At 41.9% G+C, this 144179-nt stretch overlaps 3 protein-coding genes across 4 annotated transcripts in view; 1 reads left to right on the plus strand and 2 right to left on the minus strand.

The window, feature by feature from the left end:
• The first annotated feature begins 5586 nt into the window (after positions 1-5586).
• On the plus strand, positions 5587-31070 carry DUSP14 (dual specificity phosphatase 14). Of its 2 annotated transcripts, none has more exons than XM_068977969.1 (3): positions 5587-5626; positions 28299-28383; positions 29669-31070. In XM_068977969.1, the coding sequence occupies exon 3, from the start codon at positions 29761-29763 to the stop codon at positions 30355-30357; it is 597 nt and encodes a 198-aa protein (XP_068834070.1). In that variant the 5' UTR covers positions 5587-5626; positions 28299-28383; positions 29669-29760; the 3' UTR covers positions 30358-31070. The 2 variants fall into 2 exon arrangements, with proteins under 2 accessions (XP_068834070.1, XP_068834071.1); XM_068977970.1 differs by lacking the exon at positions 5587-5626 and adding an exon at positions 15597-15711.
• Positions 31071-32668: 1598 nt separating this feature from the next.
• Positions 32669-120167, minus strand: SYNRG (synergin gamma). Its single transcript, XM_068977413.1, has 23 exons — positions 120091-120167; positions 112619-112659; positions 109208-109326; positions 92504-92634; positions 91712-91817; positions 90862-90973; positions 87616-87825; positions 85728-85958; positions 84679-84756; positions 82916-83112; positions 82052-82300; positions 80597-80730; positions 74537-74655; positions 74339-74401; positions 69294-70241; positions 60402-60995; positions 58948-59111; positions 57881-57934; positions 57287-57383; positions 51971-52119; positions 36426-36536; positions 36029-36064; positions 32669-35029 (listed from the first exon to the last, which is right to left on the minus strand). The coding sequence occupies exons 1-23, from the start codon at positions 120165-120167 to the stop codon at positions 34898-34900; spliced, it is 4152 nt and encodes a 1383-aa protein (XP_068833514.1). The 3' UTR covers positions 32669-34897.
• A 7130-nt stretch (positions 120168-127297) lies between these two features.
• Positions 127298-144179, minus strand: part of DDX52 (DExD-box helicase 52) — a 22489-nt gene continuing 5607 nt past the window's right edge. Inside the window, exons 4-15 of the mRNA XM_068977587.1 lie at positions 143441-143626; positions 141356-141499; positions 140365-140476; positions 138256-138328; positions 137566-137769; positions 135145-135235; positions 133412-133534; positions 133144-133294; positions 132885-132960; positions 131510-131581; positions 130870-130962; positions 127298-127797 (exon numbers count right to left, since the gene is read on the minus strand). Of these exons, the coding sequence (XP_068833688.1) occupies positions 127743-127797; positions 130870-130962; positions 131510-131581; positions 132885-132960; positions 133144-133294; positions 133412-133534; positions 135145-135235; positions 137566-137769; positions 138256-138328; positions 140365-140476; positions 141356-141499; positions 143441-143626 (1380 nt within the window). The 3' untranslated portion in view covers positions 127298-127742. The remainder of the gene's footprint in view (positions 127798-130869; positions 130963-131509; positions 131582-132884; positions 132961-133143; positions 133295-133411; positions 133535-135144; positions 135236-137565; positions 137770-138255; positions 138329-140364; positions 140477-141355; positions 141500-143440; positions 143627-144179) is intronic.

The following is a 144179-nucleotide window of genomic DNA, read 5'->3' on the forward strand; positions in this document are numbered from 1 at the left end:
CACCTGTCAGATCTCAGTGAGCACAGGTTTAGCTTCAGTGATGTAAAGCAAAACGCTTTTGAGAGCAAAATCTCCCAGGAGTGCCTCCACCCCCAGCAACTGCAGAAAAGAAGGCGTTGGTGGGAGAGAAGGGTGGCTATAGACGTCATTGCATCTTCCAGATCCCAGCTGTGACCTGGCTCAGAGTTTTACAGTTAAAAATAACCATGGCTTAGAGTTGGGGGGTGGGGGGAGTAAACTGTTTGTCTCCATGGAAACAGGGAGGAGGGTGTGGGGAAGCCGAGTCTTGGATTTCCAGCATATGTGGCAAGAGGGTATGAATGTAGGGGCTGGGAGTTTAGAAGCCCTCTGGTGAAGGAAGATTATCCCTGATTAGCATCCAGATTGTAGTCAGACATTGCTCCAGGGTTCTGGAGACAGAATTGCAGAGGTTATGTTTGCAACAATGTATACATTTTGGGTGGGTGAAGTCTTGCTTGAGGCTTACAATTTCCTGTAACACAGATTTGCTACTATTTGGCAAAGCAGAGAGCAGATGAGCAACACAGTAGGTTAGATGCTGCCTTCTAACCAATCTGGGGACCTCTGCTACACCCCACCCCTTCAGTTTCCCTTGTTTTTATTTGCATAGTCAGAGGTTTGACATCAGAATATTGTCACAATTTATAACTAGAGGGGCCTGGGCTCCTGGGCTGATATGGTCATTAACTCCCTTTCAGTAGGATCAGTTTTTTCTCTTTGGTGTTGTAGGAGATTATGGAAAGTGGTATTAATTACCTTGTAAGTCCTTAAAGTTATCTCTTACCATTTCTGGTATTACTACTACCAGAGGTTACTAACTCTTGGTGGGGGAGGAGGTATTTTATTTTTTCATTTCCCTTTTCTTTGAAGGTTTCCTTTGAAACAATTTTTTCCCTTCAAGAAATACATGAATATATTTTAATTAAAAAAAAAAAAACAAATCCTTCTATTTTCCTTTTTAAATGAAGGGTGCATATGCTTTCTTGTTTACCTCTCTGGCATACTGGAGTGACTTAAGTGCTAATCTTTGTACTGCTACTTAATACAACCTTGGGCAAGGTTTTTTAACCCCTCATTTCTGAACTATGGTTGATGAAACCTACCCGACTGTGTTTGATGAAGATAAATGGGATAAAGTATATAATTCACCTGACACCTCCCTTCCCTTCCCATTGAGCCTTTAATATTTTCCTTTGACTTCAGCCAGGTATGAACAAGCCTTTGATTTTCCATGGTAAATGGTAAATTCACACCATGATAAAGTCTCACAGAGGGACACTAAGATCTGAAGGACACAGATCAAATGTTAAAATAGGCACAGGTGCATTTTTTCATGGGTGTTTTTTATATTGGAATCTTCATCACTGTATATCATTCCCACAGCCCCGGAGCTGAATTAAGGGCAGAACGTTTCAGAGACAGATAGATACTAAATGTCTAGTTATCCTCAGTTCAGTTCAGTTCAGTCGCTCAGTCGTGTCAGACTCTTTGCGACCCCATGATCACAGCACGCCAGGCCTCCCTGTCCATCACCAACTCCCGGAGTTCACTCAGACTCACGTCCATCGAGTCAGTGATGCCATCCAGCTGTCTCATCCTCTGTTGTCCCCTTCTCCTCCTGCCCCCAGTCCCTCCCAGCATCAGAGTCTTTTCCAATGAGTCAACTCTTCGCATGAGGTGGCCAAAGTACTGGAGTTTCAGCTTCAGCATCATTCCTTCCAAAGAAATCCCAGGGCTGATCTCCTTTAGAATGGACCGGTTGGATCTGCTTGCAGTCCAAGGGACTCTTGAGGGCCTTCTCCAACACCACAGTTCAAAAGCATCAATTCTTCGGCGCTCAGCCTTCTTCACAGTCCAACTCTCACATCCATACATGACCACGGGAGAAACCATAGCCTTGACTAGACGGACGTTAGTTGGCAAAGTAATGTCTCTGCTTTTGAATATACTATCTAGGTTGGTCATAACTTTTCTTCCAAGGAGTAAGCGTCTTTTAATTTCATGGCTGAAATCACCATCTGCATGTTGCAATAATAATTCCTTATATAATGCCTAGCTCAAGAAGCTTGAACTCAGGTTACAAAATTATACGTACACTGTAAGAAAAGTAAAAAATCAGGCATGGAAGAAAAAAAATCAGGAAAAGATGGTAATAGTTGTTTCGTTAAGTAGTAAAATTAGGGGTGATGCTTTCTCCCTCTCTGTCTCTTCTGGGTGTTTTGTTTTTTGTAATGTGACTTTTTTATCGATGGAAAAATAAATAACATGAGAACTAGTAAGACTGTACAAATAGAAGTTTATAGTATTTTGCAATGAATAATATCTAGTTAGTCCTTATGATAGCCATATAAGGCGCTATCTTCTTACAAAATAGCACAAGCATTAGGCAAGTTTCTATAGTACATGAAATATGTTTTTTTGATTTCTATCCCTCTAGTTTTGGGGTTCTTTTGTTTTTAAATATTTTCCACATTTATACAGTTTTCTCCCAGATACCTGGTGTCCACTGTCCCTCTTAAATGTGTGAAAGGACAATAACATCAAGCTTTACTTCCCTGGGGGATTTGCATTTTTATAGCTATTAATGACATAGACTCTGGAATTACAGGTATTAGTAAGAAGGCATTCCAGAGCCCTGGGACCTGATGACACCCTGAAATCAAGTTTCTGTAGACTGGGGAGCCCTGAATACAGCTGTCTTCCAATTGTGACAGATATGTCGAATCTGTTGCCCATTTGTTAACCAGAAGCAGCAATACAAATGGAAGATGCAACTATTTGAGGGACTCATAAAGGTCTGGTTTAGTTTCAGGAGCAGTCACTGCCCAAGCAATTAAGGAGAATATTTTTGGAAAGGCAGACATCAGAAGCCAAGCAGAGTAGAAGTTTCTACCCTCTATTTACTGGGTCTAATCAGATCAGCTCTTATTTTGCACAGAATCTACACTGCTCTAAAGCACTGCTTATTTAGATGTAGTCAGGAGCATCCACACCTTTCCTGGGCACAGACAAGTCAGATTTTTACAGCAGACGATCTCTAAGACGTTCCTACATCTAAAATAATTGACACCTATAAATGTACCTATTTATAGTCTAGTAAAGCGCTGCCCAGTAAGGAAGCCACTGGCCTCATGAGGCTATTTACATTTAAATTGATTAAAATTACTTACAATTTAAAATTCAGTTCTTCAGTCACACTAGGCACATTTCAAGAGCTCAAAAGCCATGTGAAGCTAGCAGCTGCCGTACTGGACAGTGCAGTACGGGTCATCTCCAGCCGCTAAAGTTCTATCCGACAGTGGTGGTCCAGAAGACACTTTCAAACTGCATTTTTTTGTCGAGGCTTCTGTAAGCCTGCATTTCCACATTCTGTAAAGGGATAAAGCACCTCCCTACCCACAGGCATATATGTACAGTCACTAAAGGATCTCTCTGAGTTCAGCACTTCTTCCTACTGTCCTTAATCTCTAGATCTTTACACATACATTACACTCAGCACAAACTTTATTTTAGCCCTCCTCCCTCCTCTTCCCTGATGAGGGTTTGATTCTTCATGGTAGGCTTAGTTCTACAATGTGTGAAAATGCCCAGTTCCTTGTCACCAAGGAGCTGTTCTGGAAACTTGCCTTCTATGTAATAAACAAGCTTGAATCTGAAGAGAGATGTATCTATGCGTGCTGCTGAGTCACCAAATTGACTGAAGGAAAGACTGGTGGGGGGAGAAACAGAGACGAAAGCAGCATACAATCATTTCTATTAGAGATTTTGCTATTTTGGTATTGGCATGTCAAAAACAAGTCACTAGATGAATTGATGGTGGCGCAGTTTGGTACTGGGTAGATGCCTTTCCCAGGCAAGATTTGAACTAATGTGTTATCCTGAATCAGATTCTGCATTGTTCTCTCTTGGAAAGATTAATTTTGCTTAATTTTAAGGCTTTCTCTCTTTATGATGGGAAAACTAGACATCTTTCCATTCTAGGCCTTTTTAGCTCCCTTCAGATCACTAAAATGGCTTTGATGTTATATTTTTGTCTGGAAAGCAGACAGAACTTTTGGATATTCCTGCACCCACGGAATGACTTGGAATCCGGTTGGAGATCAAAAAGAGCATGAAAAAGCCTCAAAGCTTGCGGTTGAAGATGCAGGAGGTCAGGAGAGTGGGATGCAAACCCAAAGCGCTGTGTTCACATCCCTCACCCATCCCTCCTCCCAAAACTATGATTACCCCTTTGACTGTTCAGCAACTCTGATGCCAGCGATTTACACCGGTGAGGAGCTGGGGCTGGTGAGTAAAGGGCTGGGTGTGGAGTCGGGACTCTTAGGAGCCTGACTCACTGCCCAGCCTCGAGGAAGTTGTTTATACCTCCCCTCACCCTCCAGGGCAGGGATGTATTGAATGTCCGCTCTGTATCTACTCAAGTTATAGATGGACAAACCTACATTAAAAAAAAAAAAAAAGACCCTCAAAGTGACACAGCAAATAAGCCCTCCATGAATTAATGCGTTCAACCTGCGAGACCCTCAGCCCTGCCTTGGAGGCACAAGGTGTGGACTTGGTGTTTTGAAACTCAGGTGGTACCTGTGGTTCATGACAGTGGGTTGGCGGTCTTGGGGCAGGCAGAAGATGGCCACATCTATAGCCATTTCTGGGCTTCCTTGGTGGGTCAGACGGTAAAGAATCGCCTGCAATGCGGGAAACCCGGATTCGATTCCTGGGTTGGGAAGATCCCCTAAAGGAGGGCATGGCAACCCACTCCAGTATTCTTGCCTAGAGAATCCCCATGGATAGAGTAGCCTGGCGGGCTACAGTCCATGGGGTGGCAAAGAGTCGGACACGACTGAGCGACTAAGCACAGCACAGCACATAGCCCCTTGAGTCTCTGACAACATAGCCTCCCACAGTCGCTGGAAACTGCCCATACCTGCCCAAGCAAAATTCAGCCAACAGTTGCCATGAGATTTATTTTCTCTTCACTCTTTGGTCCCAACTCCGGGCTCCCCCTTGCAGGATGGAAGGTGGGGGTAGGAGATTAGTCACTAACTGCAATCTTTACACCTTTTATATTTGTATCGTTTTCTTGCCTTTAACCCTCTCACATCCACAAAGTACCCTAGTTCGCCATCCCTTGGCCCTCGCCGAAACCTAGTTTGGAGGAAGACGCTCAAGTAGGGAAACAGCAGGGTCGTATGTTGTGACACAGACGGGGACACCGCTGGGGTCCTCTGAGCAGAGGTCTGCCGGGGTACAAGGGATGAGAGCGCGGGATGCCTGACTCCGCGGCGGAGCGCACAGTGCGCACGCGCGCCGCCTGCGGCTCCGCGCGCCCCCGGGTCTGCGGGCCCGGCGCCCGCCGCGCGCCTCTCGCGTCGAGGCCCCGCTCCCGCCCGGAGCCGCCGAGGCCCCGCCCCGAGCGCAGAGGCCCCGCCCCCTCCCCGAGCGACCGCCCCGCCCCAGGGAGAGGGCGGCGGGGCGCAGCGAGCGTGCGCGCGGCCCGCCCCGGCGCGGGCGGAGGAGAGAAGGAGGGGCGCGCGCGGCGGCCAGCCCGCAGACGCCGGGAGCCGCGCAGCAGAGAGGAACGCTGGCCGCGAGCCTGGTCGAGCCGGTACGGGGCCCGCGGGCTCGGGCGGGGGGCGGCGGGCGGGCGGGACTTGGCGCCGACCGGACCCCGGGGCCCCTAGCCGGAGCGGACTGCTATGGGCCCGCGGGAGCCGGGTCTCCAGAAACTTTGTGCCGGCGTCCCCCACCTGCTCCCGGGCGCTTCTCGCATCTTCTGGTCGGCGGGGAGAGGAGAGGCCCGGCGACCTCCGCCGCGACCCCTCCTTCCCGCCCGGCCCCGCCTCGCGGGCGCTCGGAGCACCCCCCCGCCCACTCCGGCCGCCCACCCGGGCTGCTCTCCTGCTGCGGCGGCGCCTGGGCCCGGGTCCCGGCCCTCGGCTCCTCGCGAGCATCCTCTCTGCTCCCCTCCCCCTCCCTGACCCCTCTGCTCCCCGGTCCAGCCATGGCCTCTCTCTGCCTCCTAGCCCCGCCGCCACCGTTCGCCCGCTCCGAGCCTCGGGAGCGTCGGCGGCTTCTTGCCTCTTCCGAGGGTTTCTGGTGCATTGATAGAAGCAACTTGACTTTCAGCAATGCCAAGTATTCAACTTGAGGGTTTCTCTACGGTGGTGGATTGGTGTGCACAGTGCCAACGTTATCTTTTTATTTCTCTTAAGTACCCTTGCTCCAAAGCGAAGTTGAGTTCTTGTTTGTGTGCGAGAGGAGTTAGTTGCATGCTGTATGTAGCTGCCTTCTCTGGACTGCATATTTTATTTAGGTGGATGTTGCCAATGGTACCAGTTAGTGTTATGGTAACTGGGCATCCCAGAGGCAAGGGAAAGAGGTGTGACTTTAAAATGCAGTTCTACTGTGTAGGGATTTTTTTTTTTTTTTAAAGTACCGTGTTCTTTTCATCCAGGAAGACCTCAGGGGCATTTAGCATGTGTTAACTAGCTGTTCTTAGTTTTATGAGAGATAGGTAAAGAGCAGTACCATCCTATTTTACAGATGTGAACATGGAGGCAAAAAGTCAAGTCCTGATTCTTTACTCATCTGAAAGGAATATAGACCAGAGTTCCTGGAATGCCTAGTCCATGAGGGATTCTTAGTCAGAAGTGTCATGGAATGTTGGAACTGACTCCCTGAGATTGTACAGAGCAGTTAAAAGCCACAGAGGCTGGAACTGTCAGCATCTCCATGCTTGAGACTCAGCGGTGTCACAAAGTTAAGTGACACCATACAAGTCATAGCTGCTCTCCGTGTATTTCCTGCTCTGTACAACCAGAGGAACAAAGGTGCTGTATTCTTTCCAAAGTTACCTGAACGTGTATGGAAGCTCCACTTTCTTGAGCTGCGTTTGGTGTTTTGTGATTGTTTCTTGTTGTGGACTCCTAAAGGCCTCCATTCTCGGGTTGTTAGAAATGTGGGAAAGGAGGCACCCCTTAGAATGAATAGCTGCCTCTTCTTCACTAGACACCCCTGAGCCTTCACACCAGAGACAGGCTGAGGCAGGGACCCTGACCTGGGTGGGGGCAGAGGGTTGCCTGGTGGAGATAGGAAGGCGCCCTGCACGGGCGGCTTGACACATGGGCCCTATTCCTGCCTCCAGCTCTGACTCATCTTCTGACGCTTGGGGGAGGAGAGGTAGGTGCTTGATATTTTTGGCTTTCCCCCCATAAAACGGGAGACAGTTTCCTTCATTCCAAGGCTTTTAAACGTCAGTGTCCACCGTGTCTACACTGAGTTCTCAGTTGAACTCTCTGACAGTGGTTGAATGTAGGTATGATTTCTGCAGTATTCTTTAATACAATGGTATACGTGTATATTCTTATTATATAAAAAAAAAAAAAACTGGCCAGGTGTGTCCAAGAAATCCTTTAAAACTTCAGCATTTTAAAATGTTGGTTCTTAAGGAGGAATCTGTGTTTGGTAGATTCTTTTGCAATTGGGATTTTATTTTAAGGCAAGGTGATTTACAAATACTTTTTCCCAATATCATAAGAATTAAACATACTGTTTTAAACAATTAAAACTTTACAGATAAGATTAAAACTTTCTTTTGAGCATCTGTCCCCAGAGTAATCGCTGTGTATATTTTTATTGGTTTATGTGTGTTCTTTCAGACTTTGCTAAGCATTTTCTTGAAAGTCTGTTTGTACAGAATTATTCTTTTTTCTGGTTTGTATAGTCTGAAAACCTCTAGCTTTTCTATTTTTTTTTTCTGAGTGACATTTTTACTAAATTATTTTATTATTTTTAAGTATTCACTTTAAATATCCTGTTTATAGGTACTTGGTTTCTGTCTAGAACAGGTAACTTTGTGCTTTTAGTCCAGCTGGTCATTAAGTTTTACTGACCCTGATAGCACTGGGAGTATTTGCTCCAGACAGTAGGCAAATGATCCTTTCTTAACTTTAAGACAGTTAAATCATTAAGATCCTTGGTGCTTCTCTTGGTTGCAAAAGAAAACTTTGCCATTAAAAAAAAAAATCTCTTATATTTGTCTTTTCTTTGCTTGTGAGAAGGCGTAACAGGGAGTGGAAGGCGAAGGGAGTTGCTGAAGCAACAGTCCTGGGTGTAAACTTATCGAGAGTTTAAGATGATAGCTTTAGTTATTTATGACAGCCTCACTGGGGTGAAGACAGAGAAATGTTAACGTTTTCCATGAAAACCGTTCAAATCAGTATTTTCAGAAGATAGGTGAGCAAAACAAATTTCACGTCAAAGAGTTTATGGGTTCCTGGTGGTCCAGTGGTTAGGACCCTGCAGTTTTGCTGCCGAGTCCTGGGTCTAGTCCCTGATCAGGGAACTAAGATTTCACAAGTTGCTGGGCATGGCAAAAAAAAAAAAAAAGAGTTTATGGGTTTCTGTGTTAGACATTTATTGAGACTTGTGCTGTGTCAAAAGTTAAGTGTTGGATACTGGAGTAGAAAGCAAATAAGGTCACTGACCTCATGAAACTGACAGGCGGTAGTGATGTTCCAAGCAGAAGGATTCTCTCCCCAGATTGGCCAGAATTCGTAAGGCTTCTGATTTCCTGAAATCCAACATTGTGTTTATTTAACCTTTCTTAAGTTGTGAATAGTAACACACAAAAGGGTATAAAACATAAATGGATAACTTAATTATTTTAAAGTTAAATTATTTAAACACAGCTGTAACCATCTTGCAGGTCAGGAAGCACCTTCTTCCCCAATGACCGCCTCTCTTCCTCACCCTAGAGGTAACCTAGCCAGTACTAGCTTCATTTTTGTGAAAATCATCCCCTTTCTTTTCGATAGTTTTTACCACCTAAATATATGTATATTTTAATTAATTAATTTCATTTTTGGCTGCTCTGGGTCTTTGTTCCTGTGCACAGTCCTTCCTTGGTTGCGGTAAGTGGGGGCCGTGCTCTCGTTGCGTGGTGCAAGCTGCTTCTTGCAGCTTCTCTCGTTTCCGAACTTGGACTCTAGGTACGCAGGCTTTAGCAGTTGTGGCTCACGAGCTTAGTTGCCCCGAGGCATGTAGGATCTTCCAGACCAGGGTCTGAACTTGTGTCCTGAGCATTGGCAGGTGGATTCTTATCCACTGTACTGCTAGGGAGGTACTGTCACCTAAAGATTCATCTCTAAACAATATAGTCATTTTGCCCGGTTTTCATCTTTATGCAAGTAGAATCAAAGTAGGTATCCTTGCAAATCCTCTTTTTTGGGGTGGCAGCCAGTGTCACATATATGTATATATGTAAGTGTGTGTATATATACATTCATTTATGTATTTACACACGTATATGATTTTTTGGTTTAAATTCTTGCTGCATTACAGTTTTTTAAGATTCATCCATGTTGTTACCTGTGACTATAATTATTGCATGAATATTCCACAGTCATCTATTGGTCATCTGCGGTTGATGGACGTCTGGGTTCTTTCTGGTCCAGGGCAGTTATGCGTACTGCTGTGTCATAGATGCATGTATCCTCAACTTTACTAGCTGAGGCCAATTTTCCAAAGTGGTTGTACCAATTTACATTCCTCCAGTGGTGTCAGCCTTGAATTTGTAATCCACTGTGCTTGCTGTTTGACCACAATATGTTTGGATATTTCCTGAGTGAATGAATAAATGTCACAGAGGTGGTTTGATTTGATCCCTGGCCCTTCCTGTACCACTGTATTTTTATATACTTATGTTTAATTGTATGGTTTGAACTAACATAACACCCAGTGCCAGAGATGGTTTTCCACTCTATGGCTGAGAAATACACAATAGAATTCTTCCAAAGATCTTTTTTTCTTAGATAGATGTGTAGTTATATGGGATTTAAATATTGCAAAAGGAAGCATTAAAAATTAAAGTGTCTAGTACTCTTGCCTGGAGAATCCCAGGGACGGGGGAGCCTGGTGGGCTGCTGTCTGTGGGGTCGCACAGAGTCGGACACGACTGAAGCGACGCAGCAGCAGCAGTAGTCTTGTAAAGGTTTTGGAAGACTTACCGCTTGGGCCACGAGATGCCTTGCGGTGGTAAGGTGTGTCGTGCTGGAGAAGACTTGCTTGGTGCCAGGCCCTGAATGTGCAGGCTTAGTGTGTGACGTGTGCAGGAACCCAGGCTAGTCGTTGTGAAAATGCCGTCTGAGGGAGGGTTGGTACTTACTTGCTTGTGTACACGTGCTGATCCCGAGAGGCACCAGTGCAGGAATTCCCTGGCAATACCAAAGGAACCACAGCTTCTGTGCTATGAGGAGAAATGCTTTCACAGTCTTTGAAATGTCCGTTTCTCCAGGTCTCCCTTCGTACTGGATGGTAGAGGTAGTTCACGACTTGGGTGGATAGTTCCTGCCCTCTGAGTAACCAGTTGCTGGGTTAACTTGAATCGCTTGTGTTTGGAGTTGCTAGCTGGATTTAAAACCGGTGTATGTGAGAGAGAGAGAGGAGAGGAGAGAAAGACGGAGGGAGAGAGGATAGGGAGGTCATGTCAGGACAATTATTAAATTACTAAGTCCAGGTGTGTGTTGAGCATCTCATGTACCTGGTATTATCTGCTAACAGTCTGTTTATATCCTAGGGGCAGAGTTACAGTTCTGTAGGTTCAGAAAACACCCTTCAACTGTCACCATGAAATTAACTGATAAACTAGCATGTGAAAAAAAAAAAAGAAAACAGGGCTTCCCCGATAGCTCAGCAGTAAAGAATCCGCCTGCAGTGCAGGAGACCTGGTTCGATCCCTGGGTTGGGAAGATCCCCTGGAGAAGGAAATGGCAACCCACTCCAGCATTTTCCTGGGAAAATATCCCAGTCCATAGGGTCACAAAGAGTCAGACACAGCTGAGTGACTAAGCACACACTTACACACACAAAAGAATGTAAGATTTGTAATGCTTTTTTATTTCTTCTGGAAGACATCTTGGAAAATGGCTAAGTTGGTCTATTTTCAGTCTTTACAAATCATGCATACTTTTTCACTCATTGTACTAAATAAAGGGTTCCCCCCCCAGATTCTCTATAAAATGACCATAATTTTTAAAAACTACTTATATATAAATTAGAACTTTTTGAGAAAAGATACCCATAGGAGGAAGATGAAAAGTAGAGTCAGAACCTCTTAGTCTTAGTGTTGGGGGAGATATTTGTGTTTTTTGATATCCTTTTCCAAAGGATATAATTTACAGAGGAACTGCGTTTTCCCCCTGTTGCAGGGAGGAGGAGGAGCTCTGGCGCCGAGGTCACGGCCCTGCCTGCTCACCTCCTCATTTCCCATTCTTACCCTTCCGTTGACAGAGAGTGACTTCCCATCCAGTTTGGTCAGCTTTCTGCTACCATCCGGAGGTCTCCGTGGACAGAGGGGCCCTTTTGAAATTCATATGCAGCTGCAACTGCTGGGCCCACTGGTGGCTTGTCCCAGAACAGTTCCATCGTCAGTGGACCGTGGCAGGTCTTTTTGACTCTTTAGGTCTTTGAGGTTGTGGAGTGGCAGGAAAAAACTCTTTAACAAGAGGGTGTTGCTTCTGTTGACTAGTAAACAGTGATGTAGCGGATAGAGGACCACTGGAGCCTTCCAGCCAGCAGCCCAGGGAGTCTCGTGCAGGATTCTCATGCAGGGTCCTTAGGGCCACTTGGAAAATTATTTCTCTGCCATCTACTCTGATGGTTTTACACCATAATTTCAGGGGTAGGCAGTTTTTTTCCTATGAAAGGTCAGATAGTACATATTTTAGGCTGATGGGTCATACAGTTTCTGTTGCAACTGTTTAACTTGCTGTTTTAAACGTAACTTGTGACGCAAAAACGCCATAGTTAATATGTAACAACTGAGTGTGGCTGTGCTCCAGTAAAAACTTGACTCATGAACACTGAAATTCTAATCTCATACACTTTTTGTGTGCCATGGAATGCTGTTCTTTTGAGTTCTCTGTTAACGATTTAGAAATGTATTAACCATTCTTAGCTCATGGGCGGTAGAGGAAGAGATGACTGACCAGACATGGCCCGCCTGCCACAGTTTGCCGGACCCTGATTTGAACAAGAGTAGAGTTTAGGTTTAGGGGGCTTCCCAGGTGGCGCTAGTGGTAAAGAATCGGCCTGCCAGTGCAGGGGATGCAAGAGACGCGGTTTAGATCCCTGGGTTGGGAAGATCCCCTGGAGAAGGAAATGGCAACCCACTCCAGTGTTGCTGGGATAATCCCATGGACAGAGGAGCCTGGCAGGCTAGAGTTCATGGGGTCGCAAAGAATCAGACACAACGGAGCAGGCACACAAAATGAGGTTCATAGGCCAGTGGATTCTCATCTAGCATGTGACGGGGGAGCCTGCTGTCTATGGGATCGCACAGAATCGGACACGACTGAAGTAACTTAGCAGCAGCAGCAGCAGTAATTAGTAGTATAATCTACAAAGAACTATGTGTATTATCTTTTTGTGTCAGACTATTCTTCACTTAGTTTTGGCTGCACAGGGTCTTCGTCGCTGTGGGTGGGCTTTCTCTAGTCTCAGCGGCTTCTCTGGTCGCCGAGCACAGGCTCTAGGGTGTGAGGCTCGGGGGTTGTGGCTCTTGGGCTCTGTTGCTCCACGGCATGCGGCATCTTCCTGGATCAGGGATTGAGCCCATGTCTCCCGCACCAGCAGGAGGGTTCTTTATCATGGACCCACCAGGGCAGCCCAAGATTATTTCTTTAGGAGACAGGTAAAGCCAAGGGAATAACTTCAGGATACTATGTTCTTTGACTCTTGTTTAACTAAAACTTTGATTTCTCCCTTTGCTCCAGGAAGGCTAAGATACACAGTTGTGCTCAGAATTCGGGAAGCCTGCTGTCCTTTGGCAGGGATATAGGGGTATGTGTGGCATTATTGGGTTCCCTCCCTCCAGCTAATGCGAGAGACCTAACCTGGTTATCTTGTTCAGCTCAGAAACTCTCATAGATGCCGCTTCCCTAGTGGCTCAGCTGGTAAAGAATCCGTCTGTAAGGCAAGAGACCTGGGTTCTTTCCCTGGGTTGGGAAGATCCCCTGGAGAAGGGAAAGGCTACCCACTCCAGTATTCTGGCCTGGAGAATCCCATGGACAGTCCATGGGTTGCAGAGAGTCGGACACGACTGAGCGACTTTCACTTTTGATTTATAAAGAAAAATGGGAGGTTAATTCATCAATAGTTTACAAATGAAGTTAATTTGGTATAAAAGTACTAAAAATGTGGAATTTGGCCAGGGGTATGAGAAAGAAAGCCCTGTGGGGAGAAAGTCGACGCTCACAGCTTGAGTTTTAAAGATGTTGATCTGTCCAGTGAGACGTCAGATGGTTAGATGATCAGAGTGCTCAACTCTCCACTCTTGAGCTCTTAGTCCTATGAAGTTTATTCTAATTTTTAAATTCATTTTTGGCTTCTTTAAATTAATAATGAACATCTAAGTACTGAGATCTTATTTGTGAATGGACCTGCGATATCACGATTCTGCTTTTCAAGGAATTTTGAGGCAAACTTATACTTACCTTGGGTTTAGTTGCTGATGTGTGGTTTTTTCTTTTCTTTTTCTTTTTTTTTTAATACTGTGGGTCAGGCTTTCCTGGTGGCTCAGACAGTAAAGCATCCACCTACAATGCGGGAGACCAGGGTTGGGAAGATCCCCTGGAGGAGGGCATGGCAACCCACTCCAGTATTCTTGCCTGGAGAATCCCAATGGACTGAGGAGCCTGGAGGGCAGAGTTGGACACAACTGAGCGACGAAGCACAGCACAGCTGAATACTGTGGATCCAGATGTTCTTTCCTATGGAAATCAGAGTTTACCAGGAATCTATGATTCATGTTAAAGTATTATTTGTATAGGCTGTGGCATAATTTGGTTTCCACTTATTCCCAAGCAAGCTTAAATGTGATTGTGGAAATATTGCACCCATTTTCTTGGTTCAAGTTGATCAGATTTTTCACACCCAAAGGCCATCTCATACCACTTAGCGGTTTAGGCTATTTTAGATGAATATCCATGTTACAGATAAAGCACAGTCAGACCAGCCTTCCACTCCATAATCTCTTTCTTTCTGTAGTGTTTGTTTTCTTCCCTGGTGAGATGTCCATTTTGGTGGTCTTCAGATCAGTCAGTCTGTTGTGGTCAGACTGTATGACTCATCGACAGATGAGCCACTCATGGAGAAGGGGCTCTGGCCCCAGTGGGGGTGCTCGCTTTCTGTGTAGAGTCTGGGAAAGCCTCTTGGCCTCCATTCACCTGATTCCTCATCTGGGGACCCTGAGAGCACAAGGACACTGGTCCTGGAGAGGCTAAGCATGCTCGTGTGGCTTCAACAAAGCAGGCGCTCAAGTTTGCCTCAGCAAGTCCTGCGGGACCGACAGAGGCAGATTAATGAGACCTGCGCTTCCCGCCCTTCAGTGTGTGTACCGCTTACCTGGGATCTTGTTAAGCTGCAGAATCGGATTCTGCAGGTGTGGGATGGGGCCCTAGATTCTGCATTCAAGCTCCAGGTTGATGGCTGCTGGGCCCTGGACCACATTTTGTGAGCAGTGAGGGGCTATAGAGAAGGGCTGGTGTTCTTCATTTGCAGTCTCCCAATAGGGAGACTTCTTGCAAAGCAGGAGCGGAACGGCGCCTGCTTTAAATGGATTGGAGAAAAAGCATGATAGTGTAATTCTGAGACACTTGCCCGAGAATCAGCTCAGGTTTTCAGCACCACTCACTGTTTTACTTTGTCTTGACCCTGTGCCTTCTCTGCATTGCTGCAGCACTCACTGTTTGCACCACTCATTCAGTTCACTTACTGTTAGTCTATCTCTTATTGTTGCTCACCTGTTTTATATGTGTATCTTGTGTCGTCTCTTGAAGATGATAAAATCCTAGCACAGGGTGATGTCTCTTGTTATTTTATATCCCTGTTCTGGTGATTCTTGGTGCATAGCACACCATTCCAAAACTCAGTGGTGTAAAAGTCATTTTTCTTTTGCTCACAGATTCATGTAGGTCAAGAATTTGGACCTTATGTAGTAAGGACAACTTGTCTTGGCTCCACAGTGTCTGGAGGTGACTTGATGATTGGGAGCTAGGTTCACTGTGGTGTCTTTTTAAAAAAAATTTTTTTTCATTTATTTCTTTGGCTGTGCTGGGTCTTAGTTGTAGCATGTGGGATCTCGTTTCCTGACCAGGGATGGAACCCAGGCCCCCTGCACTGGGAGTGTGAACTCTTGGCCACTAGGCCTCCAGGAAAGTCCCGAGAACCGCTGAGGTGTCTCGATTCACATGTTTAGCAGTTGATCCTGGCTGTCAGCTGGGACGTCTGCTAGGCTGCTGGCTGGAACTCCCACAAGTGACCTCTCCACATGGTGACTCTGGCTTCTTTGGGCTGCCTCACAGCGTGGCAGCTGGGTTCCAAGAGCACGTGTTAGGAGACCAAGGAGAGGTGTATGACCTGTTCATGATCTAGCCTCAGAAGCATCATCTCTTCTGTACTGTTCTGGTTGGTCACATGGGATGCAGGGTGTTACTGTGGCCATTTCCGGCAAAGACGTTCTGCCACAGTCCCCAGCAGCACACGCGGCAGGAACTCAGTAAACACTGTTGTGTGAACGAGCGACAAATATCTTAAACATCCAGGGGGAGGAAGACCAGATTAAAAAACTCAGCTCCAAATGGGAACCGACTGCCCCTGGTCCGAGTGCCTGCCTGCTTTCACCTTTTACAGGTAGTTGTTTATAGTCTCTTCTTACTCCGTTTCCAGCATGAGAATCTGTGAGTTTATCAGTGGAGCTCAGCTTGTGAAGTCTGTGCGCCTCTGTCCCTGTCGGCATGCTTTCCTCCCTGCTTTCATCAGGCGGACTACTCCTGTCTTCCTTTGGACTGTGGTCTGTTCCCCACCCAGCAGCTGGCTAGTGTCTTACAACGATAAGCCTTTGTTAGGCTCAGGGCCTGGGCTGGTGGGTGGTCCATAGGAGTATGTCGAGATGTCAGCCAGGCCATGACGATGACGACACAGGCAGTTACTCTACAGCTACACTCTAGGGGAATATCTGTGGCCAAACTATCAAAATGGTGATTCTCAGATTCCTTAGTTCTTGGTGTGTTATGTATATCTATCCTCTCCCCAGCCATTGCATCAGTTAAATTATATGGCAGGAAAAGCAAAAACAACCCCTCCTCCAAATCTAAGATGTTTTAGCAAATTAGCTTTCCAAATTTAGCTCTCCAGATAAGTGAGAACAGTTTGTGACTGTCTTTTATTTCGTTTTAACATGAATGCAGCTCAGTATTTGTTTGAATTTTTATTTTCAATGTTTTATCAGAAAGTGTTTTTTTTTTCCCCTTAAATTTTGCCACACTGTGATTTTTATTTGTAAGAGTTAACTTTTCCCCCCCAGTGGAACACATTTCTTTTATTTAATATTTTTTAAATATTTATATTTATTTGGCTCCTCCAGGTCTTCGTTATTGCACACGGGATCTTTATTTGTGGCATTCGAACTCTTAGCTGTGGCACGTGGGATCTAGTCCCCAACCAGGGATCAAACCCAGGCCCCCTGCGTTGGGAGCACAGAGTCTTAGCCACTGGACCAGCAGGGAAGTCCCCCCAGTGGAACACATTTCTGACTTAATAATGAAATATAATGAGAGAAGTAGTATTTATTTACTTACAGCAATGTAGGCTAATGCCTCTATTTTGATAATTTTAAGGGTTTTTTTTAAATTTAAAGTAGACATTTAATGGAAGAAGAAAATGTGATTACATAGGCTTTTCGTGTATTAAAAAAAATAAAAAGTATAGGCCTCCAGTATATATTACAAACCTATGAAATTCCTAAAGGTAAAAATATCTTAGATCATTTTAAAGGGTCATCACTGGCACTACTGTGGCCATTTTTTCTGGTAATTCAAAAGAAGAAAAAGCTGTAGATAGAATTTCAGTTCTTAAAGTCCTCATTCTAGGGGTTTTCTTGTCGTGACTTTTTTTTTTTAAGGTGGCTTCTGTGGCAGTGGGATGGGTCCTGTGGATGGACTGACTGCAGGTGGCCAGTCTGCACCTGCTCCGGTTAGATCCTGGCGCCCACATCCCAGGAGAGCTCCAGCTGTTGTTGAAGCTTATGCTTTCCTGAGATTACAGGCCCCCTCGGTCGCACTAATGCTGCATTTTGTCTAGCACTTAGATCTTTGATGTTCATTATTCAGAGACCAGCATCATCCCTGACATTTCTTATAACTTGTTAAAAAAAAAGAACCAACTCTCAGGTTGGTGTAGGACAGCTCCTCCTCTTTGTCCTTCACCTCACCCCCATTCTCCTGGCCCAGAAAGCATTTGTTCCCTCTCAGAAGTAAATGCAGCTGAGCGCTGTGAATGTCAGTGAGTGAGCTGAACACCATGGACAGCGGCGTGGACATTCTTTGGCGTTCTCTCTGGTCACCCTTGTCCCAGAGGCCCGGGCACTGCAGTGGGAGCGGTGCTGTCACTCAGAGGGCACCTTGGAACCCCTGACCCCGCAAACCCGGTCAGTCTTTCACTTTTCCCAGTAGATACCCTGTTTTCCCTGCAGACATTCACTGAGTTGATTTTGACACACCTGTGATGTCATGCCCATGTTTTCTTGTATTCATTTTGATCAGACTCTGCTAATCTTAGACATGAAGCAGACTAGGGCTTCTTGCTCTGCCCTCCCGGGGCCTGCTCCTCGCGGTGGTCCCTCCCTCTGCCATCAGGAGGGCTTTCTGGGACCTGGAGGCTGTACAGTCTGTGGCGCTGTCTCTGTCTTCTGGGCAGGAGGAGAAGCCGGAGCAGCTCAGCCTCTCTGGGTCAGTCTTTTCCGTGTGGAGCCTTTGATCTGCTTAGGTAGAGCTAAGGCCTCTCTCATGCACCGAAGGCACTGGTGGCTGGGGGCGCTGGAAGGGTGGGCGAGGAGGCCGCAGCCACGCCCCGTGGGCACCATGAAGCTGGCTGTGGGCTTGAGCTGGGAGCCCGGATACCTTGGGCCTCTTCTTGTGAAGAGCCCTGCGCCTTGCCCTCTCCCAGCTGAAATGCCTCACCCTTTCCAAACCTAAGCTTTCCTGTCTGCGAGAAGGGTTTGGGAGTCTCGGTCAGAGGAGCGTCTGTATACTTGTGCCCTCTGCGTGCTCTCTGGCAGAAGTTGTTTTTCTGAACCTTGGATTCGGCTTTGGCAGTTTAAGCAGGCTTCTGGCACGAGACTGGCAAGCAGCAGCAGGGAGGGAGCATCCTGTCTGTCTCGCTTGGATTCTGCCCCAAGGATCCACAGTCTGCTTGCTTTTCCCTGCAGCACCAAGTACCCTCTCACTGCCCAGCGAAGGAGGGGTTAACTGAGTAAGCTAGGCTTTCAGCCCACCCATCCCTTACCCGTGGCCCTTGATGAAGACCTTGCCGCTGAAAAGGCCAGTGAGCCTGGGACCCCAGCCTCAGGAGGGCAAGTGGCTTCCCAAACAGGGTAATTATTTGGGAGACCACAGGACATGAGTCCCTCTTAATTAGACAGTAACTGGATAACCTGGTTGGAAATTTGATTAGCATCTTCCACATTGAGGAAGAAGTTATCAGCAGCAGCTCAGAAGCCTTACGTGGTGTGTTTATTGCCGCGTGGTGACTTTGCTTTTTAAACTATTAGGATTCTGCCAGGGAGAGACTTGGAAGCAGCATGAGACTGCGCTCTGCTGCAGGACGGGTTGTTCTCCCAAAGTTCTGCCTGTTTCCATGTACATCTAACCCTCACGTCTGCACTCATTTCCTCACACAGCTGCTTCCTTGTTTGTCTTCTTGATGTGATTTCACCTATACACGACCCCTGTGTCACTGGTCGGCCAGTGTGGGCCCCACATGAGGGGTGGTAAGCCTGGGAGAGGCAGCTCCCTTGTAGCGAGCAGTTTCTGAGACACTGAGGGGTCAGCACCGGCACTCTGAGTGCCTCAGTCTGGAAGGGGAATCGGGGCGGCGCACCACGGCATCACCCCTGCAGGGGTGCTCATTGTCCCCCCGACCAACAGCAGCAGCGTCACCTGGGAAATAAACGCCAGCTCCCGAGCCCCCTCTCCCAACCACTAAGTCAGGACCTCTGGGGGCGGGGCTTAGCAGTCTGCTTCAACAAGTCCTCCAGGTGGTGCTGATGCTCGCCAAGTGTGAGAACCACTGCAGTATAGAGCTGCAGAACGTTCCGTCAGTTTCAGGAATACCACGTAATGATTCCATGTTTGTACACGCTGCAGAATGGTCACCACGGTAAAGTCTGTCACCGTAGTTAACAAGGTTTTCTTGTGGCAAGAACTTCTAAGATTATCCTCTTAGCAGCTTTCAAATAGGAGTGCAGCGCTGATGGTAGTCCCCATGCTATGTATCACATCCCCGTGACTGACTGTAAAACTGGAGGTGTGTCTCTCTTAACCCTCCTCATCCATTTAATCCCCACCTCTGAGAACCAGCAGCCGGTTCTCTGTAGCTTTGAGCTCTTTTTTCCTAAGAGTCCACGTGCAGCTGCTGCTCTGCAACATTTGAGTCACTTCACCCAGCATGGTGCCCTCAGGATCCATCTGTGGTGTTCCACATGGCAAGATCTCCTCTTTTTATGGCTCATTAATATTCCATGGTGTTTGTATCTGTACTGCGTTTTCTTTATCCGTTCATCCATGCATGGACACATTAGGTTGTTTCCATGTCTTGGCGGTGAATGTGGGGATGCATCTATCTTCTTGAGTTAGTGTTTTTATTTTTGTTGGATAAATACCCAGAAATGGAATTGCCAGCTCATGTGGTAATCCTATTTTTAACTTTTTAGGGGCCCTCCATATGGTTTTCTATAGTGGTTGTACCAACTTATATTTGCATAAACAGTGCACAGGGGTTCCTTTTTCTCCACATCCTTGGCTATACTTGTTATTTCTTGTCTTTTTGATAGTGAAGTGAGGTTTTGGTTTGTATTTCCCTATAATTAGTGATGTTGAATACCTTTTCATGTACCTGTTGACCATCTGTATTTCTTCTGTGGGAAAATGTCTATTCAACCCTCTGCCCATTAAAAAAAATTTTTTTTTCTATTGAATTGCATGCACTTTTTATATAGTTTGGACCTTAACCCCTTATTGGTCAAATCATTTGTAAATATTGTCTCCCATTCCATATGCTGCGTTTTTGTTGTTGTTGTTGTTTAGTTTCCTTTGCTGTGCAGTGGCTTTTTACCTTGATGTTGTCCTCCTCGTTTGTTTTTGCTTTTGTTGCCAAACCCAAAAATCGCTCCTAAGACCAGTGTCAAGGTGCTTGCCTCCTAGGTCTTCTTCTCAGAGTTTTATGGTTCCATCCTTTTATTATTGTGGTGTGTCACACTGATTGATTTCCAGATGTTGTACCACCCTTGAATTCCTGGGATAAATGGCACCAGATCATTGTGTATGATCCTTTTAGTATATTCAGCAATATAGTTTGTTGATATTTTGTCAAGTTTTCCATTAGGTTGATCAGAGATACTGGTCTGTAATTTTCTTGTGGTGTCCTTGTCTGGTTTTGGTATTAATGTTATGCTGGCCTTGGATGAGTGTGGAAGTGTTTGCTCCTCCTCTGTGTTTTAGAAGAGTTTGAGGATTGGTACATATTCTGTAAATGTTGGGTAGAATTCACCGGAAAAGCTGTCTGTGTCTTAAATTTTGTTCATTGGTGGCGTGGGGTTGTGGGACGTGGGGGTTGATTAGGGATTCAGTCATCTTCCTGGTTATTGGTCTGTTCAGATTTTTTATTTCTTCATGATTCAGCCTAGGTGTATAATTACTCCTCTGTATTTCTGTTGTGTATCAGTTGTGAAATTTTTTCCTTCACGCCTGAATTTGAGTCCTTTGTGTGTGTGAGTCTAGCTAAAGATTTGCCAGTTTTGTTTATCTATTCAAGGAGTGACCTTTTAGTTTCATTCATCTTTTATATTGTCTTTTTAAAAACGTTGATTTGCTTGCTTTGGGGCTTAGTCGCAGCACGCCATCTTTGGTCTTCGTGGCCGCCTGCGAACTCTTGTTGCAGCCTGTGGGGTCGAGTTCCCCGACCAGGGGTCACACCCAAGCCCCCTGCAGCGGGAGCTCCAAGCCTCCGCCACTCAGCCGCCAAGGAATTCCTTCTTATCTTTCATAGACTCTGTTTCTTTCCACTCTGATCTTCGTTACTTCTTTCCTTTAACTAACTTGGGACTTTGCTCTTTTTCTGGTTCCCTGAAGCGTCAGGTTAGACTCTGAGATCGTTTCTTGACGTGCAGGCAAAAGTTTGGTAATGCTGTATCTCCACTTCGATTTGTCGCAGGCATGCTTTGATTTCTCTTTTGTTTTCTTCTGTGACCCATTGGTTGTTCAGTAACATGTTGTTTAATCTCCACTTATTTGCGGATTTTCCAGTTTTCTTCTTGTGATGATCTCTAGTTTCAGACTGGTGTGATTGGAAAAGATGCTTGATGTGATTTCAGTCTTAAGTTTATTAAGAGTTGTTCCGTGGCCTGAGTATATGATCTGTCTTGGAGATGGTTGCATGTGCACTTGACAAGAATATGTATTGCGTTGCTTTTGGATGAAACGTTCTGTATATATGTGTTACGGTTACCTGGTCTAACGTGTTTGTTTAAAACTGACATGTCCTTACTGACATTCTGTCTGGATGATCTGTCCATTGATGAAAATGGAGTGTAAAGTTCCGTATTATTACATCACTGTCTCCTTCTCACTGGAGGTCTGTTAATATTGCTTTATATATTTAGATGCTCCTATATTGGGTGCAGAAACATTTACAAATGTTTTATCCTTTTGTTGACACCCCCCGCCCCTTGTCATTATGTAATGCCCTTCGTTCTATTTTAAAGTCTATTTTGTCTAAGTATAGCTACCCCAGCTTTCTTTTGGTTTCCATTTGTATGAAATATCTTTTCCCATCTTCACTTTCAGTCTGTATATCCTTACATCAGAGGTCGGCAGCACGTCTTTTTTTTTTTTTTTTAATCCATTCAGCCACTTTCTGTCTTTTGACTGTAGAATTTAGTCCGTATACATTTAGAGTAATTATTGATGAGTCTGTCCTTCCTGCCATTTGGCTCATTGCTTTCTGGCTGTTTTGTAGTTTCTCTGTTCTCTTGCTGTCCTGCTTTGTGGTTTGCTGGTTGTATTTATTTATTTGTGGCCGCACTGGGTCTTCATTGCTGCACGAGGGCTTTCTCTGGTTGTGGAGTAGGGGCTCCTCTTTAGTTGCAGCGTGTGGGCTTCCCATCGTGGTGGCTTTTCTTGTTGCGGAGCACCAGCTCCAGGGTGCTCAGGCTTCAGTGCTCGCAGGGCGTGGGCTCAGGAGTCGTGGCACACGGGCTTAGCTGGCCCGCGGCATGTGGACTCTTCCTGGAGTGGGTTGAACCCGTGTCTCCTGCATTGGCAGGTGGATTCTTAACCCCTGGGCCACCAGGGAAGTCTTGATGGTTTTCTGTAGTAGTATGTTTAGATTCTTTTATTCCTCAGATCTTTTGTGAATCTCTCATGAATAGGTTTTTGCTTTATGATTACCATGAGGGTTACACACAACTTATCAACAGTCAAAGTTTCAGTCATTCTAAAACTACATTTTTACTCGATCCCCCACATTTTTTTTTATGTTTTGCACCATTTTATCTTGTATATCCCTTAACTCTTATATTTTTGCTAGTGTATTTTTTAACCTTCATACTGGCTTTGTGAGTAACTCATCCATACTACCTTTACGTTGTATTTTTCTAAATTGTACTATATTCACCTCTACCAGTGAGATATATATTTTCATATATTTTCCTACTACTACTTAGTGGCCTTTATTTTTCAGCTTAAGAAAGTTCCCTTAATTCTTGTAAGGCCGGTTCACTTTTTGCTAGTCTGGAAAACTTGATCTTTAAATTCTGAATGACAGCTTTGCTGAGTATTCTTGTCTGGAAGTGTTTTCTTTCACATCTTGATTTCATCATGCCACTCCCTTCTGACCTGGAAAGTTTCTGCTGAAAACTTGCTGATAGTCTCCTGGTGGTTCCCTGTACGTACCTTAGCTGTTTTCTTCTGCTTTTACGAAAGTTTTCTTGTGTTCTCACTTTTAACAGTTTAATTATAATGTGTCTTGGTATGGGTCTCTTTGATTTGGAACTTTTCCAAACTTCCTGGATCTGAATGTGTTTTCATCCCTAGTTAGGGAAGTTTTCAGCACTTTTTCTTTTTTCTCATGCTGTGCTTATTTGCTCAGTCATGTCTGACTCTTTGTGACCCCATGGACTATGGCCCACCAGGCTCCTCTGTCTGTGCGGATTCTCCAGGCAAGAATACTGGAGTGGGTTGCCGCACCCTTCTCCAGGGGATCTTGGCAACCCAGGGACTGAACCCAGGTCTCCGGCACTACAGGCAGATTCTTTACTGTCTGAGCCACCAGGGAAGCCCTGTAAATGCCTGTCTGCTTGATGTTATCTCCCAAGTCCCTTAAGCAGTCTTCACTTTTTTCCCCCTTTTTACTGCTCTGTTGGTTTGAGTTTCGCTGCCCTGTGTTTGAGTTCATTAATCCTTTTCACTGTCTTCTAGTCTGCTGTTGAACTCCTCGAGTCTATTTTTCAGTGAAATTATTGTATCCTTCAACTCTGTGACTTCTTCTTTCTTATATTTTCTCTTTGTTGAAGTTCATTCATTCTTTTCTCAAGTGAGCATCATTATGACCATGATTTTGAACTCTTTAACAAGTAAATCATTTATCTCCATTTCAGTTAAGGACATTTTCTGAGGTTTTATCATGTTCTTTCATTCGGAACATAGCCCTCTACTGCTTCATCATCCTGAACTCTCTGTTGGTTTCTGTCCATTAGATAAAACAGCCACCTCTCCCAGTTTTGGAGGAGTGACTTTTTGGTTGTCTCTCAAATCTTTGTGATTGTCTGAGTGGCCTATTTTTAGTGGCTCCCGGTAGTTGCAGGTGGACCCCAGACTGTCAGAGTTCTGTCGGGAAAGGTCTCAGTCCCCAGCTTGTAAAGTGTAAATTCACAGGCTTGTGGGACCACTAGCATTAAGTCCCACTGTCCACCAGAAACAGGTGATGTAGAGGTGTTCCCTGGGCTGCAGTCACAGAAGTTGGGGTGCTAGATGAGTATACAGATTCCTTTCTAGAAGATACCGGAGAGTTGGAGTGAGACAGAGGGAGAACAAAAGATGGTGTCTGCCAACCTCTGTTCCCGTCCCCAGAGCGTGCCCAAGCAGAAGCTCCCGGACAAGCAAATAGGCCTCTCACAGAAAGACTGAGAGTGTGTTGATACCTGTGTGGTGCCCCAGGGCTGGTAGCCAGCCCAGAACTGTGTTTGCCCCCAGAGGTAGGTGATCAAGAAGTGTCCCCTGGGTGGCAGCCTCAGAATCCAGGGCACCGCACACACGGGTGCTCTGGAACGCAGCAGAGGGAAAGTGCGAGGATGGTGCTTACCCTCTGAGGCCTTTGGGGAGGGTTGTGGTAGCCTGCCCCACAGGTTGGAAGCTGTAACTGTTGTTTAAAAACTATTTAAAAATGGTAAATATGCACATGGCATATGACCCAGCCCTTCCCTCCACAGGCTTCCCTGGCGGCTCGGCCTGCAACGCAGCAGACCCGGGTTCAGTCCCTGGGTGGGAAGATCCTCTGGAGAAGGGAAAGGCTCTTCTGGCCTGGAGAGTTCCCCTGTATACAGTCCATGGGGTTGCAAAAAGCCTCGGACACGACTGAGAGACTTTCACTTTCCATCCCTAGGTAGTTAACCAGGAGGAAGGAAGGTGTGTATCCACACAGACACCTGCACATTAGTGTTTACATCGACTTCACTTGTGCTAGTCCAAGTCTAGCATCACTAGATGGACAAACTATATCTGCACAGTGGAATACTAGTCAGCAATAACAAAGGAATGACTTACTGATAGACACAATTTCACGGGTGAATGTGAAAGTAATTATGCTGCGTGAAAGCCAGACCAAACAGAAAAACCCTGCATCGAATGAGTCCACTGTATAAGTCTAGGAAACGTAAACTGTAGTGACAGAAGGTGGATCAGTGGCTGCTTGGGAATGGGGCTGGAGGGTGAGGGAGGCATGAGTTATAAAGGAGCGTGAGGACATTCTGGGCGTGATGGATATGTTTATTATTTTGAGGTCATGGTGTCTTGAGTGTACGTGTGTCAAAACTCATCATTTTACATCAAATTGTATGTCAGTTATAGCTCCACAGAGCTGTAAAAAAAAAAAAAGAAAATTTAAGTGTAATGGTTACCTGGGAAAGGCAGAGGGACAGACAGGAGAGGAACAAACTCTTTTTCCCGTTACACACATATTCTTTTCCATTATGGTTTATCGCAGGATGCAGTTCCTTGTGCTTATGCAGTTCAGTTGAGTTCAGTCGCTCAGTCGTGTCCGACTCTTTGTGACCCCATGAATCGCAGCACGCCAGGCCTCCCTGTCCATCACCAACTCCCCGAGTTCACTCAGACTCATGTCCATCAAGTCAGTGATGCCATCCAGCCATCTCATCCTCTGTCGTCCCCTTCTCCTCCTGCCCCCAATCCCTCCCAGCATCAGAGTCTTTTCCAATGAGTCAACTCTTTGCATGAGGTGGCCAAAGTATTGGAGTTTCAGCTTTAGCATCATTCCTTCCAAAGAAATCCCAGGGCTGATCTCCTTTAGGATGGACTGGTTGGATCTGCTTGCAGTCCAAGGGACTCTGAAGAGTCTTCTCCAACACCACAGTTCAAAAGCATCAATTCTTCGGCCCTCAGCTTTCTTCACAGTCCAACTCTCACATCCATACATGACTACTGGAAAACCATAGCCTTGACTAGACGGACCTTAGTTGGCAAAGTAATGTCTGTGCTTTTGAATATGCTATCTAGGTTGGTCAAAACTTTTCTTCCAAGCGTCTTTTAGTTTCATGGCTGCAGTCACCATCTGCAGTGACTTTGGGGCCCAAAAAAATTAAGTCTGACACTGTTGACACTGTTTCCCCATCTATTTGCCATGAAGTGATGGGACCGGAATGCCATGATCTTCGTTTTCTGAATGTTGAGCCTTAAGCCAACTTTTTCACTCTCCACTTTCACTTTCATCAAGAGGCTTTTTAGTTCCTCTTCACTTTCTGCCATAAGGGTGGTGTCATCTGCATATCTGAGGTTATTGATATTTCTTCCGGCAGTCTTGATTCCAGCTTGTGTTTCTTCCAGTCCAGCGTTTATGATGTACTCTGCATATAAGTTAAATAAGCAGGGTGATAGCACGTTGTTTATCCATCCTGTATACAATATTGATAGTTTGCAACTGCTAATCCTAAACTCCCAGTCCTTCCCCTCCCCTCCACCCCATCCTTTTTGACAAGTCTGTTCTCTGTATCTGAGTCGGTTTTGTAGACATATTTGTGTCCTATTTTAGATTTCACATATAAGTTATACCATATGGTATCTATTTTTCTGACTTCACTTAGTGTAATGATGTCTAGGCCCATCCACGTGGCTGCAAATGGCATCATTTTGTTCTTTTTTATGGTTGAGTAATAGTCCACTGTGTGTGTTCATCACATCTCTATCCGTCCAGCACTTTCGGTGGTTTCCATGTTAGGGCTGTTGTTAACAGTGCTGTGAACAGTGGGGTGCGTGTATCTTTTCAAGTTAGTTTTGTCTGGATGTCTGCCCGGGAGTGGGATTGCTGGAGTCAGGCATGACTTAGTGACTAGACTACATGCCACATGGGAACTCTTGGGCTTCCCTGATGGCTCAGCAGGTAAAGAAGAGACACAGGCGAGATCCCTGGGTCGGGAAGATCCCCTGGAGGAGGAAATGGCAATCCCCTCCAGTATTCTTGCCTGAAAACCCCATGGACAGAGGAGCCTGGCGGGCTCCAGTCTGTGGGGTCGCAGAGTCGGCCGCGACTGTGTGACTAAGCACAGGTGGTAACTATAGTTTTCGTGCTGAGGAGCCTCCACTCTGCTCTCCATCGGGGCGGTACTGACTGCCGCTCCCCCAGCACTGCAGCAGGCTCCCTGTTCTCCACGCCCCCTTCTGCATTGGTTATTTGTTAACTTTTAAATTACGTACATTCTGACTGGTGTGAGGTAGCACCTCATGGTAGTTTTGCGTTTCTCTAATAATTAGCTATAAGCATCTTTTCATGGGCCATCTGTATGCCTCTTGGTGTCTGGTATTAAGGTCTTCTGCCCATTTTTGGTTGGGTTTGGTTAAGAGCTGTACGAGCTGTTTATATATTTTGGAAATTAAGCCCTTGTCTGTTGCATCATTTGCAGATATTTCCTCCCAGTCTGTAGGTTGTCTTCTTGTTTTGTTTATGGTTTCCCTTTCTGTGCAAAAGCTTGTAAGTTTGATTAGGTCCTATTTGATCATTTTTGCTTTTATTTCTATTGCCTTGGGAGACCGACCTAAGAAAACATTGGTACTATTTATGTCAGAGACTGTTTTCCCTATGTTCTAGGTGTTCTATGGTGTCATGTCTTATATTTAGGTCTTTAAGCCATTTTGAGTTTATTTTTGAGTGTGGTATATTCTCACTTCATTGATTTGCATGTGACTGGGGGAGGATCACATTTTTAATAATGCTGATTGGTGCTCACATTGTTGCATAAATGAGTAAATGAGAGGGCCGCCATGGACAAGAAAACAAAAGGAAAGTCATTTCAGATTGCTCTCCACCACCAGCACCTCCTGGAGTTGACGTTCGTGGCTGAGGCCACCTCTGCAGTGCTGCTCCTTGGGGAGCTGGCTGGCTCCCCTGCACCCGGCTTGGCCTGGTTGCTGGCACAGGGGAGAGAGTTCAGCTTTCTGAGCATTTCTTGCAGGCCCCATGAGCAGAGCCTTACATTTCAATATGCTGTCTCTGAATCCTCCTCTCAAAAATTCATCTTTACTATGGCCAAAAGTGCACTTAACGACACACAACCCGTGGTGTGAAAAATCTTAACAAAAAGCTGAGACTTGGGCTGATAGTTTTCAAAATGTTTACCTGGTCTCAGCTGCAGCACAGGGCATATGAACTCAGTTCTTTAAGGTGCAGCACGTGGGATCAAGTTCCCTGACCGGGGATTGAGCCCAGGCCCCCTGCATTGGGAGCACGGTGTCTTAGCCACTGCACCACCAGGGAAGTCCCAGGTTGATTGATAAGTCTCACTGGCACATTCTTTAAATACATATGGAGATATGTTTAACATGCTTTCCGCTTCCTAGCTTTATTCCAGTCAAACCCAGTTTCATAGTAAAAAACCCAGGAGGATTTCTTTTGATCTTCCTGATTGACCACATTCCCACCTCCTTGTCTTTCTACAGATCTGATTTGTATCCAGTCTGATCAGCAGTCTCTCACATAAGACTTTCCAGACCCAGGACTCCAGAGGAGCCAGGCATCTCACAAGTGAGTAGCCTCAGTGCCGCCTCTGTCTGAAACGGGGATGCTCTTCTGACTCGAGTCACTCCAGGCAGCCCTCGGGGCCCTGGGTGGGGGATACGCACACTTCTCAGGGTACAGACTGAAGTGGTATGAAAGACGACATGGGCATTCTGTTAACCTTTATTTCCAGCACACATCTTAAGCCAGGGGGGCGACACATCTTGGAGGTTAGAAAAATCTTGGGCTGAGGAAAGTGTATTTGGCCACATCCAGGGTCAGGTCAGCTAAAATGCTCATTAACTTAGACGAGTGAATTTTTGCTACCATGGCCTTGAAGTTACCTGGGATTGTTTCCATGGAAATGTCATAGCACAGGTATTCAGATGTCACAAATAATAAATATGATAGAGTTCGCTCTTTTAAATTATAAAGAGCTAAGGAGCTAAGGAGAAGGCAATGGCACCCCACTCCAGTACTCTTGCCTGGAAAATACCATGGATGGAGGAGCCTGGTGGGCTGCAGTCCATGGGGTCGCGAAGAGTCGGACACGACTGAGTGACTTCACTTTCACTTTTCACTTTCATGCATTGGAGAAGGAAATGGCCACCCACTCCAGTGTTCTTGCCTGGAGAATCCCAGGGATGGTGGAGCCTGATGGGCTGCCGTCTATGGGGTTGTACAGAGTCGGACACGACTGAAGCGACTTAGCAGCAGCAGCAGCAAGGTGACCATATGTTCCTGGCTTTTCTATAACTGATCCAATTCAGTATCTCTTTAGTTCACAAAGCCCATTCATTGGAATATAATACCTAAAGTGGTATCATTTTTACACCTTTGTAAGATCTCTCTGTCTAGAGTTAGGCTTATGAAAATATGGCCATCATAGCCGTGGAGGTGGGCAGGAACATATGAAAGAGCACGGCCTTAGGTGGGATCAGAAGTTCTGATCTCTTCCTAATTACCACTGAACACCCCTCGGTAAGAGCAGGACCCTACAAGGCTGTTATTCAGGGATTAGCCGCACTTGTTTCTGTCTTTAACGTTCCCTAAAATAGGAACACTTTCTCTTTAGTGCCTTTTTAAAAAAAAATCATCAGAGCGCTGAATTTTACATTGATTTTGCATGTTGGCATCTTTGACTACCTTTCCTGTTAATCAATGAAAATGATTTGTCTCCATCCTGTGAAGAATACACAATTACAGAAAATAACCATCTCCAATAGTCTCACCTTCCCATTCTGCAGACGCTGCAGAAGGCTGCCGTGAATCAGTAGCATCTAGGGTACTGACGGATACCTGTATCTTGCAGGAAGGCGACTGTAACTTCTGATTCCTTGGTGGAGGAAAACACCCCGCTCTGGTCTTGCTTCCAACGATGCAAGTGTGATTGCTGGCGTCTTCATGAGCTCCAGAGGTCACAGCACGCTCCCCCGGACTCTCATGGCCCCCCGGATGATTTCTGAGGGAGACCTAGGAGGCATTGCGCAGATCACCTCCTCGCTCTTCCTGGGCAGAGGCAGCGTAGCCTCCAACCGGCACCTCCTCCAGGCTCGCGGCATCACCTGCATTGTGAATGCTACCATTGAGATCCCCAATTTCAACTGGCCCCAGTTTGAATACGTTAAAGTGCCTCTGGCTGACATGCCTCATGCCCCCATTGGACTGTACTTTGACACCGTAGCCGACAAGATCCACAGCGTGAGCCGGAAACACGGGGCCACCCTGGTGCACTGTGCTGCGGGGGTCAGCCGCTCGGCCACGCTCTGCATCGCGTACCTGATGAAATTTCACAACGTGTGCCTGCTGGAGGCCTACAACTGGGTGAAAGCCCGGAGGCCCGTCATCAGGCCCAACGTCGGCTTCTGGAGGCAGCTGATAGACTACGAGCGCCAGCTTTATGGGAAGTCGACAGTTAAAATGGTACAGACACCGTACGGCATAGTGCCAGACGTTTACGAGAAGGAGTCCCGCCACCTGATGCCTTACTGGGGGATCTGAGCCACCAGAGCCCGCAGCAGCAGCCCCTCGAGCAGGACCAGCATCTGCTACACGCCGTCTGCTCCCCTCCTCACCTTTCTTTCCAAATGGTGGACAAATGCTCCTCCCTGAAGTGTTTTTTTTTTTACACTGGGTGTTTCATGTTTTATTTTGAGAGAGAGGGAAGGGAGGGGAGGAAGACACGGGGAATGCTCACATTGCTACTAACATTTTTAAAACTAACATTTTGGAATAGTGTTTATGAAAATCTTGAACTGGCTTTTAAACAGTTTCAAGTTTCAATATTTTTAACAATTTCAACAGTTTAATAAACTGTTTGGTTCTGCTCTGTTCTCAACCCCATGCCTCTTGGCATCATGGGAGGAGCTCAGTGCAAAAATCACTTTGGACCCCCATTAACCCTTTAGATACAGGCTTTGCCCAGGCTGCCAACCAAACAGATGCTTAGGGAACACTGATACCAGCATCAGTCTCCACTGGATCAGCCCTACTCTTTCCTTTCCTTCTATTATTTAGTGACTCTGTAAGTTAAAAAAAAAAAAAGCCTTTATTATTTAGCTGTTAATTATAATGCAATCTGCTGCAAACACCCTCTTGGAATCAGTGTGCCCCAGGAGTATATTAGCATTATTTTTAATAAATATATCTGCTTAACATATTGGAATTTTTACTAATGAGAATTTCAGGGTGTGCGTGTGTATGTGTGTGTGTTGATGGACAAAAGATAGCTCTTGAGTAACCATTAAGGGTATGGCTCCTGTGAAAATTGTGAACGCTACTTAAAACAGACACCCCCTTGAGTCGCATCCTTGCAGATGGGCGGTGTTGGCCTCACTCGCCACGCTGGGACAGGAGACACACAGCCTGCTGCATGCTAGATAGCCAGAAGGCACCGAGGCAGTGAGTCCTCCATGAGAGAAGTTGTTTTTTAACAAAAGGTATGCCCCTCTGCCTGCCTACTGACTTACACAGAAATGCCCTGAACCAAACCTCAGCAGCTAACACAATGGCTTCCTTTGCTGAAACCTGGGAATGTGCCACTGCCCCTCGTAAATCTGATGACACAACAGGGGATAGGTACACGTTTCTGCTAGCGTCTCTACTCCATGCCCCTGGGAAGCCACTGGGAGCTCCCAGGTTGCCCTTCCTTTTCCAGGAGAGCCACTTGTCCCAGCAACAGCTTGCTTTTACTTCATTTGCCAGGTAGGTTGTAGCCTGCTTATCCATAGAAAAATTTCCTAGGTTTTGGGTTTGTGTGGCAAGAAGCCCTATATATAATGCCAGTAGCTGAATATTATATAAATCATATTATTCAGACTTTACCTGGTTTGTGGCAATGGTCTCCCTCTGCGTTCTAATTTTGAAAATTTGCCCACTTAAAAACGTGCCGTTATTGTCTGCATGGGAAAATTAAAATGAAATTAATAAAAGTTTCTGTGGGAAATCAGAGCAACCCATAAATGCCCTGGCAGCACATGATCAAAGATCAGTCAGAAGACGGAACAATCTGCGGTTGCAGAGGCTGGGCTCCTCCAACATGAAGGCAAACTCTGGGCCTGGTGGTCTCTGGAGAAATACCCCAGACTCACTGTGCACAGGAGGACACCTGGTGGCAGAGGCTCTTTGTAATGAAGAGACTTCTGCAGAGATCCTGGCAGACGTCCACGCCGGGGTGGAGCCCAGCGGGCTCCTAACGCTTAGGGAGTCTAACACCTTTCTCATCTAAATGTCAGAGTTTAGCAGCTGAAAGTCACAAAGGAAGCTGTGTGGCCTCCACGGTGTGAGGGGAATTTTCAGTAGAGATCCATATCATAAAGGCCCTATCATTTTTTCTAAGCTTAGGAACACACTAGTCATTAAATAAAAAGCAATTAGAAGGCACCTGTAAATAAATAATTATGTAGACGCACACCAAATATATTCAGATAATTTAAGCAACCTCTGTGAACTGCTAACAAGTAGCCATAGGAAAAAACAAAGCATAGATAATATCCTGATAGACCCTGTGCTGCTGCGATCTCAAGCATGTCCAGACGAAAACTACACAGTAAGCCATAAAAAATTAAAGGCGAAATACACCGCCAAAACAGAGCTGACTAATTGCCACTCAAGCAGGGGGGTGAAGCAGCTTGCACAATGCATTCTATGGAAGTGAGTAACCCTGGTTACTGTTTCCAAGGACACTGGGCTCTTGGCTAACAAGCATTGAGGTGAAGCTGAATGCAGTGTTGACTCATTTTAATAAACCTGCGTAAAGAAAATCAACGTGACGGAATTCCACACTCCCCAATCTATTGGCAGATCGAATAAAGCATTTCCAGTACTAAACAAGATCCTGAAAGTAGTGAACGCTCTGCAGCAAAAGCTTTTCGTTGATGCCTGCTGTATTTTTCCTCTGGCACCTCCCATGAGGTGGCAACCAACTGTACTTGCTAAGGTCAGCAGTAATTATACTTACGAGTTTTATCTCAGGCGTTCTGCAATACATCTAGAAATGGAAACCTATCTAGTTAACAGGTGAGCATTGTCATCAATATGGACCACGGTGACAGAAGAATAGTGCACACAGCGTTTCTGAAAATGTCTCTGCCGTGGAGATTCTGTGAAACCGGGAGACGTCTCTTGTTGCAAAGGTCGACTTGTGACCGTGGTCAGTGAGAAGGCTGCTCGAAACCCGGGGCACTGCTCAGGCTGAAGTGGAGCCCCGAGGCCCCAGGCAAAGTTCACTAGAAACCGGCCCGTTTGTGACATCACTAACACCCGCTGGCCCTGTGGAGGGCAAAGGTAGCAATCAGAGAGACAGCTCTTCTGGTTATTAGCGGCTGGAGATGGTATCATCCGCAACAGATGAGAAAAAAACATTTACCTCAGCCACCCTTGTCTGCATCCTGGCATGCAGCCAGGTAAAGCAGAAGCCCCAACAGCTCAGGAATGAAAACGTTCTCTACCTTTCGTGGGGAGGGTGGAAGTAAAAGATGTAAGACGGAGCAAAATCGAATGGCCCCAAGTTTTGTCCTGAGGAGGGAAAAATGATCTAGTTAATTATGTAAAGAGACAAAGCCAACTTCTCCAGTTTACAAACTGGAAAAAACTAAGTATGTCAGAGAGCTTAAGCCACACAAAGTGAAGCACACAAGGTTCAAAAATCGCCTCATAAACACGTAATTCACAACAGAAACAAGTGCCCCAGATTGACGTGTTCTTCCCAGGAATAGCACAGTCCTTACTCCTTGACTTTTCTCCCCTGATTTTATGCATTCGGTTTGAGCAGCAAAGAAAATTCCCTATACCAGAGAGCATGAAAGAGGTCCCTGGCGACCCAGTGGTGTAGACTTTGTGCTTTCACTGCTGAAGATGCAGGTTCAATTCCTGGTAGGGAAGCTATGATCCCACAAGCTACACAGTGAGGCCAAAAAAAAAAAAAACACAACAGAGAGCATGAGCCTTTTCCTTCTAAAATTCAGTGCTGGTTCTGAGCAATTTCCTGCCATTGCTTCCAAGTCACGTGCCTCTACCACAAATACACACCTTACTCTTCTCCTTGCTGGGCCACGAGCTCCACCATCCAACCCTGAGCAATTTCCAGGTCTCTCACAGAGAAACGCATTGGTCCCTGTGCAGGCGTTCTTGGAAATCTGGACAGAGGCCTTCGCAAAGAGATTTCATCCAGCTGCCTTTCCAAACCTTGTCTGAAGAAAAATACCACGTTCACAGCCTGTGTGTGAAGCAACACGGGGCCTTCAGTGAAGACCCCCAAGGGCAACGACGTTCATCCAGATACACCAAGATTTAGCGCTCGGTCGAAATGGACGTTCTTCTCCACTGCGAAGTTCCCAGGTGTGCTTTGAAAGTCTTCCTGAAAGCTGCCAGTCTTTGCAATGCGCGAACGGAGTGGAGAACGGCTTCTGTTGTGACACTAGAGTTGGTAAACCCACCCTCACCCACCTGCCGCTGTCCAGTGGAGAGAAGCTGAAGTTTTTCTATAAAAGAATATCCATTTAATCACAATGTCCCCCTTTCTAGTCATTTTAGATATTAACACACTACATGTGGCTAAATGCATTCTACTTCACACAACAGTAAGTGCTCCAGATACACAAACACTGGCTCAAAATCCTTCTGACTCCAGTCCTAGAGCAAGAATTTAATTTTCTTCAAATGTCAATTCTTCACAGTTTCCGTGCTGCAGCAGCAAATTATGCCTTAGATAAAGGCAACTGTGGTCCATATTTTAAAACATCTTAAGAGAACTAGAGGTAAGTTAGCAAACTTCCAGTGCCTCGTGCAGTTTGGGTAGGGCGGTTTGACCTGAAATCCCAAAGACTGGCTGCGGGAACTTGGGGGCAAAGTTCATCTGTGGGAAGGACTGGGAACTTGCACAGCCCCTCCCCCACCTCTTGAGGATTCCCTCCTGAAGGGGTGGGGGGGGGGGGCCGGGTTGCTCCATAGCACTCACATTCTGTTTATTGGTCCCTGTCACCCCAAGGGGTGTGGTGGGAAAAAACAAACCCAGCTGGGATAGAGGAGCTGTCAGGAGCTTTCAGAGCAAATCAGGCAGGATCAGGCCGGGCGGTTTCGGTTCGACACAGTTGATCCAGAAGTTGGCACAGCTGGCGTGATACTGGTGTCCCCCGTACGCCAGCTTGAAGCTGTCAGTTTCCGAGCTGAACGCCTGCCAGGAAGAAACAGACACGGAGGGGGAGGGGTCAGGCTCCCTCCACACCCAGGCGCTGACCGGCAGCCGCACGGACCCCGCTCCAGGACACAGAGGTTGAGGCCAGACTGGCACACACACAAAAGCTGAGCAGGTGGCTACAGGAATTCAAGCGAGAAAAGTTTTGTGCCGCTAATTCAAGGCATAAAAAAATCTTTACTGTTAAACCCAGTTTCAGCAAAAGGAGGTCAAATCTTTCCGAGAAAAGGCACACAGAGGCTGTGGGGGGTTGGCAGGGGTCATGACAGGGGAACGAAAATAGCCAAGGGCTGGGGATCATTTTGATCTCTTTGTGAAGAAGGAAGCCCTTCCCTGAGGCTGGCATTTGACTGTTACATGCCATCCCTGAGGTTTTGGAGGCTCATAAAGTCCTATCATCAGAGAAAACTCAAGATTAAAATGGGTCTAATGCCACTGGGAGCTGAGAGCCGAACTGACATCATTAAAATGTCCAAATAGGTTCCGGGCTTGTAAAAAAGATACCAAACACCTAAGAATGCTTTCCAAATGAATAATGCTTGCAGGTAAGTTATAGCCAGCCAGGCCTAACCTCAGCCACTTCCTGGGGTGTTTTCTAAACGTCTACAAATAAACAAAACTCTAACTTTCCCACCCCCCAAATCTGTTTCTGTCTGCTAACAGCCAAGTGCTGAAGCTCTCTAACCTCCTCTGTGTCATGATGACCTGGTTTTCCAGAAGCTGCCCTTTCTGTTACCCTGTTCCTCCTAGAGGAAAATAACCGCCATACCAGAAGCCGATTCGAGCCACAAAGCATGCACACAAGACGGAAGTGACCCGCGTGGACACATTAGTGACTGAGTCGGACACTGGGAATGGAAAGGACTCAGCAAAGCATCTGTGATTGAACAGGTCAGGATGACAGTGGAATCACTGAACTTGCCCTCCACATTCAAAATTAAGCTGGGAGACACTAAGGTAACAAGTAAGTGTTCATACTTTTTTAGGACGCTCCTCTGCAGGCTTCTCTTCTTTCTGAAATAATGTTGAAACCATAAGGTCAACAAAATTCCCAGCACAGGGCCTCTGGCCTGCAAACAAGTCCTTACAGGTCGACCCTTCTCCCTGTGCCACCCTGCCTGCAGAGGGGGCTGCAGGCACAAGGCAAATGAGCCCACTCCACAGAAAGGCAAGCCTGCACCAGTTCCTGCAACAGCTCCCCGCACCACCCCCTGGAAGGGAGTCTCTGCTTCTCTGGCCCCATCTCAGGACTTGATCAGCTCCCCGCCTCTGGTCATAGACCATGCGGAGAAGTGGGCCAGGTGGGCTCGTGCCCCGGGTCCTGTCAGGGATGAGCTCTGCCTTGGAAGTGGTGTCGGGGGAGGTGGTGACTTACCCGGCTCCTGGAGTCCACGTTCAAGAGGCACACCCCGCAAGCCAGCTCCTGAGCGTTTTTGATCCCAGGCCGGAGCATACAAGAGGAAAAATCCAGTGAATTTTCATCAGGCTGTGATGACAAGACAAACAGGTAAGGAGACAGCAGTTCCCCACGCTGCTTGGCTCAGCTCTCTGATCCCACCTCTCAGTAGGTCCAGCAGCAAATTCAGTGAACACTCTACCACCGCCAGCACGATCATTCCATTCCCCTGGGGATGTCAGGATGCGTGAAAAATGGTCCCTACCCTTAGAGCTCAGTTTAGGGTCGGGGTGAGGTGGGTATCAGGCAACACGTGTGATGAGAGCCACACCAGCATGTGCGTAAGAACCAAGGGCCAGAGCAAAGTGCAGAGGGGCTGGGGCACTGACCCGACTTAGGGGAAAGGAGTGGGGTGGCAGAGAACGCGTCCCGGAATTTACAGTCTTCGGGGCTGAGTCCTGAGGGGGCTTGGCTGGGGGAGGGGTGGGGTAGGATGAGGTGGGAAGGGAAGGGTATTTATGTGGGATAAGCAGCATGGGCAAAAGCCTCTAAGCAGATCCGGCAGGAGGAGAAATCTAGGGGGTGGGAGCTGAGCTTATGGACAGAGGGAGGAGATGAAGCGGGAGCACAAAGGCCTAATGGAATATGGGGAAAGGAATATGAGGGGCTGAGACTTCATCCTGGAGAGCCTTAAGGGTTGTCACTGGATGCTGACAGGATGCGGTCTGTACTCTGGACAGCAACGGTGGACAGAAATGGGCACATGGGGAGCTATTAAGGCCCCAGAATCAACAGGCCTGGAGGACTGGGCACCTGAGAGGATCCACCCTACAGAGACGTGTGAGAGGAGAATGAGTTTGGGGTAGAGACCGGGAGAAGGGCCCGGGCTGGTGCAAGCCAAATGGAAGCTGCCTGCGGGTCAGCGGAGCTCGGACGCTGCGTGAGCAGGCAGGTGGATATACGGCTCTAGCGCTCCAGAAAGAGGGAGCTGGACATTACTGGCTAGACAGAGTAAATACTGGGCTGGCCAAAGAGCTCGTGAAGAGTTTTTCCATAAAATGTTATAGGAAAACCCAAACGACCTTGTATGCCAACCCAAGATGATAACAGCTAATAAGTCAAGCCCTTACCTATGCTAAGCAGTGCACTAGGCTCTTTATATGCGTTATTTTCTTACCAAAAAAAAAGTATGAAATATGGAATGTGTAGACTAAAGATTAAAGCTGTTAATTTCTTAAAAGTTATAATACACATCTATCATATGAAGCTTTTAATTCCTAGATATTTATCCAAGAGAAATGCAAACACATTAACAAAAGTCTTGTATGCCAAATGTTCATAGCAGCTCTATTCCTATTAGCCCAAACTGGAAATAGCTTGTATCAATAAACAAGAAAATAGATTTTAAAAGAACACAGCATATTAATACAATGAAATATTACTCAGTGATAAAAGGGGGTCAAACTGATACAACACAGATGAATTTTTACAACACACAATGTAAAAGAAGCTGACCCAAGAACATACGCAATGCCTAATTTCATTTAGATTAGGTTCCAGAACAGGCAGATCGAGGATAATGCAAAGTTACAGAAAATAGATGGCTGTTTTGGGAATCAGATCAGAGGACTGGGAAGGGGCAAAAGGGAACTTGAGCGGGTGATGAAAGCTCTCCACGTACTGAGGGGTGTGGGCTACATGGTTCCAACTATACATTTAAGACCGGAGCATTTCATTGCATGTGAGTTATTCTGCAATTATGAAACAGACTGAATACTAAAGCAAGACAAAAACAGCCAGAAAGACAAAAGCAGCAAAAGGAAACACAAAACCAGAATGGGAGAAAATATTTGCAAACAGTGTGACTGACAGGGGCTTAATATCCAAAATACATCAACAGCTCATACAACTCAACAACAAAACCACCCAGTCAAAAAATGGGCAGAGGACCTAAACAGACACTTCTTTAAACAAGACATACAGATGGCCAGCAGGCACATGAAAAGATGCTCAGCATCACTAATTATCAGATAAATGCAAATCAAAACTACAGTGAAGTACCGCCTCCCACCAGTCAGAAAGGCAATTATTAAAAAGTCTACAAATAACAAATGCTGGAGAGAGGGTGAAGAAAAATGAACCTTCCTGCACTGTTGGTGGGAATATAAATTGCTGTAGCCACTATGGAGAACAGTGTGGATGTTCCTCAAAAAGCTGACAAGAGAGTTGCCATATGACGAAACAATCCCACTCCTGGCCTTATACCCAGACAAGACTGTAATGTGAAGAGACACGCGCATCCCTCTGTTCACAGCGGCACTATCTGGAATAGCCCAGACACGGAGACCGCCCACTGACAGACGCACGGGCGCAGAAAGCACGGCACATACGCACAAGGGGATAAAACAGAGCCGTGACAGGGGACAGAATGCTGCCCACTGCAGCAACACGGACGGACCTCGAGATTATTACACCAGGTGAAGTCGGAAGAAAGCAAATCCCACGTGATACCACTTACACGTGGAACCTAAAATATGACACAGATGGGCCTACCTATGAACAGATACACAGACAGACAGAACAGTCTGGTGGCCAGGAGGGTGGGGACCAAGGGAGGGACACAGCGGGGGTTGAGGTCAGCAGATATAAGCTTTTATATACAGAACGGAGAACCAACAGGGTCCCACTGTACAGCCCAGAGAACGATGTTCAGTGTCTGACGATACACCATAATGGAAAAGAATATTAAAAAAAGAATGTATATATGTAAGTGAGCCACTTTTCTGTACAGCAGAAATCAGTATATTATAAATCAATTATACTTCAATATTAAAAAATCTAATCAAGAAAATAAGATTTTGGATTCTTATTGGGTAGAAGTTAGGTATACCTAAACTAATTTATATTTCTTATATATGCCCTAGAACAGAGTTTCTTAAATTTGGCACCATGGACATTTTAAGCTGGTTAGATCTTTGCTGTGGGGCCTGTCCTCTGCATGTAGGATGTTTAGCAGGATCCCTGGCTAATTTGGGGACAAAACTGCTCCCTTCCTGGCTCAATTAAGAACTGACTTTCCAAAGAGGAAGACGTTATGCATGCATGCATGTAAATATGTACATACACACAAACCCACACAGGTATGTAAGCTTATTATAAGCTTTACTGATATGAAGAATGTGTAGCACATATTTCACAAATAATAAAATATACCATCCTTTTCTTGTAAATTTCACATAGTATCTTTTTTTTTTAACTGCACTGCACAGCATGTGGGATCTTAGTTGCTCTGACAGTGAAAGTGTAGAGTCTTAACTCCTGGACTGCCAGGGAAGTTCTTCCCCCACCCACCCGCCCCCATGGTATCTTATTCTCACAAAATGCTTTCTTGGATTTTTGCCCAACTCTTAGATCAACAGTCAACCTCTGCTTGCTCTCCTGAAAGAGTGTTGCTTCTCATGTGAATGCTGATGTCTAACGTGAAGGACAAGGGCTAGAGTGTCACCACTCAGACATACTTTGGAACTTCATTTGTCTATCAAATACGTGAGTGACTTCTTTGCTGAATCAGATAAGAGTTTCAGAATACTGCAGAATCTTTACCCAACTTTTGGTTCTACTCACAACATAAGGGCTACACAAAGAGCATACTTTTAAGTTTAACCTACATTAATATTTCCTCTGCATCACTTTAAATCTAGAAAATCAACAAGTCAAGCCCCAGTGTGAAGCATCTGTGGATTTCCATGGTATAAATACTCCTCCATGGTTGGTGCTGAGCTACCAGTGCAATGTCACTGAACACAGGGTGGGAAGAGATCATCACATTACAGTATTTCCACATATGAAAACAGTGCACTAGGGTGGCCAACTTCCTGGTCGGTGCAAGACTATCCCCATTTTATGGGCTTCCTGGTGGTCCAGTGGATAAGAATCCACCTGCCAACGCGGGGAACATGGATCCAACTCCTGGTCTGGGAAGATCCCACGTGCCAGAAGGCAAGCAGGCCCGTGTGCCACAACTACTGAGGCCTGCACCCCACGGAGCCCGTGCTCTGCGACAAGAGCAGCCACCGGGACGAGAGTAGCCCCCACTCGCTGCAACTAGGGAAGCCTGTGAGCAGCAGGGAAGACCCAGCACAGCCGAAAATAAGTGAGTAACCTGAAATGAATGACTGTTCCCATCTTAGCTCTGAGGAAACCCCTTGGTTCTGAGGTAACCAGGATAGCTGATTGTCCTCGCACAGACAGGAATAATCTCAAACGCTAAGGAACATGCTTTGGCACATGGGAAAGGAAGCGAAGATGGAAGGGAGTCCACAGGAACACAGTAAAAGGGGCCACTGTCCCATCTGGAAAACCAGAAACATGAACAGAACAAATCAAGAGCGAGAAAGGTCTTAAGTTGCCAAGATGGGCTCAGAAAAATGTCTGAGTTTAAGACTGCCTCAGCTCTGCAGTGTGATGCTTGATAACACAGTCCAGAGTGATCACGCCAAGGGGTGGCTTCAGTGAAACAGAGACAAGGGCTTGTAGTCCAGAGTGTGACGGATCTGGGAGCCTGGTGAGTTGGCTTTGGTTCTTCTTCAAGAATGCTGAGATGACCAGGATAATGGCAAATTTGATGATAAAATAACGGCTACATGTTCCATAGTTACTTTAGGCTGAACCACTGAGGAGTCACCATACTGTCTTTGTATTTGCGTAACTATATTATTTTTTCCCAGGGGGGAAAAAAAAGGAGGCTTCTTTCACCAGGAAAATGGGTAGATTATATATGATAGTTCCCCATCCCTTTTGAATCTGAAATGATAAATCATGTGCCAGGTTCCACAAATATCTCAAACTAACCTGAGCTAAATCCATTCAGATCACACGTAGGGAAGGAAGTATGATAGACGGTTCTCAAAGAAGAGAAGGGGAGGCGGAAGATTCAACTGTATGAACCTACTCCACCTTAGCCAAGTCGGAGGATAACTCTTTTTCTTCCTTAGTGTGATCATGACCTATTTGGTCAAACCGAGAAGCAGGTGGCACCGTCACTTGCTTGTCATCCAATTCTGTCCTTTGTAAAACGGCAACAATTTCACGTGCCCTCCCTCCCTCCTCCAACTGGTGTTAGGGTCCTCACAGATACATAAAAAGGGCACTGGAAAGGATCAAATACTCTAAATGATTATCACAATTATTCACTTTGATAATAAAATCAAACATGCTCTTTGAATTGGTTAAAAACATAGTAGCATGTCTGTAATCTACATTATAGACATTCATCATGTTATTGAAGAAGGCCTGTTTGAGAAATAATTAGAACCCAAGGAAACTAAATCCTAAAGAAAAAAAGAAAGTTAATAAAAGCCCTTTAATATATGTTTACCAAAGGAATAAAAGAAGCAAACGAAAAGGTCATATTGTAAACTCCAGTGGAAAATCATAAGGCTCTGCATAAATTACTCTGTAGTCAAATTAATCTTTCAAATGACAAAATTAACCTTTATAAATACACATCTATTAGCAAGGGGATTATTGTAGTCCACAGTAACAGTGTGACACCAATCAAAGGGCCCTAATTCTAGAAGGAGGCATGCCCTCTACAGGCCACCTTAAATTGCGTGTCACCTAGTTTAACTGGCAAGTATGTCATGTATTTAGCGAAGATTAAAAACCAGCGATATTTACTTGACCTGTATACACTGACAAGTCCCAGAGGCAGGCTGGGATATATTGATATAATCCTGAATCTTTAGCCAATAATAAACTACTAAAATGGTATCCCAGAGAAGGATGGCACCCCACTCCAGTACTCTTGCCTGGAAAATCCCATGGACGGAGGAGCCTGGTGGGCTGCAGTCCACGGGGTCGCTGTGAGTCGGGCATGACTGAGCGACTTCACTTTCACTTTTCACTTTCATGCATTGGAGAAGGAAATGGCAACCCACTCCAGTGTTCTTGCCTGGAGAATCCCAGGGATGGCGGAGCCTGATGGGCTGCCGTCTATGGGGTCGCACAGAGTCAGACACGACTGAAGCGACTTAGCAGCAGCAGCAAAATGGTATCCAAGAAAATCACTATTAAGGAAGAAGAGTTTGGTAGCAATTAGCATTCCTTACTGATAGCCTTATTCTCCTTCTCTGTCCCTCTGCATTAGACACGGCCGGGTGACTTGTCATGGTGTTAAGAGACTGAGGATAAGTAATACGCTCACTTTTGGAAGGAAGTCTTTAAGGCCAATGTGTTATTTGCCATGTTCCCTTGATCCTCTCCTGGCGACCAGCTATTTTGTTCCACTCGGTGAAGCTCTATCAACCCAGATGCTGGAGTAAGGAGGGCATGGCATAGAGCCCCTCCAACTTGAGATGGACATGGAACAGGAGTCGGGAATAAAGCTCTGTTGTTTCACACTGCCAAAGAGGGTGGTGGTGGTGTTTGTTACCATCAAACTTAATTTGACTGAAATAAAATTTATTCTCTTAGAGTTCTGGAGGTCAGAAGTCTAAAGTGAGTTGGCAACACTGCTTTTCTTATGGGAATTCTAGGGGAGAACACACATCTTCGTCTTTTCTAGTGTCTAGAGACTGCCTGCACACTCTGTGGATCACAGTTCCATCTCCAAAGCCAAGAGGGCAGCATCCGCCAGTCTCTCTCTTTTGATTGTCACGCTGCTTTGAAGCCATGAAATTAAAAGATGCCTATTATTGGAAGTAAAGCTATGACAAGCCTAGACAGCATATTAAAATGCAGACACATCACTTTGCCAATAAGATCCGTATAGTCAAAGCAAGGTTTTTCCAGTGGTCACGTATGGATGTGAGAGTTGGATCATAAAGAAGGCTGAGTGCCGAAGAATTGATGTTTTCAAACTGTGGTGTTGGAGAAGATTCTTGAGAGTCCCTTGGACAGCAAGGAGAACAAACAAGTCCATCCTGAAGAAAATCAACCCTGAATATTCACTGGAAGGACTGATGCTGAAGCTCCAATACTTTGGCCACCTGATGCAAAGAACTGACTCGTTGGAAAAGACCCTGATGCTGGGAGAGATTGAAAGCAGAAGGGGACCACCAGGGAAGTCCTCTTGCCTTTCTCTTATAAGGATCCTTGTCACGCCTCTGGGCCTGCCAAGATGATCCGTGCTACGCTTCCCATTCAAAGACCCTTACTGTAATCACATCTGCAAAGTCCCTTCCACCACCTAAGGTAAAACATTCACAGGTTCTAGGGCTTAGAACATGAACCTCCTGGGGGTGGGGAGGCGTTATCCTGTCTACCATATCTACCTTCGGTCAAATGAAGATAGTCGTGTGGAGACAATGAATATTCTGTCTCTAAAATACTGTGCAGGTTGGCCAGATGATAAAAATGCTATCGTTATTTAAAAAAACAAACCGTTTGCCTGACATGCCACAGCAACAGGAAGTACTCTGAAATTCACGGCTTATTTCACATTGAAAGGAAGCAGCGAAGAATTTTATTAGACTGAGGGTAACAGTGGAATCAGAGAGCCTGGGTGATTTTCAGTTGACTAGAGGTCAGAAGAGTAACAGTCCTGTCTCTTCTCATAGATTCCATATGGCAAAATAGATCAGTTCTGTTTTCCAGGACTGAAGTCTTGGTTGCAAACCTACTGAACTTCAATCCACAACCATGAGATAAAACCTCAACATAATAATTCACTCATCAGACTTCCCTGGTGGCACAGTGGATAGGAATCTGCCTGCCAACGCAGGGGACATGGGTTCGATCCCTGATCCAGGAAGACTGCATGTGCTGCAGAGCAAATAAGCCCACGTGTCACAACTACCGAGCTACGTGCTGCAGCTCCTGAAGCCCGAGCGTGTCAGAGCCTGTGCCCTGCGACCAGAGAAAGGCGGGCTTCCCCGCCAGCACACTCAGAAGCCCCCGCACCACAGCTAGAGCGCAGCCCCTGCTCTCAGCAGCTAGAGCGCAGCCCTCGTGCAGCAACAAAGACCCACAGCAACCAAAAAGAAAGCATTCACCTCTCTGAAATAGAGGATTTTTCTCTCTTGAGAAAAAAGTTTCTTCAATCAGTGCTCAGAAGAGGTACGCTTTTGCCACAAGAGGGAGTTTTAGTCCATGGATTAAGGGAGCATTAAACAGAGGGCCATGTAAAACTCTGCCGCCAGTGTAACTTCCAGCTTAAAGAAATGGTAAGGAGCCGCAATTTGGAGGTTAAGACATGTGCTCTGCTTCCCTTAGCCCAAGCGTCACTGCTGCACCCAGAACTTTCTCACTTGGCAAAAGAAGTGCAGTCTCCTTTTGATGCAGAGTCCCATAGAGTCTTTGTGGGAAGAAACGAGTCATTTTTTAATACTTTGCAAGCTGGGACTAACACAGTAGGAAAAGTGGTTTTAGGTAATGATTTACATTCAAATCCCAGGTTTGTGAGTTTCAGGCAAGTTTCATCTTTTCTGAGCTCCAACTTCTGCACTTGTAAAACTGGGGATTATGCTGACCTTATGGGATGTTACCAGGATTGAATGAGAAGGAATACAGCACAATATCCAGCAGGTTCTCAGTGCAAAAGAAACAGTCACTATTGTATCAGTGTTACTGGAACCAAAGAGCCTGGCTGTGGTGATTCAGTTCATTAAGTACAGCACAGAGCACGGGGACCTCCAGGGATGCCCCTCAGGTAAGGTTTAAGGACCGAAGGCCCACCAGCTAGCAAGAGCACATGACATGGTATAATCAGGAGAAATATGAGTAGGGAATGACTATTTTTCACAGCTAACCTAGCAAGGAGATCCAACCAGTCCATTCTAAAGGAAATCAGTCCTGGGTGTTCTTTGGAAGGAATGATGCTAAAGCTGAAACTCCAGTACTCTGGCCGCCTCATGCGAAGAGTTGACTCACTGTAAAGGACTCTGATGCTGGGAGGGATTGGGGGCAGGAGGAGAAGGGGATGACAGAGGATGAGATGGCTGGATGGCATCACCGACTCGATGGGCGTGAGTCTGAGTGAACTCCGGGAGTTGGTGATGGACAGGGAGGCCTGGCGTGCTGTGATTCACGGGGTCGCAAAGACTCGGACACGGCTGAGCGGCTGAATTGAGCTGAACCTAGTGAAGAAAGCAGTTATAGCTAGAAGAGCATGGGTGACTGTGGAAGTGGACACTCAGCGGCAGCCACAATGTGCACCGTGCTCCTGTGCTGTCCAGTGGCAGACGTCTATCCTGGGGCCTAAACAAAGGTCAGGTAAAGTCACTCACACATCCAGATCCAGACATGGACGCCGGAAACGGCTGTTCCCAGTGGGAGTCTGAAGGGGAGGCATGAATGCCTGGCCACTCTTCCCCTTCACTTCCTCTTTTGCCATGTGGAGGGATTTAGAGCCTCCGTAAGTGAGGGGGCAACACTCCCAGGCTAGGCGGGTGACTAATTCACAGAATCACAAAACCAAATTCTAAGGCTCCTTTAAAAAGGTCTGGGCAAAACTAATCCTTCATGTAAAAACTCAGAACATGGCTTATCTCTGAGTGGGGTGAAGTCAACAAAGGAGCGTAAGGAAAGCGTCTGGGAAGATGGGCTATCTTGGATCTCGACCAGGCCTGGGCTATGTGTGGCATGCATTTGTCAAGACCACTGAGCAGTATAACTAAGATTTTTGCATTTTACTAAGTATATATTTTATTAAAAAAGGAAAAAAGAAAAAAATTAAAGAAAGCCAGGAGGAGCAATCGGAATCTCGAAAGCAAGCCTTTCTCATGAGCAAGATGTACAAGGACGAAACTGGCTTCCACCTCACCCCGACAGCAGCTCCCTCAGAGCTGTAATCAAGGCTAAGATTCTCCCCAAATATCCTTTGCTCCAAACGGAAAAGGGCTAATAGATAATGAACCTGCTTAACACACTTGGTCTTCTGTGATATCTTTTCTTTAGAGTTCACAGCTAAAAAAAAAAGTTCTGTCATCGCAGCCACCTTTTCCTAACAGTATCAGAAGAGATAGATTTGTACAGCAGTCTAGTTTTCAGTGTTAATTACAATAAGAAACCAACTGCCATCAAAACAAAGAACCTTAAAATCTAAGTGGCAATGGGGACTCCTTTAAGCTCCCCTACAGTCCTGAGACATTAACCGGGGAAAAAGTATACAGAAAATAACTTGACTGTTTAGATCAAGCCACTGCCAAGACCGACTTCTGGTGTTTCATCTCTTTAACCCTGAAGCCAAGGAACAACCCATCTTCCTCAAGAAGGCTTTTGCCTTTCTGCTTTCACCCATCCCATCTGCCCATTCAAGGAGGCAGCAGAGTACTGTGGTTGAAAAAGCAGACTTAGGACTCTTTCACACTGAGCCCAGGTCTCACCGATATCTCTGTGCTTCAGTTTCTTCATTTAATCAGGGGAGAATATTATTATCTACCCACAAGACTGCTGTATTCATTATATCCATGTAGAGAGTCATGAATAGGGTCTGGCACACAGTAAGCACTCAGTAAATGTTGGCTAATGATGCTGACGATGTTTAGGCTTAATGTGGTCCATAGGAGTAGAGAGTTAGGAGCAGAAGACGGGTGACTTAGGAGACACCCAGACCCGCACATTCCTAATATGTGGCTGTAGATATCTTGCTGCTAAAAAAACATGGAACAAATGGGTGTTGAGGTGAGACCTTTGTGAGACTGAATACAGAGGCTCTGATGAACTCTGATGCCAACAGTGCAAAGGGGACACACTGGATTTTATGACATTCCTCTCCATCTCACAGCCTCACGGGCACCCACGTGCATCACCAGCCAATCAACTTCATTTGTGAGTGGAGTTTGGAAATACTTTTTTAAAACGCCAGGGGTAGGACTTCCTGGTGGTCCAAGGGCTAAGACTTTGAGCTACTAATTCAGGGGGCTTGGGTTTGATCCCTGGTCAGGGAACTAGATCTGGCATGCCGCAACAAAAATCAAAGATTCCAGATGCCACAACTACAACCCAGCACAGCCAAATAAAACAAACAAAAACCGCCAGGGTTTTACGACCCACACACAACCCTATGACCATTCTGGCATATTCCCTTCCAGCACTGTAATAACAGTTCTGTGTTATTTCAAACTTTGTGCTCCTTTAAAAAATGACTATGTAACATCCTACTATGAAGATTCATGCAATTAAATTCTCCAGATTTGGACTTTTAGGTTATTTTTAACTTTTCATTTTTACAAAGAACAACTTGTGCATTTGCGCTGCTTCTTTTTATGAGTTTGTATGTAGAACCCTCTGCCTTAGGGAGTTTTCCAAAAAGTGGAACTACTTAATCAGCTGCGCTGGAGGTCTGTAAATCTTTTCATTCGTTGTTTACTGGGTAGTGACACGGTGCCTGGCACGGTGCTCAGAGCAGACAGACGACGGACGTGTGGTCCTGGTCCTTGTCCTCAATGAGTTCCCAGGTGGCAGGGAAAGCGTGTTGCCAGACACCTTTCCCATTGGGTGGCACCAATTTCTTAATGAATTAATTCCCAATAAATTCCCTAAGAAGCAGTCCAATTTTACCATATCAACATGCTAAAGGTTCAAATAAATAAACCAAATCCCAAACTGTTAAAAAAAAAAACCCACCTTGTCTTAACTTGAATTATTGTTTACTGATTAGCTCTGGTTCCTCTTTTATGAATCACTTCATGTTTTTAATCTGACTTTACTGGAAGCTGGTGTATTTTGCACTGATTTATGTGTTTTCTTTACCGAACAAAGACTTGAGGCCACTGTCAGTAAGAACTGCCACACTGTTTTTTTCTCCTTTACCATTTCATCTATTTCGCTCCCCACTTGAAATAACTTTCACTTACTGGGGCTATGGCATTTGATCTACAAGGGAAGATTTTCCTAAGAGACTACTCAATGAACCCTGCTGCTTTCTTTACTGAAAGGGTCATTTTTGAAGATAATGTAGATGATGTTAGTTTCCTCTCTACGAGAACCCACAAGAAGTTTCTTTCAGATATGAGTACCAGGAATAGTTATGCTTCCTGAGTAGAGGGTTTATTTTTCTGTTTTGAACACAGTGAATCATGGAATTGATCACGTCTTCTTTACATCAGTGCCTGGAAGGGTCAACGGTACAGCTCCCCACTAGCAAATGCCAACACTTTACAAGCACACATTTTTGCACACAACTTCCTTCCTGGCTTTAACATTTCCTGCCTTCATTTTCCCTATCCATTTATTAAAAAAATTTAAACCAGTTATTAAAATAATGAGGTATAAAAATGCTTATCTTGTTTGAAAATAAAGGTAAGGTTCAAAAAGTATAAAAGAAAAGATACAAAGTCCCACTAATCGTTACGTTAGAACACAAAGAGATAAAGGACATATACTATATGATATCACTTACACATGGAATCTAAAAAATATGAATGAATATATATACAACACAGACCCAAAGACATAGAAAACAAACTTATGGTTACCAGAGGAAAGAGGGAGGGGGGATGGACAAATTAGAGGAGCATGAAACTAACAGATACAAACCACTGATACTACATAAAACAGTTAAGTAACAAGGATTTACTGAATAGCACAGGGAAGTATACCCAGTGTCATGTAATAACCTGAAGTGGAATATAATGTGTAAAAAAACCAAGAACAAAACGAATCACTATGCTGTCTACCTGGAACTATCACGATACTGTAAAATGAGCTGTATTTTTCTTTTCTGGCTGAACTGTGCATTCGGGATCTTGGCTCCCCGACAAGGGACTGAACCCACGTTCGCTGCACTGGGAGTTTAAAGTCAGCCACTGGACCACCAGGGAAGCCCCCGATCAACTGTATTTCAGTTAAACAAACAGAGAACAAGGACACAGTCCTGACCTTAAGGGGCTGAGAAGCTAGTGGGAAAGAAATAAGAAGACACAATTAACAAGAAGCATGGAAGTGCCTCCCTGACCAGAACATGCTATGGACACACACAGGAAGGGGGCACCTCATGTAGACTGAGGGCCTCTTGGGATGATTTCTGGGGAAAATGATGCAGAGTCCAGAGGGAAAAGCGATCTAGCAGAGAAAGACAGGCCAGGGCAGCCCAAGTGAGGGAAAAGACCTCACACACTGAGCTAAGGAGTTTAAACTTGACCCTGAAGACCATGGAGAGTCACTGCAGGATTTCAAATGGGATGTAAATGCCACAATCAGATTAGCATTTTAGAAAGACCTGTCTGATAGTGGTGTGTAGAACACATTGAGTGTGGATAAAAAAAATGAACCAGTAACTGCAGCTATGCAGTCAGAAGTGGTAAGGGCCTGAATGATTTACCACATTAAAAAAAAGAGGCTTCCATTTTTATTATGTCTTATCCCTATTGTTAATATATGAAAATGTGGTGAAGTTTTGCCAAACTCATTAAATTTAACCTCTCGAATTCAGTTTTTTGGAGGCATTTCTTATCATCAAATAAACAATTCTATCTCTTCTTTTCAAATATGCATACTTCAATTCTTATTGTATTGGCCACAATAGTATTTTTAAAAAATAGTTATCCAAACAGTATGATTTTAAGTTATAAATCGAAAAATGGTCCAAGGGAATAATATAAGAGATTTCGGAAATGATTCAAATGCTTTTGGAACTTAAATATTACAAACCAGAAGCAACGTAACAATGGCGAGGACCTGCGGCTGATGACAGGCAGGTTGCTGAGCGACATGGGGTCCTCCCACCCAGCAGCATAGCACAAAGAGAGCTGGTTGCTCTTAGAAATGGGGCACCTGGTTCAGTGTGGGGAAAGAAGGAAAGAAAATGGAACTGCACATTTATTCCAGCTGTGGAAGGAAGATAAATTTGACTATTGTGAAATAAAGGATATTATCTGAGACAAACTGAATTAGCATGAATATATAAAAATAGCTTTGCCCAGCAAAATATTAAAAAAGAAAAGGTGGAAGAAACAGAAGAGGCAAAAATTAACTGATATCATCTTATGCACATATGTGTGTGTGTGAATAAATCTATTACAAATATGAAATGATATGGTCAATAACAGTATTTCATTGAATATATGGCCAAACAGTCAAAAGAGAAAGAGATGATCAGCTTACACACAAAGGAAATAAAAATAGTAAATTATCATTTGAGACACTAGACAGTCCCTCGGGAAATGAAAGAAATTTAAAAAACACTTTCAGGGAATTGCTTACACGCTTTTCAAATTAAGAAATTGACAAAGCTAGAATATAATGTAAGGAAATGTATACTTTCATGCACTGCTGTCAACTAGCCTCTAAGCTACTTGGAAATCCATATAACACATGGAACAACAGCTATATGCAGGCATGCATGTACATGCGCAACCATGCACTCTGATTTCTTAAGTCCACTTGCAGAAGCTGTACCATCAAAACGGGAAACAGTCATCTGTTTAATGATATTCAGAGTAAAACTATTCGTAACGGGAAAAAATGAAAACAATTCAAGACCTAAAGAAAGTAAAATGGCGCAATGAGCCACAGAATAGCAACAAGATGTATCATGCGGTCTTCTGTCTGTTTTACTTAGGTCTAAAAACATTTTTTTTGCAGTATAGTTGATGCAGAATATTAGTTTCATCTATATAGCAGTGATTCACAATTTTAAAAGGCTATATTCATTTATAGCTACTATAAAATATTGCCTATGTTCCCTATGCTGTACCATATATCCTAGTAGCTTATTCATTTCCTGCATAGTGGTTTGTACCTATTAATCTGCTACTCCCTTGCTGCCCCTCCCTGCTTCCCTCCCCTCACTGGTAACCACTAGTTTATTCTCTATCTGTGCGTCTGCCTCTTTTCTGTGATATTCATTAGTTTGTTGTATTTTTTTTTTTTTGGATTCCACATATAAGTGACATTATTCTGTCTCAGTCTTCCTCTGACCTCTTTCACTCAGCATAATGCCCCTTCAGTCCACCCACATTGCTGCAGATGGTTAAATTCCACCCTTTTTTCGTGGCCAAGTAGTATTCCAACTTCTTTATCCATTCATCTGTTGATGGACACTTAGGTTGCTTCCATGCCTTAGCTGCTGTAAATAGTGCTGGTATGAACATTCAGGTGCATGTATCTTTTTAAATTAATATTAACATTTTTTTAAAAGGACACTAATGGGTTGGGAAGATCCCCTGGAGAAGGAAATGGCAACCCACTCCAGTACTCTTGCCTGGAAAATCCCATGGACTGAGAAACCTGGTAGGCTACAGCCCATGGGGTCGCACGGAGTCAGACACGACTGAGCCACTTCACTTTCACTGGGGAAAAAACTAGAACTGTAAAGGGAGAAACTCAAATCAATGCTTTGCAAAACAGTGACTTAAGGATATAGAGAATGTTTTCCTACACTCTCATTTAGGTACAACGGGCCTGGCGGCCAACCTGCTGCTATTCAACTAACAGCACAAATGTTATTAGTATCTCCTTCCTTTGTAACATAACTGGCTACAGTAGGGCCCTTCATCCTCCAATCAAAGGAACATAGAGTAAGCTTTATGCCTTAGGTTTTTTTCAAGGAAAGCAACTGCTGAATTGTCTCGTGCGCTTACCGTGAGTGTGGCAAGTGACATGAAGCCAATTAGGTTATTCCATACTTTATCGATGTCCTTTAGCAACTGCTGGAGTTTCTCACTGCACACCGCAGTGGCTTTTATCCCCAGCTCCACACGTTTCGTTACCCTGTACACCTCAACAACACCTGACAGGGTGAGAGAGGAAAGAGTTAGGTGCTGGAAGTGAAGAGAAAGAGATCAACGAGACACAGCAGCCTTACTGCTGGCTGACATCCTAGGTGAGACAGGGACTGCATCCGGACAGATGTGAGCCTAATATTCCTTGGGGTCAATCAACTTTTTGTTTGGCCTGCAACCCGCGGCATGTGGGATCTTAGTTCCTCGACCAGGGATTGAACCTGCGCCCCTGCACTGGAAGCATGGAGTCTTTTTATTTATTTATTTAATTTATTTAATTGGAGGCTAATTACTTTACAATATGGTAGTGGTTTTTGCCATACATTGACATGAATCAGCCATGGGTGTACATGTGTCCCCGATTCTGAACCCCTCTCCCACCTCATTCCCCATCCCATTCCTCAGGGTCATCCCAGTGCACCAGCCCTAAGCACCCTGTCTCATGCATTGAACCTGGACTGGCGATCTGTTTCACATATGATAATATACATGTTTCAATGCTATTCTCTCAAATCATCCCACCTCGCCTTCTCCCACAGAGTCCAAAAGTCTGTTCTTTACACGTGTGTCTCTTTTGCTATCTCACATATAGGATCATCGTTACCATCTTTCTAAATTCCATATATATGCATTAATATACAGTATTGCTGTTTTTCTTTCTGACTTACTCCACTCTGTATAATAAGCTCCAGTTTCATCCACCTCATTAGAACTGATTCAAATGCATTCTTTTTAATAGCTGAATATTCCATTGTGTATATGTACCACAGCTTTCTTATGCATTCATCTGCCGATGGACATCTAGGTTGGGAAGTGTGGAGTCTTAACCACTGGATCCCCAGGGAAGCCCAGGAGCTATCAGCTGTTAACACTGCAGTATAAACTCCCCGTAACAGTGCAGACTCTAGAGCTATACCACTTGGATTCAAGTCCAAGCTCTGCCACTTACTAGCTGTGTAACCTCAGGCAGGTAGCAAACCTCCCTGTACTTCAGTATCCTCAAATGTAACCCTGGGATAATAGTACCTTTTCAAAGGATGGTTGAAGACGTTAAACCGGTTAAAACTGTTGGCTTCGAACAGCAGACATTAACCAAATATTAGCTTTTTTTTTCTGGCGTCTTTATGAGTCCCTCTGGTATACTCACTGAAAATGGGAACACTAACAGTTTGAAAGACCGCAATGTCAGGATCACTATAACGCACAGGAACAGCCTGCTCTACTGCACTTCCCTCTGTTGCGGTTTCCAGATACAAATATATGAATTTTTTTTACAAACTGAAAAGTTTGTGGTAACTGTGCATCAAGCGGGTCTATAAGCACCATTTTCCTGACAGCATCTGTTCACGCTGCTTCTCTGTCACAGTTTGGTAATTCTCACAGTAGTTCAAACATTCCCATTATCATCATATTCGCTATGGTGATCTGTGGTCTATGATGCTACTGCTGTAGTTGTCTGGGGGCACCAAGAACCACGCAGCATGTGTCTGGCTGCTCCACTGACCTGCTCCACCCACCCATCTCCTCCTCAGGCCTCCCTATTCCCTGAGACACAACAATATTGAAATTTGGTCAATTAACAACCCAACGACAGCCTCTAAGTGTTCAAGACAAAGAGGAATCTTATCCAAAAACTAGAAATGATTAAGCTTAGTGAGGAAGGCATGTAGAAAGACAAGACAGGCCAGAAGCTAGGTCTCTTGTGCCAGCTAACCAACTTTCGAAACAAGGGAAAAGTTCTTGAAAGAAATCAAAAGGGCTACTCTAGGGAACACACGAATGATAAGAAAGCAAAACAGTCTTATATTGCTGATACACAGAAAGTCTGAGTGCTCTGGAGAGATGATCGTACCAGCCACAACACTCCCTCATCCTGAGCAAGGCCCTGACTCTCTTCAGTTCTATGAGGGCTGAGACGTAAGGAACCTGCAGAAGAAAGCCTGAAGCCAGCAGAAGTTGCTCATGAAGGTTAAAGAAAGAAGCCATCTCCATAACATCTCTCTAACATCAAGGGGCAAGCTGAAGCAGCAAGTGTTGATACAGAAGCTGCAGCAAGTTACCCAGGAGATATAGCTCAGATAATTAACGAAGGTGGCTACACTAACCAACAGATTTTCAATGTAGATGAAACCGCTTTCTTATTGAAAGAAGATGCTGTCCAGGAACTTTCATAGCTAGAGAGGAGAAGTCAATGCCTGCCTTCAAAGCTTTCAGTGGCAGGCTGACTGTCTTGTTAGGAGCTAATGCAGCTGGGGACTTTAAGCTGAAGCCAACGCTCGTTTACTGTTTCAGAAATCCTAGGGCCCTGAAGAATTATGCTACATCTACTTTGCCTGTGCTCTCTCTATAAGTGGAACAACAAAGCCTGGATGATAACACATCTGTTCACAACATGGTTTACAGCATATTTTAAGCTCACTGTTGAGGCCTACTGCTCAGAAAAAGAAAAAAAAAAGATGAAAATATGACAGCTCAATGACAATGCATCTGGTCATCTAAGACCTCTGACAAAGATATACAACAAGATTAATGTTTTCATGCCTGCTAATAACAGAACATCCATTCTGCAGCCCATGGGTCAAGTAATAATTTCATTTTCAAGTCTTAGTCTTTAGGAAATATATTTTAAGGGGCTATAGCTGCCACAGATGGTAATTCCTCTGGTAGATCTGGGGAAAATAAATTGCAAACCTCCTGGAAAGGATTCACCATTCTAGATGTCATTAAGAACATCTAGGATTCATGGGAAGAGGTCACAATATCAACAAGAGGAATTTGAAGTTGATTCCAACCTTCATGGCTGACTTTGAGGGGTTCAAGACTTCAGTGGAGGAAGTAACCCTAGACACAATGGGAATAGCAAGGGAATTAGAAGTAGAAGTAGACCCTTAAGATGGGACTAATTTGCTACAATCTCATGATAAATCTTTAACAATGAGCAAAGAAACTGGTTTCTTGGGGTGGAATCCACTTCTGGTGATGACTGTTAAAATGACAGCAAAGAACTTAGAATATTACATAAACTTAGCTGATAAAGCAGCGCAGATTTCAAGAAGATTGACACCAATTCTGAAAAAAAGTTCTCCTGTGGGTAAAATGCTATCAAACAGCATTGCATACTATATAGAGAAATTGTTCATCGATGAAAGAGTCCATCGGTAAAACAAACTTCATTGTCTTATTTTAAGAAATGGCCACAGCCACCCCAACCTTCAGCAACTACCACCCTGATCTGCCAGCAGCCATCAACATCAAGGCAAGAGCCTCCACCAGTAGGAAGATTATGACTTGCTAAAGACTCAGATGGATGATGGCTAGCCTTTTTTAATCAATATTTTTAATTTAAGTTTTTTTCAGACATTTTGCACACTTAATGGACTACAGTAATAAGGTAAACATAACTTTCCTATGAACTGGGAAACCAAAATATTCATGCAACTCGCTTCATTGAGCTATAAGCTTTACTGCAGTGGTCTGGAATCAAAACTTCAATGTCTCCCAGTGAAGTGAAAGTCGCTCAGTTGTGTCCAGTTCTTTGTAACCCCATGGACTTTACAATCTGTGGAATTCTCCAGGCCAGAATACTGGAGTGGGTAGCCATTCCCTTCTCCAGGGGAATCTTCCCAACCTAAGGATCAAACCCAGGTCTCCCACATTACAGGTGGATTTTTTTTTACCAGCTGAGCCACAAGGGAAGCCCAAGATTCCTGGAGTGGGTAACCTGCCCCTTCTCCAGGAGATCTTCCTGACCCAGGAATCAAACTGGAGTCTCCTGCATTGCAGGCCAATTCTTTACCAACTCAGCTATCAGGGAAGCCCCAGTATCTCCCAGGTCTGCCTGTAAATAAGAAATATTTCACTCCTCTGAATGCCCAAGATTTACAAAGTCTGTGGCTTCATGTTGTCTTTTATACACTTAACAGGACACAGAATGGTTCTTTCCCTGTGGTCTCTGAATTATGGCTGAATTCTTCCAGCAAGGATGAGAGATGCCAAGGTCTCCAAAGACTAAGGACAGCTGCCAGGCATAACCCAACCCCTCCCCCAGCCTGTTCCAGAGCGAACTGGAAGAATGCCACGGGGTCTTCAGTGGCACACGCTCAGCCTACATACAGCACTGCAGCTTGTCCTTCCTTCCCCAGGGGAAGGTTAGGAATTGCTGCCCAATCTGAGCCAAGTGAGGGGGCTTCTGAGTCAATCTTTCATACTAGGAAACTACTAGAGGGAAAGATAGGCACCCTATGAGCTGGTGAGCATTTGTTTATGAGGCAGAATTATGCCTGTCTGAGCAGGAAAGAGGAACAAGAGCAGGAGGCAGGAACAAGGAGAGCTCACAGCCCTCAGACCCTCTCACCCAGAGAGTGCACGCGAGTGCCCACTGTGCGCCCAGCGCTAGGCGAGGCGCTGGGAACCCAGCCGCAAGCACATCACACCCAAATCTCTCCCTTCTTGGAGGCGGATTTCAGTGGAGACAGACAGATAATAGATACAAATAACAGAAAGTGAAATATTTAAGATAGTAAATGTGACAGGGCTAGGGAGAAAATCAAGCAGGGAGACGGACAGCAAGTGACAGGGTGGGGAGAGGGAACATGGCTTTGAGTGAGGGGCGAGAAGACCTCACTTAGAAGGTGACATCTGAGTAAAGGTCTGAAGAAGATTAGGGCGAGACCAGTGCCTGTGGTTCTGGCTACAGGCAAACCCTGAGCAGAAGAGGACCACTGAGAAGGACAGGGACTGAGATTTCACGTTAGACTGGGATGTGTGAGAGCTGAAGGCGGCCAGGAAGTTAAAGAATCTGGGAGGTTGGTAAGGGGTAGAAAGGCAGAATTCAACAGAGCATGGTAAGAACTGATTGGGGACCCAATAACTTAATTTTCTTTTTTAAACCAATGATTTAATGTTAATGCCTCATCTAGTTCAGAGTCTTTGATAAACCAGTAACATGTGATTTTACATTGTCTATAACAAGGACTGAGAAACCTGGCCACAGAGACCTTAAGTCAAATAGTTGTTTCTGGGTATGATTTAAGCGTCTTATCTATAAAAGCAGAAGCTACTTAGTAAAGTCCTGTGAGGCTTAGAGAGATCTAGATTAAACTACTTGACATAGGGACAACTGAAAAGCCTCCAAAGTGTCATGATTTTGAAGAAGTATAATATGAGAGCACATACCTAATAAGTATTCCATCCCTTGAGCCGACTGAATCACTTCTGTGCATACAGAGCTACTACTGATTCCATTTAAGGTATCATTGGCCTTCTTAATGACCTACAAAGAAATGAAATCACATCACCTTACATAATCAGGAAAAGTCATTACAAAGCAGTTTACTATTAGTAGAAAACCCAGCGGAAAGCTGGAAGGTGTGAAAATGCATGACTGATTGATGTATGTAGATGACTGTGCTGAAATAAATCTGAGAATTTAATTTTGACATTGATGAACCAAGCCTCCATTTTTTTGAAAGTGGAAAGACAAAGGTTCTTCAGCTTAAATATTATTTTAACTTGGGCAGAGATAATGATATCATTTTGTTACACATTAAACTCAGTGACAGAAGAGGGCACTGTAAGTCAAGTGAGTGGGGTCTGCTGCAATAGGTGGGGAAGAAGCCTCACTGAAGACGTGTAACTTTCCACACAGGTCCTCCTAGTGCAAGGCCACCGAGGCAGAGCTCGCCCCAAGTCCATCCAAAGCAATCAAGAAGGCGAGATGATGCAAGAGGCATATGCGGGCATGTGAACGCAGCCAAGTGAGAGACTCACCTCCAGAGCGCTCCCCAGACACCGCTGCCACTCGTACGCATACCGCTCGTTCTCCTGCGAAAGTCACCAAAAGAGCTGGGTCAGGTGGGCAAGCCGGGGATCCCACCTGGGACTTCCGTCAGTTCAGAGTCCTGAAGACTTACTTTTATGTCTATGAAACTCACTAATCCAAGCACAGTTGATCTTCTGAACCCACTAATGATGACTTTTATTGATAGTGCCTGATAACTATAACCTCTGAACACACGACTTGTGAACTGGAGGGAAATGGTTTTTAGTAGATTCCCTTTGCAAACGTTGCCTCATTTGTTCCATTAACAGTGGAAGCTTCTTTAAAGGTACGCACCACGTAGGTGTCTAGCACGAGCGCTAGGATCAAACCACAGCTTCCTGCTCCAGTCAGGAAGCTGTGTGTGCGAGTGAGCGCGCGTCTGACAGGACGGGGAGGAGGATGCTAAGAGTGTTGGCTGGAGGGGGCAGCAGCGTGGGGCGAACGTTAACCGTGAGGGGATCCAGCACATCTGTCCTCTCTCTTTTCTTCTTAAAGACTTTTTTCTTTAATGTGGGCCAATTTTTAAAGTAGCTACAATACTGCTTCTGATTTTTTCTTTCTTTTTTTTAATGTCTTGTTTTTTTGGCCATGAGGCATGTGGAATCTTAGCTCCTTGACCAGCAACTGAATCCATATATATCCCCTGCACTGGAAGGTGAAGTCCTAACCACTGGGCTTCCAGGGAAGTCCCCCACGCTCCCCAACCCCGCCCCAGCACCGCCTTTTGAGGTTTTACCACTAAGATGAAAAAGTCCACATGCTCAAAAAGAAGTCCCTGAAGAAACACTTCCCTCCTTGTGAGGTCTCAGGAATAATTCCGCTTTTAGGGTCACTAACTGCTCTCAGTGATGTCCCATCTAGGAGGGAATCTTCATCCGGGGCTAAGGTCACCGTGCTCTCCCTTATTTAATGACACATCTCATGCCCGGTGCCTTGGGATGGTCTGCCCCCCGTTCCCCAGGTGACCGAGGCCAGCACTTTGTCTCGGGGCCCCGGGGACGCGGAGCCCGCTCACCTCCACCTCTCCCGTCAGGTCTTTGTACTTGTCGCGGATGACGGGCAGGGCAGGCTTCTCGCTCAGCGTGTTGGAGCGGTCCCTGAAAGGCTGCTCCAAAGCCGGGGAAGGAGAAGAGCGGCTTATTTCTTTATCACCAAGGCTCAGGCTCCTCTTGTGCGATCCTGGGGGAGATGGATGGCACAAAGGTGCTGATTACTCAGCTTAATCCAAGCAGAGGCTCTTCCTTGCTCACACGACCCTCTTCTCTAGATGCTGGCATCAGGAGGTGGTCAGAATCACACTTCTCATTTGGCCTGTCTGGCAAGCGATACGTTGAACACTTTCCCTTGTTCTCTCATGCCTGAGTCCCCTGCCTTTAATTTTCTCCATTACGCTGCTTTAATCTGTCACAATACTTCCATAACTCTGAGTGTGGGATCACTGGAGTCTGGAGGACTAGGGTCTTTCTAAGTATCAGTGTGCAAGAGTGTGGCTGCTTTTTCAGTCATCACTTAGGGATTGGTACTGACTTCCTCTATCCTTCTCAATGAACAGAAATCAATGAGCCCTTCTGTCAGGGTGGTTTTAAAACCAAAGGGGCAAACTCAAATGCCTTCAGAGAGCAGGCGGGCAAAGGAAATGACTGAAGCAGGTCAGCTGGAGAGGAACGTGGCGGGAACCATGACACAGGGCAGACCTCACATCATCTGCCGTAGGGGATGATGCTGCTCCGCCCCATGACACAGGGCAGACCCCACATCATCTGCTGCCAGGGATGATGCTGCTCTGCCCCATGACACAGGGCAGACCCCACATCATCTGCTGCCGAGGATGCTGCTGCTCCGCTCCAGGACACAGGGCAGACCTCACATCATCTGCCGCAGGGGATGATGCTGCTCCGCTCCAGCTCATCATCAAGAGGTGGGAACGCAGGCCTAGGGCTGCCAGATACTATGCCTTTCCAAGAAAAGCTAGAAATCCAGGTTGTGAGGTGTCATGGTTTTTATGCATCGGCAACTGCTTCACACACTAGAAATCCTTCAGCGTGGGTCAATCAAAACAGGTCTGCAGACCAGACCCAGATCCACAGGTACTACATGGCACCTCAGGATGAAAAGACATACTCTGCAGCCAGGGGTCAAGAGCAGAACTCCCTGGCCCACAAGGGGGTCAAACCATTTCTCTGGCTCTTCTAACACAGCACACTTCTCCCCAAAACAAGCCAACAAACTGACCATGCGCTGCACTTAATTTTAACCCCCACAGCTGTCATCTGATGAATACTGGTTTAATTTCAGTTCAGTCTCAGGGAAACCCTCTTTTATAGCCTGTTGTCACAGACTCTGATTTTAAACATTTGGGAAATGTATTTCCTGCTAACCCAGGGACCAACTTCTTATTCTAAGAAAGAACGAACACTTAAACGCAGTGGAAGAAACCAGGATGTAAAATCTGTGTTGAAAGCTACTCACCCTGAACAGAAAGGTCAAAGGTTGCTAGCTCATTTTTGATCATTTCTTCGCTTGATTTCATTTTGCCTTGTGAATTGGCCACTAAAAAGTCAAATTTGCTGATTTTGGGCTTCTCACTCTGAAACTCTCCGAAGTCATCTGTGCATTCCTTGGGGGTGTCGTGAGAAGCACTGCTGGAGGCCGGGCTCAGGCACACGGCCTCTTGGCTCCGCTCGCCTACAGGCAGGTCTTGTCTGGTGAAATCCCTGAAGTCCCCGCTTTCATATTCCTTTGGCTCACTGGCCTGCGGGATCACGTCCTTAAAATTGGCGAAAGCTGGGAAAGTGGTCTCTGGAAGAGGATCCTCACTGGCGAAGGTTGTGACTTTGGAGAGAGATGTCACGGTGAGGTTTTCGGAACTGCCGAACGAAGTCTCTTTCTTTTGAAGAACTGAGGCAGCTGCGGAGGCTCCGCTTCCTGCTGAGAGGACAAATGGGGACAGTTTTCTGCCCTGAGAGGCATCATCCCTGTCTGACCAGTCATAGCTCGTAAGTGTGCTCACTGCAAAATTGCTACTGTAGGTTCCAAAAGCAGCATATTTTAAGTCCTCTATATCTGAAAGGGAAATAAGACCCCACAATTAGAGGCAAGCTCACCAGGTAGGCAAAATGCCCTAAACTCTGCAGAAGCAAAATGTCTAGCGTCTTTGATTAGTTCCATGCGATATTGGAATTGACTAAATTTAGAGCTTGTACTAAAATTAAAGGAGCTGGGCTGTAAAATCTGATCTTTAAAAACCCACATCAGCCTTGAGCTGGCATTTATATTTAGTAACAAAGAGTCCTTTTCTTCCGGTATGACAGTTCCTAAAAAAAAAAAGACAGGATGATATACATCCACCAATGTATATACTGTTTGATAGAAGGATAGGGTCATTTAATAAAATGTCTATTCACTTGTAAACTTGAAAATGTATTTACAATATTCCCTGCCCCAAACAAGACTCTTACGTTTCGACTTCATTGGAACATGTTCATTTACAACATGCTCATATGAAATGTATATGACATACTAATTAAAAATCGACTATCTTGAAACTAAACGAAAAAAAATGTTATAGCTAACTTTTAACCAATTACTAGGTGTTTCTGTCTAGGCAAGGCCAAATATGAGATTTTAATTAAGTAGTTACTTACCCAGTTGTTATTTTGGTCACTATGGACGTCATACTGCTGTGATGGGAGTATGAGGGGAAAAAAAAAAATCAATCTAAGCTAACTTTAGCCTCTAAACAAATAGAATCAAAGGTCTGGGTCCTCCTGGGCTCTTGTTTCTCTTTCAACTACGTGTAACCTCCTCATAAAAAAGAAGAAGAAAGAAACGCTGGGGAGGAAGACTCATTTTACACGCTTAATATATATTTAAAGAATTTAAGAGGTGGCACCAAACAGCAAAAAGAATATAGATTTTTAATTCAGACAGACCTGCCTTCAACTCCCACCTGCGCAACCTACCACTTGTGTGACACTAGGTGAGCTATTTAATATCTCAACTTTGGCTTGCTTCTATGTTAAAAAAAAAAGAGCAGGCACTTGGAAGGGCTGTGTTGTGACATTAACGATAGTGTGTGTAAAGGGGCCAGCCCAGAGTCTAGTGAGCAGCACAGCAATGATTGTACAGCACAGTTGCCACCAGCCTCAATGTGAAATTTAGCTGCCTGCCTTAGGGCTTAAAATGGAATTGTTTCCAAGTAAAATGTGCAAAGGCAACCCCTCACTTTGGTGGTCTCAGTAGAGAAAATTTCTTGCCCATTTTCTTGAAGCCAGATCAGCTGGGGCTGAGTCATACTGGCGTGGAGAAGCCACCTTCCAGCACCATGGTCCATTGAATCTGGCCAAGATGCATTTGGTCTCATTTTGGTCACTGTCTACCAGGTAAGAAAGCCAAATGCAAGACTCCCTCTCCGACAACCAAAAGAAGGGCTTACGAGGAAAATGCTCGAAAAGTTCTGTGACCGAGATTCTCACAACTCAGTTAAAAGGTGAGCCAACACTGGGTCTCCTCGTTTCTCTTACACAGCGATGCCGCCTGGCTTATGAGAGGGAAGCCATTCCTGACACTGCTCCCCTAATAGTGCACCCCAAGTTTCTCTCAATCCCATTAGGAAAAGGGCACTAACAATATAAACAGGAGGGGAAAAAAGAGATTTAGGTGAAAACATACAGCTTAGAATGAATGAAACAAGACTTTAGACAGAATGCCTTCTTAGTCTCCGGCTGTAGTGTTTGTTCTCCCCACTATTTAAAGGGATCAGAGGGTTCCCTGACTCAGATTAAGTGAAATTCAATCAAAAGGCAGATTCAGTTTAACACAAGATGAGTGAGTCTGCAAAGGGTTCATTCAGAAGAATGTGTCACAACATGAACTTTCTATGATGAGATCCCACCAGAAAGCTCTTTGAAGAAGCGATGTTATGACCTACCCCTAGAATCTCATCTACTAAATTGGTAGCAATTTTCATGGAGGCCAAAGATAAACTTAATAAAAAGTTAAGCTCTTGTTCAACCACAACTAAGTTGCTATGGTAATAAAAAAGATCCTTTTGTGCAATCATGCAACAAGAAAACACAAGTTTAAAAAAAACAACAACCAGAAATGATTGTAATATAATCAGGTAAAAGGCATTATAAACACTAAGGGAACACCTTAGTTGAAGAGCTTTCAAGTATTTTGTGTAATACTTTAGGTCTTCAACAAATCTTATTTTTACTATGAATGATAAACACAACATTTTGCCTTTTGGAACAACTCACAGAAATGACCAAACAAAAGACTAAAATGGAAATATTCTGTATTCTAAAACATAATGAAGAGTAATTATACAGGATATATGAAAGTTAAACCTCAAGGCTGATTTTTGAATTTTACTTTTGCTTATTTACTGGCTAGACAGTGTAAAAGAAGAAAGTTACTAGAGTGCAATTCATTTGGACACAAAAGGAAGCACTGCTATTATATAAGGAACATAAGAACACTGTATTCCTAAACCATAGCACTTTATAAGCAATGTAAAAATGAGCTGTATTTCCTGGCATGGTGAATATTAGTAAACCATTTTTTTTTTGGTGTGGTAAATCAGTTCACTAAGCGTAGGTTAAACCAAGAAAATTCTTCATTTCCCATATTAACAGTTCTGTTTTCTAAGCAATCAAATGAGATGTATTATTGTATGTTGGTCTTAAAAATATTAAAGATTCTGTAAAACCCACAACATGAGTGATGGAAAAATAACATGGAATAACCCACATTTTATATTGTAACACTGAAGTTACTGGAGGTGAGTTTTCAATTTGACAGCTGAATTCTGAAGGAGAAAAAGGAAAAGAAAACAGAATGGATGCAATAAAAGGAATAGAGAATCATTACTGCGTTTCCAGTTCTACTGGACAACTCTTGGGCTGTGCTGGATTGAACTGCAATTGCACACACATAATGCACCAAATTGTGTGCTTTAATATACTTATTTGTTTGCAACCAGCAATGTCCTATTACCAAGCCAGAGGAATAAACTGCACAATCTGCTTTCCATCATGGGTCTCAAATCAAGACGTGGCTTTCCTCCTTATGCTGGCAAGTAACCCCATCAGTCTCTCCCATAACCTCTATTCAAATCCCATCTGAACGGATGTTGTACCTGAGGACAAGGAATTTCTTGGAACAAAGAATGTGAGCTGCCACTACAGGACACAGAAGGCCACACTGATTTCCATGGATCTTTCCTAAAGCTGTAAGCATGTGCCCAGGTGATTAAGAGTTACTAGCTTTTGAGAAAAGCATTTAGAAAAAGAAAAAAGAAAAGAGATACATGTGCAAATTCCACCAATCCTCAGTGTTTAACAGAGCAATAAAAATGTTCATTGGGGTAAGGAATTTCCAATACTGATTTAGTCCAAACTCCGTTTTAGCAAAGCAAGTCATGAAATATTTATACACTTAAACTTCTGTCCATTTCTGGTCTTACTCTTCCTTCTGAGATCAGCCATGTTCACAGCCTCTGTTAACTGTAGAGCCTGGTTTGACTGTATTGTCTTAAGGATCAAACACCCAGACGGTGTTGTTAAAGAAAACAGGAATGAAAGTGATCACAGTGTAAGCATGACAGGCCATAAAATGCTTCTGTATAATCGCCTTCTGGTATTTTCTAACCTGCATAGAAACCTACCATTCTTCATTTGTATGGACCCTTGTAAATCTAAGGTTTAAGTGCCGTCAGGCTATCAGTAAGCACCTGCAGGTTTCTGGGCCAGTGTTTTAAGTTCAATTAAAAAAAAAAAGGTAATCCTCTAGATATTTTTAGTTGGAGGAGGCAAAAGGCCATGGAATAGTGCCAAGACATACAGTGGGGCATGGTCATCATTAAAAAATCTCATTAAAAAAACATTAAATGAGCACAGAAGATGGCAATTACAACTGGAGCCTTTTGGCCACGCAAGGGAGTGGGCAGCGACCAGGAGAACCTCCTATGTATATCACCCCATATACAGTGACCCTATACAGCCAACATTTTCCAAAACAACTTATGAAAAGCATTCGACTGACGGAAAAACGAAGCTGGAAGCTCTTTAAAAATAAAATGGCTTGATTTTTTGAGTTACTTTAGGATTTAGCCCAGCTTAATATTGACAAAATTATCACTTTTAAAAATCAGTAGGGATTTTAATGAGAAATACAGAGTGAGTGTAAAATATAAATACATCAGAATAATTTCTCAGATGCCAAGGCGTGAAGTCAGGCACTAACCACATCTCACTTTACTTGGCATGGGGGTAAACAAAATAGTATTTTTGGGTTCCTTCAAATCTTTATTGTGAGTTTACATTGTTATATGTATTATCAAAACTTTCTCCCTAAAAAGTAGTGTTACTTTTATTGAGTAATTGCTCAATTTTTGAATGTGATTATGTTTTATGCACAGTTATGTTCATTTTCTCCAGCCTGACTTAAAGGAGAAAGGAGTTGAAGCAGCCCCAGATGGACCACTCTACCACTAAACTCCACTGACGAAAGAATTCCTTCACCAAAGCCAAAAGACTGGCACAAGAACATTCCAAAAGAAAGGCAACTGATATTATTGCTAGATAGAAGCTACACAAAATCTTTCTTCCAAATTAGTTAGCACAGATCACAATTAAAACATAATATGATTACACAAGGTTTTGCAAACCAAGTATTATTCAACTTGCTAAAGCATTATGCTCTGGAAAACACAATATTTTGAAGGGCAGACCCACATTTTCTTAGTCTCAATATGCAATCTCCACACCCGCACCCTCCCCCGCAAAGGCATACTTCAGTTACTGAAAGTAATCTCTCAGGAATCCCATTCAAAGTCTTCACCTTCAATGGTTTAATTTCCTTTCTGACTCAATTTTTTAAAAGGAAGTGTCAAAATATAAGAAAAAAAATTAAAACCATGGAAATAACTCCTTTTCCCCAAAGTTTCTCACTATTATTATACTCTAAAATGGTTAAAAAAAAAAAAAAAGCACCCAAATTTGGCTTACTTTTGTGGCTGACTTTCATGGGTCTTTCTAAAAAAAAATTCTTTTCTTAAAAATGCAGAGTTAAGAACTTGCCTCACAGACTAAGCTAAAAAAGACCAAAGGAAGGTGACTTGATAATACATTCTGAAGCTGGAAAGGTAATGCATCCTACAGTTAGAGGATGAAGTACTCAATTTCAAACTCAAATCAAATTCAGTCCTGGAGACTCCCTAGTATTAACAATGAGCACTTCCCATTGCAGAGATTATCTAAATTTGTTTCACATATACTCTGTTCAGAAGTCCATCTCAATATCATTTGATAATTTAATTTATAGATACCTAGTTATTAACAGATGTGGCCCTCTTTCCCCAACACTAAACTGAGGTCTTTCCTTTCTCAGTTTAACTCCTAGTTGAGGCAGGCTCCAAGATGTCTACAAAGCAATAAAATCAACTCAGTTTTGTCACTAGAGGTAAGGAATAAAATTTCTAACATGTAACATAATGTACGGTTTATACTTTTTAAATGTTTTAAGTTATATTTTAATCCAGTGCCATGTTAAACAGTTATATCAGTAGAATTACAAGAAGAAAAGGCTAAAATGTACCAATACTTTCTTAGGAAAAAGGTGTCTGAGGAAACAAAATAAACAAAAAGGAAAAAACCCTCAAACCACAGGAGGGTTTAAATTTGATATGGACCAGGTATTTTTCTTTGGTCTAACCCTGGAGAAGTATAAATTACACACATCCCCACACTTTCAAAATATGCCAAAGAATTATTTATTAATGTAGGACTTACAGATCACAAAAGAGAGTGATACAGAAGAGCTGGAAAAAAAGTCATCAGAATAAGCATGCAGATCAGTATTTGCAGAGGAATATACCAAAGCAAGTTCGAAAAGGCACATTCACACAGAAAATGTCCCGATTGAAAAAAAAAAAAAAAAGACATCAGAAAAGCAGCCAAAAAATAATAATAAGGCGCTGATTAAAATACAAAGATTTTCAAAGTCAAAGAAGAGCTACTTTACAGGTAGGTAAGTAGGTAGCTACAGAAGTCTTGCTAACCCTTTGACAGTGTCACAAAGAGGGTCAGCTCTTGCTGCCAACAAAACCAGATGATCTCAATGACTGCACATCAAGCTGCTTTAGTGCTGAGAGATTCAATTTAGTGGGGGTGGGGGTGGGTGGGGGGAGAGTGGGGGTGGGGACAAAAGCAGCCTAGTTGAAATTATATGCAGCAAGGGCTCAAAGGGTTAAATGTAATCATACGCAGAGAAATCAGGCAATGTTATTAGTATTATCTACCTTCCATACAAAGAATCATAGCAGGAGTTAAAAGAGACAGTATCCCCTTCAGAGTTAAGTTAGGGTTTCCAAACAGGATTAAGGTCCAGAGATAAACTACTAGGTCTTATTCTCTCTTCATCGGCTCACTTCTTATTTCTCCGACAAAATGTACCTTTTAATCCACAATCTAAGAGAGCAAGAGCTACTGTGGTCAAGATGAGGATAATGTAAAACCACACTGCACTGGAGAAGTCTCTGTAGTTTACCTTCTCCAGTACATTCACATAGCACTCTGCTCAAGAATAATGCCGCTCATTGGTCAGACTTCAACCCCTTTTACAACCACTCTAAAGGGATACTGCTCCTTTCGGACAGGAGGTTTACAGATCAAAAGGAGAGAACAATCCGCTTTTAAGAATATCCTCAAATTGAAGAAATTTGGCTTGAACATTACAGGTTCCAAGCTGGGAATGTTCCAAACATACATAATAGGACATGAGCACAGAAGATTATTTTAACAAGTCAATCAGAACAAGCTCAGTCACGAAACCAATCTCCCCTCCCAAAATGGGAAAGAAAAAAAAAAAAGACATCCCAAGCCCAGATTAGACTCATCTCATAACGACATCTAGTTTGGCACTGTGAAAGAATAGAGACTCACCTTCAGAGTCCAAAAGGCTAGTGTAGATGTTATGAGATTTTAAAATAAAAAGTCACTATTACTGTTCAGAAAACAGAGCGCTTTGCAACCGACTGCTGTAGCTTAAGCAGCTCATACAAAAAAGAAAAATAGAATCTCTCCAGCCAACAAAGAGCAGCAAAACAGAAAAAAGAAAAAAAACACGTCTGAAGAAAAGCACATTAAAAAAAGAAGCAGACACGCAGGGCACAAGGTGCCCTGCAGACAGCCCACTGCACTTGGCAAAGGCCTCAGCAAAGAGCCCGTGAAACACAGCACTCCTCCAAGACCTCGCTCCCGATTCGGCACCCTGTTTAAGACCATTTCCAACATCTCAGTAGCCAAAGGATGGATGTAATTTTGTTTTCTGACTTGACCAATCTGATGTATGGCAAAAGCCGTCATACTTTACAACTTCTGCCTGAATCTGTAAACTTGGGAGTGTCTTATGTGTCTCTCTCTGGTTAAACAACAATGAACCCTTCACACATGTATGCATTTTTCTGGAATAATACAGTAATGCTATTTCTCATTATTAAAGGCCACAAAATAGGTGTATCTTTCTATATATATATATCAAAGAATGAAACAAAATAAAGACTAGGACACTTGGGAGTCTAGTTTTTCTGACAGGAAGCAATCAACTGCTACATGTAAATCCACATGGAATTTAAACAGGGTTCCCTTCTAAGACGTTCTCAAACGCTTTCTGAGGGAGTTAGTAGTTACCCTATTCTACCATCTACAGAGCTGTTACAATCTAATACTTCTAGTCATAGTGTTAGCACTGAAAACCTTACCTGAATTCCACTAACAACTGGCGCCTTTCTCCTTGCCAGATCCTGGCACACAGGGCGCCCATACACAAGTTCTTGCCCTCTTCTTCTCTTGTAGGGGTGTGGCAAACTGCAGTACCCCTGGCTAGACATTTTTACTTACTTGGCCTAACATGAGTTGGTTTCTGCAAACCAAAAAGAAGCCTCTATGGGCAGCTGACAAACATACCCCAGAGAAGGAAAAAGGAGCAAACACTGACCTCACTCACAGAAGCAGAGGGACATTACTGACACCGCAAACGTCTCGATAAAGTTTCTGGCAATGTGTGGCTCGTTTAGCAGTGGATTTTGATGTGCCTCGAACACCAAGCTGGTGTCAGGTTTCAAACGTCAAACTATTTTAGCTATCTAAGTTTCACTGTATTCACAGTTACCACATATCCGAGTAGCCAGAGAATCAAAAGCAACACTGCTTTAAGGGGACTGGCAATGAAGAGGTTAATTATCAGACATTCATGAAGGTTAAGAGCCAGAGCCTTCCTCTTCTGTAAATGAACACCCACAGAACCACCTCTGACATCTGCGTCACCATCACCAGAGTAATCTCACCAATTCCTCACCTGCGGCAGGAGGATGCTGGCCACTAACTGTCGGTAAATCCAAAGAGCTATCAGACATGACATGCTTAAGCTCTCCTCCCACATCAGCCAGTTTCATGTCAAACTGAACAGAGAGCGCGTCTTCCGAGTCCTCCTTGCCGACGCTGCTGCCCCCAAGGGAAGGGAGATCGAGGGACTTCACCGAAGCAGAGTCTTCTTTGGTGTGTCTGAAAGCCACCGCTTTCTCTCCCAGGGATTTGTCCGAGTTCATGGAGGAAAATTTACTGGAGTGGAAGTCAGCAAAATCATCATCGCTCTTGCCCGAAGAAGTGCTGTCTTTCAGCTCTTCACCACCTAGCCCAGATCCCTCCAGAGAGAGCTGTTTGAAGACGTCATATTTCGTGGACGGAGCAGCAGAGTTCTGTCCACTCTTCCCTGCGATGCCTGTGCTGCTGGTTAGAGGACCGGGACTAGCTTCCTCTTTAAGCGCCTCGTATTTGTCATCTGCCTTTTGCTCTGAGGAAACAGAACTATTACTGAAAGCCATAAAATCTGCAAAGTCATCCTGTTCCCCGACAGAGGCTGGACTAGAATATTCCCCGAAAAGGTTGAATTCTCCAAAATCATCAGCCAAGCTAGCAGTCTTAGTTGACACCAATGCTGTACTGGGTGCTGCAGACCCTGCTGGCTGGGGTCGTGCGGAAACGGATTTTGATACGCTGAATGCAGCTGAAAAGGACAATGGTTTCTCGCTGCTGCAAGTAACTGAGGAAAACATATCTAGATCTGCTAAGTTCAGAGGATTTTTCACTTGTGTTTGTGGTTTCTGTTGGGTAGCTCCTGAGGGGAAGGTGGCTGGAAAAGGTTTGTCTTTTGCTGGTGGCTCTAGTGGTGAGATACTATCGGCGGTTTTAAAATCAGTGAAGCCATCGTCGGTCCCTGCAGATCTGAATTCTGCAAAGTTTTCTCCTGAAAGAAAAAACACAACCAAATACAGAAGAATGCCAAGCTGAAAGGCAGACGATACAAAGCACGTTACAGAACAAGCGTATTACAGACGTTTGCCTCACAGGCGTCACATTATTTAACCACTAGTTTGATAATACCCTACACCATGTACTCCTTTTGTTTCCACACTGAAAGCTAGTGATAGGGAAATAAATGAAAATCAAACCGAACACATGTATCACATCATTTTCATTTTCTCATTTCAGTGTGGTAAATCTGTACCAGCGCCTTCAACTGGCTGAAAGCACTGCTCTCAGGATGTTTCCTCACTGTGGCTACCCAGCCAAGCCTCCAGGAGAATAAGAAATGGGCGCTGGAGGTACCCGAAGAGAGGCATATTAAAATCGTGGCCCTTTAAAGATAAAATGTGTTACATAGTGATCAATCAGAGAAAAAAAAATCACGGTACCTATGAAATATTACAAAGAATCCTGCATCAAATAGGATGTACAAGACTCTGCTCAGTTAGGCACTTAAAGCTTATGGTTAGATACTATGTGGTTTTGCTGAAGTATACAGAGGCATTAATTTGAAGGAAACTTGGTGAAAATTTCTGAAAAGGCATCTACTTACTTGCAAAGCATCTTTGCTAAGGCCATATTATAAAGTATTGATAGCTTCTCCCCACGCTGTGCGACAAACAAACTGAATCTTTCAAAAAATAAAAAATCTATGAGTACTTGGGCTTTTCTTGAAGTCAGCCATCTCACAGCACCAATCAGCTTTTGTTCCTATCAAAATTCAAAGGCATCTGAACACCAATTCTGTTATTAAAAATTTCGAGGGTTGGATTTAAACTTTATTTTATACTGGGCTATTCTGGGGATAGAGAGTATACTGACAGAATTTACTTTTTTAGTTAGAGAAAATAGGTACTAAGGTATTTCTCAGAAATAAACAGATGCAGTTAAGATACTGGTAAAAAATCTGGGCCATGGTTCTTAATAGGGTTTCTATTCTTTATTACCACAGTCACGTTATCACTCGGGCTTCCCTGGTGGCTCAGACGGTAAAGAATCCGCCTGCAATGCGGGAGGCCTGGGTTCAGTCCTTGGGTTGGGAAGATCCTCTGGAGGAGGACATGGCAACCCACTCCAGTACTCCTGCCTGAAGAATCCTCATGGACAGAGGAGCCTAGCGGGCTACAGTCCATGGGATCACGAAGAGTCGGACACAACTGAGCAACGAAAGCACAGTAGAGCATGTAATCACTCACAGGCATGACATTAGGATGTTCAAACAAGCTCCATTTTCTAACAGCACCTGAAGGTCTCCCATAAAATCCACTAGGTTATACCAGGTAATGAAAACCAGAGGTAAACCAATTATAAATATAAAGCTATACTAACATCACTTGTTATTTAAAAATACGAGTGCCATTTTGGAGAGTTATAAACTAAAACACAAGAAGCTTTAATTTCCTCATTAACTTTTTAAAATTATATTTTTCCCTAAAAATGAGATAAAGAAGCATATAAACTAGAAAAATGTATGTAAAATCAAAATACAATTCTGAAAATTATCATGAAAATAATATAGGCTTTAAATAGTCTGTGCTTGTAACATGATATATACTTTGATATATCACATGAAAAAAAGCATGGAAAATAATGGAAGCTTATTTTTCTTCCTAATCTGAGATACTTAACCAATCCACCAGCATAATTTATCAATACAGAGAAATCTGTTTACTATTACTAGGAAAATTTTAGAAAGAGAGGAAGAGCATTCAGAGTTTCTATAGTTTATGTTTTCATACATACCACTAATAAAACTAAAGTCAATTTCACAAATTGACAGAAGCAGCAGATACAAAACTTTAAAAACTGCCCTAGAATTTTAGGCAAGTACATCACTGATAACATTTATTTCTGTAAAACAAAAAGGTAACAAGCAGCCAGTTTTGTCACAGCCTAAATTTTTGAAATGCTGCTTTAAAATATTTGTGAAATTGACAAGTTTTACTTTGTTATTTTGTAAAAGAAATCACCACAGCAAACTAAACTTACTGATGAATTGTAAATGTTTCCTTTAGAAATGTAAGCTGGGTGAAAGGGTTAAAAAGAAAAGTGGGTGGGCTTACATGTTCAAAAACACAGGAGATTTCTGGGCAAATGAATTAGCCACAGTCATTGGAAGCCTGCTTATCAGGAGGTACATAAAGCATATGACTTCGTGGCTGCCTTTTCAGTCCCACTTCGGAATCCTCATTAAGTTTCCCTAACCTCTACTTTCTAGGCTCTAAAAACATTTCAAAAGATATCACTTTTTGCTAAAACTTAAACAAAAAGTGTCACTTCTCTACACAGTATATTTTTTGCATCTACTTTAATTTATGGTTTAAACTATAGGGGTAATAAAAAGGAAATATTATTAAACTCGGTCATTTGGACTTAAGAAACTACACCTCTGCCATAACAGTAATGAAGCCAGTCCAACTTTTTTTTTAGTGTTTATATAATCGAATGACAAAGAGCTACTGAAATAAAACTGCTAAATTCTACACAAAACTGATTACTTGACTAGTAATAATATTTTATCAAGGCAAGGCAATAATATTTTAACCGTTTGTGTTATTAGCTTCTGTATCAAATATTTTAAAAAATCAATTCACCTAATCAGTTTTCTACGAAGTTCACCATTAACATGAGAGCCCCAGTCAACTGCAAAAGTATTATAAGCCAACAAAGTTTCATTCCATGAGAGTCAGATGGCCTTCAAGGAGGTTTAATTAAGTGTCACACAACCATCTTCCTATTTTAATTCAAATTTTTGCAGTCCAATGTATTCTTAACAAGAGTAGAATTAAAATATATTCTCCCAAAATGAACAAAGTTGGCATCACTACATGGAGAGGCTTAAAGATAAGACTGGAATGAAAGCATGGCAACAGCAGCAACTGTCTGGGATTCTGTCAGGAAGGTACTGAGAAAGCAGGGCTCGGGTGTACCGCTCACACTGTGGGGGCACCACAGCGATTCCCAGGAATAACACAGACCTCACCCGGCCGCTAACCCCAGAGCACAGAAAGAACCGTGATATCAACCCACGCTCTTGACTCCAAACTTGCCTTGGCCCAGAGTTGATGACAGCAACACTAGGAGTAAATGCCAAATCAACACACCTAAGGTTCCTCTGGGGTTTATCTTTGTACTCCTAGTACCTAACACAAGCACTGAGGGAGAAAGCTGTTATATCCTATACCATTACTAGGAAACCCAAGGAAACAGTTCTAGAACCTAAGAGGTGTAAAATATTGAATATTTCTAGAGATATTTATCAACAGTATACTTCCCACCCCACTACTTGGAGAGAAGGCTGGAACAAATGACTGCGGAAAGATGTTCCAACTTTGAGTGTCCAATACGAAAAGGTAGAATGTGGCACTGTCCCCAGGAAGAACTCTTCAGTAGAGGACACGAATTTCACAGCATGCGTGGGTTAAGCTTTGAAGGACATCATTTGACCTATGGATTATCTAAATCCTACACATGAGGTTTCTAGCAGGATTTTGCCACAAATAAAACTTTTAGTCTTTACATATATGGCTCTCAAATTATCACTCTAAATTCCCTTCCACTCTATTTGAGTCCTTCTATTAGAGATGGGAACCACACAGGCACACAAACCCCCTCTCACTCTTCTCATTAAATTCCAGCTCACTCTGAAAATCTTGAGGCATCATATAGACTGGCTGCTGCTGCCTTTTGCACAGTCCACAGATTGCCGCTCTGCCAATAGCTCCAAGTCTTACTGAGCGTTAAAATAACTGAAAGTGGCCACAGGAGCCTAGCGTGACTTGAAGGCTTCCGGTGAAAGGGAATGCACTGTCTTCAAAGGAAATTGCATCAATTTGGGGTCTGCCCTAATTTTTAGAAAATAATTTCCAATAACTGAACCACATTTCGCTTCCTTGTAATTTCCAGAGCCACAAAACAAAACAAAAACACAGCTACAAACAGTAAAGTAAAAGAACGTTTGGGATGTTACTGAAAGAGTCGTAAAACTCTCATATTTAACAATGAATAATTCATCCATTTAAGGAGTCAAAAACTTACCCAAAGATTTACTCTCTGCTGTCTGTTCGAGCTCTCTGAAAGCACTATATTTATCACCAGGCTCTATGATGAAAAGACAGAAGCTCAATTAAGGTTAGGAACCTTGAGATCACAACTCAAGGACATTTACCATAAAAGGTCACCACTAAAAACTAAGATTTACATTCACAGGTTCATGAATTTATGAACTGCTTTTACCTCCAAACGGAACCATATTTTCAGAGGGCTTGTCAGCTGCAATTCCTTTAAATACAGCATATTTATCCACTGAAGCTGATGCTTTAGTTCCAGGAAGAGGCATCAACAAAGAAGGGGCACTAAAAGGGAAAAAGAAATATTTCTTAATGCCTAGAACATTGTCTCCCTACCATGTCATCAAGGAAGAACTTAGAATTAAAATGGCACACAGATACCTAGTAAAAACTCGTGGCTCCCTGCTTTAAAGAAACTATATATATACACCACATAAGACCAAAGTCGTTGATTATGTGAAAAAGGGTCAGATCCATGCTGACCATCTAAATCATCTTTTAAGCCATAAAAACCACTGGAGTGGGACTTTCTGGTGGTCCAGTGATTAAGAATCCGCCTGCCCATGTAGGGGCCACAGGTTCCATACATGCCACAGGGCAGCAAAGCTTGTGTGCCACAATACCTAGCCCGCGCTCCAGAGCCTGAGTGCGGCAACTCCTGAAGCCCGCACTCCTAGAGCCGGTGCTCTGAACCAGAGATGCCACTGCGGCGAGCAGCCTGTGTGCGGCGACCAAGACCCAGCATAGCCATAAAATAAATTAATTAGTTAAAGGACAAAACCCACTGGAGTGGCATTAGAAATAATTATTATAGAACAACAACCACCTGCAACTTTATATTTAGGTCCATAAATCTGTGAAAGTGAACTGCTCCAAGTACGTAAACCCAGTATTTTAACCCAGTTAAGCTTCGTGTAAATTATTCTCTCAGATGGGTTCAGAATGCAGAGGCGGAATAGTTAAGATAAAAATCTATTTCTGCAGTGCTTCAACAAAGATGCAAACTGTCCCTCTTGATCACACTACACTGCTTACTGCCAGGAGTTCCCACCTATGATAAGCCACAGTAAGAGTTAACACGTTCAATCTGCATTATTACAAGGATCACATCAAGAAATTCCAGAAGCTATCTTTGCAGCAAAACAACAATCACTTCAAAATTAGATAAAGATACTTTTGCCTGTGGACACATTTCCCTGCTGAATGGAAAAACAGTGTAATGAGTAGTATCTGTGTGGGTAATTCTTGGATGGCTTAAACAGACTACAAAAACTTTGCTTTTTTTTTTTTTTCTTATCAGACCCTGGCAGCTCCCTGGAAGAACCACCTTTACATATGAATGACTACATTCCACTACTATTTTGTGTCATTCAATACCACCATACTCAATAAATGGATTTCTATTGAGTTCTTTGCCCTCTAGCAAAAATCTTTCCACAGTCATTTAAATCTTCTTATCAGTGGCCTACAAGCAAGGTAAAAACCCAGCTCATACACATGCGTGCTAATGGGCACCTGCAGTGCTGGAGGAGTTAGTGCTTCCAAATGCTGTCATTTCACTCCACTACCAGACATCAGCTCCATATTTGATCTGGCCAAACAGGTCACTGTTTATACAGAATAGGTGGGTTTTTAACAGTTCCACAAGCAATTAAATGACAACTCATTGAACAGAATGCTGCACAAGAATAAAGGTAATGAATGTCTCAGGAAAAAAAAACCACAGAGTTGAGTGATTTTTCATGATTTGCGAGTGTTAGCTATGGGCTTTTAAAGTCTATTGTAAAGTCTACTATATGTGATATTTATTTGAATATTATTAATTTAAAAATTATTTTCAGAAGTGGGAAAAAATAGAGGCTCTTCAGGGTAATGAAGCAAAAAAAAGCTATGATTGTAATTTTACACATATTACAAATAAATTATTTCAGTTCTATCCTTGAAGCAATTACTAAATAAAACTGTAATCATTATGAAAGTGTTTATGCCAGTCATGTAACATGTTTTATGTTCCAAACATGGAAATGGCTATTACTATTGTTTAATACTAATGAAAGGCACTCAGTGAGAGGGGCATATTGTTTTACAATTTAAGAACCTGCATTCTATTGAAAGATGAGACTTTAAATGATTTAGTCACCAAAAACTGTTTTCTTCTTTTTCTCTAATTATCATTTAGGTATTACAGTTACTCCATGCGGCTGTGGTGGATGATTTTACCTAGTTGCTCACCCTGCTAAATAAACCCATTTCAAAAGCAAAAGAAGGACTTCCCTGGTGGTCCAGGGGTTAAGAATCTGCCTGCCCCTACCAATGCAGGGGACAGGGGTTCAGTCCCTGATCCAGGAAGATCCCACACGCCATCAGGCAACTAAGCTTGTGCACCACAATTACTGAGTCCGTGCTCCGCAACAAGGGAAGCCACAGCAGTTAAGAAGGCCGCTCTCCAAACCTAGAAAGTAGACCCCACTCACCACAGAGAAAGTCATGCATAGCAACCAAGACCTGGTGCAGCCAAAACTATATAAATTTTAAAAATAAATAAAAATTCAACGCAAAAGAAAACAAGCCAACTCAAAACCCCCATGTGCTTTAATCCTTTTGAACTGTTCTAGCATCAGCTCTGCATGTCTGCTTTGTTTTACTATATGCGGTTCCCCAGTGCCTGGCACACAGCAAGTATTTTCCAAATGGATAAATGAATGATGTTGCTCCCTTCCAGAAGCCCTTTCGTGCCAGCTCTCCAGGACTCTGACATCCAGTTCAACACTGAGTCCAACCAATTTCTCAGATAAACCCTTCTCAGTACCTGTAACTCTAAACTGAGAGCATCTCTCATCATCCCTCAACAGGAGCACCATGGAAGCTGCATTTATCCCACACACAGTAGCAAGTCACTTTCACCATGCCACTCATTTCTAAAACGCTTTACAGATCATGTCACAAATCATAAGGCAGTCCATAACCAGCGCCTGCTCTTAACTAATGTCATTTTCTCCCCACAGACTAACGATACTCTCTGCTCCAGCCTATTTCTAACACTTTATTTGCCTTTTCATCTTCTCAAACAATGCCTATTTTTCGGTTATAAATGCTGCCCAAAGTGGTCTTACCTAGGCTTAACTATCTATATCAGACTTAACAAATATCCTTTTCAAATAATTCACAATATGGAATACAGATCATCGTTAAGATAGGGAATTCGTTACACATGAATGTACACATGACTGAAGGAGCAATTCTAAGGGAGTTTTATTAGATAATATAAATACACAGATAAACCTAAGCAGCTTTAGAGCAGGAACTGTGCCTTTTGCTTGTGTATTTCCAGTGACTATCCCAATGTCTGGCACACAGCAGATGCTATGTAAATGTGTCTGAATGAATAAACAAACACTGAGTGTCAATTCTTAGACATGAACAAATGTTTTCATGCAAGGAAACCATAGTAGTAGTCAAGCCAGAATTGAAGAAGAAAAACCTGCAAAGTATGGCTATACATGAAAGTAAACTATTATGTGGAGATAATGCCACACAAAATTGCTAATACTCTATTAAATAGTTCAAGTCCGGCCACCATCTTAAAACTTTCTGTGCTCAAATTTCAATTTCATCTGCTGAAGAGTTTTCTCCCAGAGGAATGAATCATCAATTTGATAAATTCAGTGTGTAACCTTCATACTACAATATATTCATCCAACAAACCTTTAATGAACTACATATTGTGGGCTAAGTAATACATATAGACACATGAAATCCTGTCATCAGTTACCTACAGCCGAGGGAGGGGGAACAGTCAGGTCAACCAGGAATGGCAGTTAGGGCACAGATATTCACAAGCTGCCACAGCAGTAGAGAAGGAGAAGCCCTGAACTCATCTTGGAGGTAGGGACTGATGGAGAAGGGTTAGTAAAACCTTCCTGTATTAAATCAATCTTTGACATGGAACTAGAATTAACTTTAGAGAGAGCTTTAGATGGAAGAAAACAGGATGTAAAAGGCCAGAAGCTTGAGAGAGCATGGTCAGTTTGGCGGTTTAGGTGTGGCTGGAGATAAGCTATGGGGAAATAGCAACAGTCAAGAGGGCTGGCAGAAGCCAGATCACACAGGGCCTTTTCCCACACCGAGCAGGAACGAGGAGGGGGTCAAAATCAACATGTTTCTGATTAGGTGACTGGATATGTGATTTAACAAATTTTTATTTAGCTTTAGCAGGAAAATAATGAACCATTTTATGCAGGTAATTTGAGATGCCTTGGGTATTCAGACATGTTCTAGACAAGAGCAGAACAGACCAATATGTGGGATTTCCCGGGTGGTCCAGTGGCTAGGACTCCAAGTTCCCAATGCAGAGGGCCTGGGTTCAATCCCTGGTCAGGGAACTAGATCCCACAAGTCACAACTAAAGATTCCAAGTGTCACAACTAATATCTGGCAGAGCCAAATACATACATATTATATATATATATATATATATATAAATTTGTGCACAGCAAGAGACCTGAGAAAGAAGGATTATGTGTTTACCGTGTAAATAATCTGTGTGTGGCTTGAACTCCCAGTACTTTAGAGTCACATCCCTCATATGTCTCTTCTATGTGTCATTTACAAGTGTTTGATGTAGTCTTAAAATTAGGAAAACAATTCTTTCCCTATGCCTATCCCTAAGTTCTTCTTATAGTGTCTGCAGGAAGTGCTAAGAGATAATCAATTGGTTAAAACAGAAAAGATAAGTGAAATTGCACAAACAGGAATATAAGAGAAATGGAATATGTATCCTGAGAAAAACAAGTTCCCAAAACAACCAAAGAAATTCACACTGCTTATTACTCAAAGCCTCATATGCTTTACTTGGTGGAAGAAGTATTTATTAATGAATACTTTTAAAAGATGATGGAGGGACTTCCCTGGTGGTCCAGTGGTTAAGAACCTGCCTGCCAATGCAGAGGACATGGGTTCTATCCCTAGTCAGGAAACTAAGATCCTATACGCCCCTGGGCAACTAAGCTCATGCATCAAAACTACTGAAGACCATGTGCCCCAGAGCCCGTGCTCCACAACGAGAAGCCGCTGTAACGAAAGTCTCAGGCACTGCAACTAGAGAAAGCCTGCATGAAGCAATGAAGACCTAGTACAGCCAAAAATAAGTAAATAAATTTTTAAAAAATAATGGAGGGACTTCCTTGGCCTGTCAGTGGTTAAGACTTTGCCCTCCAATGCAAGAGGTGGGGTTCGATCCCTGGTCGGGGAGCCAAGACCCTACATGCCTTGTGGCCAAAAAACCAAGGCATAAAACAGAAGCAATGTTATAACAGATTGAATAAAGACTTTAAGAATGGTCCATAACAAACAAACAAAAAAAGTCTTAAAAAAAGATGGAAAGGTGTTGACTACATCCTGAATCAGTTACTGTACCTAAAAGTTAAGCTAGTACATAAAACATTAGAAAAACTAATTTACGCAACTGTGGCTCAGATGGTAAAGAATCTGCCTACAAGGCAGGAGACCTGAGTTCGATCCCTGGGTCAGAAAGATTCCCTGGAGAAGCAAATGGCTACCCACTCCAATATTCTTGCCTGGACAATCCCAAGGACACACGAGCCTGGCAGGCTACAGTCTATGGGGTCACAAAGAGTCAGACACAACTGAGTGACTAACCTTTTCATGCAAATGGAAACCTCAAGGCCTAAAAGCCACCAATTTCAACTTAAACATAAGAGAGACATGAATTTTTATATTTCATGTCTATTCATATTTCAATTTCAAATATATATTCATTTCAATTTCTAAATGATTTCTGCAGATAGTATGCAATAATATATTAGTATATAGTATAGATTAGCAATAATATATACTATATTGCAACATATTAAAATATGTACCCCTGTCTATAAAGCTTTTCAGCAGTTGACGACCTGAATCTAATGTAAGAATATGAAGTCATCCTTGCCACAAATACACTCAGTTGTAATAAATCAGGTTTAGCACAAGTAAAAAGAAATACTGTCAAGTAGGTGTATACTGGGAGGAATGGTAGAAGCTGAAGTTTAAGATGGACAAAGAAGAGAGAAGTTTGGAGAATAAAAGTATGAATACAGTGGGAATCATCTAGAAATCATGAGAGTAAGGAGTCTTAATTCTCTTATTTATATTTAGGCTTCTTATTGTGGACTGCCTCTTTCTCAATTATGAAATGCTATATTAACGATATGCAACTCTTTTCTACCTGTTTCCATGCTGAGAATTATTTGATTTTGAAGAAGCCGGCAACTCTTGGAAATCACTGAATGAGTCATCAAGTGACCCTGACTTGGAAGCATCTTGAAAATCCTGAAAGTCGTCATCTTCTGGTTTGACCACCTAGGTTTACAGAGGACATAGAAACAGAAAACATCCAATAACAAAAAGCTAAATCACAAACCTTTAACCATCAACCTCAAAGACAACCTTTTAAAATGCTCCCATTTCAGTACAAATACCTAATTTTAGGAGAATACCCTTTAGACATAACATCAGCTCAACTGCTTAAGGCAAGAATGCTGCTTAGTACTGGTAAATACTCTGGTAAAAATGGTAAAAGACTGGTTTAAACTTAATTTATATAATTTTTAAATAGCTGAATCACATTTAATAGATTGAGAAACTGCCATCTTTATGAAACAGTTTAATCACGTTTATATATGACAAGTGAAACAAACTTGTTTTAATCTATCACATATATGTATAAACTGTGAACACTGACTCGTAATCCCGTGCTCTAGGAAGTGAACACTGTTAACAGGTCATTTGTTTTATCGAAAAACAAGTTTGTACTGCACTCCCTTGCACTTGAATGAAATCATTCAACATGGACATCTTTTTTACGCAGTACATGCACATCCACCACATTCATCTGAATATCCAATAGTTTACCCCTGTGTAGATAAACCAAAACTTACTTAACATTTTCCTTCTGGTTGATAAATATGCAGCTATTCCTAATTTTCACTCTAACAAACAACGCTACAACAAATATCCTTGTATATTTTTGCTCATTTGAGTTACTAGCTCTGTGAGATGGACTCCTAATAGAATGACTGCTGGGTAAGAAGACACGAATATTTAGAATTTTGATAGCTATTGTCAAATGTGCCTTCCAAAAAGGCTGTACCAAAAAATCCTTTTCCCCACATTTTTTACTAACACTAAATTTATGTTTTAAATTTTTTTTTGCTAAACTGAGAAATGAAAAATAAACGGAAACATCTTAATCAGGCTTAGCAGCTTTTTCAAAAGAAACAGCTTAAGGATTTAACTAGCTTTATTAAACTTGGCATTTAAAATATGTATGATAAAGAACTACACATTTTTAGCCAAGATTCAAGTATCTGAAGGCTTCAGAAATTCTTTTGCTTTTTAAATAATGAAAAATTCAATGTTGTACTGTTTTGCTGCTGCTGCTGCTAAGTCGCTTCAGTCTTGTCTGACTCTGCGCGACCCCATAGACGGCAGCCTACCAGGCTCCGCCATCCCTGGGACTCTCCAGGCAAGAACACTGGAGTGGGTTGCCATTTAACACTGCTTAATTTCCACTGCCAGTGTCCATCATAATACAGCAATCTTTACTACATTTCTTGGAAAAAATACTTGCTCGGATTCACTTTCAGAGATAACTTGGAAAACGCACAGCCTCTTCATCTACCTGATTTGCAGGGTAAGCTGACAGGAAGCCGCTGGAAGCCTGGGCTGCAGCTCCCCCGACTGGCCCAACAAGGTTAATGCCCATGACTGGCTGTCCGAGGGTGAGGGGCATGGAGCCTGCAGGGCCTGAGGGCATCCCTGTGGGCTGACTCACAGCAGCTGGCAAAGTCACAGGAAAGCCACTTAACGTTGGAACAGGAGCCACTGGAAACTGATTTAAAGCATCAGGACTCATGGCAGGAACACCCCTCTACACAGAACACGAGGAAAACGGGAACATTTTAGGAAACTGCAAACCACATACGGCCCACATCTGACACAGAGACCTAAATGTAACATCTGCAGCCCTGGGGTTTTCTGCTCTGACTCTCCCAGAACTCAGGAATTTGACACCAGAAAATAAGTTATAAGGTTAATGTCAATCTAATATGCAGCAGAGAAATGGCCAACACACACTCAATCTGACATTTTCACTCTCTGACAAGTTTGGTTAATTCACTGTAATCAAATCCTTTACAATGATTTTGTAATATGAGAAAAACTGCTACCAGACCGAGTACACTTTATCTATATCTAAGGAATTTTAGACAAAGACTTCAAAGCACAGAGAGAGTAACTTCATCTATTACTAACTTTTCAAGCTCGAAAGGATTACAGTTAGGTCAGAGAATGTTACTACAGTCTTTAAATAAAAGAGTATTGTGCTAGCACGCATATCATATAAACAGTATATTCTGAAGAACTCTGTCCTGAAAATAACCTACATTTTAATGTCCAAAGAGTTCTATAAGTTGTAGAAAAAAGGATTCACATTCTCTCAGTTTATATCGAAAATATAAACCTAACCTTCAAAAGAATGTCTAACCTGTGTTACTGCTATCATGGCAAGAACGGTATAAAGCTCTTCTTTAGTCAGTTTTCCAGGTGTGGTTCGATTAGCTAAGGCCCATATCTGTCCAAGAGTTTCCCTGGGAAGCCCAGATGACATCAGGATGGGATAAAGTTTAGCAGTGTCTATTCCAGTTGGAGTCATTGTGGTTTCTAAAATTTTCTTATAGGCATCTATTAAAGGAAAGACCAGATTACAAATGTAAACATATTACAAATGATCCACCTTTTTTGTTGTCATTGATGCTTATACATGAATAATCCTAAGTCAAAGTGCTTTAACAGAACTGAAGCCACACCAAGGGTTTGAGTTGCTATAAAGATATTCAAGTGGAAATGTCCAGCAGACAATTAGGGTCTGGAGCTTAGAAGAGAGGCTGGAGCTTGGTTCTACAGATGAAGATTTTGGGTTAAAGGTAAGAGGGAGTCTTCTCACTAGGAGACAGTAACAGCAGTAAGACAGAGGTGGTATAGCAGATGCTTCGGATTTTAAAAAAGAAGTTGTAGAGTAATGATGATGGAACTAATCTGCAAATACTAATAGCAATGGAAAGCACAAATTATACCCATATCACCTTTCTCTTGTCCCAGTGAAGCAGAGGCTATTAGAGAAAACATCACTGGGTAAGGTGTTTGGGAACAGAGCCTTCAGAGGAAGACACAGTTACAGTTGAAGTGAGAGAGGAGAATAAGTGTTTGAAAAAAGGGAAGGGTTCACTGGGGAGTCTTTCACAATAAAATGGACTTTCCAAAGGACATAGTGGGAAAAGCTGTTAGGGATAGGGTTGCTAAATAAAATACAGGATGCCAATATTGCATGGGGTATACTTATTCTAAATAATTATTTGCTGTTTATATAAAATTCAAATTCAACTGGATGTTCTGTATGCAGATTTGCTGAATCTGGAGACCCTAGTTAGAGGAGTTGATGGATGAAAGTAGGGCTAAGGTAGACAGAGAAAACTGTTTAAAAAGAAATTTTACGTCTAGCATTGCACATGGATTAAAGGTCAGTAGGCGTCCCATACGGACATATGGCTTTACATCTGTATCGGTTCATTTGGCTGTGCTGGGCTCCTCACTCCTGCATGCAGGCTTCTTGCTGCGGTGGCTTCCTTTGCTGCGGAGCATGGGATCTAGGGCATGTGGGCTGCAGCAGCTGTGGCTCACGGGCTTAGCCGCTCGGTGACATGTGGGATCCTCCCAGACTAGGGATGGAACCCATGTCCCCTGCACTGGCAGGCAATTCTTAACTACTGGACCGCCAGGGAAGTCCAAGAACACATATTCTGGCTAGGAAATTACGTGTGTGTTTAAAAGCTTCAGTTGCTAAGTCGTGTCCAATTCTTTGCGACCTTGTAGACTGCAGCACGCCAGGATTCCCTGTTCTTCACTATCTCTCAGAGTTTGCTCTAATTCATGTCCACTGAGTTGGTGATGCTATAGTTTGATAGTGTCTTTTAAAATAGTAAATCTAAGACAAACTTTTAGAAATAAAAGTTATATGACGGTCATTAAAACATTACAGCAAAATACTTTTCCTTCATTTATATAGTTATTTCATATATGAGGCAGTCATAAACACTAGCTGTATTTAATTTTCTGTACTCTTTCAGAAAAAATAAAGTTATAATTTCTTCTGCATATTCTGTAGCCACACTAGTAAACATTTACAACTACATTACAACATTTGAAGTAAAGTATCCAGATAGGAATCTTGGGCAAAAAAGCTCTTTTTACCTGGAACCAGACTCTCATTGTAAATCCAAGGAGGCATTCTGGGCTGAACAGGATCCTGTGAGGGAAATACCCCCACACCTAGGAAATAAAGAACATCATCTAATGTATGTAATGGTCCATGCAACAGAAGTGGAAATCACACTGAGTCATTGCTTTTTATAAGAAGAGTGCTGGCTGGAGACACTAAAAAAAAGTCACCAATTCAACTAAAATTTGGTTTCTAACCAACTCTTGTACATTAACATTGTCCTAAGGCATAAACTAAAAACACAGTTTATGTTTTTATAAAAACATAAACAAAAACAACCCAAAAAACCCTAAGATGTACCAAATCAATACTCTGGATCACGTGAAGCTTGTGTTATTCACATATATTACAAATTAAAGGCAAAAACATGATAGGCAATGGTTTAAAAACTACGTGTACAAAAAAAAAAAATTTGCCCAAGCTTCACTGCAGCTTTTAATGTTTCTTTGCAAAGTCTTATGTTTTAAAATCTTGAATATGACACTGCTGCCTCAGATGCATAGCATTTTTATTTAAATTTTTTTGTTTTGCACTTTGTCCTATAAAACAGCCTCCAAGAGTTTGCCTCCTGAGTTGTCCACATTCATCTCTGCAAATTGAGTTTACAAAAATGTGGATCTTCAGGCAGTGGTGTGTACAGTTTATTTCAAAGAAGCAAAACATATTCTCATTGGTGACTTTTCTAGTTAAATTTTAACTTTTCAACCTTAAGGAAGAACAGAAAGTTTAAGAGGGGAAAAAGTTTTTATAAAATAAAAGAAGAAATTTTAAATCAGGAATGATTTTGATTAAAAAACTGGTTATCAAAAAAATTTTTTTAAAGGAGTAACAGTGTGTTGAAAGAATTCAGAGCAAAATCGTAGGGGTTAATTACAGAAAAGAATGCATTACATATATTTTAAGCAAAAAATTTCAATTAGCAAAATCAAGCAGCATTCATTTTAAGATTAACACTTAAGGTGTTAGCATTTGAGCGACATTTGGTTAAATGAACTTTTTGCTGAAAATTTCATGAGCTCACCACTCTCTTCAATGGACAGGTTTTGGTCTGAAGTCTTTTCTGCCTCTGCAGCAGTGGTACCACTTACACGTCCATCTACAGCACCCCCATTATTGGCCATTAAACTGGGATGGTTCTTACTGGAACCTGGGCCTAGGGCTTTGTGCCCAGCTTCAGAGGTATTTAATTTAATTTGTTCCTGCCCAGATGTACTTAAGTCACAAGATACTAGGAGCTTCTCCAAGGAAGAGCCTAAACAAACAGCATGAAGGATTATTTGTATATTATTGCAACCTTCTAATTTTTCAACCATCCATTTCCACCCCCAGATTCTCAAGGGAAGGTCCTGCCACATATAATTTGAATTTTGAAATAATTCAAGCCCACACGTTTGTACAGGACTTGAGATACTTCAGTGATTTTAGAGAACTTTACCATCATTATCATCTTTGATTCTCAGGAATTCTGTGAGACAATAGGTAGAATAGCATGGTGGAAGATGTGTTACCTTAGAAATCTGGTGACCTACACAAGATATAGACACTTCTATAGACTACTGCCTATTTCTGCATCTGTCAATTGAGAAAGTGTGGACAAGAACATGTCAGCTAAGAGCCCTCTCAGCACTATTCTAAATCTCAAGACAGAGTAAGTGCCCCCCTCACCCCTCGCTCCCACATGTGATTAAAACCGAGGTACAGAAATGTTCAAAGATTTGTCCAAGGACAAACTGATAGTAAATGGAGACCCTGGGCTTCTGAACCCCCATGTGCTTTATCACTGAACCAGAGAGCACTTTCTAAAGCAGCTTTCCCTGGCTCATTACTCTTAAGAAAATGATCAAACAAGAGTCACCTTCTGAAAAAATCAGTTTGTTCTAATGTAATTAAAATGGACCCTAACTTCTTAGATATACTTAACGTTTAAAAGTGGGCATTTAATTTCCAAATACATGGCGTTTTTAAAGTAAACTTTGATATTAATTCTTATTTTGAAATTAATTTCTCATTTAAATGTTTCTTCTCTGCAATCAGCCTCTGTGTTTTTTCAGTCTTTTAACTTTATTGAGGCTTTCAAAGGCTAAGTTTTGGTAAATGTCACAGTGCACTTGAAAATATGTGGGTTATTTTCAAATAACTTTTGATATTGATTTCTAATATAATTTCATAGTAAAAAGAGAACAGACTCTGTCCTTTCAATACCTTTAGACCATGAAACTTTTGCACCTTGTTTTTTTTTCACCTTGCTTTATGTCCCTGGATATGTTCCAGTGTCTCCTGATTTACAGTTCAGGAAATATGAACAGAGTTTGTATCCTGCTGTTATATGAAAACCGTATAAATCTTAATTGTTGAATTGGTTCACAGTGCTTTAAAGGTCTACTATATACCTCTATTTTTCTGTCTATTCATTCTATTGATTTTTGAGAGCTTGATACTAAAACTTTAACAAAAAATCTTAATTTACTTAAAAATAATTGTAATATTTAGTGGAACTGTTTGTAACTTTTTTCTGTATTTTCCAAGTCTCCTGTAAATGTGTTAGCATACTTTTGTAATTTACAAAATAATAATAAAAAATAGGTCCCAAATTTAGCAATAGAAGTTTCAAATCACTTTTTCAGAACGTGAGGCCCCTAGATTTTTTTTTAAAAATCTAGATTCTTATCTAGAGTCATATTTTGGTGAATTTCAATAGTACTCACATATTCAGGCCCATGTTTCCTTGCCAACATCACTGTATTATTCTACGTATGTAAGTGAAATAAATTTTTCTAGATTTTTCAAAATACTTTCATTAAGAGCTTAGAAGTTACCTGTTTCCTGCACATTGTATGTGGCCGAAGCAGTAAAGAAACAAGGAATTTGCCCAGGGACACCATGTAAGGCAATAGACACCGGACTCTGACCTGGAGGGAGAGGCTGTGCTCCAGCCTTCTGTACATGCAACTGGCCAAGTGGGGTGGTAGAATGGAAAGACTGAAAAGGCTGGGAAGTGGAGGAAGGCCCACATGTGGGAACTTCAACAGGCCCCTGCATAAAGTCACTGAATCCTTCTTCATCAAGAAAGGCAGGTGATGGGGAGACAGTTTTAGTAGAATGAGATGATGTGGGATAATCTGCAAAACGGAAAATGGCAATGAAACACACAGAAATGAAATTAACAGGGGAAAAGAAACTGAGATGCAACACAACTCCAACAGAATACACTGAAACGTGAACAGTGGAGGGGACTAGGAAACACCGTGTAACAACAGTCAAACGGAATCGCACAGTGAATGCAAAGCACTTCGATGACCATCCATGAGTAACTTGTCGGTCTTTTTAAAAAAGAGGCTTTATAGCTATTTTGCACTCGGTTCAAAAGGAGAAAACTGTAAAATTCAAAATTTCTTTCCTTCTTTTATTAGAATAGCACTAATGTTTTTCCGTGAGACCACTAGTAATTTACATCAAAGTGGTGATTACTTTTGAAACTCAACTGATCTGTTTATTTGGATACTATTTTCTCAAACCAATATAAATAAGAAAATCTGCCTATATGCTGCTGAATACATTTTAGAGATATATGCTGATGACTAAATTTCATGCCAGTAAAATACAATGCATGACATATAATTTTTGATAAATCATGCCTAACTGATACACTTAGCATAGTTCATATTTCATATGAGGATGAAAGCTACTATACAGGGAATGAAAATTATAGGGGCAACAAGAACATCAAACACATTACCAAAGTGATGCTTTCTTGGGAGAAGCACCAAAATTAGGACACCATAAAGTGTTAAGTCAAATAACTTAGCAGCCAATCAGAAAAATAAACCCTAGCTAAGTGCTATGTTTAAAAGAACTCTGCCTCTAAAAGATACAAATGTCAGTATGGCTTTTTACTGTCAAATATGAGATTCACTTATGTAATAAACCTCTCTACAGGGATTAGGTTTAATACAAGGCTCATTCACAATACTATTATTGTTGCTTCTTCACATTGCAAACTTTGAATCGCTGTAACATTTATTAATACTAAAGTCTAATGTCACAAGGAGCAGTCTTTTTTTTTTCTTTTAAAGCCCTCATTTGAAAAATGGGGACACTATGTGCTTCTCTTTTGGATCCATGAAATAAAACCTGGAAGCATTAAAGTTCTATGAAAAATGCAAAATGACTATTAAAAAAATAAAAAAGAAAAAAAAGCCATGTCATAATGAATCCCAACCCTCCCAATAATGGTTACTGAGAGTGTCTGAGAGCGTGTACTTAAGTTCTCAGTTTCAGTTCTCTGACCATTACTGGTAGAAAATAGCAATAATGGAAAACTGAGAGCTACCCTGAATATTTTTAGATGGATCCTATTTGGGCTAAACCAATTTTTTTTTTAGGCTATACCAATATTTCTTTGCATTTTACTGGAATTACTTCTATTCTATGTGGTATATATTTGGCTTAAAAACTCATAGCTGTATATATATGATTAATAAGCATAAAAATTATGTGATACAGTTTGTATATTCACCATTTTAAGATAAACAGTCTACAGGCGAAAATTAAAAGATGTCTTTGGTGGAAAAAGGCTGGAAACTCTTTAGGTGCTTTAGGCCTAGGTTTAAGATCCTAGCTGGAGAAGCTCTGGTAATTCCTTGGGCTTGCTTCAGAAAAAAAAAAGTATTTTTCTAGCTAAGCATGAAGCAGTTAACTAGAAACAGGTAACTGCATGCATGCTGAATGAACTCAAGAAATTAACTGAACATCAAAACCCCAATTTATTATTTAACCTGTGAGGTTGTTAAACTATACTTGGCTGCCCAAGCGAGGCATTCTATATGGACAGAGCAGTATGTGACCTCGCAATGGCCATCCCTCTCTGCCTTCTTCTCCTTTTTCTAAGCTTCATGCTGGGTCCAATTTCACCGTTCCAATGACTGTACTTCAGTGATTCACTGACTAGCTTACTCAGCTGATACATTTTCACCTTGAGGTATGCTTCTCCTTTCTGAACTCATTCTGATCACTAATATCCATTCCCTTTTCAATCTCAGTACATATTTTACTTTGGGGCACATTTTTTGTAATGATAACCTGAGTATATAATCTAACAAGTGAAATTAATGGACAGAGGCAAAGCTGTCCCAGAAAGTCAAGAACTCATTACTGTGCCAACATTAGATTATTTCTTCCTGATATCACCTATAAAAGATACTATAAAGGTTTAAGATAAAATTTGTCAATATGATATATGCTAGGAAAAAATAGTATTTAGCTGAATTATTTATGAAAACTATTCATCCATTAATGGTATGTTAAACTTGAAATTAGCTGAGAATAAAATGTCAAAATATCAAATTTTAAAAAAGGATGTGGTAACAGCTATGTGAAGATAAGATTCATTTCAGCTGCTACATGTTTTACACACATGCATTCCCACCCCCCCACCCCCCACAAATTTCCTTTACTCTGCTTTATCAGGTACTTTTCCTTTGCTTATTTGATGATGACATAATGAAAGGAATATACAAAATAATGAAATAAAAACTACAAAGAAATGTATTTTCATTTCTACAAAGAAAAAACAAAAATTTCACAAGAAAATTAGAGTTTTTAAAGGAATCATTGAGAAAATTTGTAAGTTTAATCACATTGAGTAAAACCTAAACTAGTTCACTAGTTCATAAAAAGTAAAATTAATTTAAAATAATAAGAATTCAATAGTAAACTCATGTACTACATTTGCTTTGAGTGAATGAATTTTACTAATGTTAACATACTCATTTCTACAGGAGATTTACAAGTGAAGTTGACATACTGACATTTACTAGAAGACAAGAAGGGTCCCCCCCCCCGCCGCAAGACAGTTATCTAGACCATAGCTCTTAATCCACTATAAATTTTAAAACATCTAAATCTGTATTTAGCTTGAAGGAAGAATTCAACACTCACTCTCCACACACACACACAATTCAACACTCACTCTCCACACACCTACACTGGTCAATTAAAAACACAGGGACTTCAATCATCTTCCATCAAAAGAAGATTACAATTAAAACTATCTGGAAGAATTCAACACTCACTCTACATATACACACACACACGTCAATTAAAAGCACAGGGACTTCAATCACCTTCCATCAAAAGAAAATTAAAATTTAAACTACCTGGTTTCTTAGGGTGTGATGCTGGAGTAGGGTGCATCTTAGCATCTCTGGAAAACCCATCTAAGTTTCCTTTTATGGCTTCCAAAGCATCATCTCTACTCTTCTCTCCTGTCTGAGAGACAATACATGTATATATATTTCTTCACTTACCTCTCACACTTTGTCCTAAATCCACACAAGTTGAAAGAGAACTGCAGATATTCAACTATTTCCAATATTTTACCACATATGTCAGGCAGTGAATTCTCCAAGTCAGAAAAACATTGACACATAGCAAAATAAAACAATACTCCATAGAATATTATTAAAAGGTCCATTACTTTAGGCCAGTGGTCCCCAACCTTTTTGGCAACAGGGGCCAGTTCGTGGAAGACAATTTCTCCACAGATGGGGACGGGGATGGGAGGTGTGTGTGGGGCGGGTGGGGCGATGGGGAAGGCGGAAAGTGTTTTAGCATAATTCAAGCACGTGACATTTGTTATGAACTTTATTTCTATTACATCAGCTCCACTTCAGATCATCAGGAAATTAGATCCCAGAGGCTGGGGACCCCTGCTTTAGCGTATAGGTGTTCGATATTAAGTCTCCAGTGTTAATGCTTTCCCAGAAAAGGTTATAAGCACCCCAAGGTAGTACACACAGATGGAGAAGATAATGACTGACATCTCATTCCCTTCAACAATAAAGTCTCTTTACAGAAAAAGAAAAGTCCTTCACTTTTGGACTTAAGACAAATGGAAAATCAATCAACCACACCTACGGCCTGGGCCTGGTGTCCCGGTGACAAAATCCACTGAATGAGTGAGAGGAGGCATGCACAGGGGGTGTGCTGTGGGGCGGAGTACGTTACCTTGGGTTTCACGCTACTCAGAAGTCTGAGCTTTTGCTTCTGCTCTTCAAACTGGCGTCTTTTTCTTTCTTCTTCCAAGAGCTTTTGCTGCTGTTCAAATCGTTTTCTGAAGGAAAAACCACCAGTAAAGAGCCAGCTTCGGGGATTATTAACAGTTAGATTCATACTTCTCTTACTAATAGTTTCAGCAATGTCATCTTGCATTCCTAGAACTAAAACCTTCACTGATAATTGTATCTAATTTTCTGAAGATAATCCTATGTCTCCACTATATGAATTTCCAAATATATGAAATAAGTCTAAAAAATGATTTACCTAAATTATAGATGTGAACTTATTTCTTACCTTGCAAAAGTAGGAGACAACATTCTACATTCAAAGTACATATATAAAAGAAAACGGGGAGGTAGACAAAATACACACACTCTTTGCTCTGGATACAAAAAAGAAACGTCTACTTGGGGAGGCCGTATCACACGTGAGAAAGAGCAACAGCTCTGGGAATCAGGAGGCCTGCACTCGGGTCCAGGTTCTTCCAGTAACTGTGTAGCCTGGGCTGACAAGTTGCTTATTTCTTTGGACTTCATTTTCCCCAGAGGTAACGTCAGTGGACTGAATTCTAGGATCTCTAAGGTCCCTTCTGGCTTTACACTTTTAAATAATAAAAGCATTTTAAAGATCTTTAAGGGGACTGTGACTGTTTCCTCTTCAAATCTGCACCACAGATTATCTGACCATTTTAAACTTAAGTGCTGTCATGCATCTTTATCCTTGTATTCTGAGGTTTCTTACTGTTGCTCCTCAGCAAACTGCTTCTGCATGTCTGGAGTGTACTGTGGGCCTGGAGGACGCATTCCCAGGAATGGTGCTTGTCCCAGGTAAGGCATTCCTCCTGCTGGTATTGGTCCCATTGGGATCCCTGCCTAGAAACAACAGACAAAGACTTAGGCTTAAAAAACATAATTTCTCCTCTTTTTATTTTTGGCTGTGCTGCGCAGCTTGTGGGATCAGTTCCCTGGCCAGGGATGCAACCTGTGCCCCCGGCAGTGGAAGCATGGGGTCTTAAGCACTGGATCGCCAGGGAAGTCCCCACAACTTTTTCTTTCAACTACTACAAAGAAAAACTGTAGCTTCCATAACTTTTCTTATTTTTAATTAACAAACTATATAAATGCATTTTTAATAAAGCATAGCTTATTATTTTTTTAACTTTATTTATTTTTGGTTGCTCTGGGTCTTTATTGCTGTGCAAGGACTTTCTCGAGTTGAGGCAAGCAGGGGCTCCTCTTTAGTTGGTGGTGGGTGCTTCTCATCATGGTAGCTTCCCTCGCAGAGCACGGGCTCTAGGGTGCTCAGGCGTCGGTAGTCGTAGCCAACGGGCTTAACTGCCTGGTGCCACACGGAATCTTCCCGGACCAGGGAAGATGGAACCTGTGTCCCCTGTATTGGCAGGCAGATTCTTAACCACTGGACAACAAGGGAAGTCCTGTATTAATTAATTTTAATAGAAGATTCAAAGGACATAGGCTAAAAATAAAAAGCTCCCCTTAATATCTTGCCTCTTCCACTGCCTTCATGTCTTTGAGAGGACCACGACTGCTAACAGTCTAAGGAAGTGTCTATCAAATCTTTCAGACTAGGTGTGTTAGAAAGCACACACACACACACACACAAGTTTTATCTGGTGAGCTCACTGATCCATACTCTTTGAGGTGTTGTATCTTACTTGTCTTTGTATTTCTAGCAATAGATAAGAGCCTGGCATACGGCAGTTATTCCACAAATGAGATTAAACATGTATTTCCAATATGTATGACAGGATAATGAATATTTTGATATTATTATACCCTTGGTATCCAAACTTTTACAGAAAAAAATATACTTAATGAATACCAAATGACATTATCAATACAATAGTATAGAGTTTACTGAAGTGTCCACAAGAATAGCATTGCACAAGAGCTAACCACAAAACTTAGTATGAATCATGATGATGGTGACGATGGAAATGATGGTTAATGGCTAATTTTTACTGAGTGAAAATGTCTCTATTCTTCAACCTTCTCCCTGAAAGGTTCCCCTTCATTTCCTAACTTGAAACTTGGCTGTCCCTGGAAGCCCTCTCACTTGGAGACTGCTACTTTTCTTCCAACATTTCCTGTAAATGGACAATATTCTCTTTGGTTCTAAACCCCTTTTCTTGTCTCTTTTCCTTCAAAACCCTGGACACATTTTAATTTCTAGCAATCAGACTTCATCAGTTACTCTCCTACCCTATTTATGCCGTCTACTCCCTCACTCTTCAACTTCCAATCTTTGCTATGGTCCATTCTACTCTTAAACTGCTCCTGGTTATGGTCAACAATCATGGGGATGACTCATCTAACACCAGCGTCTCAGGCCTCCTCATCACAGTCATGTTCAACACACCACTCTAGCTTCCCATTCCATGGTCATCACCCCAATCACCTGGCCCAGTAGCTGCATCACCTCCAAAATCTTGATTTCAAGCATGCCAATAACTGACCACCACTTTCTATTCTTCCAGTTCATGCTCTCCAGTAACTCTTTTACTTCATTAATACTTCCCTCCCATCCATTAGTCTTCCCACTTTCCCAGCATCCATCATGCTCATCATGCCCTCCCTTCTCTTCTTGCTCAGCTTAGACTCCAGGACTCAATATTAAACATCCTTAGCTCCCCTACCTCTGGCTTCCTTGGAATGGTCACCTGGGACTTCATTCTTGTTAGTCAACTAATCACTTTCTCTTATCCTTATACCCAAACCACTTAATCTCACTGGAGAGAAAAACCTTGAAGAGTCACCTTCAATTCTTTTAAAAAAATGTTTGTTTATTTTCGGCTGTGCTGGGTCTTTGCTGCTGTGAGGGCTTTTCTCTGGTTGCGGTGAGCAGGGGCTACTCACAAGAGGCAGTGCACCCACTTCTCAGTGAGGTGGCTTCTCCATTGTGGAGCAGAGACTCCAGGGCGTGCAGGCCTCAGCAGCCGCAGCTCCCAGGCTCTAGGGCACAGGCACGACAGTCATGGTGCATGGGCCTGGGCGCTCCCAGACACGTGGGGTCCTCCAGACCGGGGACTGAATCCATATCACCTGCATTGGCAGGCGGATTCTTTGTCGCTGAGCCAGTAGGAAAGTTCAGCTCAGTTGCTCAGTCGTGTCCGACTCTTTGCGACCCCATGAATTGCAGCACGCCAGGCCTCCCTGTCCATCACCAACTCCCAGAGTTCACTCAGACTCATGTCCATCAAGTCCGTGATGCCATCCAGCCATCTCATCCTCTATCGTCCCCTTCTCCTCCTGCCCCCAATCCCTCCCAGCATCAGGGTCTTTTCTAATGAGTCAACTCTTCCGATGAGGTGGCCAAAGTACTGGGGTTTCAGCTTCAGCATCAGTCCTTCCAATGAACAACCAGGACTGATCTCCTTTAGAATGGACTGGTTGGATCTCCTTGCAGTCCAAGGGACTCTCAAGAGTCTTCTCCAACACCACAGTTCAAAAGCATCAATTCTTCGGCACTCAGCTTTCTTCACAGTCCAACTCTTACATCCATATACGACCACTGGAAAAACCATAGCCTTGACTAGACAGACCTTTGTTGGCACAGTAATGTCTCTGCTTTTGAATATGTTATCTAGGTTGGTCATAACTTTCCTTCCAAGGAGTAAGCATTCTTTTCATGGCTGCAGTCACCATCTGCAGTGATTTTGAAGCCCCCCCAAAATAAAGTCTGATACTGTTTCCCCATCTATTTCCCATGAAGTGATGGGACCAGATGGCATGATCTTAGTTTTCTGAATGTTGAGCTTTAAGCCAACTTTTTCACTCTCCTCTTCACTTTCATCAAGAGGCTTTTTAGTTCCTCTTCACTTTCTGCCATAAAGGCGGTATCGTCTGCATATCTGAATTTCTGCCTACAAATCTCAAATGGTTTCCCAACATACGAGTCTTACAGGGACGCCTACCTTGTAAGATTTCAATCCTTTGAGTTGCTTGAGATTTGCTATGGCCCAGCATATTTCAATTTCAATATTCCATGTTTGCTTAAAAACAAAGTAATTTTGAGGGCTTCTTGGTGGTCCAGTGATTAAGACTCCACACTCTCAAAGCAGGGGCATGAGTCTGATGCCTGCTCGGGGAGCTAGGATCCTGTATGCCACACTGTGTGGCCAAAACAAAAGTGTTTTGCAATTGTTGGACACAGTATCCTATTATCCATTAATCAAGTTTGTTCAGAAGCTTGTTTAAATGTGTATCTTTACTGATTGTGAACTTGTCTATTTCCCCTTATTTTTCCATCAGTTTCTATCTTACACATTTTGAAACCAGGTTATTAGGTGCATACAAACTAATATCTTTCTGATGAATTTAACCTCTTATCAAATGAAATGCCCTCTTTACCTCCAGGCTTTTAAGGCTTTTTGCCTTAGAAGTATATTTTGTCTGATTTTCCTTTAATAGAAATCATGTTAGTATTTCCCTCAAATTAAAAAAAAAAAAGTATTTCTTTTGAACTTTTCCAAAATACCTTCTTATTCTGAACCTTTATTGAGACCGTGGAAGACTGTTTCAAGGTTTAGAAGTAATACAATACGTGTAAAGTACCTGGAACACTGTTTAGCACATATGAGTAAATAAATAGCAGCTATTATAAAATAATCATCTTTAACATTAGAAGTAATACTGATGAAAGAATAGAATACTTTCAAAAACAGTAATGATTCCATTTTTTTCTGAAGCAAGATTCTTCAAATACAGAATTAGACAACTAGATAAAAAAAAAGAACACAATAGTTGTAAAACAGATACCATTTTATTACGTTCCTGCCAAACATCAGCCATAGAACTAGTCATTTGTATACATAATTCTCAATATATGTAAGATCATCAGAATTAGAGATAATTCTGATAATGATTAATAAGACGACCTTAATAAGAACAAATATTTATGAAGTCTGTATTAAGTTCCAAGGACTTTTCTAAGTGCTTTACATGTATCAATTAATTGAACCCTTATAATAAACCTCTGCAGTAGGTCGTCCTATTATTATCAATTTACAGATGAGGAAACTGAAGTAGAAAATAGTGAAGTATCTCACTCATTACTGGCAATGACAGACCCAGGATTAGAACCAGGCAGCTTCTGCTTCCAAAATCCATTTTCTCCATCATTATGCTATGCTGCCTGTCCAGGTGCCAACAACCACCACCAAACTCAGACTTAAAATTGTTTTAAATGTTTTTTTCTGTCTATTCATATGCTCAGACATATTACCTGTTCAATGAATACTAGCAACCTGGCAGGTTTATAAATAGTTCCCAGTACTTTATAACTGAAGTTACAAGTAATATTGCTTAATTACTAACACTCTATTCTAAATCCTGGATGGTGGTGGCCATGCAAATTTATTTTTAATCACAGTGTGGTTCTCTTGCTGCTAAAAATTAGTGCCATAGTCCTAGTATTATATTTCTCCTTCTCCCACTATAATGTAATCAGCTCCTTATTTTTTTCCAGTTTTATTGAGATAATTTGACATATGATAATACTGTATAAGTTTAAGGTAGGTAACATGCTTATTTGATACACTTGTTTATATATCACAAAATGGTTACCATCATAGCATTAACTAACACTTCTGTCATGTCACATAATTACCATTTCTTTTTTGAGGTAAGGGATTAAATTTCTTTTTAAATTTTGACTTAGTTTACCCAAATCAAAACCTGTTCTTAGTTATGTTCAGTAACATAGAACACAGAAGAAATCACTCAAATCAAACAGGCTAAAAGACAAAATGAGATATTCCACAAAAATAATAAAGAATGAAAGAAGATGTTATTATCCACACTGCCTTTCTAGTTATACCATTCTGTCCTTCAAGAAGATTCAAACTTTCTAAATGGCATTGTGTGTTTCTCCTACTCCTTAAAAGTAACTTTATACATGTCATACAGCCTAATTTTATGCTTTCTTTTGAAATGTAGATAAACTGAAAGGTTAAGAGATACCAATCCTTATCTATACAGTGACTGAATAACACAGCAAAAAAAAAAAAAAAAAAACCAACCCACTCAGAAATCTGAGATATGTTCAATAAACCACTAAAAGACTAAAACATAAATAAGCTACTCCCAAGTTGAAAGATACCCAAGACTACTGAAAACCTGAACAAGTGGAGAGCTGCGACAGGAAGACCAAATGAGTGAAAATGTCAATTCCAATCCAAATCCCAACAGGTTTTACATGGAATTTGATCAACTGATCTCAAAATTCATACTGAAGGGGATGTGGCCATGAATAGCCATAATTCTTTAAAAGAACAACAGAGGCTCCACTCCATCAGATAAAGGCTCATCTTGGGTTAGAACATTTAAGACAGTAAGACATTTACTGATGCAGGTATAGACACATATAGCAATGAGACAAACGAAACAGCTTAAAAACTAAAGAAAGCATATGAAGAAATTAGGCATTACAGGAGCAATCTTAGATTTCAACAGGTACAGAATGGGCTACCGATAAATGATTTGGGGGACAACCGTGTATTCAAATAAAAAATAAAATTAGGCCCTTCAGCATCACACTGATACCCAAAGAACAATTCCAGGTAGGTTAAAGACCTATATATATAAAATTTAACTTTTTAATAAGAAAATACAGGAGAATATCAGTACTACCTCTGGGTTTGATAATGTCATAGATGAGACACAAAAAGCTCAAACCATAAAAGAAATGATTTATCCATCAGACTTAACTTCTACAAAACATGACACCATTGGCAAAGTTAATAAATAAGCCAAAGTCTAGAAGGACATACTGACGGCACAAATAACCACAAAGGTTAGAATCCAGAATCCAGAACGAACACTTATACAGAGTGAAGTAAGCCAGAAAGAAAAGCAGCAATACAGTACACTAATGCATATATATGGAATTTAGAAAGATGGTAACGATGACCCTGTATGCGAGACAGCAAAAGAGACACAGATGTATACAACAGTCTTTTGGACTCTGTGGGAGGAGAGGGTGGGATGATTTGAGAGAACAGCATTGAAACATGTGTATTATCATATGTGAAACAGATCGCCAGTCCAGGTTCGATGCATGAGACAGGGTGCTCAGGGCAGGTGCACTGGGATGACCCTGAGGGATGGGATGGGGAGGGAGCTGGGAGGGAGGGTCAGGATGGGGAACACATGTACACCCGTGGTGGATTCATGTCAATGTATGGCAAAAAACACTACAATATTATAAAGTAATTATCCTCCAATTAAAATAAATTTTAAAAAATCAATAAACTCAAAACAGAAAGCAAAAAATTGGGGGCAACTTAAATGTCCATCAACAGAAGAATATATATTTTTTTTTTCATGCAACATAATACTACATAGCAGGTGTGTGTGTGTGTGTATGTGCACATGTGTGTGCGCTCAGTCATGTCTGACTCTTTGGGACCCCACAGACTGTAGCCCGCCAGCTCCTCTGGAATTTTCCAGGCAAGAATACTGGAGTTGGTTGCCATTTCCTTCTCAGTTGATGGATCCCTCTTCCAACCTAGGGATTGAACCCATGTCTCTTTTGTATTTCCTACACCAGCAGGTAGATTCTTTACCACTGTGCCACCTGGGAAGCCCCAGCAGCTATATGAACAATTAAAAAAAAAAAAACCTTTAATGATACAGTTATAATTTTCTTCCTCTATTTCCCCAGAGATTATCACTGTCATAAATTCACTTTTGTTTCCTTTCATTTCCATATATGTTTATATAATTCATGAATGTCATAACCTCTAGGTTTTAAAATTTTATGTGTGTTTCCTTCTGTATTTGACTTTTTTCACTTAACAATGGTTTTCTCCAAAGATTTATCCCAGTTATGGAATGATGCTGATGAAAAATACAAAACGGTGTTGGAAGAAATTAGTCATAAATAAATAGAAACATAATCCATATTTCACGGATTGGAAGACTTAATATTGTTAAAATGTTAATGTTACCCAAAGCAATCTACAAAAGAAATCCCTGTAAAAATCCCAATGAGATTTTTGCAGCAATAAAAAAATCCATCCTAAAATTCATACAGAATCTCAACGGTCAAACAATCTTGAAAAAGAACAACAAAACTGGAGGACTCAAGCTTCCAGATTTCAAAACCTACCACCAAACTACAGCTACCAAAACAGTAATAGTACTGCCATAAAGTGGGCTCCCCTTTTGGCTCAGCTGGTAACGAATCCACCTGCAATGCAGAAGACCTGGGTTCGATCCCTGGAATGGGAAAACCCCCTGGAGAAGGGAATGGCTACCCACTCCAGTATTCTGGCCTGGAAAATTCCATGGTCTGTATAATTCATGGGCTTGCGAAGAGTCGGACACGACTGAGCGACCTGCACTTCACTTTCACTGGCATAAAGTACGGCATATAGACCAGTGGAAAAGAACAGAAAGCCAGAAATAAACTCTTGTACATGTGGGTCAAATGATTTTTGATGAAGGTGCTAAGACCATTCTCTGGGTAAACGACAGTCTTTTTCAACAAATGGTGGTTATCAACAGAACTGGGCCCTTAGCCAACACCATATACAAAAATTAACTCCAAATGGATCAAGAACCAAAATGTAAGAGCTAGAACAATAAAGCTCTTAGTAAAAAACATAGAACAGAAACTTCATAACACTGGATTTTGCAATGATTTCTTGAATATGACATCAGGCACAGTTAACAAAAGAATGAATAGACAACCTGGACTTCAAGAAAATTTTTAAAATGTGTATATTAAGAGACACAACCCACAGAGTAAAAAGGCAACCCACAGAATGGGAGTTAATATTTGCAAATCACATATATGATAAGGAATTCATGTCCAAAATAAACAGGAAACTCCTAAAACTCAACAACAAGAAACTCAATTCAAAAATGGGCAAAGAACTTGAACAGACATTTCTCCAAAAATATTCAAATGGCCAATAGGACCGTGAAAAGATACTCAACATCACTAATCATGAGAAATGCAAATCAAAACCATGAGATTTCACTTCACACTCATTACTATGGCTCCTATCAAAAAACATAGAATGTCAAAACACGGGATATGCAGCTCAAAAGGCTGAATCCTAACGTGGACTATGAGCTGCAGTTCATCGAAATGCATCAGTACTGGCTCACTAATGTCACTGACTCTAACAAATGTGCCACACTAACACAGGATGCTGAGGAGACTGCATACTGGAGGAGGGAAGGCGGTGTGATGGAGAGTCCTGTTTCCAGTCAAGTTTTTATAAAACGACAACTCCTCTAAAAAACACAGTCAAGTAATTAAAAACAACAACAACAAACAAGTGTTGCAAGGATGTGGGAAAACTGAAACTCTTTTGTATTGTTGGTGGGAATAAAATGGTACAGCTTCTGTGGAAAATAGTATGGAGGTTCCTCAAAGAATCAAAATAGAACTACCATATGACTCCAATTCCATTCCTGAGTACACACGCAAAAGAATTGAGAACAGTCTAGAAGAGATACTGGTACATCCATATTCATAGCAACTTCATTCACAATAGCTAAAACACAGAAGCAACCCAAGTGTCCACAGACCAACAAAAGGATAAGTAAAAGGTGGTATGTGCACACAATGGACGTTAGTCTTAAAAAGGAAGCAAATTCTGCAATATGTTACAACACAGATAAACCTTGAGCATTATGCCGGTGAAAATAAGCCAGTCACAAAAAGACAAAGACTGTATGCCTCTATTTACATGAGGTACTTGCTGCTGCTAAGTCACTTTAGTCATGTCCGACTCTGTGCGACCCCATAGACGGCAGCCCACCAGGCTCCCCCGTCCCTGGGATTCTCCAGGCAAGAACACTGGAGTGGGTTGCCATTTCCTTCTCCAATGCATGAAAGTGAAAAGTGAAAGGAAGTCGCTCAGTTGTGTCCGACTTTTAGCGACCCCATGGACTGCAGCCTACCAGGCTCCTCCGTCCATGGGATTTTCCAAGCAAGAGTAGAGCAGTCAAAATCACAAAGACTTAAAGTATAAGGGTGGATGCATGGGGTTGGAGGGAGGGAAGAATGGAGAGTTATCGTACAATAAGTATAGTTTTAGATTTATAAAATGAAGAGAGTTACAAGAATGGATGGTGGTAATGGCTGCATAACAATGTGAATATATTTAATACCACTAAACTGTACACTTAAAAATAGTTAACATGGTAAACTTTATGTGTATTTTACTGTAACAATGTTGGAGAAAACGGGAAGAATCATATTACACAGCTATCATAATCACGACTAGCAGACACATGCCTCAGTGGACTGGAACAGAGAACCTAGAAAAACACCCAGATAAACATGCCTAAGTGCTATGATCAACTATGTTGCCACTCTGATCTCGAACTTCCAGCCTCTAGAACTGGGAAAAATAAATTTCTGTTGTTTATAAGCTATCCAATCTCTCCTATTTTGTTACAGTAGCCTGAACAGACTAAAAAACAAGACAAAAACTGACAAAATATCTGCAAACCACACATCCAACAAAGGGCTAGTATGCAGAATATACAGAGACCTCTTGACGCTCAACAGTTGATAGCTTATGGTGAACGATGTCAGAATTTGTGGTCTCTGAAGGAGAAAATTTCTCTCTGGGACCCAAAAGACGCAGTCTCAGTCACTCAAGAGCTTTGTGTAACAAAGTTTTATTATAGTGAAAGGATCGAGTGAACCTCCACCAAAAGGCACTGAAAGCAGGTAGCAGAGTGCCTGCCTCGCCAGCTGCAGCCGTGCATTACGCACTCTTCAACATGCTGCTGAGAACAGACAAAAACAACCCTTCACGGCTGTGCAAATTCCATTAGACCCTTTCCCAAGGCATACATCCTGGAGATAACTTCAGTACGAGATTAGCCAGAAGGAACCTGTTCCAGTCAAGACGTTTCTGGGTGAGATACATTGTTGCTGAGAAATAGGCTCCCAGGCAAGATTTGTTACAATTTTAATTATTAACCATAGAGTCTAAGAAAAGCATTTCCACCAGTAAGACATTGTGCCTGTGATCATTAGCTCCTAAAGAAAGGCCAGTTCTTGGGCAAGATACATTGTTGCACAAGGCTTAAGGATAGCAAGAGGGAGAAAGTTCACCTACTCCTTAAAGGGCCCAGGCCTGCCTAAGCTTTAACTCTCTCACAGTAAAATAAAAACAAACAAAAAAAAATCCAACAAGAAAATGGACAGAAGAAAAAAATATAAGGACAGAAAGTAAGCACATGCAAATATGTCTAGCATCACTAAAGAAAAACCAATATGGAGGCTGCACTCTGAATATATCCCTAGACCACAGGCTCATAGTCACATAACCAAATTGTAACACTGTTCTGATTTCTCTGAAATACTGCCTGACCTTAAACAAAACCTAAGCTTTCTTCATGTCAATGTAACCTCACAGTATTCTAGCTAATAAGCTACAAAAAAGTAAGCTTAGCAATGAAAAGGAAAGTGAATTTCTAGAAACCAATCACAGTAGAAAACAATGAATTCATTCATGTTTATAATGAACTGCTAGAATTACTTGTGGTTTGAGGTCTCCCTGTTCAGGAATAATTTGTTTCTTGCCCAATAAAATATCCATATCAAGTAAAGCTCCCTGAATTTTCTTTTTTGACATTAGTCACAAGGGAAATGCAAATTAAAATCATGAGATATCACAATACACCTATCAAATGACTAAAACAGAAAATAATACCAAATGCTAGGAAGGATGCAGAGAAACTGGATCACTCCTACATTGCCTGTAAGAATGTAAACGGGTATAACCACTCTAGAAAATAGTTTAACAATTTCTTCAGAAACTAAACTTCCAAATACCATACCATCCAGCATTCCTGGGCATTAATCCCAGAGAAATGAAGCCTTATGTTCAAAAATCTCTATCACAACTAAAAAGTAAAAACAGTCCAGATGTCCTTCAGTGGGTAAATGGTTAAGCAGACAATAGTATATCCAATAATGGAATATCACTCAATAATAAAAATGAAGGGAAATATTGATGCATGCAACAACTTGGATGAATTTAAAAAGAAATTATGCAGAGCAAAAAAAGCTAATCTCATAAAAGGTTAGTGATTCAATTTAGGTAATGCTGAAATCATATACCTATAGAAATGGGGGACATTAGTGATTGACAAGGGTTAGGAACAGTTTTTGCCTTTGAACTGTGGCGGTGGAGAAGACTCTTGAGAGTCCCTTGGACTGCAAGGAGATCCAACCAGTCCATTCTGAAGGAGATCAGCCCTGGGATTTCTTTGGAGGGACTGATGCTGAAGCTGAAACTCCAGTACTTTGGCCACCTCATGCAAAGAGTTGACTCATTGGAAAAGACTCTGATGCTGGGAGGGATTGGGGGCAGGAGGAGAAGGGGACGACCGAGGATGAGATGGCTGGATGGCATCACTGACTTGATGGACGTGAGTCTGAGTGAACTCCAGGAGATGGTGATGAACAGAGAGGCCTGGGGTGCTGTGATTCATGGGGTCGCAGAGTCGGACACGACTGAGCGACTGAACTGAACTGAAGTGGGAGGGATGTGAATTTGGTTACAAAATGGCAACATGAGGAGATCCCTGGGGTGGTATGAACGTTCTGTATTTTGACTCTATCAATGCCAACATCCAGCTGTGATATTATACTATCATTCTCCAAGTAGTTACCACTGGGGGACTCTTTGTATTATTTCTTATATACACATGTACCTACTTTACCTCAAAATTAAAAGTTTAACTAAAAATGGTTTACTGGCTCACACATTGTTCATCATATATTTCATTCTTACCTGTATACCTGAAATATTTTGAATATTAACCTCAAAACATATTCAAAATCTTGTTAAGTGTGTTCTTTTAATGAGTTCTGGGGAGTAGAGGGCTATGAGGCAACCAAAACTAATTTTCATCTTTGACTTTTATCTGTGTATCCTTCAAAGATTTAAGGGATGACTAAAGAATAAGAGGCATTCTTCACACACGTCTGTGGTTGGTTAAGGCTATCAAGTTTGGAGGAAAAACGTAAGATTTCTGTACGTTTCTCCTTTAAGAATAGTGATCAGATTCCAAGTAGCATACAATACCTGCCAGCAAGACTAGTTAAGGAGAAAGATTTTGGATTCTTTATCATTTTTTAAAATCTATTTATTTAGGCTGCACTGGGTCTTCATTGCTGCCTGTGGGCTTTCTCTAGTTGCGGCAAGCAGGGTCTACTCTTCTTTGCAGGATCTTCCTGAGCAGGGATCAAACCCATGTTCCTTGTATTGGCAGGTGGATTCTTAACCACTGGACCACCAGGGAAGTCTCTTTGCTTTATGATCATTTAGGAGCTCCTGATACTGAGGGAAATTATTTCGGTGGTATCAAACCTAGTAGTTCACTTATTTACTGTTGCTGTGTATATTAGAGATCCTTACTGTCTTTTGGTTGTTTCAAACTAACACATTTTTTCAGATAATTACATAAGTCAGAAGGGGCTTCCCAGGTGGTGCAGTGGTGAAGAACCCACCTCCCAATGCAGGAGACGCATGTTCAATACCTGGGTTGAGAAGATCTCCTGGAGAAGGAAATGGTAACCTATTCCAGTATTCTTGCCTGGAAAAATTCCATGTACAGAGAAGACTGAGGGCTACAGACATGAGGTCACAATGAGCACACACACGCGCAAATCAGAAAACAGTATTTAGTGTGAAGTTGATTTTAAAATTGTATCATCTGTTAAGATTTCAGCAGGAAGCTTCAGTTCAGTTCAGTTGCTCAGTCATGTCTGACTCTTTGTGACCCCATGAATCACAGCATACTAGGCTTCCCTGTCCATCACCAACTCCCGGAGTTCACTCAAACTAATGTCCATTGAGTCGGTGATGCCATCCAGCCATCTCATCCTCTGTCGTCCCCTTCTCCTCCTGCCCCCAATCCCTCCCAGCATCAGGGTCTTTTCCAATGAGTCAATTCTTCGCATGAGGTGGCCAAAGTATTGGAGTTTCAGCTCTAGCATCAGTTCTTCCAATGAACACCCAGGACTGATCTCCTTTAGGATGGACTGGTTGGATCTCCTTGCAGTCCACGGGACTCTCAAGAGTCTTCTCCAACACCACAATTCAAAAGCATCAATTCTTTGGCACTCAGCTTTCTTCACAGTTCAACTCTCACATCCATACATGACCACTGGAAAAACCATAGCCTTGACTAGATGGACCTTTGTTGGCAAAGTAATGTCTCTGCTTTTGAACATGCTGTCTAGGTTGGTCATAACTTTCCTTCCAAGGAGTAAGCATCTTTTAATTTCATGGCTGCAGTCACCATCTGCAGTGATTTTGGAGCCCAAAAAAATAGTCTGACACTGTTGACACTGTTTCCCCATCTATTTCCCATGAAGTGATGGGACCAGATGCCATGATCTTCATTTTCTGAATGTTTAGGCCAACTTTTTTGCTCTCCTCTTTCACTTTCATCAAGAGGCCCTTTAGTTCCTCCTCACTTTCTGCCATAAGGGTGGTGTCATCTGCATATCTGAGGTTATTGATATTTCTCCCGGCAATCTTGATTCCAGCTTGTGCTTCCTCCAGCCCAGCGTTTCTCATGATGTACTCTGCATAGAAGTTAAATAAGCAGGGTGACAATATATAGCCTTGACGTACTCCTTTTCCTATTTGGAGCCAGTCTATTGTTCCATGTCCAGTTCTAACTGTTGCTTCCTGACCTGCATACAGGTTTCTCAAGAGGCAGGTCAGGTGGTCTGGTATTCCCATCTCTTTCAGAATTTTCCACAGTTTATTGTGATCCACACAGTCAAAGACTTTTGTGTAGTCAATAAAGCAGAAATAGATGTTTTTCTGGAACTCTCTTGCTTTTTCAATGATCCAGAGGATGTTGGCAATTTGCTCTCTGGTTCCTCTGCTTTTTCTAAAACAAGCTTGAACATGTGGAAGTTCACAGTTCACGTATTGCTGAAGCAGGAAGCTTACTAAATCTTAATTAGAAACACACAGTATTCTTTGGTGGACTGTTTACAATGACTTGCTGCCCTTACTGTAAGAAGTTGGCACATCCCTCTGTGGTGTGCATTCCTCCTGGTAGACTCCCCATTGATGTTTGTTTGGGCCACGTTACCTTTGTAAGCAGAAGTGATTGATAACTCCTACCTTTGACAGAAAGCTTTAAAAGACATCACAGGGTTTGGTCATCTCTTTTCATTTATGCCAGGAGTTGGGATGTCCTAGGTAAAGGTCTCAGGATAAAGAACACGGAGCTGAGTCAGAGCCAACCCATCCAAGGACATGTATCTCAAATGAGAAATCTGTTTCTGTAAGTCATTGAGACCTAGGGATTTTTGTTTCTGCAGCATAACCTAGTGAAAGCTGAGTAACTTGAACTTAAACCCTACAAAAGCTTAATTTATTCCCATTTTCTTCCTAGTGGAGATGAATAAAGAATGATTTGGGAATTCCCCCAGGTGGTCCAGAGGTTAAGAATCACCTGCCAATGCAGAGGACACAGATTTAGTCCCTGGTCCAAGAAGATTCCACATGCCATGGGGCAACTAAGCCCCTGTGCCCCCACTACTGAGCACATGTGCCGTAGAGCCCATGCTCTGGAACGAGAGAAACCACTGCAGCGAGAAGCCCACGCACCACAACCAGAGCACAGGCCCCACCAGACGCAGCTGGAGAGAGCCCGCACGCAGCAACGAAAACCCAGCACAGCCAAGATTTTAAAAGGTAGATAAAATTTAAAAAAGAGAATGATTTGGAAGTTTTCCTAAATCTTTACAGACAACATAGAAACTTTATTTGCTTAAATGACTTCAATGCGACAATGGTTTAAACTTAAACGCTGATTAACTCAACATTATTTATAAGTTATATACATGTGCTCTTGTACTAATATATATATAAAACATGCAGAAATAGAAAATTTTAAATAATTAGGTAAAAAATGAAATCTATGGCACTTAAAATATTAGTAATACAAAATTCTTTTGCTCTGGTTTATTTGTGAATGATTTTTTCCCCCATTTTTCCTTCTCCTTCTCCCTTTAAAAAAAATTAGATAACACTTTTTGAATTCCACCAAAGATTTGACTCCTGGATTCAGTTTACTTGGTTTAAATGGATACCATGGCTGAAGAAGATAGTTTACAAAGATATGGAAATCTAAATGGATATGGATAAAGCCCATTTCTTAGGCTGCACTTATTAAATCATGATGTTATCAGTTTCACTCACCAATTCTAAATCAAAACAAAACAGAATTATTTGCTTTAATCTACACTATCTGTAATCATGACCAGTTGTATAGGGACACATGTTCAGCATGACAGCAGGAAAATTCTCTTTAATTCCATTGCAACTCTCAGATTTCCATTTATGTCTCATTTTAAGTGTTATTTTCACCCAACCCCTTGCTTTTTTTTTAAATTGAAAACTTACAGAAAACTTGAATGAACACTATAAAATTAACATTTTGCTTTCTTTCTACACATCTATACTTTTTTTTTGGTTGAGCCACTTACAGGTAAATTGTAGACATAATTTCTTTTTTAAAAAAACAAAGAGAAAGTAAATATGAGGTTTATCAACTCCAATGAGTAATAGCAACTAGCTAGTATTTGGTAATACTGTTTTGATTCACCATATTTATTTTTTGGTTATCCTTTGTTACAATGAATGAGGTTTTCTATTTACTTAATAAGAAAAGACTCCTTTAAGAATTTTTTAAAAACATAACCAATTAAAAATGTTAATTAAATAATACATGGCAAAAAAAAGCCCACTCCTGTAACAAGACAGTGGAGTAGAAGGATGTGTGCTCATCCTCTGCAAGAGCACCAAAAACACAAATACCTGCTGAACAGCCATTGACAGGAGGATGTTGTAACCCACCAAAAAAAGAATAGCCCATGGCCAAGGACAAAGGAAAAGCCACAAGTAGGAGGGGTGCAATCACATTAAAATCAAATCCCATACTTGCCAGGTAGGCGACCCACAAACTGCAGAACAATAATACCAAAGAAGGTATTGCACTGTTGCAAAGCTTCTAGGCCCCACGTCAGACTTTCCAACCTGAGGATCCAGCAAAGGGACAGGGAACCCCCAAGGAATCTGACTCTGGACAGTGGGATTTGATTACAGAACTTCCATAGGACTCGGCGAAACAGAGACTCTTGGAGGGCACAAACAAAACCTTTTGCGCACCAGGACCCAGGGGAAAGGAACAGTGAGCCCACAAGACTGAGCCAGACCTGCCTGTGAGTGTTTGAGGATCTCCCCGTGGAGGCGTGGGTTGGGGCAGTGGCGCATATTCACTGTATTTCAAAGGAAGCCACCTAAGATGCAGACCACACTTATTTCTAAATATAACATTAAGCTCCGAGTACATAGCTTGGTATGTAGACAATTAACAATAACTTTGTGAACACTGGCTAAGAAGAGGCAAGTACCTGCATAGCAATAGGTCCCTGGGACATCTGAGAACTGTAATTCATGCCTATCATGCCTGGCATGTTAGGCTGCATGACAGAGACCATAGGAAATCCTTGCTGCTGCATCGGCATCAGACCTGCTGAAAAACAAAGACATCGTTAAGGTCGATGTGTTTCACAGCTTACTTTCTTAAAACTCTAAGTACCTAAAGGACTGGTTTCTTGGGAAGTGGCAGAGTAGAGAGGTAAAGGCATAGGCTCTGGTGTGAGACAGACTTGCTTTAAATTCCAGGTCCATCATTTACTTAGCTTTGTGATCTTGGGCAAGCTAAGAAAACTTCATCTGTAAAATCAAGATAATAATACTTGTACAGAATTTTTGTGCATACTTAAAAAGGCAGCACAAATGTGCCATCTATGTGAATAAGCCATCTCAGAAACAGATCTTCCAGCCCCATCAAACCTTTAGATGACTACAGTCCTAGCTGACATCTTTATTGCAATCTCCTTGGTCCTGGACCAAAACCACCCAGTGAGGTTACTCCAAGATACCTGACTCACAGACACAGTGTGGTTTACTATTTTAATAGTAAACTGTTTAAGTTTTGGGGTAATTTTCTATGCAGTAGCAAATAGCTAGTAGTTAAGAGTTAATACTAATTAAGCTACTTTTAATACAAAAGTAGGTTAAGAGCATGAACTTCTGAAGCCAACTAAAAATATTGCTTGCTAGGTTTGGGACCTTGGGCAAACTTGCTTAACTTCTTCCTGTACCTCGGTTTCACATTCACAAAACTATTTAATACCTAATATGCTTAAAGAAATGGTACTTCTCTTCTCTTTCCTTACATGGTTAATATAACACCACAAAACAGCCATCGGCATGCAAAGTATACAATGGATGAAAGTATGATTTATAGTATGGTACCTACCAAACTTTTCCAAAGAAGTAGTCCCAAGAGGAGAATGAAAACTACATTTCTCCAGGGATTTAATAAATACTAAATGTCTACTATATTTTAGGCACAGTTCTAAATACTTGGTATGCAACAGAGAATCAAACAAAATCCCTACATAGCCTGAAGACAAATTTTATCCTAACTTTACACTGCACCACAGATCACATCCATGCTAGTTCTAGTATAAGAGTTAAAAGAATCAAATTTTAATTAAAAAAAATTAAAAGTCTGGTAAAGCGAATAGTTGACTCATTGGAAAAGACCCTGATGCTGGGAGGGATCAGGGGCAGGAAGAGAAGGGGATGACAGAGGATGAGATGGCTGGATGGCATGACCAGCTCAGTGCACGAGTCTGGGTGAACTCCGGGAGTTGGTGATGGACAGGGAGGCCTGGCGTGCTGTGATTCATGGGGTCGCAAAGAGTTGGACATGACTGAGCGACAGAACTGAACTGAAAGTCTACCATGTTTATCTAGTGGATTTTGTGTACCTTCAAGGTATTTACAGAGTTTAATATCAGAAGCATGGATATTACATTGAGGTAACACTGATCAGTGGCAAGTTATTCATTTATATTAATCATTTATTCAAATATTTGAACCCCTACTCCACGTCGGGCACCATTCTAGGTATACAGCATTGGACAAAGCCAGGTCTTTCCTCTCATGGAACTTACACTGTAACTGGGGTAGATAATAAAAAAAATAAGTGGACATCAGGTGAGGGTAAGGGGTAAGAGAGTCAGGGAGAGAAGTGGCTGCCATTACATAGTCAGAAGAGGTTTCACCAAAAGGATGGCATTTAAGCAAAGACTTGAAATAAGGGAGTGAGCCATGTGGGCACCAGGGAGGAGCATTCTAGACATAGGAATGCCAAATGCGAACGCCTTGAGGCATCATGCACAATGAGAATGCAGAGACTGGACATAGCACAGGAGGATGTTATCCCTCTGATGCCTTTGGACCTACAGTTTTATTTATTTTCATAATTTTATTTAAGTCCTGAACAGGTAACTCAAAGATATGGCATGGCATTTAAAGGCACGGAAGTACATACAGTTGAAAAACAAGTCTTGTTTCTCTCCTGTCTCCCATTCACCTTGGTGGCCACTCTTCTTGTCAGTTCCTTGTACAGGCTTTCAGAAATAACCCATGCGTAATTTAAAGCCTTCAAAAGATCAAAAGGTCCACTCTAATACACTCCATTAAAAAAAAAAAAAAAAAAAAAAACCCTCGAAAACAGCTGCAAATTCCAGAAGAAAAAAATATCAGGCAACCTTTTGGGCTCTATCCTTGTCCTGTTCCTTTGCTTCATATGTAGGTTTTTACTTGGAAGTTTATAAAAATGCAAAATGAGGAGCCACAAAAATAAACACAAAACGCTGTGATGTCTTCCTAAACAACAACAGACCTCCACCCACTTGATCCAAATCTAGGACACATCTAATTACAGAGAGCTTAAATAATGAATAAACGTGAGCAAGAATGCAACTGACCCTTGGAAAAATGTACCTGAAACTCGGCCTCCATCACTGATTATGAGTGGAGACACTGACCACCTGCTACTGAGCCGCTCTTTATCATTTATCTCTACTGGTGACCTGGGAGTCTGTTTCTGTAGCAGGCCTACCATAACTGGTCAACACTGGCTTTGTGAGAAGGGCCAGTTTTCAGAGAGGCTTGGACTGTGCAGAGGAAGTGGGTACGCAGGAGTGGGAGAAGTGAGAAGATAGACAAGCATATTCTTCTGTCAATGTTCTGTCCCAGGGGTACAGAGACATGAGCTATTATACCCCTTCACTACTGTTTCCTGGAAGACAAAGCTAGAATAGATATTGGTGGGCCCTTGTCTGAAACTGAGAGAGAAGGAATATACCTAGCAGAGAAATTGCTAGAAATAAAAGAGACTTCAAATAGTTTAAACAGAAGCAGAATATGTGATAACTTATGTACATGATTATAGTAAGATCAAATTCATATACAGAAGACATAGGCTAAAACCACTAAAGAGGTTCATTTATTCATTCCATAAGCAGCTATAGAGACCTGATTATTTTCTGTCAGCATGCTGGGTGCTGGAGACACTCATGAGTATAAGGCAGACACAGCCCTTGCCCCACAGAGCTAACAATCTAGAGGCAGGAGAAAGCCGGCATTCAGAGAACTACAATTCATTTCATTTTTGTCACCTGTTTCTTTAATACTCCTGTCTTAAAAGTCTCCTTCACCTCTGAGGTTAAATAACAACCTGTTGATTTGATATTTAAATAAGTTTGGGAGAAATGAGGAATAATTTTTCTTATTCCCCATTACCCAATTTTTTAGAAATTTTAGGAGTAAGCTATCAGGTTCAACACAGCAAGAAAATTTTACTCTATTTGGAAGCAACAGAACTTTTTTTACTCATTTAATCCCCAAGTTCAGAAACAAATAGTGAAAAGTGAAAGCTGACAACATAAACTTTCACGTACCTTGAGGGGGTCTCAATCCACTGGCAACTGGAAACACGAAGCTGAAAACGCAACAAAGATACATCAGGACTGGGACTGCCCTGGTGGCCCAGCGGCTGAGGATCTGCCTGGCAACGCAGGGGATGCGGGTTTGATCCCTGGCTGCAGAACTGAGACCCCACACGCCTAGGGGCAACTAAGTCTGCCTGTCCCAGCTACTGAACCCGCATGTCACAACCAAGACCCAATGCAGCCAAATAAATAATATTTTTTTAAAATATATGAGGATCTTCCTAGTGCAAAGATTTTGGATAAAACATATTTTACATAAGTAAAACTCTAGCCAGGGCCCTGGTATCTGTTCCACAGTACAAAAAAATATAGAATTATCCACCATCAAAACAGTTTGAGCATCCACAGTATGCATGACAGTCAGCAGGTTAGCCAAGGGGGAAAATTTTGAACCAGAAGAGATAAGACTTTGAAACTGATCCTGGTTCTGTCGTTGTGTGACTCCCCTGGATTCCGATCTCTCCATCCATAAAATGAGAGGGCTGGATTAGATTCAATTCAGTGAACACTTATTGGGTGCCTATTACACGAAAGGCCTGAATGAGCTCAGGCTTGCTGAAGACACAGATGCAGGCAAATAACTTTTAACATAGGATAGACTGTACTAGGGCCTGTGAGAGGGCCAGAATACTAACAGAAATGAGAAGAAAACAGACTAATTTGATCAGTTAAATCTTGGGAAAGTTTCTGGAGGTAACTCTCAAGCTGTATCTTAAAAGAAAGGCACACTACACAGCAATAGTTTGAACAGAAGTTCAGAGGCCGAAGCTGTAGCATGTTCAGAAAAGTGATTTAATGCTGAATACAAGACACAGGATTGGAAAAGTAAGCAGACTGAAGAAGGCCTTTAAAATGTTTGATTTTGAATAGTACATAAAGTCAGATTTTTAAGAATTGTGGTAAAATATACATAATATAAAACTTTACCATTTTAACCATTTTTAAGTGTACAGTTCAGTGGCATTACAATGTTGTACAACCTCCACCAAGATCCATTTCCACAGCTTTTTCACCATCACAAACAGAAACTCTGTAGTCATTAAACAATAACTCCCCATTACTTTCTCCCCCCTCAACCCCTGGTAACTGCTATTCTACTTTTTGGTTTGATGAATTTGTCTATTCTAGCCACCTTCGATGGAATCATACAATACTGGTCCTTTCGCATCTGGCTTGTTTCACTTAGCATAACATTTTCAAGGTTCATCAAGCTGTAGCATGTGTCAGAATTTCATTCCCTTTTATGGTTGAATAATATTCCATTGTTTGTACTTACCACATTTTGCTTATCCAACTCATCTGTTGATGGACAGCTGAGTTGGCTGTTGTGAATAATGCTGTTATGAACACTGATGTACAAGTATTTCTTGGGAGTCCCTCTTTCAATTCTTTTGGGTCTCTACCTAGGAGTGGAGTTGCTGGGCCACACAGTAATTCTCTGGTAACTTTTTGAAAAACTGCCTGTTTTCCACAGCAGCTGTGTCATTTTGGATTCCCAATGGACCAGGTGGAGGGTCCACATCTTCCATCAACACTTATTTTCTGGATTTTTGTTTGTTTATAATGATAGTTATCCTAATGAGTGTGAAGGACCTCATTGTGATTTGAATGTACATTTCCCTGATGTCAGAGGTTTTCAGCAGAGAAATGATCAGAAACGTGCTGTATGTTTCTCTGGTAATGGGGTATGCAGAGAAGACTTGAAGTAACAAGAAACAGCTAAGGAAACTATTAAAGTAATCTTAATAAGAAAAGGGCCATAACCAGAGCAGTAGGAACAAAAAAGAAGAGGTGAATCAAAGTTATTTAAAAGGAAGAATCAACAGGACTTAGCAACTACCTGGATGGAGAACAGTATTGAAAAAGCTGAAAGAACTGAAGATGCCTCTGAAATTTGGGGCCTGAGTGACTACAAGGATGGTGACGCTGTTCACTGCAGACAGGAACCCAGTGTTAGCAGGTGTGGGGAGTAAGGTGCTAGGACGGTGTCCACGAGGAGCGTTCTAACAGGTAATCAGACAAGTAACACCAGATCAAGAGAAGGGTCTGCATCAATCTAGCTAGGCTTTTTTTTTATTTTCTGGCCACACTTTGTGGCATGTGGGATCTTAGTTCTCTGACTAGGGATCAAATCCGTGCCCCCTGAAGTGGAAGTACAGAGTCTTAAGCACTGGACCACCAGTGATTAAGTAGTAAGTCCCCTAGGCTCTTTTAAATAAACGTAAAAAGAGAAAAAAAAATTAAGGTCTGGTTGTGGATGAAGGAGTCAAAGGGATGTGTATACATAGTGAGAAGACAACAAAAGGCAACCTTGGAGAATTCTTAGTGAAAACTGTGTAGGGAATGGTCACTGACAACCAAGGAAATTGATTACAAGTGAAAGTTATAATTGGGGTAGGACCACATTTAAGGAAGGAGTTACCAGTGTCTCATGCTATAGAGAAGTTGATAACAATGGGGGTTAATAAATAAAGATTGCTGTTTTAAAAAATGATGATCTTTGAGTGAACAGTTTCATCACAGGAAACAGGAGCTGCAGAGATAAAGATTTAGGATACAAAAGATATAATTAGAAACTGAGAAACAAGGTTTTTGAGAGGATAGGATTAACACAGCAAAAGGATGAAGGACTTCTTTCTCTGAGACCAGAGGGAAAGAAAATGGGACAAATACAGAGGAAGGAAAAATCTGAGCCCTTAAATCTGGAAGATAAGAATCTGAAGGGGATTTCTGAGAGTCTTTTTAGGCACATAGTGAGATCCAGAATAGTATGCCAAATTTAGGTGTCTTTGCATTTTTTTATTGCACAACACCCCCCTTGACCCAGGAAAAGGGCTAAAACCCAAACTGCAGAGTCTTCTAACTTTAAAATACTTTGATCAAGAACTTTTTGGTAAGGTGGTTTACAAATTTCTAGTTGGATAGCTATCTGGTTACATGTCATTTACAGCCTTGTAGAGGATCTGAAACACTCACAAATTTTGCTGACAAGTGGGCCTGCACCCAAAGAGAGGCCTGAACAGTGAACAGCTTTTCTGAACAGCACACAAAATGTATTAGCTAAGCAACATGTTAACTGGATAACATGTTTAAACTGCAAATTGAAATTTGGTAGGACTCAGTTTTTTTTTAAGTTAATCATACACTAAGATTTATAAACTGAGGAGCAACGCATTTAAGTATTCAACATGTTGAGACTTCAAAATCCATTTTAAAGATTATAGACCTATAAAGGTTACTTTGAAAACATACACAAAAACTAAATTAAGGATATTAATAGATAAAGAAGATGTAGTACATAATTACAATGGAATATCACTCGGCAATAAAAGGGAACAGAATTGGGTCATTTGTAGAGACCTGAATGGACCTAGAGACTGTCACACAGAGTAAATTAAGTCAGAAAGAGAAACACAAATATCATATATTAATGCATATATGTGGAATCTAGAAAAACAATACAGATGATCTTATCTGCAAAACAGAAATAGAGACACAGGCATAGAGAACAAAGGTATGAACCCCAAGGGGGAGAAGGGGAGCGGTGGGAGGAATTGAGAGATAGGGATGACATATACACACTATTGATACTATACACTATATACATACTATTTAACTATGAGAACCTACTGTATAGTTCAGGGAACCCTTTTCAGTGCTCTGTGGTGACCTAAATAGGAAAGAAATCCAAGAAAGAGGGGACATATGTATATGTATAGCTGATTCACTTTGCTGTACAGTAGAAACTGACATAAACCTCTAAAGCAACATTTTAACAAAAATTAATAAAAATAAGAGTATTACTGACAAACATGACTTACTCCAATAATTATACAACAACCCAAACTACCTACTGACCTATTTACCACTCATAAGACTCTCTGAAATGTTTAGACCACTAACAGCCACCATACTTAAAGACCGGTAAGATACTGATAAAGACAGCAAAAGCTTGGCCAAACACTGGGCAGCAAGAGGACAAGCACTTTGATTTCAAAGGTGAAACCACTACGCATTACTTATGTCCTAGTCTGAGAGCAGCACTGTGAGCTCTATTCGTCACATGCCCATCTCTTTCATCCTCCACTTTCCCCTACCTTCGTGACTAACCCACATCAGCCTTCACTTCTCTCTGAAGCCTCGACTCAACAAGACTTCCCAGTGGATCTCCCCACCGGCAGACTCTAGGGCTTCTAACGCAGTTCATGTAGCACAGGTGAGACGCATCTCCCTAAACGACCATTTGATAAGGCTGCACGTGTGCGTGCTAAATCGCTTCAGTCATGTCTGACTCTGTAAGACCCCATGGACTGTAGCCTGCCAGGCTCCTCTGTCCATGGGATTCTCCAGGCAAGAATACTGGAGTGGGTTGCATGCCCTCCTCCAGGGGATTTTCCCAACCCAGGGATGGAACCCACGTCTCTGACATCTCCTGAGCTGCCAGGCGGGTCCTTTACCACTAGCGCCACCTGGGAAACCCTTGATAAGGCTGTGATTCCTCCTTAAATCAAATTTCCTTAGTTTATATTCAAGGCCCGCTCCAGTTGTACCAGAATTTTTTCAGTTTTCTCTCACAACTCTTCTCTCCCACTCAGTGCCACAGTCCGTCCTTCCAGCCTACCTGCTATCCCCTACTGTTCACTAGGCCTTCCCATCTCCATGACAATCTCTTGACCCTTTCCTCTTCCTCAAAATGAAAGAAAAAGGAAGAAAGTGAAGTCGCTCAGTCGTGTCCGACTCTTTGCGATCCCGTGGACTGTAGCCCACCAGGCTCCTCTGTCCATGGGATTCTCCAGGCAAGAATACTGGAGTGGGTTGCCATTTCCTTCACCAGGGGATCCTCCGGATCCAGGGATCGAACCCAGGTCTCCTGCATTGCAGGCAGAAAGCACTGCTGCTGCTGCTGCTGCTGCGTCGCTTCAGTCGTGTCCAACTCTGTGAGACCCCATAGATGGCAGCCCATCAGGCTCCACCATCCCTGGGATTCTCCAGGCAAGAACACTGGAGCAGGTTGCCATTTCCTTCTCCAATGCATGAAAGTGAAAAGTCAAAGTGAAGTCGCTCAGTCGTGTCCGACTCTTAGCGACCACATGGACTGCAGCCTACCAGGCTCCTCCATCCATGGGATTTTCCAGGCAAGAGTACTGGAGTGGGGTGCCATTGCCTTCTCCGAGAAAGCACTGCAGGCTTTATTTAACCTCTGAGCCACCAGGGCAGACCCCTCCTCAAAATGAGGCCCAGCTGAAATAGCTCTTCTTTGTCTCCAATGATGCTTGAATCCACAAATATTTATAGAATGTTTTCTGTGTGTACAATGTGCTACAGCTGTGGAAGATAAAAAGGTGAGGAGGCCCATAAGGAGCTTATAAAAGCAGGAAATGGACAAGCTTACAAATGATACTATCCCAGAAGGATACAGACTAACCAAGATTTTTCAACTTTTTTTTTCCCTAGTATACTTGACTTAAAAAATGCTTTTTTACTTCTCATCTCTTGGGTAGATTCTGCCCTTTACACAACTCTACAATTTATTCCAAGTAGCCCATTCGGGATACCAGTCAAAAGTAGGCTAACATTAGTAAAGTTGGAAAATGCCAGTGCTTTTTGCTTAGCCTCTTAGCAAACAGACAAGTACCTAAGAAAAATAGTAAATTATAGTTAATGGATTTCCTCTATTAAAAGCTGAACGAGACCACCTGGTTCTTTTTCCCTAAAATATACTTAGGTTGCAGCCATAACGTTAGCTTCTTCACCCCTCACCACTGGTCTCTAAAAACTGTATACTTTTTAAATTAACCAGTTTCTCAGCCTCGGAAAATCTCCAATACAGGGAATACTTACCAGACAATTTTCAATATAAAATTGAGTTATTCTCTCATATATCCTCTAGTTTAATAATGCAACATTACTACAGCCAAATTTTAAATAGAAAACAAAAAATTTTAAGTTCTATCACAATTCAGGCCATATTTAGGCAAAAAAAAAAAATTGTGCTCATGTTAAACTACTACAAACTAAAGGAAATGATTTACTCAACTTTCTACACTGAAGATGCCTTCATCTTTTTTGAAAAACAAAAACAAACCCCAAATGAATAACACCCCCCCAAAAAACCCCCAAAACAACAACCAAAAAAACCCAAACTTGTGTCTAGAATGCTGAATTCTTTTAAGTTTATATTTCCCCAGAACTTGGTGCCATGATTCATCATATACTTGATCAAATTAATGCCACTCACAAACATTTTAAAAATGGTCCTGATGATCAGAAGAGACTGACATATTTGTCTTCGCCAGCCGGTAATGACTTATGCTAAAAAAAAAAAACCGAAATATGCTGAAAAACTAATGCAACAGTGAAATCTGAAAAAAGGGAAAAAAGCAGTCTTAAAGCTAAAGGTGTAGAGAAAATGAAAGATGGAGTCGCACACAGGTGGTTTATTTAACAGCAACTGCTTCTTTTTTTCTGACATATATATATTACAAGCACCTTCAAGAGGTGATGACTTAAAAGGCTTCACACTGCGGTATTCATGACTCCAAAATTAAAACCCTGCATATCAAAAAACTAACACTTGGTTTTCCAAAAATAATTTGGGATGCTTAAGATAAAGAACTAAATTTATCTCCAAACGTGTATGAACCTCGGGTTGGCTAGCAAAACAAAGTCAGACTAGGTCATTAACAGAAATGGGATGTAAACTTCACAGAATCAAGCATTTCCTCAAACGGTAAACTTGCCAGGTTGCACTCATTCATTTCTTTTACCGTTCTGGGAAGCATTGGCGATTAGCAGCTGAAATATGACAGAGAAAGCAAATTTGTTTAAGGATTAAGTAAAAGTCTGGAAGCTTTGTCCTGATAACTGCCTACGTGCTGCTCAACAGTGAATTGGTGTTTATTGAGGAGACAGGTGTTAAGAATTACTTCTACAAGAGCTCTTTAGCAAATGCAAAGGTCTTCAGGTTTTCCTGTTTCTGGTATGTTAAGGAAGTGAAAGGACAAGTCGGTGAAAGCCGAACAGTGTGCGAAGAGACACACACACATATATCTTGGAAACACCTGTCCAGCTCTCTGAAAAGATCTTTCGGAGCCCCTGGTGAAGCCCTGGGAAAGGGAAGGCTCTTGGCAGCTTCAGATCCAGCCGGGCTAGAAGCGAGGCGTCGGGGTCCCTTCTTGACCCACCCGGCCGGCTGCCAGCCGCACCAAAGAGACCCTCGCCTCCTCCCCGTCTCCTCCCCGCTCGGCCCCAAAGCACCCGGCGCCCAGCCTCCATCCGCCCCTTCGGCCTAGGTTACCGGAGGGCGACCCTTCTCCCGCAGCCCTAGTTTCCGGGGAACAGGGGTCGGCGCCGGCTAAAACCGCCATAACCGCAGACCACCCGTCGACGGGGCGCGTCCTGGCCCAGCTCCTCACACCCACCTGCCTCCCCCGGCGGCCCCCGCGCCGGCTCCCGCGGCCCCGCCGCCGCCAGCTCCACTTCCCGGCCGCAGCGCCATCTTGCTCCGGGCCCGCCGCTGCCACCTTCCCAGCAGCTGTCAGCTCCCGACAGCCACTTCCGGGGCGAACTCCAGGCCCCACCTTGCCGCGGCCTGGGGCGACGGGGCGGGGCCGCGGGCCCACGTGACCCTCAGCGCCCGGGGGAGGGGCCGCGCCACCTCATCACGTGACCCGGCCGGCGAAGAGGGGCCTCTGGGTGCATTTCTGGTTCGGGGAGGCTGGCGGGGCGGTCTGGTCCCAGTTCTAAGGGAGCTGATTCGTCTCTGGGAAGGCTTTGTGGAGGGCACAGCTGGTCGAGCTGCAGGGAGTCGTCGTCGTTCCTGCGTTTGAAAAATCATCATCTTGGTTAATGGAAAGAATAGAGTCCAGTTTGAAAAACTGGATGGTGGGTACACGCGTGTTCTTTTACTGCGACTTTTTACACAAAGGATAGATGGAGCCTGAATGCTCCTCTCATAGCTTCACAATGTCCATTAGTGATGAGCTCTACTTTTCCCCTGGAACTTGGAAGATTTTTTTTGGCACCTGTCCTAAAATCTGAAGATGTTTCAGTTCAGTTCAGTTCAATTCAGTCGCTCAGTCGTGTCCGACTCTCTGCGACCCCATGAATTGCAGCACGCCAGACCTCCCTGGATGGAGGAGCCTAGTAGGCTGCAGTCCATGGGGTCGCTAAGAGTCGGACACGACTGAGTGACTTCACTTTCACTTTTCACTTTCATGCATTGGAGAAGAAAATGGCAAACCACTCCAGTGTTCTTGCCTGCAGAATCCCAGGGGAGGGGGAGCCTGGTGGGCTGCCGTTTCTGGGGTCGCACAGAGTTGGAAGCGACTTAGCAGCAGCAGGCTGTCCTGTCCCTCACCAGCTCCCGGAGTTCACTCAAACTCACCTCCATCCAGTCGGTGATGCCATCCAGCCATCTCATCCTCTCTCGTCCCCTTCCCTCCTGCCCCCAATCTCTCCCAGCATCAGTCTTTTCCACTGAGTCAACTCCTCGCATGAGGTGGCCAAAGTACTGGAGTTTCAGCTTCAGCATCAGTCCTTCCAAAGAACACCCAGGACTGATCTCCTTTAGAATGGACTGGTTGGATCTCCTTGCAGTCCAAGGGACTCTCAAGAGTCTTCTCCAACACCACAGTTCAAAAGCATCAATTCTTCGGCACTCAGCTTTCTTCACAGTCCAACTCTCACATCCATACATGACTACTGGAAAAACCATAGCCTTGGTTAGACGGACTTTTGTTGGCAAAGTAATGTCTCTGCTTTTGAATATGCTGTCTAGGTTGGTCATAACTTTCCTTCCAAGGAGTAAGAGTCTTTTAATTTCATGGCTGCAATCACCAGAAACTGTTTAGTCACCTGGTAATCCGCATTTTTCTTTTACTTACAATCAGGAAGGTTTATTGCACCTAACCTATCTGGGCATATTTTCACTGTGATTTTTTTTCCTAGTCAAACTACTATAAGTAAGTGTAAAAGTTGAATGTAAACTTTTTCAAGCCTTAGGTAGCGTTTGCTTATTAGCAAGTAATGGGTTTGTCGGGTTGAAGGAATTACAAGTGGGAATCAAGATTGCGGGGGTGGGGGTGGGGATATCGATATGCAAATGATTGACAGAAAGTGAAGAAAACACAAGCCTCTTGATAAGGGTGAAAGAGGAATGAAAAAGCTGGCTTGAAACTCAACATGAAAACAACTAAGGTCAGAACTTCCAGCCAGCCCCATCACTTCATGGCAAACAGAAGGGAAAAAGGGGAAGGTGACAGATTTTATTTTCTTAGGCTCCAAAATCACTGTGGACAGTGCAGAAGGTAACGGCAATTATGAAATTAAAGGATGCTTGCTCCTTGGAAGGAAATCTATGACAAACCTAGACAGTGTATTAAAAAGCAGAGACTTCACTTTGCCGACAAAGGTTAGTGTAATCAAAGCTGTGGTTTTTCCAATAGTCATGTATGGGTGTGAGAGTTGGACCATAAAGAAGGCTGAGCACCAAAGAAGTGATTCGTTGGAATTGTGGTGCTGGAGAAGATTCTTTAGAGTCCCTTGGGCTGTAAGGAGATCAAACTAGTCAATCCCCAGGTAAATCAATCCTGAATATTCATTGGAAAGACTGATGCTGAAGCTCCAATACTTTGGCTCCCTGATGTAGAGCTGAGTCATTGCAAAAGGCTCTGGTGCTGGGAAAGAGTAAAGCCAAAGGGAGACGGGGGCAGCCGAGGATGAGATGATTGGACAGCATCACCCAATGGACATGAATCTGAGCAAACTCTGGGAGATAGTGGAGGACTGGGAAGCCTGGCATGCTACAGTCCTTGGGACTGCAAAAAGTCAGACACACTTAGCCACTGAACAAGTAACATTATAGTTAGCTTTATCTTTTACTCTTGCCTCAGGGCTTTTACAGGGAGACAGTTTGTAATAATAGTTATCCTTTATTGGGCACACATCACTGGTTAGAAACTTTATTGTATTGTTTCAAATCCTCAGTGTCCCTAAGAGTTACTATTGACATTTCACAGATAAAAGAACCAAGGTCAAAAGAATTTGTAATTCGGCCCACACAGCTGCAAAACACCAGGACCAGGATCCAAGTTCAAGAGTTTGACCTCAAAGTCCTTGCTTATTTCAACTACAGGGTGCCATTTGTTTTTTCCCTCATGTCCACAAATTTCATTCCTCCCCTTTTTAGATGGAACTGTGTAGATTTTCCAATTGACATCAATGGATACATACAACCAAACTCCATATAAATCCATTGACAAATGAAGCGGATATAGGCTTATGTAGCCACTTTAAAAGATGGGTGATTTTAAGAGAGGAGAAACTACTTAAAAAAAGGAAAGAAAGAAAGAAAGGGAGTATTTCAAGGATCATACAAGACATAATCTCTGTTTCTGCTGGGAATGCTTTGTTCTTCTTTGCATGCTGGCTGTTCTAAGTCTCCGGCTGTCAGCCTCTCGTGACATTTCCAGCTGGGTGGGCGCGCTCATGTGATGCTTCAGCACCGTGGCCTCATGTCTAACATGGCATTCACCTGTCTGTCTGTCCCTTTCCTTTATCCCCGCCACTACACTGTTAGGGCAGGGGCTATGTTATGAAGCTTTGTATTCCGAACCAAACACATAATGTTTATTTAAAGAATATTTTTTGGTGACGTGATCACATGTCAGGCACAGTGCTAAGTGCTTCTAATCTTTTTTTTTTTTAAGTGCTTCTAATCTTGAGACACAGTTGGTATTACCCTCAATTTCAGTAATTAAAAAAAAAAAAAAGATTGGCAAAAGGGTGGCACCAGTACATCCACCTCCAGAATATATTGTGAGTCAAGGATCTGTTTGCAAGAACAAACAAAAACATCACAGGCTTGTTAAAGTATTTCTTGCACCTTGCAGCAATTGGTTTCCACTTACATAAATTCTGAAGCTGAACAATTTTTGTCCCATCTAAAATATTTTAAGTTGGTGTCTACCCATCCTGACTCTAGAATAAGACTGAATAAAGGAAATAAATAATTTTAATTCAAATGTTGCTAAGGAAAGTTTATTATAGTATCAATGACAATAACTAACATTCATGTCAGGCGCCACTCCAAGTACCTTACATGTATGAAGTCAATTTTTTATTCAACTGTACAAAACTCGGTTCACTCAGTCGTATCCAACTCTTTGCGTCCCCATGAACTGCAGCACATCAGGCCTCCCTGTCCATTGCCAACTCCCACAGTTTACTCAAACTCGGGTTCATCGAGTCAGTGATGCCACCCAACCATCTCATCTTCTGTCGTTCCCTTCTCCTCCTGCCCTCAATCTTTCCCAGCATCATGGTCTTTTCAAATGAGTCAATTCTTCACAGAAGGTGGCCAAAGTATTGGGGTTTCAGCTTCAGCATCAGTCCTTCCAATGAATATTTAGGACTGATCTCCCTTAGGATGGACTGGTTGGATCTCCTTGCTGTCCAAGGGACTCTCAACAGTCTTCTCCAACATCACAGTTTAAAAGCATCAATTCTTCGGTGCTCAGCTTTCTTTATAGTCCAACTCTCACATCCATACATAACTACTGGAAAAACCATAGCTTTGACTAGCTGGACCTTTGTTGGCAAGGTAATGTCTCTGCTCTTTAATATGCTGTCTAGATTGGTTATAACTTTTCTTCCAAGGAGCGTTTTTCATGGCTGCAGTCACCATTTGCAGTGATTTTGGAGCCCTCCCAAAACAGTCTGTCACTTTCTCCATCTACTTGCCATGAAGTGATGGGACCAGATGCCATGATCTTAGTTTTCTGAATGTTGAGTTTTAAGCCAACTTTTTCACTTTCCTCAAGAGGCTCTTTAGTTCTTCGCTTTCTGCCGTAAGTGTGGTGTCATCTGCATATCTGAGGTTATTGATATCTCTCCGGGCAATCTTGATTCCAGCTTGTGCTTCATCCAGCCCAGCGTTTCTCATGATACTCTGCATATGTTAAATAAGCAGGGTGACAATATACAGCCTTGACGCGCTGCTTTCCCGATTTGGAACCAGTCTGTTGTTCCATGTCCAGTTCTAACTGTTGCATCCTGACCTGCACACAGATTTCTCAGGAGTCAGGTCAGGTGCTCTGGTATTCCCATCTCTTTAAGAATTTTCCAGTTTGTTGTGATAAACAGTCAAAGGCTTTGGCATAGTCAATAAAGCAGATGTTTTCTGAACTCTCTTGCTTTTTCAACGATCTGACAGAAGTTGGCAATTTGATATCTGGTTCCTCTCCCTTTTCTAAATCTAGCTTGAACATCTGGAAGTTCACGGTTCATGTACTGTTGAAGCCCGACTTGGAGAATTTTGAGCATCACTTTGCAAGCGTGTGAGATGAGTGCAATTGTGCAGTAGTTTGAGCATTCTTTGGGATTGGAATGAAAACTGACCTTTTCCAGTCCTGTGGTCACTGCTGAGTTTTCCAAATTTGTTGGCATATTGAGTGCAGCACTTTCACAGCACCATCTTTTAGGATTTCAAATAGCTCAACTGGAATTCCATCACGTCCACTAGCTTTGTTCATAGTGATGCTTCCTAAGGCCCACTTGTACAAAACTAGCAATTGAGAAAAATCTGCACAAGTCAATAGCCTGTAGCACTGTATAATCATAATCCTTTACCCTTGGCAGAGACTTGCATACTAACTGGACTGAAGGGCCATAAAGCCTCAGGAGAGATAAGCTGTAGAATTGTACCAATGGGGTATCAAGCAACAGGGACATTCTGCCTTACCAGGATAAAATGTGTGTCAGTTTTCTAGCAAAGTCATCTTGACTGGAAAGAGACAGGGAAGAACATGTTTGCATGACAGAAAATGAAGTAGGAAAGGGAGAAGCTGACCATATTCTGATAACTACAACATTGTGACGGGTAAGGTCATTTAACAGGCCAAAGAATTTAAAACCCTAGGGAACTTGAATAACCAGCCACAAAAAAGGGCTCTCATGTGGAGAAAAGGGAATGCTCTTGCACTGTTGGTGGGAATATAAATTGATACAGCCACTATGGAAGACAGTATGGAGATTCCTTAAAAAATTAGGAATAAAACCACCATATGACACAGCAATCCCACTCCTAGGCATATTCCCTGAGAAAACCAAAATTGAAAAAGACCCATTGTTCATTGCAACACTATTTACAATAGCTAGAACACGGAAGCAACCTAGATATCCATCAACAGATGAATGGATAAAGAAGTTGTGGTACATATACATATACATAATGGAATATTCAGTTCAGTCACTCAATTGTGTCCGACTCTGCAACCCCAGGGATTGCAGCATGCCAGGCTTCCCTGTCCATCATCAACTCCTAGAGTTTACTCAAACTCATGTCCATTGAGTCAGCGATGCCATCCAACCATCTCATCCTCTGTCGTCCCCTTCTCCTCCTGCCTTCAATCTTTCCCAGCATCAGGGTCTTTTCAAACGAGCCAGTTCTCCGTATCGGGTGGCCAAAGTATTGGAGTTTCAGTTTCAACATCAGTACTTCCAGTGAATATTCAGGACTGATCTCCTTTAGGATGGACGGGCTGGATCTCCTTGCAGTCCAAGGGACTCTCAAGTCTTCTCCAACACCACAGTTCAAAAGCATCAATTCTTTGGCTCTCAGCTTTCTTTATAGTCCAATTCTCAAATCCATACATGACTACTGGAAAAACCATAGCTTTGACTAGACGGACCTTTGTTGTCAAAGTAATATCTCTGCTTTTTAATATGCTATCAAGGTTGGTCATAACTTTCCTTTCAAGGACTAAGTGTCTTTTAATTTCATGGCTACAGTCACCATCTGCAGTGATTTTGGAGCCCAGAAAAATAAAGTCTGACACTGTTTCCCCATCTATTTGCCATGAAGTGATGGGACCAGATGCCATGATCTTAGTTTTCTGAATGTTGAGCTTTAAGCCAACCTTTTCACTCTCCTCTTTCACTTTCATCAAGAGGCTCTTTAGTTCTTCTTCACTTTCTGCCATAAGGGTGGTGTCATCTGCATATCTGAGGTTACTGATATTTTTCCCAGCAATCTGGATTCCAGCTTGTGCTTCAATCAGTCCAGCATTTCTCATGATGTACTCTGCATAAGTTAAATAAGCAGGGTGACAATATACAGCCTTGACATACTCCTTTTCCTATTTGGAACCAGTCTTTTGTTCCATGTCCAGTTCTGAGTAACCGACTATTACTCGGCCATAAAAAGGGACACATTTGAGTCAGTTCTAATGAGTGGATGAACCTAGAGCCTATCATACAGAGAGAAGTAAGTCAGAAAGAGAAAGATAAATATCATATATTAATGCATATACAGAATCTAGAAAAAAATGGTACTGAAGAATTTATTTGCAGGGCAGCAATGGAGAAACAGACATAGAGAATAGACTTATGGACATGGGGAGAGGGGAGTAGAGGGTGAGATATACGGAAAGAGTATCATGGAAATTTATATTACCATATGTAAAACAGATAGCCAATGGGAATTTGCTGTATGGGGGGTGGGGGGGAGGAATCTCGTTGTTACGGCTCCTACTACAAAAAGCCATCAACAAATTTAGAAACAGCGAAATAGAGAGATGAGTAGGTTTATTCTTGGTAGACAGCTTGTGTTGCCTCTTGTCCATTTCCCTCCCACCACATCCCAAAAAAAAGTGGGTAGGAAGGGGAATTCAATCTCAAGACTTTACTTTGCAATGTGGTTCCAAATGCCTCTCCACAGCATAGACAACACCTTCCTTCACACTTGTAGGGAAAAATCCAGCTCCCCACATTTGGGTGTTGTTACTTTTAGTATAAGCTTTAGGTCTTCTATAAGAAGAATCACTCTGGATTCAGATCACACGGATGTCAAGGAATGTTTTTTCCATTGTATAATCATTTAAAAATCACCTACAAATTAAAACTTGACATGATACACTGAGAATTTAGGATCATTTTTCACCAGTCCCCTGTTCTTGTGGTTGACTTCAAATGTTTGGTACAGGTGATTATAAGACGATATAGTCCATGAAAAAAACATTCATGCTGGAATTATAAAATCACATTTGTGATACAGTTCTTTTAAAGTCTGTTTTTAACTTTTGTCCTTAGGAGCTACTTTCTTCTTGTTCTGACCAGTGACCTTTTTCCTATGACAATGAAAAGAAAGTTGAATTAGAAATTTTAGATATATGTACTTTCCAAAGCCCTACCAGTTTAATAAACATTTACTGAAACCTCCACGATCAAGTATATGAGACATCAGGAACACAAAGCTGTGTCTCTGCCCTTTAGAAAAACACATCCACCTAAGTGAGAGAGAAACACCACAATAAACTACATTACAACATGGCATAAAAGATTCTGACCTAATAAAAAGAGTTCACATTGATTAACTGCTAGACACTGTTACAAGTGCTTTCTATGTATCAACTCAGATCTTCTAACTTACGAATAAGATTCTATTAGTATCCTCGTTATACAGATGTGGAAAATGAGGTGGAGTGGTTGAGTAACTTGCAGACCATCACACACTGATAGTATTAGATATGAACTCCGATATTCTGATTTTAGAGTTTGGTGAATGGTGAATGCCATCAACTAACTCTTAACCCAAGAAAAAAACTTCTGAGAAAATAATAAACATTTGCATACTACAGCAGAGTAATGCCAATCAACTCACTTAATCCTTCACTAACAGTGGCAGAGTTATTATTTATATAACTATTTCCATTATATACAGGGGGAAAGAGGCTTAAAGATGTGATTTGTTCAAAATCACACAGGAAGAGGTGATATTAGAGCCAGTTCTTCTTGCTCCATATCCAGTCTCCTCCACCCTCTACTACACCAGGGTGAGTCTATAGTGCCTGAAGTGAGGTCCACTAGGCAACAGGATTTAGGTTTATTACTCAGCTGGGAAGCAGGGTCTGAAGATATGGACTTAACAGTAATCAGCATAGAGCTGAGGCCACAGGTGTGGGTAGGATCATCATAGCAACATCTACAGTGGAAAGGTAAGCTGGTGTCAGATCAGCTCTTATGTGTATGTTATGTTAAGAAATATGGTTTTTCAATGTGAAGAAAACAGACAACCAAAGCATCTTAAGCAGGGGCTAGGGACAGGTTTATATCAAGTGTCCTCAAAGTCTTAGTGCAGCCATAAGTTTTAATAACTTCAGGGCATAAAGGCTATGGATTTATAAAAATCAACAATTAAAATATAATTTAAAATATCAGCATTTATTATTACAGTTCAACAGAGCCATGATCTTATGCTCTAGTTGATTTTCTGTCTTGTAAAAACTTTCCTCAGCTGCTAGTCAGTACCTAACAGGATTACACTTTCAATCAGCTTTACGATCACCCAAGAATGAGGTTCTGATGTACATGCAACAATTCAGAAACAGCTCATCGCAAGAAAAAGTCTAGTGAGACAGATAAGGTGACAAAGCAGGGCAACCTCCTGTGCCAATGCACTGGTCTACTAATCCTCTAATAATCCACCCAGCAACCGTCGCCACAAAGAAAAATAAAAGATGCATTAAGAAGGCACAACACTGATTAGGTACGAATTAATCTTTCCAGTGATGTATTTTCATAAGGTTGTAACATTTATTCCTCCCGTTATTAAAGCTTAAAACCACTAAACCCTTGGGACACTCTGTACACACCATGTACTGGGCTTGAACATGACTTCCCACAATTGATACAAAATGTCAGGCTGACTCTTTCTCTCAGAAGGAAAGTGCAGGGCAGTTTTCTCACCTGAGTTCACCTTGTTCTTTCTACATGCCTAAATTTTACCTATCCCTGAAGATAATTCTACTTCTGTAAAATTTTTTGTAAATGACACCAATTCATGATTTTTCCCTTCTCTAGCTTCTATTTTACTTAAAAATTATTTTCTAATTATTTTTTTCATGTATACTAATCTCCTTTCCCTAACTTCAGGAAAGGGGTCTCATTTTACACCCTTTTTACACCTTACTACATATTATGTACGTAGTACATATTAATACAGATATATGCAGTAAGGCTAAAGATGGACAGTAAGTACTTGGTAAATGCCCACATTTTATATATGTTATATATTAACTGGTACTGACAGAATTTAAAGTGTCATTTTTCTTAAATAGTGGAAAGAATAGTACTATGCAGAATATTTTAGTCTGCCCCTATGAGATCACGGTTTCCTAGTAGTGATAGGCAAAAAAGGTAGTCCTGTGTACAGTCTAAAAAAATAGAAAAAGAAAAAACTGTACTTTGAAATCCTCAAAATATTAAGCTAAATGACTGAACTTATAATTTACTCAAGTTTATAACATATATAAACAAATTTGTATATAATTTCATATAAATATGTAAATGTTTATAATTTACATATAAATTTATAATTTACTCAAATTATACTTTTCAGAGATGTTTCAACATGCTTCAGTGTAAATCCTACTGAAATCCTCTCCAGAATACGAAGCTTCAAGGAAGACTCCGTTGACGTGAGTTCACAGTCCTAACAAGTGGTTGCAGTAGTGTGTCCAAATGCAGGCTGCGTGGAGATGGTGCATGCATGTGTCCTAAGTCACTGCGTCCGACTCTTTGTGACCCCATGGACTGTAGCTCGCCAGGCTCCTCTGTCCACGGGACTCTCCAGGCAAGAATACTGGAGTGGGTTGCCATGGCCTTCTGCAGGGGATCTTCTAGACCCAGGGACTGAACCTGTGTCTCTTTAGTCTCCTGCACTGGCAGGCGGGTTATTTACCACTAGTGCTACCCGGGAAGTCCATGTGGAGACAGTGGACAGTGCAATTCTAACTCACAGTGAATTGAAATCATATTTCCAAAGATGGAAAAAGAAAATCATTAATATATTGACAAATTCCAAGATTGAATTAACCAAGTTTCCAAATCATTAGCAACCTAAGATATATTACTTTTATTACATTCTATAATGTAATAAAATTACATTCTATAACAGACTGTTGTTAATGTTTAGTTGCTCAGTTGTGTCCAACTCTTTGTGACCCCACGGACTGTAGCCCGCCAGGCTCCTCTGTCCATGGAATCTTCCAGGTAAGAATACTGGAGTGGGTTGCCATTTCCTTCTCCATAATGGACTGTAGACCTATCAAATTTTATTTCTAAAAATCTATCCTAAGGAAAAATAATGCCCATGTTATATGAATACGATAGAGTCAAACTAACTTTTACCATATACTTACCGTTTATCCTTAGCTTTTTCTAAAAAATATTTCGGAGTTGTACTAATGCTCTCCCTTTCCAAGGGCTTCTTAATCATCTTTTTCTTTTGTTTACTGTAAGTTACAAAGAGAAGAAAGAACTGAATTAAGTGCAACTTAATTTAGAGAGTTAAAACTAAAACTAGTTTTGGTTCTTGGTCACAAAATTTGTTTATCTACTTTGTGGTTTACAGTGACACTGTATCCACTGTGATTTACTAGTTTACCTAATAGTATCTAGAGCGGTAATCCGAAGAGATGAAATTCAACCAATTTTTAAAAAGGCACTGATTATGATTAAAATATGTGTCACTCTCATATCCTGCCAATAAGCGCTAGAGTCTGATTTTGGCCAATTAACTACTTTTTACTAGCTTTATGAATTAAAATTAAGCATATTTCACTCACATTTAATAATATTTTAAAAATCTGAGTACTTTAAATTTCAAGGATGAAAAACTGACAGGGAAAGAACACACAGTATTCACAAATATTTAAGAGGAAAGTTTTTACTTTAAAATGTTCTAAAATAGTAATGTTGATAGAACTATAATGTACGAGTGTGAAAGTAAGAATGTACATGCAAAGAGAGAAAAACTCCCAAGGAAATTCAAGACTGTACCTTAGTAGTTTCTGGAAGCCTTTTATGTACTCTGGGACAGGACATCCAGCCTGCTGGATAACATTGGCAACACTGAAAAAGGTACCGGTAAACATAAATTTGTATCTTGTCAAACTGTTGTTTATGTACTTAAACCCTCTGCACAACAGAAGAGGAACTGAGACTACACAAGAAACTAATCCAGTAGTGTTCTGATAAATTATTGCCAATTATTACCAGAAGCAATCATATCGGACTACTGAGAGAACAGTCTGCTGGACTGCAATCAAGGTACTGATGAATAATTTTAGCTAGCAACCGCTTCTACTCAACATGTATCAAGCCCTAACCAGCACAGCCCAGTGTTGGATGAAACAGTGAAGTCAGAGTCACACTTAAATTTATTAAATCACAGGGCTTGGCTGACTTGAGCTTCTCATGTACAGTCACTTATTCAATGTACAGTCACTTACAAGCTTTTGTAGTAAGTATCATTATCCCCATTTCCCAGATGGAAAAGAAAACTGAGGCGCACACACTGATACGGGGGGTCATCACAGTCACATGCTTAGAGCTGCTGAGAACTCAGGTGCATCAAGGCTGCTGGAATATAGTCCCCTACGTATCACACGAGAATGTCTGCTCATGACAAAACCAAGGTTGACAGAGCCAAGGCTCAGAAGGCACAAATCAAAATCTGTGCCACGACTGAGAAACAGGTCAATGTACAAACCACCTCCATCCACAGCTTGATTTCATTTGTTAGAAATATGAACTGCTGTCAGTTATCATCAGCCTAACATTTCTGTAGGCAGCCCAAGCGTAGGAAATACAACTCAGCTTTTACATTAACATCTATGATGATGGGCTAAATTAAGATGAGATTCTAAAAATGTATCTATCATAGGTTACCCAGGCCTCAAGGGGCTACAACTGAATAATATCGGAGTGTGTAACTAAAACAGTTTTCCCTCTATGACAAGTGACCTGGGACTAAAGATAAACTCCATCTGCCCTAAGAGTAATAGGAAGAATGCACCATGCTAAGAGATCATTTTGACTAGGCTGTAACATAAGAGATTCAGGGATTAACTTTAACTATTCACTAATCCAAAAACCTTAATATTACCTTGTGATTAATATCAAGTGATGTTATTGGGAGAATTCTGTGAGTCTGAAACTTAAATGAATATTCTCTTGTGAATACTCCCAAAATCTAACAATGGAAGGACAAAAATGAAGCCTTCTGATCATTTTTCTTTCATGGCTAACATTTGGTTGACTAATACCATAACAGAATTGGGACACAGCCATTTTGTAATTATCCATTAACTGTGTGTAAGAATAAAGAACTAAACTTTGCCAACTTAACAGTAAGCTATTTCTCCTAATTTACCTTCTTAATAATGGTTTATCATCTTCAGTGAAAAATGTAACAGCTTTTCCTTTATGCCCAGCTCTTCCAGTTCGACCTAAGAGAAATCAGATCATTAAAAAAACAAAAAAACAAACTCATTTTTGAGGGGAATGGGACCTTCAAGATTCACATATACAAGTCACTGGATTTTCACAGTACTGAAAAAAATGAACATGCTGAAGGGACTCTGGTAGACATGCTAAGACAGATGAGTGAGGGGGAGGGGCACATGACTCACCTATCCTGTGAATATATTCCACTGAGCTGGTTGGAAAGTCATAGTTGATAACCAAGTTCACACCTTTAAAATCGATCCCTCTGGCTAGTAAGGCTGTACAAATAAGAACCCAGATTTTTCCTGCTCTGAAGCTGTGGACTGTGTTATCTCTCTGGTTAACAGAACATACAGCAGATGTTTTAGTACCACTCTGGGAATGGAAAACAAGTGCTTCATAAATGCCAGTACTTGGTTCTTTGTTGTTTTGAAAGTTTACATTTGACTTTACCTGTTGCTGTGTTCTGTCCGCATGAATAACATCCACGTTAATACCTTCATATATGAGCTCATGAAAAAGTTCTTTAGCCCTTTCAATGGACTGAACAAAAACAAGAACAGGTGGATTGAAACCCTAAAAGAAAGCACACATAACCCGTAACTAAGAATATATCTGCATCATTTCATAAGATTTTAATTCAGTTCAATTTGGAAATTGCCAAATTTCTCAGACCTGTGGTCTCAGTCTGCCTCCATCTTCCTCAGCACCCATTCTCTACAATGGGCTTTTCCTACTTAACTTGAACAGTACTCTCCATTTTGCCCATTCCAAAAATCGTCTAATTAATCCCCCTTCACCTTTCTACAGCAATGGATGTCCACTCCTTGAAATAAACATCTGTTTGCTTCTGTGCCTCAGAACATTTTTGTTCCTTCTTAAAATATAATAATTGTCACTTTAATCCATTATTTATCCTAACTGTGGGTATTCCCCAAAGCTTAGTTCCTGGTTCTCAGTTCTCTCAAAATTATCTTACCAAGTTAGACAAAATTTAAGTTATAACTACCAGCTATAAGTAAATGATTTTTACATTTTGTATTATCAAACCCTGCTTCTCTCTCAAACCATCTTTCTATATTTTCAACTGTCAGCATTAGGACTTGACCTTGTTATTATGGTCCATACATCCTTTCAGGATCTAATGAAAGATACGAAGCTGTCTAATAGGCAACCAGACATTCACACAATTACAGAAGGTTCACAAAACTGAAGTTCATACATGGCTAAAAATCCCTGGAGTATAACCCTACGTAAATATCTGTGAAAACCTCCCATTTCCTGTTGCCAAGTGACATCATTATCAGCAAAACTAACAAATATGGCACAATGTGCCAAGCACTATTCTAAGTACTATATTTGTATTAATTCAGTAACAAGACAAAAACCCCACTCTAGTGGGGCCTACTCATGTAAGGCCCCAGTTCTCCATGAAGCAGCAGAGTGGTGGGGGGAGATTTATATATCCATGCATACTCTTGCTTTATTGCACTTTGCAGGTTTTTCATAAATCAAAGGTTTGTGGCAACCCTATGTTCAAGCAAGTCTATCGACACCATTTTTTTCCCCAACACCATTTGCCTACTTCTTGTCTTTGTAGCACATTTTGGTAATTCTTACAATATTTCAAACTTTTTCATAATTATTATATTTGCCACGGTGAGCTGTGATCAATCCTCTTTGATGTTACTAATATGTCACTAATCACTGAAGGTGATGGTTAGCAAGTTTAGCAATAAAGTATTTTTAATTAAGGTGTGTGCATTGTTTTTTCGACATAACGCCATTGCACACTTGACTACAGCATAGTGTAAATGCAACTTTCCTATGCACTGGGAAATCCCCAAAATTCCTGTGACTCACTTAATTGAGATATTGGCTTTACTGTGGTGGTCTGGAACTGAACCCCCAGTATCTCTGAGGTCTGCTAGTTCACAGATGTGGAAAAAGGAGGCTTTCAGGCCATCAACTAGGTCTTTCCCTAGCCTTCCCTGAGCTGGGGACAGAAAACGTAACTTTATTCTAAGAGGTGAGCCTCTCCACTTGGGACAAGTTGCTCCAACGTGCTTCTTACTGACTTGCCACTGGATTACTAAATACGAAGCAGGAAAACATGCTCAGCCTCCCGTCAGTAATACAAGGCTTGGTGAGCTTCATCGATATTTGAAAATGCAGCCCAAATCTACCTTTTTAACAAGTTCCCTCATGGCCAGTAGTTTTCCAGTCTCCGAACCAACAAAGAGAAGCTCTTGTTCTACCGTCTCTACTGCAGAATTCCTGAGGAGAAAAACGTATCTTACAGTTTGTGACAGCCAATCTTTGTTTTTCCCCATAAATTCTAAATAAATGAAAAATTTACACACAACTCCAACAGAATGACTTTTTCCATTATCAATAAAGTACCTAATTATTTACATTTTAAAGACAACGTTTTTTTTTTTATTACTTTTACCTAGAGAATAATTGCTTTACAATGTTGTGTTGGTTTCTGCCATTTAACAACGTGAATCAGTCATAAGTATACATATGTCCCCTCTCTCCCTATCCTACCCCTCGGTTGTCACAGAGCTCCGTGTTATACCAAAGTTTTTTAATTTTAGTTCAAGTACAGCTGATTTACAATGTTGTATTAGTCTCTGGTGATTCAGTTTTATATATATACATACACACACGCACACACACACATACTTTTTCAAATTCTTTTCCATTATAGGTAATTATATGTGGTTTATGTATTTCACCTTTAGAAGTTTGCATCTGCTAATCCCAAACTCCTACTTTACCCCTCCCCCCTAATTTCCCCTGAGGTATTTGTGAGTTTATTTTCTATGTCCATGAGTCTGTTTCTGGTTTGTGAATAAGTTCACTTGTATCGTTTTTAGATCCTACGCGTAAGCAGTATCATATCTGTCTCTCTCTGGCTTGCTTCACTTAGTATGATCATCTCTAGGCCCATCCGTGCTGCTGCAAATGGCATTATGTCATTCTTTTCTAAGAGTCAGACATGACTGAAGCCACTCAGCAGCAGCAGCAGCAGCAGCATTCCACTGTGTATGTACACATCACATCTTTACCCGTTTATATGTCAGTGGACATTTAGGCTCTGTCCACATCTTAGCTGTTATAAATAGTGCTGCTATGAACACTGGGGTGCATGTATCTTTTCAAATTAGTTTCCTCTGGATATATGCCCAGGAATAAGATCGATGTATCATATGGCAACTCTATTTTTAATTTTTTAAGGAATCTCCATACTGTTCTCCATAGTGGCTGCACCAATTTACAGTCCCACCAACAGTGTAGGAGAGTCCCCTTTCCTCTACACCCTCTCTAGCGTTTATTCTTTGTAGCCTTTCTGACGATGGCCATTCTGACTGGTGTGAGGCAGTGCCTCATTGCAGTTTTCAGTTGCATTTCGCTAATAATTAGTGACGTTGAACATCTTCTCATGTGCCCATTGGCCATCTGGATGCCTTCTTCAGGGAAATGTCTATTTAAGTCTTTAAATGTTCTGTTCTGATTATAAAAATGTTATTTCAATTAAAAAAATAAGACATAAACAATAAGTTGCCCACAATTCTACCCTTTTAGGATAAATTTTGATATTTTGTTGTGTTCTAGTCATATATTTTCATGTTTCCAATTACTTTCAAAATCTTTCTAAAAGTAAAATTATTGGGTAAAATGAGAACATTTTAAAGGTTGCTTCATATGGCTAAATTTTTTTCATAATGATAGCAAAGGTTTATATATAGATAGTTGGGAGTGAGGTATCTTAAGGCTTTATTAACACTCTATAAGCCACTGTAATATACTATACTATGTATAAATACTTTTCCCACTCTGTTATCTCCCTTCATATTCATGGTGAATCTGTTCTATTTTTCTTTTTATACACAGGAATTTTAAGTTGGAAGTAGATAGGATATTCTTTATTATTTCATTTGGCTTTTTACTTAACATGGTATTACAAGCACTTTTTCATATAGCTACAATCTTCACTTTTACTACTTCATTTCCATTCTCCTGGCAACAATACTGGAGTACGTAGCCATTCCCTTCTCCAGGGAACCTTCCCAACCTAGCAACTGAACACAGGTCTCCTGCACTGCAGGCAGATTCTTTACTGTCTGAGCCACCAGGGAAGCTCCATACTATTTCATGGGTTGCACTACAGTATATCAAGGGGCAGTATTATAATTTCATAAAACTTTTTTCCTACCATTTAGCATAAATGCACCCCAAAATATTTTTAAAAAGGAATTATAAATCAAGTGGCTCAGTAACATCAGCTTCCTTCTCTCAGCTCTACTGAGTTAAGCCATCAAAGAGATTAAATCCTCTGGGTGGCCACAGAGCTCATGGTCATACTTTATGGAAGGGAAAAATCAACTAAATGCATGATGACAGCAATATCTACATGACAATATGAGAATGTCCCTTTAGATTATTCTAACACAGAATATCCTTAATCAATCTTGACTTTAAAGAATATGTTTCTTTCAGTAAAACTCTTTTTATTAATCTTAGGCCACACAACCTGTCTCTTTTAGTCTAAAATAATGACTTTTTTTTTTTTAATCAGTGGGATAACGTGGAAGAATTACCTTGCTCCAATGGATACAGTAATGACATTGTCCAAGTTCAGTTTGCACCACTGTTCAACATCATAGGCAAAAGTTGCACTGAACATAGCTCTCTTCACCTTGTGGGATGTACAGGCCAAGAAAATGGAAGCCAGCTGGTCTCTGAACCCAGTTTTGCCATCTTCAAACAGTTTATCTGATTCATCTACTACCAGCCATTCAACACTAAGAAACAACAACAAAAAACATTTGTGGTTTATTGAACTGAAAGATCCAGGACACGTCACTAAACTACTTCTTCAAACCACAATGACGCGTCTCAGATCTACATACTGTACCAGAAAAAGGTACAAGAAAAATAAGCAATAAAAAGGCAAAACAAGATCAACATAAATTACTGTACCTATTCCATTAGACCCAAAGGATATGAAGTCCCACTGGCAATGTCAAAACCTCAGATAAACGTTAGGAACTCCATCACCACTGCTGAAAAGATGTGAAAATTTCTAGGGAAACTCTGTACTAATTGCTTATCAGAATCTGTTAACTTTATTTCAGACCAGATAGTTACTTTTTTCTCAGCACTAACATTGACTGAAAGCTGGCAGATAGCAAGCTCCAAAGGGCAATAATACGAGTATTATATTATAGTTGAGGACAAAATATAATCAACTTAATGAAAAACAAACATAAAAGACATTATTAATGTACCTTGTTAAGTCTATTCCTGGAGGATCTTGTTTTAATAAATAGATTAGTCGATTTGGAGTAGTCACAAGGATATCTGTAAGGAAAAACAAATGGTACAAACTGCAAAACATTCATCCCTCTTGAACTAGGGATTAAGCCCCCTGCATTTCAGTTAATAACCTCAAGTGGGGAGAAGTGCTGATATGCACTATACCAATAACATAACAAACTAATGTACATATTTTTTAAATCCATCATAGCACAAACTACTAAATCCTTACTCTCCTTTTATTTGACCTGCCTGGATCACAATGAACTGTGGAAAATTCTGAAAGAGATGGGAATACCAGACCACCTGACCTGCCTCTTGAGAAACCGGTATGCAGGTCAGGAAGCAACAGTTAGAACTGGATATGGAACAACAGACTGGTTCCAAATAGGAAAAGGGGTACATCAGAGCTGTATACTGTCACCCTGCTTATTCAATTTATATGCAGAGTACATCATGAGAAACGTTGGGCTGGAGGAAGCACAAGCTGGAATCAAGATTGCCAGGAGAAATATCAATAACCTCAGATATGCAGATGACACCACCCTTATGGCAGAAAGTGAAGAGGAACTAAAGGGCCTCTTGATGAGAGTGAAAGAGGAGAGTGAAAAAGTTGGCTTAAAGCTCAACATTCAAAAAACTAAGATCATGGCATCTGGTCCCATCACTTCATAGGACATAGATGGGGAAACAGTGGAAACAGTGATTGACTTTATTTTTTTGGGCTCCAAAATCACTGCAGTTGGTGATTGCAGCCATGATAAATTAAAAGACACTTACTCCTTGGAAGGAAAGTTATGACCAACCTAGATAGCATATTCAAAAGCAGAGACATTACTTTGCCAACAAAGGTCCGTCTAGTCAAGGCTATGGTTTTTCCAGTGGTCATGTATGGACGTGAGAGTTGGACTGTGAAGAAAGCTGAATGCCGAAGAATTGATGCTTTTGAACTGTGGTGTTGGAGAAGACTCTTGAGAGTCCCTTGGACTGCAAGGAGATCCAACCAGTCCATCCTAAAGGAGATCAGTCCTGGGTGTTCATTGGTAGGACTGATGTTGATGCTGAAACCCCAATACTTTGGCCACCTGATGCAAAGAGCTGACCCATTTGAAAAGACCATGATGCTGGGAAAGATTGACGGCAGGAGGAGAAGGGGACAACAGAGGAAGAGATGGTTGGATGGCATCACCAACTCAATAGACATGAGTTTGGGTAAACTCTGGGAGTTGGTGATGGACAGCGAGGCCTGGTGTGCTGTGGTTCATGGGGTCGCAAAGAGTTAGACACAACTGAGTGAGTGAACTGAACTTGGCCTCTAAGAGGCAAGAATATAATCATCCAACAGTCTGCTTTTCAAACATTCATTTGTTTTTCAGGAAAATACTTTCCTTAAATGGAACTTTATTCAGAAGTTCAAGATAAAAGCCAAGTAAAAGAGCTTCTCTGGTGGATGTTAAGATAGGGATGTAAGCCAGTCTGATCTGCAGAATATTTCCATGGCAGGTTAACAACCAAAAGAATAAAGCAGGGATTCTCAGTACCACAGACATTTTGGTTCAGACAACCCCTTGTTGCAGGAGGCTGTTCTGCGCACTGCAGGGTGTGCAATAGTACCTCTGGCTTCTATCCCTCTAACAGTAGCTCCCCAGCTGTGACAAAGTATCTCCATATATTGCCAAATATCCCTGGGGTGGAGGGTAAGGTGGAGAACCCCTGGTATATATTTATGTAACTACTGGGTGAGAGGAGATTTCTTTCAGCTTTTCTAAAAATCGAAATAACTACACTTTAAGATTTTTTAGGTGGCAATTAGGATATTTGTAATTTCCAAATCCCTTATATTTCAACCATGAACTGAACTGAATTTACAACTTCCATCCTCTTGAATGCATGCTCAGTTGTGTCAGGCTCTGTGACCCCATGGGGCCTGCCAGGCTCCTCTGTCCATGGAATTTTCCAGACAAGAATCCTGGAGTCAGTTGCCATTTCCTCCTCCAGGATCTTCCCCACCCAGGGATTGAACCCGAGTCTCTTGCACTGGCAGGTGGATCCTTTACAATTGGGGCCACCTCGTCCCTCACCAAATTTCTTAGATGATTTAGGTCCAAATTTCTTGGCTGCAACTGCTGCTTTGTGGATCATGTGTATCCTGAATCCTGTTCCCTCGGATAGTTTTATTAACTCTCGGTGAATCTAAAACAGAAATGATAAAAACATCAGCTGCTGAAACACCTGGGTAAGATGTACAGTCACTTTAGTATTTATAAAATAAATCTAGGATCAATCCATGAATACCTGAAAGTAAGCTTATGATAATCTGTAGATTAACTTGGAATCTTGGCATTTTGGAACTTCAATGCCAAATAAGATTCAGCAGTTTCTTCAGGTCTAGTAAACCAGTTCCAAGAGATAAAATCAAAACTCTTCAACTCTATTATTTTTAAGAATAAAGTACCATTTCAAAACGATTTCATACTTGGCATGTGTTTCCATTAAGCACACAGGGAGAGCTAAATGGATCGCTGTACAGTTTTACTTTCTCAAAAACTGAGATGAGGTTTCCTTTTTTCTAGGTGAGAAAAAGTTTTAAAGAGGAACTATATATATTACAGACCACTTCCCACTTCTGTCTGTGGCTCAGACAGTAAAGAATCTGCCTGCAATGCAGATGACCCAGGTTCGATCCCTGGGTAGGGAAGATCCCCTGGAAAAGGGAATGACAACCCACTCCAGGATTCCTGCCTGGAGAATCCATGGACAGAGGAGCCTGGTGGGCTGAAGTCCATGGACTTGCAGAGTAGGACTTGACTAAGCAACTAACACACATATGTTATAGTAGCCTTCCAACTACAAGGATCTTAGGGCATATACCAAAGCACAAATGCTAAGATCATCATATTTTAGAAAACTGTAAGACTTTATGCAGTAAGATACTAAGAAGTATGCTTTGTACACAATACTTGACCATGACAAAGACACGGGCCTTACTCTCCTGGACCTTTCTTTTACCCTCAACTAAGAAAGATGACTGGCAAACACAAACACATACTCTTCAGAAACTACAGGTTATACCTGGCTGGCAAGTTCTCGTGTTGGTGATATAATCAGGGCTCTGAAGCCTTTATTTGTGGGTTGTTTCAGGTGCATTAAAATAGGAATGCTAAAAGCCAAAGTCTTTCCAGATCCAGTAGGAGCAGAAGCCAGCAGTTCTCGACCCTAAAAACAGAGCACATTAAGTATAAGGAAGAGTACATACATTTTTCAGTGCCAGTCAAATAATGCTACCCGCCATAAAAATAAAATTATACACAGCAACTCCAGATACTCACATTCCCATCATTCTTCTAACTTCTCCCATATTTGCTTTTCTAACATCACCCATCTCTGCTACCACCACCCCAACGGAGTTTCTGAGCATTATCACTAAAGTTAATTTGAACTGGGTAAAGAAAGTAGATTACTAAAGTCCAAAGATAATTCACAACCATATTCCCATTATTTCAATTTTCCTTCTTCCTAATCCTCTTTTATCAAAGTTAAATCAGAAAACCAACTTTTGGTCCTGATATCTGTATTGCTCCATCCTCATGGAAACTTTTAATAAATAACAGAAGGACTAAATGTAAAATAAAAAGTGGTGCTAACACGAGTGACAGTCATATACAGGTGACAATCTTCAAAAAGTCACTGTGCTTTCTAAAGCTTTAAGCTAAGGTCACTACAGAAACAACATTTTAATGAAAATTAAAAGCAAATTTGCTATAATGTCAGTCAAAAACATCCTTCAAATATATTCTTATTTCAGTTCCCAAAGAAAATGAAAAGGATTAATACAGATGAGGAGGGAGGGAACTCATACCCTTTGGCTACTAGAACTGGGAAGGTCGTCTTGGTTATGTGGGGAGAAAAACTCAGCTCTCACTACTACAAAAAAACCTCAGAAAAACTTAATTTCCAAAAATCTAAGTTAACTCATACCTCCATCAACAATGCATAAACAAATCATGGTATACTCATACAAGAGAATACAACTCAGCATATCATATATCAGTAACAAATTGATATATGCAACGTGGAAGAATCTCAAAAAAAGTTTACAGAGTGAAAGAAAGAAACCAAAAATAAAAGAATACATAATGAATGATTCCACTTATAGGAATTCTATAATATATGGCAATAAGAACCAGAACAGGGCTTCCCTGGTGGCTAGCGGTAAAGAATCCACCTGGAATGTAGGAGACGTGGGTTTGATCCCTAGATTGAGACGATCCCCTGGAGAAGGAAATGGCAACCCAATCCAGTATTCTTGTCTGAGAAATCCCATGGACAGAGGAGCCTGGTGGGCTACAGTCTATAGGGTTGCAGAGTCAGACACAACTGAGAGATTAAACAACACAAAGAACCAGAAGAGTGCTCACCTCTGGGTGAGGGTGGGGTGGGGACTGAATGGGAAGGGTATCAAACTGCTGAAATTCACTAAACTGTGCACTTAACATCTATGTATTTTTTCAGTACTTAAATATAGCTCAATAATAAAAGGTACTGGGATATGGGAATTCCCCGGCGGTCCAGTGGTTAGGACTGTGATTTCACTGCTGAGGGTGTGGGTACGATCCCTGGTTGGGGAACTAAGATCCCACAAGCTGCACGGCGTGGCCAAAATCTTTTAAAGTACTGGGATTAAAAACAAAGTCAGGTTATATACAAGAATTCAGTACTTCTGAAATAGTTCTTGGATATTATAAACCAAATCAATGATGGATAAACAGAACAGAGTCTCTATCCTCAGAAGATGAACACTTTTAAATGGAAAATGTAAGTGCAGTTAGTGCAAATACATAGTATATAAAGTGTAAGATAAATGTTGCAAGAAAAAGAAAACACATGGAGAATTGGGTGTTAGGGGAAAGAGTGTTGGTAAAGGAAAAAAAAGATCACATCAAGCAGTAGTGATCAGGACAAATTTTATGGTGGCACAGGCATTAGAGACGGAGTTTAGAGCACGGCAAGGATTTCAACAAGGGGTGATAAGGCAGAAGGGAGGATCTCAAAGACAGAGGAAAGAGAATGCACACACACACACACACACACAGAGACACACACACAGACAGACAGAGAGAGACACACACACACACACTCCGAGGCCTTCACACTCACATGCAGCATAACTGGAATGGCTTGCATTTGGATTGGTGTAGGTATCTGGAAGCCTGCATCTAGAATGTTCTGAAGCAGTCGAGAATTGATTTTATATTCCTGGTCAAGTTGCTGAAATGTAGCAATTGGGTCAGGAAGATCAGTTCCCTGGACATGAATTTTATGTTTATTCCGGAAGAAGTTTAGCTGAAAAGTAAAATAAAGGGATTTGGTAAAATACATTGTCAGATGTTGTAAAGCAATAATAAGTTTTTGAAATAAGCTTTAGTAGCATATGAAGCTTTCTAGTTAAATTCCAGGCCCTAAAAGAGACATATTAGGTACAATTTCCACTGTTTCATAGAAGGATGACCTTTCTAACAATGAAACCTATCTGTCCACACTTTCCACACCTAATGTGTCAATGCCATGAATAACATTACTCATATTCATGTGCTACTGTCACAGTCACACTCTTATATAAACTGCTAGAAGAAAGGCACTGAATCAATCTATCTGCTTTCTGTGGCACTTAGCACACAAGGGCCAATGCTTTTTAACGATCTACCCTAAAAACTCTACTTATTACGACTGAATGCCGCTAGAAGAGTCAAGCGATGTTGGTTTTTTCTTTTTTTTTTGGTTTTCCCACTCTCTGATCCAGACAGCCAAATTCTGGATTCAGGATTACTAAATGAGCTGAACACCACTCCATCTACAACACGGCAGGAGTGCAGCAAACTCAACAATGGCATATTTG

This window comes from Capricornis sumatraensis, chromosome 8, assembly GCF_032405125.1.
Source record: "Capricornis sumatraensis isolate serow.1 chromosome 8, serow.2, whole genome shotgun sequence".
NCBI classification, from domain to species: domain Eukaryota; kingdom Metazoa; phylum Chordata; class Mammalia; order Artiodactyla; family Bovidae; genus Capricornis; species Capricornis sumatraensis.

What these genes read in the sequence shown, in the direction of transcription:
- DUSP14 (XM_068977969.1), top strand. Translation starts at nt 29,761, where the DNA reads ATGAGCTCCAGAGGTCACAGCACGCTCCCCCGGACTCTCATGGCCCCC.
- SYNRG (XM_068977413.1), bottom strand. Translation starts at nt 120,167, where the DNA reads ATGGCGCTGCGGCCGGGAAGTGGAGCTGGCGGCGGCGGGGCCGCGGGA. An exon ending in CAGCTTACCCTGCAAATCAG is followed by an intron (nt 80,731 to 82,051) that starts GTAGATGAAGAG and finishes CTGTAAACCTAG; the next exon opens with GTGGTCAAACCAGAAGATGA. An exon ending in AATTCTCAGCATGGAAACAG is followed by an intron (nt 74,656 to 80,596) that starts GTAGAAAAGAGT and finishes TTTCCCTTTTAG; the next exon opens with TGCCCCTTCTTTGTTGATGC.